At 39.5% G+C, this 144,179-nt stretch overlaps 1 protein-coding gene across 5 annotated transcripts; it reads right to left on the reverse strand.

Moving 5' to 3' along the window:
* Positions 1 to 15,104: 15,104 nt before the first annotated feature.
* Positions 15,105 to 121,015, reverse strand: LOC124777272 (nascent polypeptide-associated complex subunit alpha, muscle-specific form). Of its 5 annotated transcripts, none has more exons than XR_007015704.1 (12): positions 120,879 to 121,015; positions 120,270 to 120,413; positions 116,288 to 116,446; positions 100,693 to 100,848; positions 86,097 to 86,542; positions 75,496 to 76,062; positions 64,337 to 65,669; positions 61,914 to 62,206; positions 53,993 to 54,175; positions 41,164 to 41,307; positions 26,530 to 26,967; positions 15,105 to 16,950 (listed from the first exon to the last, which is right to left on the reverse strand). XR_007015704.1 is itself a non-coding variant. In XM_047252604.1 (11 exons), exons 3-11 carry the CDS (start codon positions 116,370 to 116,372, stop codon positions 16,912 to 16,914), a joined length of 3,246 nt encoding a protein of 1,081 aa, XP_047108560.1. In that variant the 5' UTR covers positions 116,373 to 116,446; positions 120,270 to 120,413; positions 120,879 to 121,015; the 3' UTR covers positions 15,105 to 16,911. The 5 variants fall into 5 exon arrangements, 3 of the variants coding, with proteins under 3 accessions (XP_047108560.1, XP_047108561.1, XP_047108562.1); XR_007015705.1 differs by lacking the exon at positions 15,105 to 16,950 and adding an exon at positions 18,661 to 21,006; XM_047252604.1 differs by lacking the exon at positions 26,530 to 26,967.
* Between the last annotated feature and the right edge of the window lie 23,164 nt (positions 121,016 to 144,179).

Below are 144,179 nucleotides of genomic sequence, written 5' to 3' on the forward strand. Positions count from 1 at the left end.
TGTGTGAAGGAAGAGATGAAGGTACAGTTGGAAAATTTGGATTAGGAATAAGAAATGAAAGATGTCAACGACTAATTAGTTTGTGTAAAGAAAATCCATTAGCAGTGGGTAACACAATATTTGAACACCACAAAAGGAGACGCTACACATGGATACCAAATTTGAATAGGGTAAGATATCAGTTAGACTATATCCTGATACAAAAAAGGTTTAGGAACTGTTTGAAGAATGCCAAAGCTTTTCCTGGAGAGGATATAAATTCAGGTCACAACCTAGTAGTGTGAGAAATACAAGTGAAGTTGAAAAAAGTCTGGAGAGGTAAATCAAAAGTAAGACTAAACATAGAAAGACTTAAAGAGGTAGGTAAGACATCAGATTTGGAAAACAGATTTATGGGAAAGAGGTAGTGTTGTTGATGAAAGTGTTACTGACAAATGGATAAAAATGAGGGAAGGACTCATGGACTCTGCCAAAGAAGTACTAGGAGTTAGAGTATCCCAAAGTACCAGGAAAGAATGGATAACAGAAAACATGTAGGAAAAGATGGAAGACCAAAGAAAGTGGAAAAATGTAGAAACTGAAGAAGGCAAAAAGAGGTAAAGGAAACTGAATAATGAATTAAGGAGAGAAACTGAAGAAGCAAGCGAAAAGTGGATGAAACAGAAATGTGACAAAATAGATAAAATGGAGAAAGAAGGAAAGTTTGAAATGATGTATAGACTGACTAGTGAGATAGTTTTTGAACTTAAAGAAAGAGGAATAACATGGAAATAGAAAGAGCGGATGGTACTCTAGCAGAAGAACCACAGGAGGTATTGAACAGATGGCAAGAATATACCGAATGTCAGTATAAGAGGGATGAAATACAAAGCAAAATTAAGGTTGAAGAGGAGCAATACGTGCCAGAAGATGGAAAAGGATTCACCATCTTGGAAGCAGAAGTAGGAAAGGAGATGAAGAATAGAAAGGCATGTGGAATTGATGATTTGCCAGCAGAACTGTTGAAAAGTCTGGAAAACAAGGCAAGAAAAGAAATAATCTACCTTTGTAATGATATATATTACAAAGGGGAATGGCTTGAGGACTTCCTTGCAACAGTTATGATACCAATAGAGAAAAAGAGAAACACTAAATAATATGAAGAGTATAGGACCATCACTCTAATTTCTCATGCAGCTATAGTGTTGCTGAGAGTGTTGAATAGAAGGCTATATGGCAAGCTGGATAAAGGGATTGCAGAGGAGCAGTTCAGATTTAGAAAAGAAAAGGGAACAAAGGATATATTGGCCTGTTAAGAACTGTAGGGGAAAGATATATGGAAAAAGGTAGAGAAATCTTTGCTGTTTTTATAGATTTAGAAAAGGCTTTTGACAGAGTTCAGTGGAACAAACTGATGGATATTTTGAAGAGGAAAGGAGTAGACTGGAAAGAGAGACGACTGATACAGAATCTATATTTACTCCAGAAAGTAATGGTAAGGATTGGAAATGAAATGTCAGAAGGAAGCAACATTGGATGAGGTGTTAGACAAGGTTGTTGCCTTTCCCCACTGTTGTTTAACACATACCTTGAAGAAATTACTGTGAAAAGCTTAGATGGGAAAAGAGGAATACGTGTTGGTGGAAAGAGAATAGACTGTATAAGATTTGTTGATGACATGGTATTAGTGGCAGAAAGTGAGCGGAGAGTGAATAACATGCTTAAAGATCTGAATGAAGCTTGCGTGGAATATGGGATGCAAATAAACACAGTAAGAAACAAAGAGTATGATCAACAGTAAGAAACAAAGAGTATGATCATCAGTAGAAGATGCAGACTGTCCAATATTAAAATAGGACAATCTACCATTAGCCAAGTAAGTGCATTTAAATATCTTGGTAGCACAATAACTGAAGACTTGAGATGTCACCAGAAGGCGAAGACTCGAATTGCCATAGCGAAGGAGGCATTCAACAGAAAGAGGAGACTGTTATGTGGCAGATTAGATAAATGTCTAAGGAAAAGGCTTGGCAAAGGTTTTGTCTTGAGTGTGGCACTAAATGGGGCAGATACATGCACACTGAGACAAGAGGATGAAAACAGGTTAGAAGCATCTGAGATGTGGATGTGGAGGAGAATAGAGAGAATAAGCTGGAGGGAAGAGTGAGTAATGAAAGAGCAATGGAAAGGATTGGTGAGAGAAGATGTCTGCTGAAGGTTATAAGAGAAAGGAAAAAGAACTGGTTGGGACATTCATTGAAAAGGGAGTGCTTGCTAGCAGCAGATGCTTTGGAAGGACTGGTTTGTGGGAGAAGACTGAGAGGCAGAAGGAGTTACAAGATGATAGGCAACATAAAGGGAAGAGGAAATTATGCAGACCTGAAGAGGATGGCAGAAGACCGGACAGCCTGGAGAACTACCATGTGAAAACCTGCCTTTTGGCAGAACACTACTCATGATGATGAGTGTTAGGTTACTGCACTTGAACAACCATATTACAGATCAACAACCGAGTATAGTATGTGGCTAACCAGTATCTGTACACAATTTATGGAAATAAGTATAGAATGATCTGGCCATAAACAGTAGTTCAGTCAATATCTAAGTGCAATTAAAGGGTGTGAACTGCAAATCAGGTGCGGACCATATTATTAGTAGTAAATTGTCCTCACCACCAACTTTTCAGCCAGATTCAATGGAGGTGCAGCTACTGAGGGCATATTTGCATAGCTAAATATGGTTACACAACAGGTTGTAGCAAATAACTGTTTTAAAACTGTTGATTTGAAATTTCCAGCATCTTGAACACATGGGACTCTTGATTTTTTTTTCCTTCACAAAGTGTGCTTTACCTTTAGCAGGCAAGAAACACTTGAGATCAAGATTACAAAGAAAGTACAGTCCTAAGGACATAACCATTGACATAGAACAGAACATTGATTAGTGATCCCAAAAAAGAATGATTTACTGGGGTTATGCCTTAGTTTTTGGAAGAAAAATATCACTTTTCACAGAGGACTGTGCACTGAAAATTACAAAGTACGTATTATTTGAGTTTCAATGTGAATTATGCTATTAATTTATACAAATAATATCTATTTTAACATCCTCACAACATGTTTTGGTGCTTCTGTAAAATGTTTCCTTCGAGGCTGATATTCTTTCCCACATCAGTGTCTAAATTAGTGAGTAGGCACTCCAGTTGCTAATATGTTCTCTATTTTACTCCACAATCAGTTTTGACTTTTATATTCAAGCCATTTTCTAGAAGTTCTGAAATTGACATTGTAAATGATCAATACAATAGATGTTTAAAAATTTTACATAACAAGAAATGAAACTTTACATATGCACAAAAAAAAAAGAAAAAAATAGGAGAATATACCTTAAATTGTGCTGTCGTAAAGCAACATCAAATGATAATGAGTGAGACATGTGATTTTAAAAGTGATGTGCCCACTAACTTCATGGGAAACATGGGCATATCATGATTATTAAAACTGTACATTTTGATACATTAAAAGTACTGGAATGCTTTAGCTTTAAAAGGAGTTATATTCTGAAATGTTTTAAATTGCATGCTTTACCAATGAAGGGCTAAAAGTAATTGTTTAATCTTAGATATAATAATAATCTAAAATAGCTGAAGTGGACAGTGCATCTTCAAACATAAAGTTCCCTCTTAACATAAATGGGTAACAGTCACAATACAGGGTACTAAAGAGGTTGCTAATCTCTCTTCGACACAATGTGAACTGCTTAGAAGGACATGCTTATTAACATCTGTGAGGAGCTACGAAATTTTGGCGTGCCATTGAAGGAGTCTTGTAAATAACAGGGTGGGGTGGCATATGTCAGGGAAATTGGTGCTTCTTTTTGGACATACGTCATCCCATTACTACTAGGTTCATTTAAAGGCACTCTGAATTTTATAGTTGCATTCAGATGTTAGTATACTGTGTTCTAGCAGACATTCAAACTGTGTCCAAGATGCACCAGAATCTTGTACAGTTCCCTGTGTTATCACTTTACTCGCTCATGTCAGAACCGTGGTTCTCAACTTTTTCTGTTCACAGCACACTATACAGTGTAGCAAGTTGCCGTGGTACACTGACACATGAGTTGTCAACATTGAGAGGGTGCTATTGTACGAGTCAGCATCAATACAAGAGCTTCTTTCTACATACAAGAACTTCTGTCTAGATACAAGAGCTTCTGTCAATCGCATGTGTGGATTGTCTTCCATCCTTCCATCAGTCAGTCTGTTGTAGACTAGAAGTCCTTATGCAGTCCTTGTTGTGTGATATTTTAAGGTTGATTTTTAGTTGCACACATTTATGCATTATCTGGTTATTGGTTAATTTTTCAGAATGGATAGGTTTTTGATTACAAAGAAAAAAGTTGTAGATGACTCACTGACAGTAACAGATAACAAAAGAGAATGAAATGATTCAACATGTGAGTCCCATGAAAGCAGTGCAAGCTACTCAAAGATTTTGTAAGTACCAAGAGAATTATTTATGCTTTGGATTTATGTTCAGTGGACATGAAAGCTGTCCATTATCAATGTGCAGAGAAAAATTAACCAATGGATCCATGGTCCCTAGTAATAGCAAACATGGTCACTTGTCTGGGAAAGGTAAGAACTATTTTAGCTGTTTGATTTCATTGGCAGGGAAGCAAGCCGAAGCTATCATACAGAGAGCAACTATTTTTTAAAAAATACAGGTGCCTGTTATAAAGTAGCTGAAATAGAAGGGGGGTTGGAAGAATGTGACCTTGTACTGTTGCACTCTTTGGTGGTTGGACTGAAAAAGCAAATTGTGATAAGTCGTTCTTTTGATGCGAGCAAAATTTGTTGTGTTTTCGCATCACAACATAGGCAGACGAGACAGTTGGAAAAAAGCCAATGCCGTGAAGGGGCTTTCAGTCATGCAGCTCAGTGAGTTTGCCAATCAGCAGAAAACTGAACATGACTGTGCACCTGTTCCTTTTACAGGTATCCAATGCAGAGATACAGGATTGGACTGTGTTCTATGATGAGACAGCCAGCTGCTACAAGCACAAAGTCAGCATCAAGTCTGTAGTCTATAATGCCACACTTGAGCTGCAGGCAGCAAGTCTGGCTGACTACAGGGCATTCAAGAGCAGTATTGATGCTCACATCACAGAGGTGCTCATGAAGATGATGATGATATCAAAGCAATGAGAGAAGGCAACTAAGGCTCTCCTCAAGAGTTTGCCTTGGATTTGTGACAAAAAGGCAGTCAGGGAAGAACTGTTATGTACCAGCTTCTGGGATGTAGCAATCAAGCTGCATGAGCCACATGGACAAAAAAAGGGGCTGCTATTGTTCATCGCCACCATGCGAACAGCTACCAACAACAGTGACATCTTGGAACTGCAGAAGCTTCTGGGCTTGAATTTAAAGATGGGAGCTCTGTCACTAGGACTGGACAATAAGCCTCAAAGTGTCAGGCGCCAGTATTGACGACATGTTGCAAAGCACAAACAGGCTGTAGCAGCAGATGGAGGATCCGATGGCAATTCCCACTACCTGCGGACAGCCGGAATTTCCCACCAATGGTTGAGAAGACCAGCTGCTGGCGGAAAAGCAGGAAATGCTGCCTGTGTCAGAGAAGACACATTGGTTGAGGAATGACAACACAAGCACCACACTGTGTGATGTCATGGACAAAGCAACTGTGGCCTTCACAGCCACCATGGTGGCAGAGACAGCTACATTCCAAGCTGCCGAGATGGAGGAGACCTGCCAACAACTGCAAAGGATATGTGCGACTCTTCCGCACAACCTCAGAGCTGCCACAGATGAAGAGGAACCTGTCCTTGCCACAACTGTGTAACAGAAGGAAGGGGAGGGCACCAACAAGCAGGAAACACTGACCTTCGTCTCCACTGCCTGCCCACTCAAGCTGATGAAGTGGATGCCAGCTGCCACAGATGCTCCAAGATGGGTAGCTGACACTGTGGCCAATATCCAGTGGAGGCAGCACAGCGAGATGGAATGGATCTGCAGGAAAATGCCAAGATATCATGCAATTGCCAATGGTGCTCGACGGCACCTCCCACAAGATGCACTGCAGTCAGATGTAATGGCCAGACAGCTGGATTTCTCAGCTGACAACGAGACTGTGCCAGAACTCCCCCACCAGCAATGCCCTGGATGGTGAGGGTACTGCCGTGGCCCTTGACGAAAATGATAGGACCAACTCTGGGAGAAAACTGCAGCTAACCTGGTCCTGCTGCTATGACAAGTCACCACTGACAAAGCACAGCAGAGCAGCTTTACAGCAGCTCATAGCACTGCCACATAGGTTCGAACAGACCTCTTTATGACAAACAGAAGGCTATGACACTGGTATTAAGCTGCATAATACCCATTACTAACGTTAAGCTATCCTCGCATGACCTATGGCAGATCAAGCAAGTCCACTACTGCCCTTACTACCCGTCCAGACCAGACAGTCACAGGATTTTTTTCCCATGGTGCTTGCCATGGCACTCTTTTCCTCCTATCCGTAACCCAGTATTTTTTTGTATGTCTCTGTCTGCTTCTATCTCCCGATAGGCCCATATTTGTAGGTAATCGTACCCGGACGTACGGACATATCACAGTCCCACATCCTGTGACTACTAGATTCGAATAACTAACCCTTGCAGAGGTGAGAGTACAACTTTTTACAGAAGTCACCATGCTAGTGTGGGTGTGGAGAAGCTCCAGTCTTTACAAAAAGAGGACATAATTTTTAATGCATGTAAGGAAATTGTGAAATCGATATGAGGTGATGGTGTCGAGAAGAGAATATCTTTGGTTCCATTGTCAGACAATACTACCACCCAATAACTGAATACATGTCTTCAGATATCCTGCGCAATGTCCATAAAAGCTAAGCGATGGTCAAGTATTTTCACTGCAGATTGATGAGTCAACAGATATAAGTAAGGAATGTCATTTACTGAGTTACATAAGATTTGTTGTTGAGAATTTGATTATTGGACAGTTCTTTTCATGTACTGAACTACCCTCAACGTCAACTGATTCAGATGTGTATAATACTGTTTCCAGCACCTTGGTACGAGTCCTGGAAAAGTTGTCTTTCTGTCTGCTCAGATGATGTGTCAGTAACAACTGGAAAATTCAAAGGATTTGTTCCAAGACTGAAATAAGATTTCCTGACTGTAGGCTCAACCATCACTTCATACACTGTGAGGCTCTGGTGTTGAATATTATTCCAAAAGAACTAAAAAGTGTCTTAAATTTGTTTTAGATTCAGCCAGTAACATGATAGATTTTGTTAAGTGTAGAGCTCTTTACAAGACTCCTCAATTGTACCATGAAGCAGGACCTCAACGTGACACTTAGATTGTGCATACTGATTTGCTGGTTGTCAAAAGCTAGTGTCCTGGAAAGATTTTTTGAATTGAGAAGAGAGCTATTAAATACGTTTAGCATTGAAAAGCACACTTTGCAGCACAGTTAAGTGATGAGGTGTGGTGTGCAAAAATAGCCTATTTGGCTGACATTTTTCACCATCTAAATTACCCGAATGAGAGTGTGTGGAAAAGAAGAAAATGTGCTGTGGTCAAGCGGTTATGAAAGAAAACTAATGCACCATCCAGTTGCCATATCTCCAGAATCCACCACCATCCTTTCTCTGGAGGAAGTTGAATGACAAGTTCAGACACACTGAACATTTCAACTGAAATATGGTGAAACTTACCCAAGTTTTGGATGTTAGAAAAGAAGAGTACCCAGTAATAACTGTGGAAGCAGTTATTACACTTTGCATTTTTCGACCACCTATTTGTGTTGGTACCAGCCGACATGAAAAACAAGGGATGTGAGAGACTTCTCTCAGCTGAACAGGAATGCATGTGTGCTTGTCTTAAATTCCACCATGAAGTGAACTTCGGAGTAAGAAGCGACAAGCTCAAGTTTCTCACTGAAAATTCGAAGTTGCAAGCCGTAAACCAGGGCTTAACAGCTCATTGATTTTGAGTGTGAGCACTTGGGTCTGCTCACACTCTTGCTTGTCAGCAGAGCATCTGAGGCAGAGTGGGGAGTCATAGGAACAGTGCCTGATGTGGTCACAACAGCATGGATGAAGCACTAGCCCTGAAGTAGGGGAAGGTCAGTTTTGACAGCAGTGCAGTCTAATAGCAGCAGTGGCGAGTAAGCATTGCATAACACTGACAATGTCTTTGTCCTTCAATCTGCCCTGCAAGGTATCTTGTTTTACGCAAAGAGACTGCTTCAGAATAAGTTTAGTGCATCACCAGATGCTGAATGCTTTCAAGATTTTCAACTTATGAAGGCATTACATGTCTTATCACATCAATGAATACAGAAACGAAAAATGGACTTCAACATATACAAGATGTTTTAAATTGTAAAAGGAAGCTCTCTGAAGAGGATGAAGACAAATCAAGCGAATATGAAGTGCAAAATCGCACTACTTAATGAATTTCTTGAATCCTTTCACAGAGATTTAATAAAAGAATTCTTGGTAGCTGCATCTGAAAATTTGTCGGTTTCAGATATGTCAATTTCACGTGGTGCTGTTATCAAACACGGCAGTCGGATCTCACACATGTTATGGCAGCTGATGTTCAGAGCCAGCTTGCAAAATCTGTGTGCAGAGTTTGTTGCATATTCTTTAGTGTCCATGGAAGTGTAAATATCTCATGTACAGGAGACATTTTTGTAACACTGAAGAAGGTAAAGAAAATGTAAATTTGTCATGTTTACATTTGTACAAACACATCACTAGTCATGTTGGAAAAATTTAGGATTCATTGTGCAATGGAAGGGTAAAATAAAAAGCTTCCAGTACCCTGTTTGCACTTATCTGCAGTTTGAGGTAACTGATCTGTAATGCAACATGGAAAACATAAACAGTCTAGACTTTTCCAAGCATTTCCCTCAAGATCGACTTTCTCTTTCACGGTTCTCCAACCTATTCCTTTTAACAACAGAATGGGTACAGTGCTCGCAGGACTGCACTTGCTGACTGCTTGGGAAGCACATTTTTGTGGTTCCTGATATAAAATAACATGTAAATAAGTTTAAGTTCTGGAATATTACTATATATTCCGTTGTTACTTTTAAAAAATAAATACATGGTGAAATTACATCAATTCCTTTTATTAGCAATATTATAAACCTTCACAAGTATCAAAACACACCTAGCTAATCTTACAGTATGGTATCATGCCACAGCACACTTGTTGAGAACAACTGTGCTATATTATGTGACTTTATGCTTGATCTACAATGTAATAAAATCTAAACGACCCGTTTGTTTCTCTTCAGTGGTAAAGCACAGTAATTTAAAATTTCAACATTTCAAAATATAATGCCAACTGCATACTTTGTAAAATCGTGACACACCCATTTTTCTACAATATAATTGAGTAAATTACATTTAAATTCACCCTAAGTTTACACAGTTGCAGGTAGCAGCCGGCTCCAAACATCGGGAAACTAATAATGCCTAAATTGTTACTGCGGACCTGCTCATTTCATCACTCTCCTGACATTAAGTATTCACAAAACATTTTGCCTGAAATGAAGAAATATTCTTCACAGCACAAACTACTTTTCACCCATTATATTTTTCACGGCATGCTGCAGACCAAGAAAGACAACGATATGGTTATTCAGCATCTAGTCTATCAATATTATGCCAAAGTATCTCTTAAATGCAGTTTAAAATCAGTATATCTCAAGATTAATCTTTGACAACAGAAACTGCAATAATACCAGTTAGCATAAAAAAATTGTGATCTCCGGCCTTGAAGATCATTTTACTGTTCTTAAATATTGAATCCTGTATGTAATATATTTTGCAATTTCTTCAGGAGTGGCAGTTTTGCTGAACATACATGTGTATTACAGCACAGAATTTAATGGTAGTGCTTCATGCAGAAGAGCGAAACCTATTGTTATGTATCTACCAAACCAGCAATGCCTTCAACCCCAATTCTTTAAAGAATCCCGCTGTTATGTATAAAACAGTTAACACTATCAATTATCAAACACTGGAGTATATTCTGGGTAATCTGATCTCTGTCTTCAGAAAAGGTAGTTTTTCATGCATCTACATGTTTATGTCACATCTCCTGAACTATGTCATCCAGTGCTATAAATTTGTGGGTGTGTTCTTTGGCATATGAGGATACTGTTAAAACGTCATGCTGTTTCAAAAGTTTTACTGCATAATGAACAAAAATGTATGAAGTGATAAAACTTTATTCTAGTCCTTGTTTAGTGGAGGTGTCACTGAGAAAAAGTTTTGAAATTACTTATACAGTTTATTGGACATTGCCAAGAGCTCTCATTCTTAAATATAGGATGAAAATAATCTGCATAATTTGCATGTTGGGAATTACTCTGCCTCAAGACATACATATTTTTTCCAACTTATTGTGTTAAACCTTTAATTTAAGGTTGTGCATGTCAATGAGCACATTGTGACAGAATTTTAAATTTTTAAATACTGTCACTAATTATATGAAGTATTGAAAATCAAAATTTTGTTGCCTCTGGAAGCCATTTGATATGCAGTCTGCAACTGGGACCCGCTGACTGTTTCAACCATTTAGTAATATAGATATTAATATCCTTGGACTGCCAAATTCAATAAATGGTCTGTATGAGAGGATGTGATTTCCTTTTTTATACTGTGAAAACACATGATATGTGACAAAATATCCTGTGCAGCATTAGGAAATAAAGAAAAGTTTAAATATTGTCCCCAGTTAAAGATACTGAAGTGCCAAAGAAACTAGTATAGACATACGTATTCAAATACAAGTAAACAGGCAGAATGCAGTGCTGCGGTGGCAATGCCTATATAAGACGACAAACGTCTGGTGCAGTTGTTAGATTGGTTACTGCTGCTACACTGGCAGGTTACCAAGATTTAAGTGAGTTTGAAAGTGGTATTATAGTCAGCGCACAGGTGATGGGACACAGCATCCATGAGGTAGCGATAAAGTGGGTACTTTCCTGTATGACCACGAGTGTACCGTGAATATCAGAAATCCGATAAAACATCAAATCTCAGACATTGCTGCAGCCAGAGAAAGCTCCTGCAAGAATGGAACCAATGACGACTGAAGAGAATCTTTCAACGTGACGAAAGTGCAATACTTCCTCAAATTGCTGCAGATTTCAATACTGGGCCATCAACAAATGTCAGCGTGCGAACCATTCAACGAAACATCATTGATATGGGCTTTCACAGCCGAAGGCCCATTCATGTATCCTCGATGACTGCATGATCAAAGCTTTACATCTCACCTGAGCCCTTCAACACAGACATTGGACTGTTGATGACTGGAAACATGTTGCCTGGTCTGACAAGTCTCGTTTCAAACTGTATCGAGTGGATGGACGTGTACACGTATGGAGACAACCTCATGAATCCATGGACCCTGCATGTCAGCAAGGGGCTGTTCAAGCTGGTGGAGGCTCTATAACGGTGTGGGGCTTGTGCAGTTGGAGTGATATGGGACCCCTGATAGTCTACATATGACTGACAGATGACACGTACATGAGCTGGCCACCAAACTCCCCAGACATAAACATTATTGAGCATATCTGGGATCAACATGCTGTTCAGAAGAGATCTCCACCCCCTCATACTCTTATGGACAGCCCTGCAGGATTCGTGGCATCAATTCCCTCCAGCACTACTTCAGATTTTAGTCAAGTCCATGCCACATCATGTTGCGGCACTTGTGCGTGCTCATGGGGGCCCTATATGATAGGCACATGTACCAGTTTCTTTGGCTCTTCAGTGTAAAACCAAACCAATCTTACTTCAAACGCTGATTTTGCAAAATCCACCAGTGCAGTCTTTAATTATAGCTGAAAATTCAAATTACTGACAAAATTTATTTCTGGAAACAAAACCTTTTAAAAAATTATTTTCAGCTGTTTTTCCTCTTTTCTAACCTGATCTTTCCTATGCCATATGAAAAGCAGAGGGAAATGTGGAGTACTGCATGCCACATATTATTGACAAATTTGGAGACATTAATATATTATTTGTTAGTTACATCACATTTGTCCAGAACTGAAAGAAGACCACAGAAGAAATGAAACACTTATGCTTATGAAAAAGATGATGATTATTTACGGTGGAGGGAGCTACACAGCAACATCATCAGTACCTTTCCATTAAAGATATACCAAAGAATGTGGTGAAAACCTATGGAAAAAGGTCAATAAAACAGAAAACCAAATTTCATTCCCCCACAAGCCACATCAGTGAGTTCATTCCCCAGAATCTCCATGTGCCCTGGAACCCAGCAGAAAATGACTTCCTTGTCTTGCCTTTGCAAGAGAAGGAGTGTGTCCTGCACTTGTTACATCATCCGATCTGCTGGGCACATCTGTCCAACAGTGAGAAGGGCACTTTGAGAATTTGAACAGATGAGAAATTTCTTGTCATGATACCATCACATCTGCTCCATTGCCCTAAGGACAGCCAACAATTCTGTGTAATAAACTGAAAACTGCTCTTGGAGCCCTATCCTAAGGTCGATGTCGGGAACACAACAGAACAACCAAGAACCATCTGGATAGACAGTAATAAAATCTGGGTGGCAACAAAGTCTCGTTAAATTTAATTTTAAAAATATAGTTTGGGGTACAATGCTTATGCTCTACTACACCCAAGGCTTTGGATATTAATGACCCACCTCCCAACTGTAATAACTCAAGGCTCTCCCTTGAATGAAGGTAAGGCCCAGATACTTCACCTTCTGCTTAAATGTGACAGCGGTGTGCGCCAGTTTTGCAATGGGTCAGACAGTTGGAACGATTAAAGGCAACACAAACTGTGTTCTCCAAAAAGAATTTAAAACCTGTGGTGTAATACCATTCATCCAACCACCTGATCATCAGTTGCAATTGCTGAGTAGCCACTGCAAGGCCAGAGACTGCACAAAAGCTGGAGAAATTATCCACAAACATGAAACATAGTATGGGACGTTGCACTGTGGACATAATACTGTTTATTGGCACTTAAAATACTCTCATTCTCCAGCTTAAAACCTCAGACAGCACATACCCCAACCTCGTATGCAAAATATTTGTCCGAGAGAAAAGATTGTATGAAGGTGAGTAGCTGTCCATGGAATCCCCACTGATAGAGCTGTGAGAAAATATTATGGCTCCACATAGTGTCATAGGCCTTTTCCAAATCAAAGAAAACACAGAGTGATACCTCCTGAACGCACACTGGGAGCGACTGAGTAGGGACCTCGTTTCAATAACCCACACTAGGCGCCAATTGACCACATGGTAAAGTGTCATTCCTATGCAGCTTGTCCGGCTAAAACTACTACGACTGTCGGAGTCTGTCCTGTACTTCCCTGGTTCTAAAATTGGGATTAAAATAGATTCTTTCCATGATATATGAAAAAGACCACAAATGTGCAAATGCCACACTCCCTTTTTATTCTTTCCCCAACTCAAACTAGTGGTTGAAAGGCACCTAGCTCTCCAAAATCCCAATACATCCGTATCCCTCACTGAAGTCCACATGTCTGCCACCATTCTTTCCTCTTTATTGTGCTTCCCCAAATGTAAACTGACTGATGCCAACAGCCAGTTTTTCTCCAGCCAATGAGGTGAGAATTCATTGTGTATGTCAACCCCATAAAACTACTTATTTCACCAATTATTTAAGAGTGCAGATATAAAACATTAAAAGGACTTGGATATTGTGGGTGGCCTTCTTTTTTTCTTTTCCGTGGAAATAAGCAGTTTCTTCTGATTTCAAAAAATATATGGTTGATTTACATTTGAACTTTTCTTTTGGTCTTTATGGTGTGGAGGAAAGAAAAAATAAAAGATTAAGATTTAATGGCTCATTGATGTTTTTGTCATTGGAGACAGAGCACAAGCTTGGAATATTTCAAGGAGGGGAAGGTAACTGGCTGTGTCCTTTGAAAGGAACCATCTAACACCTGCCTGGAACAATTTAGAGAACTCACAGAAAACCTAAATCTAAACAACCAGGCATGGGTTTTAACTATTCTTTTGCAGAATGCAAGTCTAGTGTGCTAACCACTGTGCAACCTTGCTTGGTTCTGGTCCTGAAGGCACACCCCCCTTTTCAATTCAGTAATGATGCACATGGAGATCAGTAATGAGGAACAAGTTTCCTGTAGTGTAAGGCTATGTGTGGTAATCTATTTGAATAAATGTAAGTTAACAGTGTACACACTATTAAAAATTATCATTAGCCTCACAATGACCAAGAGTGGGGAAGAAATCAGCTGTGACTTCATTTAAGCAGTAATCTCAAATAATTTAAGGAATGGATAGAAGCTTCCATCAAGCTGACCATACAGGGATTTGAATTACATTCTTTCCAAATACAAGACCACTGAAAGCTACACCACCTCTCATTGCTTATTTGAGGTTAGGTGAGTAATCGACATTTTCTACATCTAATAACACATACTGATATATGACATAATTAAATATGACGCACAAGGAAAAAAGATAAAATATTTCATGCAGCCCAGTCACGTCCCTAGCTACTGCTATCTCTATCTAGTATCTTATTTTTGTGGAATATTATATTACATTAATAGGAAATGTTGAAGTGTGAGTTACACCTAAATGTTATAGTCAACAAGAACACAATTTCAGTAGATCAGTGAAATATTCTTGCACCTTCCAGTTGAGTTTATTCCAGCAGACACACTACTGTACAGCCTCGTGTTACAAGAATGCATATAACAGTTAATCTCTTTCTGCCTTTTGTTCTGCCATTGCCTATAACCTTTCCCTTCTGCAGCTCTGAATCCTCCATCAGATTTTCTAGTTCTTTTCTCCAACATATGTAAGCACACTCCTTTGTTTGCCTAAAGTTTGGTCACATACACAATGCCAGTTACTTCTTCCCCATTATCTTCCAGCTTTAAATCAGTCCTCTCTCACATACCCAAATCAAATGATTTTAATCACACTATTTGCATCTGCAGCTTATATTTTACAAGCACTCTCTCCCTTTCACTTCCATTTTTACGGATATGAGGGATTTTGCATACTTTACAAATACATGCCACAAACCAGAAAGTTACATAATTTACATTTAATGTAAAAGTATCTATACAACAAAGATGAACAAGAATTATTTCCATTTTTTATTTTACTTCTAACACAAATGCATTCAACTAATTTTGACTGAAACTTCATTTAGAAAGTATGCCACTGAATATAATAAAAATAAGTGACAGAATATAACTTATCTTTTCCAAATACTGTAGTAAAAGTTTCCTTAGACATCATGACTAAAATTACACGAATCCCCCAAGTTTCATTACCATCTCAGTCAAAACTGGGATCTCCTCATGAAATTTATAAGTTCTTTGCTGATAGCCCAGCAATACTGTCCACATGATACAAATTAATAACTGGGAGCTGACAATGCTAAGTAATTATAATTAACTTGTTCAGTTGATAATTATTTTTCTGGACCACCTTTATCTTACAGTTTGTTGGTCTACTAACTTTTTCAAGTCACTGTCAGAATTTCTCACCAGCCAAGCCTCAAGGTAGAATATCTTATTCATAGTTTTACTGCCCAAGGCATTACTGAATAGCAATATTATGTTTCAACATTTCATTGCTGAAGCACGCAAGCCTGAGAATTAGTGATGTTTCTGTAAGACAGTACTCTTTTTCCTGTTGAAGAGGAAAAAAAAACTGTTAAGTACAAAATGACAAAGTATACTTCTTTCCCTGTATAATATAGTTTTAAGATAAAACTCAGCCTTTGAAAATTAAAACAATGTATAAACACACTTTATCCAACATAGCAGGATATATATACTTTCCAAATAAAACAGTTTTAAAGAGTAAAAAGAGTAGATAGCCTCATCCACAACATATAAACTAAACTTAAAGATAAAATGCAAGTTTTTTTGAAAAAAAGTCTTCTGCAACATTCTTCCACAACTTTGGTCATTATGTAGTTCTGCTTTATCATGTCTAGGATATTTTGTATATTTTAATGTACGAATAAAATTGACTTAATTACATAAAAGGAAAAATAACTGCACTAACTAGAAAATATCTGTGGAAAATACAAATAGTTCCATAATCTGTAACGACACGCAAAAGTAGAACACAGTTTAATTAATATTCTCTGATAATTAACACAATTATGAGACTAGATCATATACTACATCTTTAAGTAGGAAAAATAAAAGTATATGCATTACATTTATGCAAAAACATTCAGAAATAAAATAATTTTGTATGTAAACTATGACACAAACATCCACTAACATAAGCTTCACCACCTATTTTTTAAAACTGGTCTACAACTGACAATAGTTGTCAAGCATACTTTATTAGAAATTAATGTTCTAAACAAATGCCCAACAGAAGTACTGAATTTAAGGAAACACATTTAAAACTAAAAGGATGTATACCAAATGAACTTAGTATATATGTACATGAATTATGTTTTATCTTTACTTCACTCCACCTACAAAAATAATGTAAGAATCATTCTTATAGACCAATATTGCAGAAGATTACATTTACTTTTCTCCACATTTTTCAGAATCATTTTAACTCAGAAGGCGCACAATAAATCTCGTAAGACAGTAGACAGACAGACGTGTAATAACGAACACTCACACACTTTCTGTGCAATTCCACTGTTCAGTTAATTGTAAAAGGACACATGTGGAGAGTAATCCTTTGGAACACTGATGCCTGTAGTTATGTAATGACTCAAAATATTACATAAACAGTATGAGGAACAACAGTTTCACTAATCTGGAGTGCTCCATTTACACTTGGTGTTTTTCATTCTACAACATTCATCTTGAACCCAGGTACATCAAGTTGAATTTACACTTTGGTACCTGCAATTAAGTTGGAAGAACGTTTTCTGAAGAGGAAACTCCACCCTGAAAAGCAAATTTTTCTAGTGAGTACTCTGTTAAATCCAATGCATAGTTACAGCAGCAGCTCCCCAGTAACTTATTTTTAATACATGTACGAGGTGCATTCATTCAAGTTCTAAGGCCTCCGATTTTTTTTCTCCGGACTGGAAAGAGATAGAAACATGCGCATTGTTTTAAAATGAGGCCGCGTTCATTGTAAATACGTCCCAGAGATGGCAGCACCGTAGGGCAGATGGAATTTTACCGCCAGCGGCGAGAATAAGAACTGTTATAAACACTTAAAATGGTGACGTTTTCCTTACTTGAACAGCGTGCAATCATTCGTTTTCTGAATTTGCGTGGTGTGAAACCAATTGAAATTCATCGACAGTTGAAGGAGACATGTGGTGATGGAGTTATGGATGTGTCGAAAGTGCGTTCGTGGGTGCGACAGTTTAATGAAGGCAGAACATCGTGTGACAAAAAAACCGAAACAACCTCGGGCTCGCACAAGCCGGTCTGACGACATGATCGAGAAAGTGGAGAGAATTGTTTTGGGGGATCGCCGAATGACTGTTGAACAGATCGCCTCCAGAGTTGGCATTTCTGTGGGTTCTGTGCACACAATCCTGCATGACGACCTGAAAATGCGAAAAGTGTCATCCAGGTGGGTGCCACGAGTGCTGACGGACGACCACATGGCTGCCCGTGTGGCATGTTGCCAAGCTATGTTGACACGCAACGACAGCATGAATGGGACTTTCTTTTCGTCGGTTGTGACAATGGATGAGACGTGGATGCCATTTTTCAATCCAGAAACAAAGCGCCAGTCAGCTCAATAGAAGCACATAGATTCACCGCCACCAAAAAAATTTCGGGTAACTGCCAGTACTGAAAAAATGATGGTGTCCATGTTCTGGGACAGCGAGGGCGTAATCCTTACCCATGGTGTTCCAAAGGGCACTACAGTAACAGGTGCATCCTACGAAAATGTTTTGAAGAACAAATTCCTTCCTGCACTGCAACAAATACGTCCGGGAAGGGCTGCACGTGTGCTGTTTCACCAAGACAATGCACCCGCACATCGAGCTAACGTTAGGCAACAGTTTCTTCGTGATAACAACTTTGAAGCGATTCCTCATGCTCCCTACGCACCTGACCTGGCTCCTAGTGACTTTTGGCTTTTTCCAACAATGAAAGACACTCTCCGTGGCCGCACATTCACCAGCCGTGCTGCTATTGCCTCAGCGATTTTCCAGTGGTCAAAACAGACTCCTAAAGAAGCCTTCGCCGCTGCATGGAATCATGGCGTCAGCGTTGTGAAAAATGTGTAAGTCTGCAGGGCGATTATGTCGAGAAGTAACGCCAGTTTCATCGATTTCGGGTGAGTAGTTAATTAGAAAAAAAATCGGAGGCCTTAGAACTTGAACGCACCTCGTAGGTTACTAGGATTATTTTTCGTAATAATATTAGTTCCCATGAAATAACAATTAATTTAATAAAAATATGTATCTTGTAAGAGTTATTTATAAAGAGAAAAAAGAAACAATGAACAGGAGGTTATAAACAGCAAACAGAAAGGCAGGTGTGTGTGTGTGTGTGTGTGTGTGTGTGTGTGTGTGGGGGGGGGGGGGGAGAGATTTTAATAAGTGGTGAATGTGAACTCTAAAACAGATAAATCAACACAGAAACTAAAAAAACTTAACAACAAATGTACAATTAGAATTTTTACTACACTATTTTGTATTCCCAAGTCTTATCCTTAAGCAAACACACACTATACCCCATGGAGTACAATTCTTACATACTTCCTATGGATTACACTAGTCCTGTGTAAATATTGTAAATTACCCAGATATTCCTTCTACTGAAACAGATACAACCCTTTAAACACACTGCGTACTGGGTGAAGTTAACAGTTTTCTAAGTTATTAAGTGTACAGAGAGATCTAAATTTTCTTATTCTACCAATAATTAAACCACTGGAAATTATTGACATAGTACACGGAAGAAAAAGTTAAACAAGAATCTTCTGATAAAATCATGTGTACAACTAACACACTGTAAAGGCAAGCATGCGAAAATTGCTTCCATCTGTACAAATGTACTCTTAAGTGTTACATTTACCTCTTTTAAATCCTGGTTATATACTTATGATAGTGAATGAAATTGTTAAACTTATGTGACGATAACAAAAACAACAATAATAATAAAATCTTTAATTATTCTGGTACAGATATACACATTGAGAACAAACCTTTTTGACATCATGTTTGTCACTGCTCTCCGCTTTCGGAACACATACAGATTATAAAGAACTGAAAAAGAGAGAGAGAGAGAGAGAGAGAGAGAGAGAGAGAGAGTTCAGTTCATATGATTCCTCTCCATTCTTATATTTTTCACACATTTCCTTTTTTTTATCATTCTAATTTATTCCTTCTGCAGTACAATAAACTCACCCAGATTCGACACTTATCTCTCTTATTTTTTACACTACTTCACAGACAAAGTGATTTGCATTTTCATGGAAAACAGTATCTTATAGCTCACAACTAAGGGATTGTTTCCTGTATTTTCCCTGTATTAACATCCATGGTCACTGAGGAAAACACATTTTAAGCACCAGCAGATTCAAACCAGTACTTGGTGTTAACTTGAAGTCCATGTTAGGAGTACATGTAAATGAACATTCACACACATTCTGGCTGATATTGGCATCCTTACTGGATTAATTAATTTACTTTTTAATTTCTTTGCAAGGAATTTTAGTATTGGAAAATTTGGACTTAACACACTTGTTAATGACATATATTACATGTGTTCATGTTCATGAATGTAATAGAAAGTATTTAACTAATTCCCAGACATAAAATAATATTTTGGTAATTCCTGAAGGTCGAATTTCAAAAATGGAAATCTGTACCTTGAAACAGAAACCAAATGTTCTAAAATGATTTTTCCTTTCTCCACATTAAACACAGCATATTTACTCCATGCCTTCCCCTTTCATGGTCTCCTACAGTAGTTCGTGGAATTCTATACTTCTTTGCAGCATTTGTAACCGATAACGCATTTGACTTTATATCTTCAACCACTTTAGCAAAATCTGGATATTTAGAAGACACGACTGTCATCTGCTGCACAACACGGAAGAATGACAACACAAGAATACAAATCGCAGCAAGAAAACAATGGTTTTTGCGACAGACCAAAATTGCACCATAACCAGTGCATCTGTTCTGCCTTGTCACTTCTACTCGACTCTGTGCCGGAATATTATTTCAACTTACAACACGTTTCAGTAACATGGGAAAAATATTTTATCTTCATAGCTGCCTTGCAAAGTCAAAAGGGAGATCTCATCAGTTAGCAGTGACAACTAGTAGGTAATTGTGTTGTCATAAACATGTGAATTTAGAAAGTGTACACAGTGGTCAAATTTAGACCCCTAGGTCAGTTCTAGTGTACTTAAAGCTACCCTGGATGACACAAAATAATGCCAGAGGTGACTGTAACATTAAATACATGAATGAGGAAAAAGGGGCAGGAAATAACGTAACATAACAGATCGGATCATGAAGTTGTTGGATTAGTACTGTGATAATTACTCCCATCCTCAAAGAAGTTATTTATTATTTTTCTTCTTCTACAATTTATTTGCTAATAGCCCCTTCCGATTTGTTTCTACCATACTGCTTCCTCAGTGCAATCCCTATGAAAACTTTTATGATTTACAGGTTCCTGTTGTAGTTTCTAACAACGAGTTACAGTTCTACAGTAACTGTCAATGTGGTACAAGACAATGCAGGAACCCAAGGTTAGAAATACGTATCAGTCTTTCAACTTTTGTATGTACTTTACCTTGAACTCGGGTGCACAGTTATCATGAACTTCTTAAATGACTCATGTTACTACCAACTGGTAGTTTTTAGTTTGTCACACTATTGCAGAATTTCAATCTTAGGTCACTTTCAAGTACTACAGTGTATACTGTACATCCGTTAGCTGTTTGGTAATCAAAAATCTGCTAAGGCAAAAGCTGCCATATTGGTCTGCTACACACCACTTAACGTGGTACTTCTGAGGGCAGACATCATACATATAATTAAAACACTACAAAAAAGCTTTAACTGTAATGTTTAATTTTTTAATTTTACATATATGAGATCTGGATTCAGAAATAATAGACTAAGTGGCTTACTTCATATAAAACGCGCACAACAAACAAGTGTGGCAATATTTTCGCCATCACAGATATATGATGAACTAGCAGCCAATGAATGAATGCATGTACTTGAAAATTTCTTAAGGCAAAATTGTGAATAGTGCAAAAATAAACTAAAAATTAACAGCCAGTGGCAAGATGGAGTCACTTAGGAAATATTTTGTGTTACATTCATTTCAGGCTCTTCTTTTTTGTAAAATAATAGTAACACCTTTACCTACACTATTGGTGCTTGTTAACCTCAAGCAAATATACAGATAGCAGGTTCAAGATCTTTTATATTCTTATTTTCTGTTGTGAATTCAAATTAACCAGTATTCAGCATACCATGACAACTAAAGCAGTTACATTTCTGAGAACTATCAGGGTAATCTAAACTTTGAAACTGGAAGCTGCACAGTTAATCAGCATATTTCCAAAGGATTGGAAAAGGGCACAAGTCATCCCCCATTTTCAAGAAGGGATGTCGAACAGATGTGCAGAACTGTAGACCTATATCTCTAACGTCGATCAGTTGTAGAATTTTGGAACACGTATTATGTTCAAGTATAATGACTTTTCTGGAGACTAGAAATCTACTCTGTAGGAATCAGCATGGGTTTCGAAAAAGACGGTCGTGTGAAACCCAGCTCGCGCTATTCGTCCACAAGACTCAGAGGGCCATAGACACGGGTTCACAGGTAGATGCCGTGTTTCTTGACTTCCGCAAGGCGTTCAATACAGTTCTCCACAGTCGTTTAATGAACAAAGTAAGAGCATATGGACTATCAGACCAATTGTGTGATTGGATTGAAGAGTTCCTAGATAACAGAACGCAGCATGTCATTCTCAATGGAGAGAAGTCATCCGAAGTAAGAGTGATTTCAGGTGTGCCGCAGGGGAGTGTCATAGGACCGTTGCTATTTACAATACACATAAATGACCTTGTGGATGACATCGGAAGTTCACTGAGGCTTTTTGCAGGTGATGCTGTGGTGTATCGAGAGGTTGTAACAATGGAAAATTGTACTGAAATGCAGGAGGATCTGCAGTGAATTGACGCATGGTGCAGGGAATGGCAATTCAATTTCAATGTAGACAAGTGTAATGTGCTGCCAATACATAGAAAGATAGATCCGTTATCATTTAGCTACAAAATAGCAGGTCAGCAACTGGAAGCAGTTAATTTCATAAATTATCTGGGAGTATGCATTAGGAGTGATTTAAAATGGAATGATCATATAAAGTTGATCGTCGGTAAAGCAGATGCCAGACGGAGATTCATTGGAAGAATCCTAAGGAAATGCAATCCGAAAACAAAGGAAGTAGGTTACAGTACGCTTGTTCGCCCACTGCTTGAATACTGCTCAGCAGTGTGGGATCCGTACCAGATAGGGTTGATAGAAGAGATAGAGAAGATCCAACGGAGAGCAGCGCGCTTCGTTACAGGATCATTTAGTAATCGCGAAAGCGTTACGGAGATGATAGATAAACTCCAGTGGAAGACTCTGTAGGAGAGACGCTCGGTACGGCCTTTTGTTAAAATTTCGAGAACATACCTTCACCGAAGGGTCAAGCAGTATATTGCTCCCTCCTACGTATATCTCGCGAAGAGACCATGAGGATAAAATCAGAGAGATTAGAGCCCACACAGAAGCATACCGACAATCCTTCTTTCCACGAACAATACGAGACTGGAATAGAAGGGAGAACCAATAGAGGTACTCAGGGTACCCTCCGCCACACACCGTCAGGTGGCTTTCGGAGTATGGATGTAGATGTAGATATTTACATTATCAATACAAAACAGTTAGCAGATTCACAACTGCATGTCTACTGCCATTTTTTCATGGTTTCTAGATTCGTCCATTATCATTAATTTTGTTTAATAATCTCGCACTAGCCACAACATTACCAATTTTTCTTATGCTCAGCGTCATATCATTTTGGTCTCAGAGCCCACCCCCCACCCCCAACTAGTATTTGGATTTACTTTCAACAATTTACAATACTATATAAAATTTCTAAAGAAAATTTTGTTTCTCACAATTTTGGATTCAGGCTCTAACAGATTATTTATAAGCATCGTGTAAGAAATTACCTAATGAATGTGTGTCCAATGTGAAAAGAAATATACAGTGGAACCTCGTTTAACGAGTGAGGTACCATCAGACATTCATGTGCAGTAGGGGAAACGTCAACAATATAAACACCTTTCATTTGTTGGCAGCAGCATATGAACAACGACTTTAGTACGTACTGCAGTCTGGGTTTAACGCTCTTTCCGCTACCATGTTAGTGCAGCTTGTGGTCACGCATTTTTCTAAACTTGTTTTCACACAGTGTTCTTTTGTGTGCAAAATTTAATAGATTTCATAGAAATGTCCCCAAAGATAGATCCACAAGAAGATGACCATAAGAGAATGAAAATGACCTTATAAATGAGACGTAAAATCATTTAAAAATGCGAATGTGATGTGAGCTTTGCTGAATTAGCACTCACACCCAATCGGTCTACATCAACTGCTTGCACTATCCTCAAGAACAAGGACAAGACTAAGGAGATAGATGGTTCAAAGGGAATGACAAGATTACCTATACAACGGTTTTATATTAAGGACAATGTCAAAAGGTTGCTCCCTATATGGATAAAGGAAAAGCAACTACAGGGTGACACTATTAATGAGAACATTTGTGAGAAGGCGAGAAACATTTTTGTCGATCTCATTAAGACGTTGCCAGGGTCATCAGCGGCAAAGAAGTATTTAAGGGAAGTCATGGGAGGTTGGAGAAATTTAAGAGAAGAACCAGCATCCACAGCGTTGTGAGGCATGGCGAAGCAGCCAGCTCCAACACAAAGGCAGCAGAGAACTTCATCAGCAACTTCAAGATGTTCTTATATTCTCAGGGTTATCTGCCACAACAGGTTTTTAATTGTGAGGAGACGGTTGTATTCTGGAAAAAGGTGCCGAAGCATACCTTCATAACAACAGAGGAGACTGCACTGTCTGGTCATAAGCCAATGAAACACATCTCACACTCCCATTCTGTGCCAAAGCAATTGGTGACTTGAAAATTAAAGTGCTGCCTGTTTATCATTCAGAAACTCAACAAGCGTTCAAGAAGTGTGAAGTCCAGAACAGCAGGCCAAATGTGATGTGGAGGTCCAACAACAAGGCTTGGGTGAGACGTGATCTTTTATGTATTGGATCAAGGAAGTGTTTGGTCCTTCAGTGAAAAAATATTTGCTTGAAATGAATCTGTAACTCCTCATCAAGATCCAATTTCTGCCTCCCAACACCAATCCATTAATCCAGTCTATCGACCACCAGATTATTTCTAACTTTAAGAAGTTCTACATTTACGCACTCTTTGAGATTGCTTTGACTTGACTGAAGCTACCAATCTCACTCTCAGAGAGTTTTCGAAATAGAACTTCAACATCACTGCCTTCGAAGATTATCAAAAAGGTGTGGGAAGGGTTTACCAACAAAACTCTGACTTCTGCTTGGAAGAAGCTTTGGATGGAGTGTGTTGTCGAACGTGGCTATGAGGCATTTGAGTTAGTACCTGTGGAGCCTATAGTCAACGAGATTGTCTCTTTGGCCAGTAGCACGGGACTAGAAGTGGATAACAACGATATTGATGAGCTTGTGGAAGCTCACAGCCACGGCCACCGAAGAGCTTATGGAGATGCAAACGTTTTCACGGCAGGAAGCTATGGATAGGAGTTCTGGAGAGGAGTTCTTCAGAGGAGGAGGAGGAGCACATAACATTAACAGCAACCTTCTGGCACAGTAAGAGAAATGCTGAAAGCATGGGAATTGGTTGCATCTTACACTGAAAATCATCACCCCCAATAAAGCAATGGTTATGCGCACTACAAATTTATTTGATGGTAATGCTGCGTGCCATTTTCTCCAAGTGTTGAAGTGTTGGTAGAAACAAATGGCCACAGAAAGCTTCCCAATATAAAAGAATTAGTTACGTATCATCAATAATAAAGTACATAATACTGTATGTCTGATTTTCTTTGAATAAATGGCATGTATAAAACTTTTTCCGCACAGAACGCAATATCGTATTTTACATTAATTTATATGGGATAAATTGTTTCACTTAACAAGTGTTTCACACTATGAATAAGATTCAGGAATGAATTATGCTCGCTATACGGAAGTTCAACTGTACTTTGTTCTAGGATGATGCACTCTTTGTATTATCTTGATGGAGAGGAGGCTAAGAAACACAGTTTAAACAGCTGAAAGAGGCAAGTGCACTTAATCACTTTACAGGACAACCTAAAATCTAAAAGTGTCACTTAAGGAAAACCAAGAGTGTTTTTCTTTGAACAACAATAAGAAGATAATGTTACAAATCATTTAACAGTGTAGTTTGCATTTTGGATGTTGTCCTGTACGAATATGAGCAACTTCTTCATCTTATTAAATTAAGAGACTGATTCTACACCAAAATGTTTTATTATGTGTGGTCCTGTTAACACTGGTATTCCTTGGCCTTTCTATGACTTACATAAAGTCTCCATGAGGCAGTTTTAATCATCATACAACATAATAATATTTCTGCATTTGGTAAAACTAAGTATGTGAAAAATTTTAAGTACCTGAAAAAAGGCATAGTTTCTTACAAACTGCATCCCTATGCTGCAGCATTTTTAAGAAAAGGAAAATATCACTGATTAATCAGCAAAGATAATGAAATGCAGGCTGAGAAGATAAGACTGACTGACTCATAGGTTTCACGGGAGAATTTTCATTTGTGCATGCAACTAACAGTCTTTCACAAAAACAATTTCTGCTAGGCCAAGTGGAAAGTGATACAGTAAATCAGCTGAAAGCATAAGCTCCTTCCTAACTTACATGGCTGAGATGTACTACAATGACCATCACATTAGGACTCTAGTGTTAACTTACATGTAATTTAAGTTTAAAAAATAAGTGTAATTTCAATATGCATTGGTAAAGTAAATGAAAGCTATTTTTATTAACTTCCAAATACCTTAAATTCTGACTATTGCTTTAAATAGAAACTAATAAATATCATCTTTCTATTACTTAAAAATTATCATCGGTACAGAGATACACTGGAATATAAACAATACTGACTATTCTGTTCCTGTCAAATGCATTTGATACAATTTGGCCTGTTAATATTCTGTTCCTTATCTTGCAACATAATATGGGAGGTATGAAGGATATGTACAACTATCACACTTGCACAAAAAACACAAGGAAAAAGATGACTGGAAATTCCATTAACAAACAACAGCACCATTTAAAATAATAACATAGTGATCATAAATAAGTTCCAGCTGGTATTCACTGACAACACTTTGATCTGCTGCAGATTATGTACTCATTTATTGAATTAACACTCACATATCTACAAGTTGTTCTTGTAGCCGTTTCTCTTCATCTTCTGCAGGATATGAGGAAAATATTAATGAAATGAAAATAAAGTTGGGTATCATACAACATTCACTCATAAAAATTACAATTTCACAGGGAACTTTGTGAGAATGACCAGTTCATCATGATCAGCACATAGTGTCCATTGCATGTTATGTTCACTAAGTCTTCAGACCCATAATTACAGTCCTTATTACTCTTTTTACCAACACTCTTCAGATTTCAGTCTGCTTTTACAAACTTTCAGTATTTACAGTGCAACAGGTATATCTTTAAAAACAATCAGAAATCTTGAGTAACAGTCTTTCATTCTGCGTAATTCCATCATCACTAAAATATGAGTTTCTATTTTATACCATGCATCCTCATGCCTCCATCCCAGTGCAATCATCTCCCCTTGCTTGTAATCTAAAAGATGAAAATAAAGACAAATTACTTCTACTTGCAATATAAATAGTCAGCACTAATAAAGAATGTATACAAACAAAACTGCTAAGGTATTACTACATGATGCTTGAACTGCACAGGAAGCTACCATTTAATAGAAGGAAAAAAGTAGCATACACACATTCTCTTTCAGTGATCTAACAGATAAATGTTTTTAAATTTTATTGTACCAGTACAACATCTGTAGCATATTGTACATCCCCCATGCTAAAATTTTTACTTGAATTTATTACAAATAAAGATACTTTAAAATTAAATGTCTACAATTGTATGCGAAGTAAAGAACCAATACATAATTATCAATGCAATATTCAAAGTAGGAGAAAAGCTACTGAATTTAAGTGACAAAAGACTCTCAAAACAGTCTGAAGTACAACTACACTTTAAGTATCTTCCTTCTGTCCAGTACTACTTTACTCAGCTTTCTGTAACAGTATCTTCCTTCTGTCCAGTACTACTTTACTCAGCTTTCTGTAACATGTATCAGTAGAGAAAGGTGTGAGGGGAACAGAGAGAGAAAGAGAGAGAGAGAGAGAGAGAGAGAGAGAGAGAGAGAGAGAGAGTGGGGGGTGGTGGTTCACATGACAGCAGACAGCTGAAAAAGTGGGGGAAGAAAGCAGAAACCCTTCCACATAGCTGAGCCATACAAAAAGTTACTGCAGACAACATTCAGGTAGGTTTATCTGGCTACAGTTGCCACCTAAGAATGGTAATGGTTGGGTTAGCAGGAGAGCACTTGCTGCACTCTCAAAATCTCATTGGCTGCCATTACTTGAGGGATGTGGATGTACACAATGGTTCAAAACTAAACCATCTTCCAACATGGTGCTCTCTCTCTCACACACACACACACACACACACACACACACACACACACACAAAATGGGCCTGGAACCTTTCCTCCAGTTTTCAAGGTACTGGCTACATACATGCAATGCAACTACTCCCATAACACTTTTGCCACGGATTTTAAGTTAATGGACTGGGTTTTGCCTTCTGTCAAACAAATCTATAGGAAATGTTTCTACTATTGTTCCTCTCAGGTAAAAAGAATATTCTTAACCAAAGTATCACTACAAAGAATGGAGCAGTTTGACATTTCACATGACTGGGATAGTGTCATTCTCTGTACTGGCCAGAGGATTGCAGGATGGGCAGGAAGTATGACAGCAGCACAACATTAAATTCTAAGGTATGATCCTACTGAATGAGGTAGGGTCATGCCTTCGTTCAGACCATGAATGACTTCATATAGCCAATTTAATGTGGTTTCTGTCAGTATGTGCAATACAAATGTCTGTCCTCTAATAGCGAAAATTAAATATTTTACATAAGGTGTAATCTCAATTTAGAAATGAATGCGGTACTAAATTTCCCACATGTACTCAAATCTTCTCAATTTTTGTGCAGTCGAATACTAATATGCCCAAGTGAGCCTTATCTTTCAGCTGTGAAGCAAAAAGAAGCTGCAGAGCTAGAGTGTGTGGAAAAAATGAAATTCACTGTATTACACCACATTTAAACAGCGGAAAGTTAGACTTTTTCACATGATGGTTGCTTAGCAACAGAGTCACAGAAGTGGTCAAACTGACCATTCTGAAATTTTATGATCTTTACTTGTTTGATCCGATGACAACATATGCCACATGGGAGATAGTAGATGGTCTGATAATGGTTTCAACATCACCTGAAAATAGATAGCGTAGCACCATAGCTACCACCAGAGCACCACTAACCCTACCCTTTAATGGGGAATGGTCACATCCAAAAGGCTCAGTGTGGTGCAAACGTGTGAAGAATGTAGGCAACCACAGTATGGAGATGAACTCGTGCTTCCTACACCCAAATGGGTAGAGTCTGAATGGGGTCAAACTGTGGCCTTCCAAATAGCAGGATGGTCCTTTCACAGAATTGCCAAGATGTTGGAAGTATTGCACCAGTTGCGCAACAATGCTGGTATCAGTGACCATTTTAAGATTCTCATACCTGTAGATGAGGTTCTGGATGCCCACCAGGATCATCAATTGTAAGGGCAGCACTGGCAGATTGTTCAGCTACGACAGCACAGATAAAAGGGCTTGTGAGCACAAATGGGTCAACACAAACTGTTGGGAACCAGTTACTAGCAGTGAGGCTACAGGCACGTACACCTCTAATCCATCTTCCACTCACACTACAGCATCAATGTACATGGGTTGGCTGGTGCCATCACAGGATCACTTAGAAAATTGAATGGCACGCCATGGTCTTCAGTGATTTAAGCAGATTCTACCTGCATGCAAGTGATGGTCACTTGCGCATATGACACTGACTTGGTGAGCACTGTCTTGTAGAGTGCATTCACACAAGACACACTGGCCCCATCACAGGCCATATTGTCACCATCTGTACGATCAACTGGATGCCAGAGTTAGTGCCCGCCTTGCAGCTCACTGATGATGTTTTTGTTTGTGGGGTGCTCAACTGCGTGGTCATCATCAGTATCCGTACAAATTCCCAAACTGTAGACAGTCCAATCTAGCTACTTTCATGAACTGGGTGTATACGTGAAAAAAAAAAAAAAAAAAAAAAAATCCTGGATTTTTCCCGGTTGAAAATACACTTTTTGTGTGTTAAGTGACAATATATTTTTCCTCAGCACTGTAAAACTTACCAATCCTTTGAATGTTTATGGTTTTATACACCGACGTAGAATTTCCTGGCAGTTTAGAAAACGAAACTCAGGGGAAACAAAACACGTTTTGGAAAGGTCTTTGATGTGCAGCAACATGTACACTGCATATTTTCGTGTTACAAAGGCATAAACTCTAATTCCACCAAACACCGGAAGTTACTTTCCAAAGCAATGAAACTGAGACTGCGACGCGCTTTTGTAAGTCAGTCTCAGTTCATGTCACGTGATCTCGCCAGCTGATGACAGTGTAGGACACGTGATGTAGCCTGCCAACGGCAAGTTAACTCTTAAGTAGCGCTAACACACAAATAAGAAAAGTTAATGGTTTAAATTACAAGAAAAGCAAAGCTTTCACACATAATATTGGTCTCTAAGATTAACAAGCTGCAAGAGAAGCTAAGCTTATACATACAATGTTGATCTTTTATGCACGTGTTACACTTTAAGATACATCACACCAATGTGTCAGTAAAATTTTTAATAACAACGCAAATGTCTGATCTTCTGGGCTCTAAATTCTTCTAGATGGTCGTCCTCAAAGAATTGATGTTTAAATGAGAAGCAAACACTCTGTGATCTAAGAAATTCATCATACATTCTTGCACACAATTCATATTGCGTAAAAGGAAATTTACTTTGAAAGTAACACTTTTCAAAACACCATTCGCAATATTTTTCTGCAACCTGTTAGAAGTAGGTTCGTTTCAGCAATTGCCAGAGAACGCCAGGTAACAGGCGTCACCATGCTTGCGCAGCTACAATGATGCCGGAAGCCCGTATGTTCATTCGTGTAAGACATTAAAAGATCTTGCATTATGTCATATAAGAAACAAGACATTAGAGGACACTTCAAGAGCACTGGAATTTCGTGAACCATACTGATATGCATAATTCAGCTTTAAGTCCACATTCGTATGTCCAAATTGGGATGTAAATTTTCTTGGGGTACCAGTACTGTATTATCTCATATTTGGATCTTTATTATGGCATAATGGCATACAAGCTATAAGATAGAAAACGTGCACTTGAAATGCAGCGAACAGTTGAAACTAGCCAACAGTCTGAAATTAAACACTTCATTTCAAATAAATTGACTGCCTCAGCAGAGAAGATTAACAAAAGCCAAATCTCTCTAGCAAACCAACAAAAATAACTTCGTTGTTCTGCAAGGCAATTAATGCTTTACTGTCAAAAATGTGGAAATAAAATGTGGAACTAATGAGATATTTTAGCCTTCCATAATTACGAAAACGTATTTTAATTCATTTGTTAGCTCCCGGCCACAGAAATCCGTTTTGTTTTCATTTCATGAGAGAGCAATAAATAAAGAGGAAACAGCAAAATCACTAAACATAAACACGGGTCATGTGGAGAAGTCTCACCTCCCCACAACAACTCAGATTGCTCTGTGCATCAGCCCCGGATCTACAATATTTCCGAACCGGGGCAATACTAGATAGTGGCGCCCAGCCACATATCTGTAGCCAGAAGTGGGAGAAGGTACTACTCATATGCGACTCAACTGCGCATGCACAAGAGCTCGACTGCAACTGCTCAAATGAATCACAGTTGTCACTTCATGCTCATCAGAAGCTATTTGTAGTTTGGAAGCATTGCCTAGTCTTCCTAAAGCCGTTTACCCACTTTGCTGTTGGCAGATGCTTGTATGAGCACTGTGTTTTGTTGTTCTATATGGCACATTTCCTTTGCAACTTAAGTTTTATTTTCAGAGTATTGGTTCTTATCATTCAAAATCATAAAAATTTAACCGAAAACTAAAACAATGAAAAATTCCCGGAATTCTAAAAAATCCCCGGGTTGTTCCTGGTTTTCTCTCGGGTCGTATACACCCTGATGAATATGATGACAACACAATCATCCAGTCCCAGGTAGAGAAAATCCCCAACCTGTCTGGGAATCTAACCCGAAACCCTGTGATCCAGAGGTAGCGATGCTAGCCACTAGACCACAAGTTGCAGATGCAGCTCATTGAAGCTACATCACATACTAATATGCGTGTTTCAGAATGGGTTGATACCTGGTACCTCAGAACTGCTTTGGCTATCGATCTGCAACTGTAATCATTTCATGTACTCTATATGCACAATTGCAACAATAAATCTTGAGTGAATTGGAAACCTCTACAAGGAGGTACTAATTTTTTCCCAGCAGTGTACATTAATTTCTCATTACTTAACATCTTAAACTGGCACTGTGATAATTTTGACTGCTCAACTTTTCTTTACACATCTACACTGCCCACGTGGACTACAAATGCTCAATTGTATTTCTAGTGACTGTGAATGACACTGCAATGTGTGCTAAGGATTCTGAATTGATTATTGCACATCATTAATTCTGAATGCTTGGCTGTGTGCAAGCCATGATACAGATATTGGAAACAGTTTGCTGTACTGTCAGGCAACGGAGAAATTGAATAACTGAACAGAGAGTCACAGAGCAAGAGTCCAAAGACAGTCAAACCAAGAGACAAGAGAAACTGAACTCCAGAAGGTGCTGAATCAACTGCAACTTTATGATGCACCCACGGAAATTATGGCATGACTGATACAGCAGCAATATGACTTCACATCCATCAAAACCAGTATATCATTCAGGAAGGCCAGTGATATCTGCTATACCAGAGGAAGACAGGGAGTAAGAGGCATTTGGAATTCAGAAAAGAGAGAGAAAATGGGTGACTTTAGGTCACACCTTGAAGACACCGTTAAGACTGAAAGACCAAAATGTTCTACACCAAGAGGAAGGATGAATGCCACTCCCGAAGCACTGTGACATCTTGGTTGGTGTTTATAGCTGAAAAATTCTATCACATACAGTGTGAACCAGAAACTAAAACAACAAAATTTCAGACACTGGTCAGAAATATTTCAAAGGATTCGTGATCTTTAGTTAATTTTTACAGAACTATTTTATTTGATTTCTTACCATATAGCGGAGATGCTGAGTAACAGATAGGCAAAACAAAACACTGTTACAAATAAGTGTTCGGCCAGCAACGCTTTTGTCAAAAATACACACACACACACACACACACACACACACACACACACACACACGTGCACAACACAACTCACACACACACGACTGCAGTCTCTGGCAAACTGAAGCCACACAGCGAGCAACAGCACTGGTGCATTATGGGACTGGTGACTGGGTGGGGGTAAGGAGGAGGCTGGGGCAGGAAGGGGGAGGGATAGAGGGTAGGCCAGGGAGCGTGCAGGGACAAGGTGGAGAGAGGGTTGGGCAGCTATGTGAAGTCGGGAGGTTGGACGAAGGGCAGGGGAGAGGTGGGGAAGGGCTAGTGGAAAAGGAGAGAAGTAAAAAGACTGGGTGCAGTGGTAGAATGAGGGCTGTGTAGTGCTGGAATGGGAATACGGAAGGAGTTGAATGGGTGAGGGCAATGACTAACGAAGGTTGAGGCCAGGAGGGTTTTGGAAACGTAGGATATTTTGCAGGGAAAAGTTCACATCTGCACAAATCAGAAAAACTGGTGTTGATGGGAAGGATCCATATAGCACAGGCTGTGAAGCAGTCGTTGAAATGAAGGATGTCATGTTGGGCAGCGTGCTCTGTAACTTGTTTCTTGGCCACAGTTTTTCGGTGGCCATTCATGCGGACAGACAGCTTGTTGGTTTCATGCCCACATAGAATACAGCACAGTGGTTGCAGCTTAGCTTGTAAATCACATGATTGGTTTCACAGGTAGCCCTGCCCTTTGATGAGATAGATGATGTTTGTCACTGGACTGTAGGTTGTGGTGGGAGCATGTATTGGACATGCCTTGCATCTAGATCTATTACAGGGATACGAGCCATGAGGCAAAGAGGTTGGGAGCAGGAGCTGTGTAGGGATGGAAGATGATATTGTGTAGGTTTCGATGGGTGGCAAAATTCCACTGTTGGAGGGGGGAGGGGGGGGGAGGAGGAGGAGGAGGAGGAGGAGGATAGTGGGCAGGACATTTCTCATTTCAGGGCACACCAAGAAGTCGAAACCCGGGTGGAGAACATAATTCAATTGCTCCAGTCTTGGGTGGTATTGAGTTACGAGGGGAATGCTCCTCTGTGGTCGGACTGTGGGACTTTGGGAGGTGGTGGGAGACAGGAAAGATGAAGACAAAAGCGATTTGTTTGTGTACAAGGTTGGGAGGATAATTACAGTCTGTTAAGGCTTCAGTGAGACCCTAGGTATATTTCAAGAGGGACCGATCATCACTGCAGATGCGACAACCACAAGTGGCTAGGCATTATGGAAGGTACTTCTTGGTATGGACTGGGTGGCAGCTGTCGAAGTGGACGTATTGCTGGCGATTAGTAGGCTTGATATGGACAGAGGTACTGATGTAGCCATCTTGGTGGACGTCAACTTCTAGGAAGGTGGCTTGTTGGGTTGAGTAGGACCAGGTGAAGCAAATGGGGGAGAAGCTGTTGAGGTTCTGGAGGAATGTGGATAGGGTGTCCTCACCTTCGATCCAGATCGCGTCACCAATGAATCTGAAGCAAGAGAGGGCTTTATGATTCTGGGTGTTTAGGAAGGATTCCTCTAGTCTGTCCATGAATATGTTGGCATAGGATGGTGCCATGCGGGTGCCCATACTCATACCTCCTAATTTGCTTGTTGGTAATGCCTTCCAAGGAGAAGTAATTGTGGGTGAGGATATAGTTGGTCATGGTGACTGGGAAGGTGGTGGTTGGTTTGAAATCTGTCAGGCATTGGGAAAGGTATTGTTCAATAGTGGTAAGTCCATGAACATTATGGATGTTAGTGTAATGGGAGGTGGCATCAATAGTGACGTGGAGGGCACTGTGTGGTCAAGGGACAGGAACTGTGGAGAGTCAGTGGAGGAAATGGTTGGTACCTTTTATATACGAAGATAGGTTCCGGGTAATAGGCTGAAGTGTTGGTCTACGAGAGCAGAGATTCTCTCAGTGGCGGTAGAGTAACTGGCCACAATGGGGCGTCCAGGGTGGTTGGGTTTTTTGGACTTTAGGAAGAATGTAGAAGGTGAGAGTGCGAGGAGTGATAGGGATGAGCAAAAAAGAGATAAGACTCCATGGAGAGGTTCTGGGATGGGCCTAAGGATTTTAGGAGTGATTGGAGATGCTGGATTTCTGGAATGGGGTCACTGTGGCAAAGTTTGTAGATGGATGTATCTGACAGCTGACGGAGAACTTCTGCCAGGAAATCCTTGCAGTTTGAAACAACAGTGGTGGAGTCTTGGTCCGCAGGTAGGATTATAAGGCCGGGATCAGTATTTAGATGGTGCACTGTGTTTCTTTCTGTGGATGCAACGTTAGTTTGTACTTTGAGGGATTTGGGGAATGATGGTGAGACAAGGTTCAAGGTTTAGAAATTCTGGAAAGTTAACAGGGGTTGATTTGGGGGCAGTGGGGTGGATTATGGTTGGATGGAGGAATGAATTGAGTCAGACAGGGTTCAACATTGGTCATTGCTCAAGTCCAATTGGTAGGGTCGGTGGCAAGAAAGTGCTTACACTGTAGGGACCGGAAGAATGAGAGGAGGATTTTAACAAATCCTGAATGACTGAATTTGGGAGTGGGGCAAAAGGAGAAGCCTTTGGAAAGGACTAATATTACTGTGGGGCTTCTGGAGAAAAGGTTCATGACTGTGTTTCAGATCTGTTTAGGTTCTAGATTCTGTATGTTTTGGGAGTTTTGGAAGGTGGGGTAAATGTAGTAGGCCTGCACGACAGGGTTTGTCAGCTATGAGGGGACATGGGGGAGGTTTGGAGTTTGTTATAGAGGTTGTGGGGAGTGGCACTCCTAGGTGGGAATTGGGAAGTGAGCAGGGTGGAGAGTTTTTTTGAGGTGGTGGTGTGAATGGTGCTCTAGTTGTTGGAGGGCAAGAGTTTCAATGTGTGTTATGAGTACCAGGAATTTAGTATTGCATAGCAGGAAAATTTTGCAGATGGATAGAAGGTACTGCAAGGAGGTTTGGGTTCTGTTGATATGATTTTGCAGGATTATGTTAACGAGGGCTAGTGTCTGACAGAATCTGAGCAGATGGAGGCCATTGTGGAATGAAGGGTGGCAGCCGGAGACAGGTAATTTGATGGTAAGGCCATTTGGGTGGATTCCATGAGCCAAGCAACAATGCACAAACAGTATGTGGGACTGGGTTCTGGCTAGTGTAAGGAAACTTTTGTGTATTGACACAGATGGAAATGCGAAAAATTATGTAAATAATGTAATTTAGGTCCAAAAAAGTTTGAAAAATACACCCAAATACATGGGAGCAGTCACAAGAAGGATGAAACAGATGCAAAAGGGGGAAACAAGATGGAATCTGAGGGAGTTGACAATAGTGAAAGGTAAAAACTCGCAAAAATTGGCGCCTTTCACTATCGTCAACTCCCTCAGATTTATTCTTGTTTCCCCCATTTTGCATCCGTTTCATCCTTCTAGTGATTTCTCCCACATATTTGGGTGTATTTTTTCGAATTTTTCAGACGTAAATCTAGGCTATTTACACCCACCCCTCTTACAGTGGAATTCCACCATTCGCCTAACCTACACAATATACTTGTCCATCCCTACACAACCCCTGTTCCCATCCCCGTTCCTAATGACCAATTTCCCAGTATTAGACCTAGATGCAAGACCTGTACAATAGATCCTCCCACCACCACCACCACCACCACCACCTCCACCTACACCAGTCCGGTGACAAACATCACCTATCTCATCGAAGAGAGGGCAACCTGTGAAACCAGTCAAGTGATCTACAAGCTAAGCTGCAACCACTGTGCTGCATTCTATGTGGGCATGACAACGAACAAGCTGTCTGTCCGCATGAATAGCCGCCTACAAACTGTGGCCAAGAAACAAGTGGACCACTCTGTCGCTGAGCACTCTGCCCAACACGACATCCGTCATTTCACTGTGTGTGTGTCTTGATTGCCATTCACTCACAATACCCGCTGTTGACAACAAGTAACGACCTCTTACGTTTTGTCCTCAACCTTACATTTAGTGCTGCTCAGTTCTGTCTTGAGTTTGTTTTCCCAGCAATGTCAGTTGTACGTTGACACTGGTACACACTAGAATTGATAGGTTAACTGACAAAGAATTGGCTGACATGGACAACTTGAATGGGTCCACTGAATACAACAGAGAAGCTGTGGCAACACTATGCCAAGCTGTTCCTGCAGTGACAGCAGACACAACATAGTATATCAGTGTGAACACAGTTGATGGTTTGTCATTGTACATGTTGTATTGATCATGGAGGTTGACATTTTGAACGTAATCTCTAAGAGAACAGTTGCACATTTATGTACTGTACTCCACACAGGTAGAACAGACTGAACACAACGTGATAAAACCGTATGCATCTTCTTGTTGTTTGGAGAAAGAATGGTGGTTGGAGTAACAAACTGAACAAAATCATAATTATACCAAGGTACTTGTGCCCAAAGAATATATGAATTTTTGTAAGTAAATGCGAGTTCCATCTGTAATACTGTGCACGGGAACCGAAGCCTACAAGTAACTTGGAAATAATAGCTGGCATCTTTCCCTTTGTGACCTAGATGCATTCATTGTAGTTTTGTACACCCATTGCCGTTTTTGTGTCATGGGAAATGAAATAAATACTTTGTGGCCAAAAAACTTGTGACTTCAGTTATTTTGTAAAATAACAAAAGACAGATTTATAGACAGTGTGAAATTTCTGCTCTGTGATATCTTTAACACTGCTCAACAATCACATAATAGTCAAGTCAATTATGATGTCATAAATTTGGAACAGTTACACTGAAAGTTGTTCCTTGTTTTATAGACAAGGACAAAACATAACAGTTGGTCAACAGCTCTTTCCCACTAAGGCCAGATTCATCTTTACATCTCTATAAGCAGGGTGTAACTTCCACTGCATCATACTGGAAGCCAAGTACATGATGAAATCTGAAACAACTGATGCAACGTGCTTGATGATAGTAGAGCAAAGAAGTTAGTCACATGTCAACATTTCCTATGTTCAACTGCAATAATAAACACTGACTGTGAAGCTAAGAATTACAGCTTACTTTATATTCTAACCAACATATCATGTATGAAAAAGTTTCTGGACGCATGTCCATGTACCACATATTACTCTTATATGTGTGAAGGATGTTGCCTGAAAGTTTGGACATGTCTTTTTGTTACACCCTGTATCATAAATTGGGTGTATGCATGCATGCACAACATCTCCTCCTAACTACCAAATCCATTTCAAAAAAAACTTTGTACACATATCACTTGCTTTCTGGAAAGAAGCACTGTAGGGTTAGGGTAAGACCCAACTACTTCTCAAATCGGTGGGGAGAAGAAAGAAGCATAACGCATATTTTTTTTTTTTTTTTTTTTTTTTTTTTTTTAAGCAATTCACACACTACACACACTCCCGTTGCCACGACAAGACAGAAGAGGCTTGACATGGCCATGGAGTGTGAATATTTTATTTTCCTTGCTTACACGTTCAGTGTCAAATATTTACTTACACGTTCAATGTTAATTATTTAACATATTAACTCATTTGTTACGAGAAGTTAGCTGTTTTTGCCAATAGTGAAATCGAACAGTAATGGATCTCCTCTCTTTAACAAGTACATTGCACTCAGAGGAACACTAGGTGGCACGAGAAAACATGTCTGCGGAATTGTGGAACACACATGCCAGTACTCTTAAGCATGGTTAAATCACTTGTGCAACAACACACACACACACACACACACACACACACACACACACACACACACAAACTCAAAAGGGATGCAATGTTTTTTCTACATGGTTCTTTTCCTTATATTGTTCAGTGTTTCAGTAATTGTTTCTTCTGTGGTGTCACCGCCAGACACCACACTTGCTAGGTGGTAGTTTAAATCGGCCGCGGTCCATGTAGTACATGTCGGACCCACGTGTCGCCACTGTGATCGCAGACCTAGCGCCACCACCAAGGCAGGTCTCGTGATACGAGAGTGGACTCGACCCCAGTTGTACGAGAACCAAGCTACCGCCCAGTTGTACGCGAACCTAGCTATCGCCCAGTTGTACGAAGTCTTTCTCTCTCATTAGCCGAGAGACAGAATAGCCATCAGCTAAGTTAAGGGCTACGAACTAGCAAGGAGCCATTTGTATCAGTGCCTATAGCTTACGAGTAATCAAGAGAGATGTATTCCAAGGAATTATTAAAAGTTAAGTAAAAAGCATCTACATACTTTTCTTCTTATTCATTCATAAGTTTTTATGTTCGAGACTTCACGCCCGTATGCTTATTGCCGTTCGTGCACTATCGGCCACAGCGTTAGTTTAGCATTCCTTTTCAGCAATCCACATCACGGTGTCGGTCCAGCTACCGACACTACATCTTCTACATTGTTTCGGGTGAAATTCTGCAATGAGTATGTACCTTGCTTAGGCTCTGCAGTATTTTACCCCTAGAATGTAATTTGTTTTCTATTATTGAGCATCTAGAGGTGATTTATGGGTGTACCGTCTTTGGGTCTGGTGTGGAAATGGGTCATTGGTTGATATAAATTCTCTCCAGTTGCATACTGAATACAAGGAACACCTTTTAAGTTTTGACAAATGGTCTCTAGAAGGTGCTGTTGCGATGTGAGAGTACTACTGTTTTGAAGTTTGTCATTAAAACAGTGTCAGCATAGAAATTACCCAAGTAGTTTGTTACAGTGAACACCTAAAAAAAACAGTGTTGTGCAGAAAGAGAAATTTCAATGAAGATATTAATTGGATCCGGTTTTATTATTTTTGCCTCAGATTGCTATTAACACCTTTCGGTAATCAGTCATCAGAAAAGACAGTTTGCAATTGGTTTGTAGCATTTTGTCATGGTTGTGTTTCCTTCTGTGATTTCGTGGTATTTGACCAAAACTGGTTGAACTTAGAAAACACTGATGCTGTGTACAGCATGGTTGAAGAGTAACATGTGGCTTAGTGTGAAGTAGAGGCATCCACAGATGAGTGTGCAGTACATTCAGTTTTGCATGAACATCTTATACATGTGTTCCAAGTGGATTCCACACAATTTGTCAGTCAAAGTATGGAAATGCTCAAAAAAATACACTTAAGAGATGCAAAATCTGTGTACATCGGACAGAAAACAAAACTTGGGTATATTTATCTGTGGTAATCACCCATGTGGCTTGATCTTAGATTCCAAAACACAGCGACAGAATTAGCGGCTTGCTACAGTGTTCATTCTCGCCACATTGTTGACACACTGAACAGCACCAGTAAGAGACAAATTGCACATAATACTTTTACAAGTATTCCAAATCAACTAAACATAGGAAATAAATACCAACAAATTGTTTTTGAACATTTTTATATCACCCCTCTGTATCCACACAACCATGCCTAGTGCTATTGGAGAATCTTACTCCCACAGCATATTTTTATACAAATAGTAAAACATGTATGTAACAGCTTTAGTTGAAATTGTACTAAGTGTTCCTGAGTTATGCTTAAATGTCACCTTCTTCTCGTTACCACTTGTATGGCGTATAAAAGCAGCTATCTTTACCAACAAACAGTCTAATTTACTTTCTGCTTCTGCCTGCATCTTTTTAAAGCTTTTTATGCTTTGTCTGTAACCCTACGGCACATGGTACAATATAAATTTCAGAGAGAGATCACACTGTCACAATTTAGTTTCCAAAAAATGGAAAATAAGTTGATAACTCTCATTCCTCGACACTTAAAAATTGATCTGAAAAACGTTGTCCCCCTCCCTGAATACCTTCAATTCAATCAAATTCAATCCTACGCAATGAGCATGGACTGCATTATTGCAGCAATAAGACTAGACAGCATGAGAATATTAAAAGTATTTAAACAGGTCAGTAAAAGAACCAGAACACAAGAGCACCAGTTGCTTACTAATTCCTGAAACAGAAAAAAATAGCGCAGGGCTACCAGACCTCTTACTGTTTCAGTAATTCATAAAGAAAACCCAGAATTGAACTGCATTAGTTTTTATCTTTGACACTCAATCCTGTATTAAATATAAATGAGAAGTCAGTCAAAGTAAACTGTCTGGTAACTGTGAAACAGTGATATCAAACAGTGTAATTTCACAGCTTAAATACATATTTTATTGTGTGCAGTGGTAAGCACTGTTTAATAAATGTGATGAAAGACAAACCCACAAACAGGCTTCATCTGAGTATGGCTTTAATTTGTATTAACTATAGAATTCCTCATGCACTCCAGAAAAAAATTTTGACTCTAAAAGATGACAGTACAGGGATATAGTTGAAGTTCAATAACACCACTTCCCAAAGATATAAGACCTACAACCATTCACCAAATGCACTAGTACTATAGTTTTTGGCACCAACTTATCACTAGAAGATGTTTCCCCTCACATAAAAAAAAAACAACACTTTTATGAAGTACTGTACCACATTTAAAAAAGATAATGAAGATTTTATGACTCACCTTGTGCTGTGTGCACTTGGCAACGTAATTTTCCTCTTCCAATAACCAACTCATGTCCTGAGCACAGCCATAATGAGCCCTCAGGTCACAGCCTCTACGTACACAACCCAAGCTTGCACCTCCCTCACCACATTTGGTACATGTCTGTAAAAATGTCAAAGACGCAATATGCAGTGACAAAAGTGGATTGCAACAGAAACTGAATGAATATGACAACTTCACCAAGCTATGCAATATCTCTCTTCAGAAACACTTATTATGAAAGTAGCTCCTAGAATTCAACACTAGGGAAAAAGAGTATTCACGACAAAGAGCTGTTAAGCATATACAATGTAAACATATCTGAAGGTCCTGCAATGGAGTGGGGAAAAGAAAGCTGCAAAGAATGAAAGTAGCTAGAAGACTGAGATGTAGACAACTGGTGAGAAGTCTCTGCAGGTTATGTACCACAAGGGGCTAAAGATGGGCAAAGTCATTCAACCTTGGGAACTAGTTCACTGGAGATCGTTCTTTTTTGTGAACCATTCATTTTTACTTGTTCACTGTTCATCGTGCTTGGTATATGGTTCTTATGAAAAACTGAAAATTAGTAGCATAGATGACTGAAGGATGGAAGGCGCTAGGAGGGGGCACTTGCCTCCCATCTGGAGTATAGAATTTTTATTCATAACAGAATTCTCACACACTTGTAATTTTCATGATTCTGCAAAACATCTCATTTAGCCAACTGTAGTGTTATGTGGCTGATCGCACTGAAATAATATAAGGTGGCGCACGAAAAACCGACCCCTAGTACAGACTGCTCACCAATTACGCACGATTTGTTGACTGCTATGAACAGAAGAGATAAACATGTAATAATTAGGCAGTGAAGAAATAACAAGCTAATGCAAACAACTTTGAAACAATAGATGACGGCTGGTAAGCGACAATGAGCAGTCTAGTACTCGGGGCCGATTTTTCGTGCGCCATCCTGTACCACTGAAATAATATTGTAGGAGTTATCATATTCTCTTTACAAAATGTGACACCATACACTTGATTATGAAGTGCTGGTTTCATTCGCTTGTAAGTCAATCTGCCTTCCGTAACAATGAACATGCTCTTTCACCATGGATAAAAAAAAGACGGAAAATGGCCACTCGTTTGTACCGTGCCAATGTCTTTTTGCATGTGTAATAACAAAAAAAATCTTGCCTTTTTACAAGTATTTCTTCAGCTGTTTATCGAAATAGTGGAGTCAGCTTATACGCCATTTTGTTACCTGAAAAGATGTATGTATTACATACCATGAAATTTTTATGTGGTTTACATAATTATAAAATACATTTTAATTACCGGTCGTGGACGCTGAATAGGATACGAAAAGAACCAGAAGTTCAGAGTTCAAAAAAGGTTTGAAACAGATCTAGATTGGGTGTGCGAAGCTAACAAAACGAACAACAACTCAATACTGAACTAACTAGGAGCAGTCGGCAGTGGAACTGTGACGAGTGGCCACGCGAAGAGGGACGAGTCCAGCAGAGTGAGACCAAGACTGAGACAGACGGAAACGGGACCAAGGCTGGAAGGAGATCGGCCGACGTGCCATTCCAGAACGAGACCAACCATTTCCCGTTCCTGGGAACTGTAAGTAGAAAGCTGCGATCAAAATGAATTATGAAAGACCGTTCCTTAGAATTCGTTCCTCACTCGTTCTGTTCATCTTGGTGAACCGTTCCTTTGGACCCGTTAGTTCGCGAACAACCCATCTCTACAAGGTGCGTTATACATACCATATTAACTTGACTGTAAGATGAATGTAAGATGACTCTTAATATACGACTATCCCTTTTTTGAAGATGCTCCATGAGAAATTTTTATCTTTAACACATTCTGACTAAACAAACTGTTTTACTGACAAAGTATCTGCCTAAAAAGTTAACATTAGAGCTAGTCTAGACTCGGGTGTTACTACTGTTTCCCATGTGTGTTTCTATGCTCCATAAATCAATCCACTACAGGTGAGTAGTTGGCTCTCTCTCACTTCACATACTGACTGTCTACAATTTGGTAATACATGGACAAATAAAATAAAAATTGGTTTACATTAATTTTTATCTTTACTTCCTTTTTCACTAACTATCAAATAATGTAGACTGTGGTACTGCTATTTACACCACCACCTTGACTCATAAGCCTGCTGCAATTTCCTCCTTCCTGGATCTCCTCCCGTGTTAAGTTCTCCTCTGAGCCATGCATAGCACTGTATATGCGACACTTTTGGATTCCTTTTATTATAGATTCAGTTGCGATTTTGCTGCAGGCAGTAAGAATCGACCGGTACTACATAGATATTAAGAGTTTCTTCAACCTCCCCCCTCCCCTCCCCCCCGGAAGTAGGGTATAGTCTCCTCAACGAATCCACTTACTGTTAAGTTGCCATGTGAGCTTTAAAAGGTCTATTCACAACAATATCCACTACCTGAAGTTGCGAGACCATGGATGCCACCAGGAATTACAAGGTATATGTTGTTTGATACCACAAATGTAACTTTATTGTTGTAGTGTCCCTTGAACGAAAATAGCACCAACATTTTCCTTTTGTTAAGCAAAGGGCCTGGTATTCTGTTCCAAACAACCTTCAACCAATCTAGCGTTGGGTCATTTTATCATCCATTTCCTTTGTTGCCACCTTTAAATAAGCTCTACAGGCAGTTTTTCTTTTGGTATGATTTTCATATGAAGAGTCACAAATGGGTGCAGAGGGAATGAACTTACTTCCACCTGCCAGCACCCCCAGTGTTGTCCTAGTCTTCATGTCGATAATAACAACTGATGGTAATCGAAGTAAACAGGTGTCTGATCGGTATTGCCAATATAGCCTAGCAGATACTTGTGTTGTTTTCTTAGACTGTTTATACAATGCTAATATGCAAAGTACTTTTCATCAAATACCGTGGGAAGACATTGAGGCAGTAGTATTCTGCAATGGAAAAACCAAGGAGGACTGTAACAATACTAGAGAAGGAAAGTTGCTACTCACCATATAGCTGAGAGGCTGAGTCGCAGAGAGACACAAGAAAAAGATTGTCACTATTATAGCTTTTGGGCCATTAATGTCTCTGTCAATAAAACACACACACACACACACACACACACACACACACACACACACACACAGGCACGCAACTCGCATTCACGACTGCAGTCTCAGGTGACTGGAACCACACACACTCGCCTGAGACTGCAGTCTTGTGTGTGTGTGTGCGCAAGTTGCGCGTGTGTGTGTGTGTGTGTGTGTGTGTGTGTGTGTGTGTTGACAAAGACCTCAATAGCCAAAAGCTTGCAGTCTTGTGTGTGTTCGCAAGTTGCGCGCGCATGTTTGTGTGTGTGTGTGTGTGTGTGTGTGTGTGTGTGTATGTGTATTGACAAAGACCTCAATAGCCAAAAGCTATAATTATGAGAATCTTTTTGTTGCGCCAATCTTTGACCCAGCATATCTGCTATATGGTGAACAGCAACTTTCCTTCTCTAATATTGCTGTAGTATTCTGCAATGTAACGTAAGTTCCACCATCTTCTTCATCCTCAGATGCTAACCAGTATTTGCTTTGGATTCCATGGCGTATGCAGTTGGAAAATTCTTCTGTAGCTCTTAGAGGCTTCATTAGAATAATTTCTCAACCAATCAGGAAGCTTTCATTGTGTTTCTTGTCCAGTTCCCTGAACACTTCGCATATAGAAAAGGTGTTTTTTTAATTTATTCTTCATCTGATACCACCTACGAACATTCACTTCTGTTAACGCCAAATTTGTTTCCTGCTGCACAAATGTTTATGGTTTCCACTTCATGAATGACTTTTAATCTATGATCAACATCGTGCTGTCTGTTTGAACCATGCTGTCTGTGTGAACCAATTGTGAATTTTTAGATCAACATTCCTTTAAAGAGTAAGGGCTGTGATTTACATCCATTATTGAGTGTTAAAATTTACAGTTCGTACAGCACTATCACCAAATTTAATGACAACAATACATTGTTCTCTGGCTCCTTACAGTTAAATTGGTAGAAATTATACCCTTTGGGTTAACACCGTTGCCAACCTAAAAATCAACAGTGCTGTAAAGCAGTAGCTATGTAAGTGCCATTGTGGAAGCTCATGTTTCTTCTGTTGTGCTGCACTTCCCAGTGTTCTGTACAAAAATATTTTTGTTAGAATTAATTTTTTCCTGTACAAACTTATACTACTTTTGAGTGTTTGTTCAGTCTTGAAGTCAGTTCAGTTTGAACTACAACTGGATTCAGGTGAGCACGGTACATGTTCATATAAAGTCAAGGTACAAAGTATACATTCCCATGGTTGCAAGCATGACGAAATTTGTTGCCCTTGTGCTGCAGTCCCCTCCTCATGTTCATCCTAGGGGTTGCTCAAGCTGGTCCACCTAATCCAGCTTTCGAATTCTTCAAATTAAATCTTAGCGTTATCTCAATTGCCAAAGATTCATTTGCACATTGGAGACAACAACTATATTAACCTATTACACAACATAAAAATGTTGACCTCAGGAACAATATTTTAATCTTGTAATCTGCAAACATAAGATTACTCTTTATTTTTCAAAAGAATTTGGGGAAAAAAACGTGTCGAGTCAGGTAAATATGGTACATAACAAAGAACATCAAAAAGAAATGATAATATTAGAAATGTCAGGGTAGGAACAATCTACAAAAAAATTTATTTCTGGCTATCAGTCACAGTTCTTTAGGACAATGGAAGACGATCAGCGTTTACATCAGAAGTTGGAACAAAAGTTAAGATTGGGTACGAATGAGACACGAAAAATACCGTGAAATTTTTGAAGAAATCACATATTCATCTGAACTGACGTACGGAAGTGACAGAAAACAAACTGGTTGGTTGTGGAAGGAATCTTACCCCCTACTCCTCTTCCAAACCACCACCCTCATTAAATTAAAACTTCAGCCTCGGCCTGAGACAACTGATTTGTTGGCACACAAGGGAAGGCAGGAACTCTCAAACAGTGGAGTCATTGTAAGGGTAGAAAAACTAAGCCAGTCAAGAACACTCTTCTAACTGTTCAGTGCCAGGCTTAACCCTCCAGCCACAGGCGAAACGGATATGTGCATTCCGCCCTTTCCAGACAATTTCATGGGGCCTGCTGTTACCACATTGGACGAAATTTTTGGGCTGTTTGCATGCTGGAAGTTGCTATTTTCCCATTGAATCTTTTCCTTTTGCTCTTGAACACCACGAGTCACATTTTACACATACTGAAATCTCAGCCATATACTTACAAATATACCTTCTCATGCCAGTAACTTAATAACCATTTCTGCTATCTCCATGTGAAACTTTGCTTGAAGACATACCACACTCAGAAAAATTATCAAGAAGTTATTTTTTTGGTATTCTTGTTACATTTCTTTAATCCTTTTCTTATGACTGTTCCAGTTATCAAACAAAAAGTCCTGCAATTCTGTACAGAAAAATCAGACAATTGCCCACACTTGTAGGGTTAAGGGGGCATCATTATGTTGAAACCAGTCTTGAGAACTCAAGACTACCAATGAGATCATGTTATTGGCAATCCTGAAAACAGTTCTCTGGGAATTCCACAATATGAAGATAAGGAGTACATAAACATAAAAATTTTAAGCATAGATTTTCTTAAGCAGCATAATTACATATGTTCTTTAACATAATTCTAGAGCCATCACTGTCGTTTAACTTTATGAAATATAAATAAAATATGTCAATATTTATTTAACTCCAAATAAAACTTCACTAGCATTCTAATACCAACAGACAAGAGTAAAGTGATTTCAAACTTGTGCAGCACAGACTGTATCAGCAGAGAACTTTGGTATGAGAATGTAACAACTGCATGCAGCATCAAAATGTGAATTTGACCTGGATGACAAACTGGGAGTCAGAAAAAGAAGATATCAATATGACTCAATACAACAGGCAGACAGTGTTTGTTGGTAATGAGGATCACCCTGTGGCTAAACATGCCTTGGTGCACAGCCAGCACATCTTGGCTCAGTGTTACACCGTCCGGGTTATCTGGATACTTCCCACCAACACCAACCTATCCGAACTCCGGAGATGGGAACTTGCCCTTCAGTATATCCTCTCTTCTCGTCATCCGCCAGGCCTCAATCTCCGCTAATTTCAAGTTGCCGCCACTCATACCTCACCTGTCTTTCAACAACTTCTTTGCCTCTACACTTCTGCCTCGACTGACATCTCTGCCCAAACTCTTTGTCTTTAAATATGTCTGCTTGTGTCTGTATGTGTGGATAGATATGTGTGTGTGTGCGAGTGTATACCTGTCCTTTTTTCCCCCTAAGGTAAGTCTTTCCGCTCCCGGGATTGGAATGACTCCTTACCCTCTCCCTTAAAACCCACTTCCTTTCGTCTTCCCCTCTCCTTCCCTCTTTCCTGATGAGGCAACAGTTTGTTGCGAAAGCTTGAATCTTGTGTGTATGTTTGTGTTTGTTTGTGTGTCTATCGACCTGCCAGCGCTTTTGTTCGGTAAGTCACCTCATCTTTGTTTTTATATATAATTTTTCCCACGTGGAATGTTTCCTTCCATTATATTGACTCAATACAAACATGTATAAGTATTTATGAGCTTGACACATCAACGAGGCAGTTAATGAGTCACATTCATCAACGAGGCAGTTAATGAGTCACATTCATCAATGAGGTGGTCCATGAGTCACACTCAATATCAAATAAATCAAACCTTAATAAACCCATCACAATGCACAGTTCTTCACTTTTATTCAACATTCATTCTAAAGAATCCTTTTCAGCACAATCAACCTTTATTATTTATGAAAGGTCCTGCATACACACACATACAAATATATAAGCTCATAATATCCACTGATAACTAAAATGTCATTAGTCAGGCTACAAATATTATTGGCCAGATAAGTGCATTGATGGGCCAAAATATGAAGACCAGTGCCCACCACAAGACTAAATGCCATCTGGTGGCATTGTGGGGTTATGACACGCAGTAAGGGAAATAGGTCAGTGGAGCACAGATGAATGAAATAGTATAGCGATGATATGGGGTCAAGTGTGGAAATCCACTGACTTAAGCGACTTTGACAAAAAGATCATCTCTCTCAAGCACCTGTGAAACACCTAATTCGCTTGATATAAACCCGCTGGAACACATCTGGGAGTTAACAGGTGCCAGCTCCGAGCCTACAAACCACTGGCAGGTAATATATGGAAATTGTGTAACCAATGCAACAACATCTGATGCCAAACACCTCTGGAAACCTACCAAGGACTTGTTGAATCCATGCCATGCAGAAGCACAACTTCCGAACATGGACCAACACGTTCTTTGACTGGTAGTCATAATTTTTTATTCATCAGTTTATATTTGAAGTACTATGACTTTTACATCCCAAAGATGATGGCACACATACCCATCAGCAGCAGCATAATATACCCTGATGAGCCAAAACATTACGATCACTTTCTTAATAGCTTGTTTCTCTATCTTTGGATCGAAATACATCAGGGATTCGACAGTTGGTTGGTGGGTTTGTGGAAGAATGTAGCATTAAGATGTCTGTGCACAGGCTGTGTAATTTGTGTGAATAATGAGCCACTGACTTGATTATGCGGTGATGGCGCCCAATAGCGACCCAGATGGAGTCCACAGGATTTTAATCAGGCAAATTTGGCCACTGAGACATCAAAGGGAGCTCATTATAATGCTCCTCAAAAACAAAGTCGCACAGTTCTGGCAATAAGACATGGAGAATTATGCTGCTGAAAGAACACATTGCCATCGGGGAAGGGATGCAGTTGGTTTGCAGCTGTCAGTGTGTCTTCAATTAATACCACAGGTCCCATGCAAGTGCAAGAGAATGTCTCCCATAGCATAAAACTGGTCCCATCAGCCTGCATCCATGGCGAGATGCACGTTTCAAGCTGCTGTTCACCTTGATGACCATGTTTGTGGGGAAGACTATCAACCTAGTGTAGGAAAAATGTGATTCACCCAAAGAGCCGACACATTTCCATTGATCCGACAGTTGAATCCTGATGGTTCTACGGCCGCTACAATTGTAACTGATGATGTCGTTGGGTACTGATGATGTCATTGGGTAAACATGTGAACATGTAGGGGTGGTCTAATGCAGAAACAATGTACAATGGACGGTGTGCTCTGAAACACTTGTGCATGCACCAGCATTGCGTTCCTTCAGCAGATATTGCCGTCTACCCTACCGTACTAGGTAGACGAGCCTCTGAATTGCACATTCTGTAAAAGAGACGTGGACATCCAACCATTTAATACCTAATAGTAGTTCCACTACCCTTCTACCAGTCTGTAGATGCTCACGACAGTAGCACGTGAACATTAGAACAGTTTCACTGTTTTCGAGATACTCATTCACATGCTTGGGAAAGAATAATCTGCCTTTTGTCGAAGTTGCTTGTCTCAATGGATTTTCCTATTTTCAGTCCATATCTTCGCTAGAGTGATCCCCTGTCTGTGTCTGCTCCACTTACATACACTTCTTACTGTGTCACGCGCCCGCAATGCCACCAGGTGACATCAAACATCACAGTGGGCAATGGTCATAATGTTTTGGCTATCAACGTATGTACTGGTTTCTTAGCAAATGCCAATGACATTTGTTGATAACATTTATATAATGGTGTAATTACATGGTTGTGGTAATTAGCATATAAATTTGAGAATTGTGTATTTGCCAACAGTGATATGTTTCACAAGTTATCCAAATGTATATGCTGATTATCACACTCATATAACTATCCAACTTTATAAGAGTTATCAGCAAATGTCAGTGGCATGAGCTAAGAAACCAGGATATAAAAGATCCACTGATTAGGGTTATGTATACTACTGTAGGACAGCTTGCACATGTACATGGACCTACCAACAAATATGTAATACATGTAAAATACATATTAAAGTGTATTAATTAGAACTGTATCATATAAACATTAACATGTTTCTGAAATCGAAACAAGAAAAATAAATCAAACCACAAAATTTGAACCTCCTTGATATCTTCAACCGAGTGTGGTCTTAGATTCAATGTGGGCAGGGAATGAAAGAATAAGCCTTATGAAACTGAAGAGATGACTTCACAGTCAAAAACAAAACAATAACCAAAATAAACACATTCTGTTCGAAAGTGCAAATCTTTGAAAGCAAAATCTGCTTCTAACAAACATTCATTCATTGAATTTTAGTATTCTTGGAACCTCCTTGGCATGCTGCCTACAAGGTGGTAGACACACTGCTGCTCAAGCTTGTCTCAGTCTTTGATGGCAGCTCTTCTGAGGTCATCCACTGTGCGAGGACAGCTCCACAATGACACAATAAAAGTTTTAACTGGTCTTTAAGGTGTTCAACTGCAACAGAGTTCTTGTCAGTAGATACTGCATGGCACATCATTCAGTTGAACCCTGTCTCCAGGTGGAAGAACAAGGATTCATTAGAAACCTAACAACGTTCTCTCTTGTTTATGTGCCCTTTCGATAACATAACAGCTCAATGAATTGTTACCTTTACCCTCAATTATTTACATTCCATCAGGACTTTCCATTGTCATATTTAAACTAAATTTTAATAACACAACATGTCAAAAATAACTGCTAAATCATTCATTTGATATGTAATGATTTATTGCTGGAAACTTCATCAGGCATGTAGTGGGGCATTAAAAGTTCAGCAACTTACACAGGAGGTGTTACATATAGTACAATTATTTGAAATCTCGCAAGCTGTATGCCTCCATAAGTGAGATTCCACATTAGTAGCTCATGTCAAATTGTAACAATGGCAGTTATACTGCCTCCCCACAATGCCATCCTCCCTATTTGTTTCCATTATGTTTTGAACTGAATCACAGATTCAGTTGCCCCAACCATCAAGAAAAATGTGCACCATATGGACAAAATGGGCAAATCGTTGTTTGTCAATGCAATTGTTTCCATTCTTTGCAACTGACCACGAACTTAGAAAGTATGGATGCACAGATTACATTAATCAGTACACAGAGCTCCACTATGATTATTTTCAATCCAATCTCAGGCTTACACTTCACATGTTTCTTAGACGATACCAGAAATTCAACCGCACTAATTAACATCAGCACCAGGGGTTAATTTCAGCACTCCAAGGGATTGGTTATTTGTAATAATGAATATAAACTTACATCAGTCCTGTTGTAATACATCTCAATGAGTAGAAGACAACTGCCATTTAAAGCATTTACTAATGGTCTAACTCCCATGTCTAATGTCAAATCTTTTTTGTTTTTCCTATATCTTTGGGATGTCTAAATTGTATGTAATCCCCATAGGACAGAAATATCTTCATCATTATTCACTGCTTAATGCTTTATTACTTAATCCTGGACACGCATTCACCGAACAGCTATGAATCAACTGTTTGAACACTGCAGCTGGAGGCAGTTGAAAACATGACGTCATAGTCATGAAGACTACCCACGTGTATAGAGCAGAACTAGGGAGCAAATAGAGCCCATTTGCGTAATATGTGAACAGTGCTTAGTTGAAGTCAATGATAGTCAACGAAGTTTGCTAGACACTCATTATAATGATAAATTTGGAGCTGCCCAAGGGCACATAAGATCAAGTGAGTGAGGAGCATGTCAAGTCTACTTGCACTAAGAGAAAGATAACCAACTTAGAAGACGAGGAGGGGAGGCAGTCGTCCCTTGTCCAGTAGTGCAGGTGACAGGTGTCATAGTAAGAATGGTTACAGTATGTGTCACAAACAAGTGGATTCATGGCAACATGTTGGACACATGTCATATGTAGCATCAGTTACAACATACTGACTGCAAATACAGGGAGGTGCTCTTGACTCTGCCTTGGATGCTGAGTGTGTTGCTCTTGCATATTGGCTCCTCTCCTGCAGGACTTAGAATGCGATGCATTTATAGTCATCTAGTAGAGCTTCTTGGCATAGCTGGTCAGACATCTTTCTGACTTGGGACATTTTTTGACATTGTGTTATTAGTACAGCAGACCTGAAAAGTTATCTTCATCGTTCTATTAAAGTTTCATAGCCACAATATTTTTATCTCTATAAAAATTCCAGCCAATTAGCCTTCACTTCTTTATCTACCTCTTTGAGCCAACGGGTCACTGTGCTCCTCACTCAAACCGCATACCATCTGGTAGCTTCAAATTAGTAATTATCAATGTCTAGCTGTTGTTCATCAGCACTGACTTTAGCTTAGTACAGTTCACATATTTCCCATATGGGCTTTGTCACTCAGCTCCTGCCCTCACACTGCCTACTTTCATTTTGTTAATTTTATTCCCAACACTTAAAATCTGTATCACTTTCAGTCAAATCATTTTTCACATTATCATCAGTTCTGAAAACATGAACCTTCTTGACATAACCATAATACTGTTCAGACACAAACATACCAAGAGATGTATTAAAATTATAAAGATTAATATTTTGCATTGACAATGACAACAAGAAAATATACATTACTTTAAACTACAATTATGTTCAGCACACAATGACACTAAATTTTTACTCAATATGCAGAGAGATGGTGCAGGGTAATGGTGTGACTAATGTCAGAATTAGACTGCAATTGACCTTTTACGAATGTCATGATTAGCTGATACAGAGTGAGTCAAAACGGACTTTACAACTTTGGAATAACATAGAAATTCTTTGAGATAACTTACAGAATAAGTAGATGTATCACTCAGGTTTGATTCACGTATCGCATCGTATCCCATTCCATCAACAGGTCCACCAGCATATTGCACAGTTAAAAATGGCTACTTACACTGGTATGGTGCATGCTTGCTGTGTGTCTTGGTTTCATGAAACTAACTCTGCAACACTGTTCAGTGTAAATTTCACACTGAATATGCTGAAGAACCTCCAAAGCAGGCCTACAATTTACTCCTGGCACAAGAAATTTGTTCCGAAGTGTTGTTCACAGCAAACATGATAAATCACCATGTTTCCCTCGAGTTGACAATATGCCTGAAACCTTTTTAATTTCATAGATCAATGAATATGACCGAGATGGGATGATTTACCATTAGTGAGATAGTGCACCACCTCATTTCCTCATGGAAGTTAGAGGTTTCCTGAATAATTGCTTCCCAGGTTGGTTGACTGGCCGTGAAGGGCCAATCGCATGGCCACCTCTCTCCCCAGACTTGATGCAACTGTATTTTTTTTCTTTCGAGTCTCTTTAAAGACTGTGTGTATGTTCAGACCCCATGCGCCCACCTGAAAAATCGAATCCCCGCTGCCAATGCAGAAATAATACCCATTTGCTGCAATGAGTGCAGGAAGAAACCGATTACCAGTGGGGTGTGTGCCACGTCAGAAATGGCAGTCATACTGAACCAAAATGATGCATCTACCGATTTGGTACGTTATCGCAATAAATTTCCAAATTATTCCGAAGTTGTAAAGCCCTGTTTAGCTCGCTCTGTATTTGCCCTTAAAAGGGTTAACATACATTGAAAGTCACACTAAACGTACCACACCTCCCTCCCATATTGCTCGTGGTGTTAATTCACTAAGACATGTCTCAACAACTTGCCCTGTCCTTCACGTCGACTTTTGAAACAATTTTATTAATTTATAGAATATGATTGTGTGAATAAAAACTCTTTTTGCACTGCAATTAAAAGGATTTGGTTAAACTGAAAAATTATAAGTACTTCTCGGAACATTTAACAATCTTGTTACTAGCAAAACAAAACACACAAGATTTCACTAGCCATGTCAATACTTACAGTGCGTACAGCACCCCAAACAGCTTCCTGCAGTCCAACAATACGTGTACCCACTAAATGTACACCAGCTGCCCATACCGCACATTCTTCATGTGTCCACACCTCGTAGCAACTATCATCCTTACCAACTGGTGTCATTCCAGCTACAGCAACACTTCCATCAACTGAATGTGATCGTTTTGCCTGTACAGATACAAAGTTCATGATACAAACAGCAGATTTAAATAGCAATTTCAATTAAAAAACTGTTATATATGGATCAGAATAACAAAGTGATAGACGGTTAGCTGTTTGCCACAACCATAGCAACAGCTAATAAGAGAATGTGCTTGGTTGCACCTTTTGTTCCTTTTATCACTGTTAAATATCTCTGCTATCGCTAATATCCAATTGCAGATGACACTTGTGGCTCATGGCCTAAAAAGTTATGATCCGTTTTGTTGTGTGCTCTGTTTCTCTGTGCAGAAAATTCATTTTGCACTGCAAAACGTCTGAAGCTTGCAGCAGAAATGTGCAAAAAAGTGAGATTGTTGAATGGAAAATTCAGAGATCTGCTCATGTTTTGTATGGTCAGATATGGGAGTGTGCGCACTTGGTACAGAGTATTTTGAGAAGGAGGGACTATTGCCTCTAACAAATGTCATCAAAAGGACTGCAGATGCTTTGAAGAAACATAAAAACCCTGACATCAAAATTTGTGAGAAAAAATACTCTGCAGAAAAGGACACCTAGTAAAAAGAGCACAACACAACAAGTAACAAACTTAGACTCTCTTCAACAAGTTGCTGTTCTCAGCCACATACCTGGATATTACAAGAGACTGAACATCCAACTATTAAAAGATTGTCTGTTACTCTTCATGAGGTAAGATTATTCAGCATCAGCAAGACTCCTTTGTTAATCCCTTAATGCCAGGCATTGCGAATTTGCATACCATTGCGACTCTAATAAGTGAAAGGGTAACTGTTTTCAAGTGCCAGTGCCGATAGGTACAGACTCTACACAAGACAACAAACGCTTCTGATATGGGCCATCTTCTCCTCTTGAGAGTTTCGGGTACTTCTACAATGACATAATTTTCAATTTCTTTCCTCCACAAAATCATTAAGGGGTTAATGCTTGTCAGAGCTCTTGCTTTGTGGTAAGTGCCGCCCCCCCTCCCCTCTCCTGCACGCGCGCACGCACGCACGCACGCACGCACACACACACACATTGTTAAAGTTCCATTTGAAGACATTGTGCGGCTTGACTAAATATGGATACATGCCAGTCATTTTGTCAGGAGAGACTGGACAGATAATAGCCTATTTGGAAGTTTTGCTGTTACTGTCGGAAAGGGTGCAATGATTATTGTCTTGTGTGCTGGATTTTCATCTGGTTTCGTACCGAACTGCCTACTTTTTTCAAATCAAGCAAAACAAATGACTACAATGAGGAGACGAACCATGATAATTTCATGTGGTTCAAGGGGAGATATTGGAAAACTTCAGCCATCTGTCATTATAATGGACAATCCCCCATACCATTCAGTTGTTAGAGATAAAGCAGTGATGATAGCAACAAAAAAGCCAACATTGTTGAATGGCTGAAATGCTATAATGTCAAAGTTCAGGACAATTTGTGCAAAAATAAACCAGAATTTCAACAGTGTGTTGTTGACGAAGTGGCTAAAGAACAAGGTCACAGAATTCTTAAGCTATGTGGCAGAAATTCAAAAACTGATAGAGGAAGTACTAGCACAAATAAATCCAGAGAAGTGGAGTAATTTAGCACGCCACACAGAAACAGTTGTTAAACAAGTATGGAAATGTGGAGTGAGTGGAGAAAGAATATTGAAAATATATTTACACCCTTTGTACAATTGCAGTGACTCATCCATTGAACAGAACACAGATAACGACAGTGTCGAGGAAGAAAGTGACTCTAAACTAAATGGCATTTACCCTTTGCCATAACTCACCTTCCTTTTTGCATAATTTTTTTTAGAGTCTACCCCTTTTCCACTATTAATCACATTTTCAGATTAAGGAATACCTCCTTGCACGAGTATAATGGACTACACACATATTAAAGTTTTAGATAAGTACTTACGCAGTTTGTATTATTTTAATGTTGTTAGTCATTTGAGTTACACGAACAATTCAAACCCATTTTAGCACCCCTTTCATTTCGATTACGTCAGCTGATCACGACTCATTCTCATTATCGTGAAACCCAGTTTTTATTGAGATATACAAATAATAGGCGCGCAGTATCATTTTATACAAAGGAGTGCTTTTGTTAAGCTACCAGTATATTACAATCCTGTAAAGCAAACTCAATAATGCACATTACACGACAGCATGAGGAGATAGTATGGAACCACACAGCTGTTGCTGCTGCTGCTACTACTACAGCCATGCTGTGTGCACACGCATCAGTTAACCAACATCGCCCTCCCGCCCCCTCCACACTCAACTGTGCTCCACTGTCAGTCTCTTCGTTATCCAGATTCTGTTATATAGAAATATATACAAAATTCGTGACGGTCTGCCGCAAATGTTTTGATGATGAAATGAAACTTTTTAAACTGTTGTAAACTTTCATAATTGGTATAGTAACACTATGCAAAGTGCTTAAATGTGACAAGTTAGATCTGGTCACCAGATTGGGACTCTGACTCTGATATCTGTCTATAATAGGCACTATCTCAGCATGCCTCTAGGCACCTCGCACAGATGTGTTCAGTTGAGAAATTAACTGTAAGCATACCTCATAAATGTATGTTAAGCTGGCACACCGGCTGTGAAAGGCAGATGTCATGGTGTGAGTCACAATATGGCACACATTTACAATGTCACAAGTAACTGATACACTGTTGCTGTGTCAAAAAGTAGGTTGAATGCATGTCACTACGTAGAGTGTTACCAACTATATGGTATTTGTATTATGCAACACAAGGGTACTGCTAAATATCAGCTATCAACAAACTCAACCAGTCTCCAAAATCAAATTAAACAACAGGATAACTATAGTGACTGGCATGAAAACAGGGCTTCAAGGTCATCTCGCCGTCTTACAGTATTTTATAGTGATAATTTCAAATGTTCATAAAAATTAAAAAAAAAAAAAAAATAATTACCAGGCAACTCTATTTTTAGTCTAGAATATGATGGAGTACTTCCCAAAAGAAAATTGTCACTAGCTACTAGGAAAAAAAAAAAAAAAAAAAAAACAAAAACTAACATTACAAGAAATTTTGGAGGAAAATAATTTTTTACTTCAACCTGTGGTAGTAACTGAATCACTAATGTGATTGGTGTGTGTGTATATATATATATATATACAAAGACGATGTGACTTACCAAATGAAAGTGCTGGCAGGTCGACAGACACACAAACAAACACAAACATACACACAAAATTCAAGCTTTCGCAACAAACTGTTGCCTCGTCAGGAAAGAGGGAAGGAGAGGGAAAGACGAAAGGATGTGGGTTTTAAGGGAGAGGGTAAGGAGTCATTCCAATCCCGGGAGTGGAAAGACTTACCTTAGGGGGCTAAAAGGAAAAAAGGACGGGTATACACTCGCACACACACACATATCCATCCACACATATGCAGATGGATATGTGTGTGTGTGCGAGTGTATACCCTTCCTTTTTTCCCCCCTAAGGTAAGTCTTTCCGCTCCCGGGATTGGAATGACTCCTTACCCTCTCCCTTAAAACCCACATCCTTTCGTCTTTCCCTCTCCTTCCCTCTTTCCTGATGAGGCAACAGTTTGTTGCAAAAGCTTGAATTTTGTGTGTATGTTTGTGTGTCTGTCGACCTGCCAGCACTTTCATTTGGTAAGTCACATCATCTTTGTTTTTAGATATATTTTTCCTACGTGGAATGTTTCCCTTTATTATATATATATATATAAATATATATATAAAAACAAAGATGAGGTGACTTACCGAACAAAAGCGCTGGCAGGTCGATAGACACACAAACAAACACAAACATACACACAAAATTCAAGCTTTCGCAACAAACTGTTGCCTCATCAGGAAAGAGGGAAGGAGAGGGGAAGACGAAAGGAAGTGGGTTTTAAGGGAGAGGGTAAGGAGTCATTCCAATCCCGGGAGCGGAAAGACTTACCTTAGGGGGAAAAAAGGACAGGTATACACTCGCACATATCCATCCACACATGTGTCTGCTTGTGTCTGTATGTGTGGATGGATATGTGCGTGTGTATACCTGTCCTTTTTTCCCCCTAAGGTAAGTCTTTCCGCTCCCGAGATTGGAATGACTCCTTACCCTCTCCCTTAAAACCCACTTCCTTTCGTCTTCCCCTCTCCTTCCCTCTTTCCTGATGAGGCAACAGTTTGTTGCGAAAGCTTGAATTTTGTGTGTATGTTTGTGTGTCTATCGACCTGCCAGCGCTTTTTTTTTGAAACATGGAAGTATTTTGAGGTAAAAAATAGAATATTATAAGAGGTGTGAAACTGTGCCGACAGCATAGCGAAAAATGTAGTCACTGATGAATTTTTGTTCTGTAGGACTGCAATGAAACTTCCTGCGAGAAAGCTGTTAAGAAAACTACAAAATCATTTTGGTAACATTTCAGACATCATTATTGTATCATATCACGTACAAAGGCAAATTACTTCTGCGATATTCTGTGCGCAGCAGTACGCGAGTCGTCATAGGCCGTCGCCAAGAGTTTTGTTCGGACGGCTCGCTTTAATGTGACAGAGAATATTCCTCACTTCAAAATATTTTACTGGCTGCTAATACATATCCTTCGTCATTGCGACCATCACTCAAAATGCCAATACATGCTACGCAAAAGTAATTCTGGTTATTTTGAAGCCAAGATTTTCACTGAAGTTGAGCGAAATATACGTTCGAAAGGTTTTGTGAAACCCAAGTTTTATCTAAATTTGCTGTAAGCCTATTATTCTCAGCACACAATACATGTTTGGTGCACAAAAACCTCATTCTTATTACTGCAATTCCCTGTCTTGTATTACAAACTTCGTCCATCATTAAAGTTTCTGAATTAAAAACCAAGTGGGCAGAGAAGACAGTGCATTGAAGTGATTGGCCAGTATAATCAATTTTATCACAGACATTTCCCTGTATTTCTCTAGACATCGGATACTATCCTGTCATATTAAAGCAATACAATTCTACGTTCTAGCTTTTTGTAAAAGTCATCAAATATCATTGACTTCTATGCTCTTCTTGGAGAATCAGAATAGGTGCTGGGACTGTTCTGATGTTACTGCACTGTTTATATATACAGAAGCACCACAACATTTTGTCATTTTATGACTGCATTACCCTTACTACGAAACAGCTAGTACATCCTTCTATGAAAGAGAGTGTGTTAAATTTTGAATGTACAAGTAAACCGAATGCAGTAAGATTATATCCGAAAGTAAAGACATTTGATACAGGTTTTTAAGAAAAACTGTTGTTAATTAACGCAGAGTTGACAATCTTATTTCAATTGGCAGTTACTGTCAAGTAAACTAATCACCACACTTGTGATAAATTTATCAGATGTCTACTGTAAGGAGAAAACATTCACAGTATGTCCTCTATAACTAAACTGAATAGACAAACATTTAAATCAAGTCAGCTTTTTGCATAGACGGCATTTACCTAAACTGAAGGATCTTCTGGCTTCATGTCTTCAGATTCACTGTCACTTGTTTCGGCCAGATTTTTCATCACAGATTCCACTATGGTGTTTCTTAAACCGAGCTTCAAGAAATCAGTTTCTTGTAATGCTTCTGCGTGTTTTACGCACCTCTCCCAGTCCCGCTGAGTAACATTGTCAAGAGCTTCGAGCGTTAGCTTCTTGGCATCAGCAAGTTTGAAAGTAGTATTTATTTTCCACTACTTCTCACTTTACTTGGGCCCAAATCAATTCAATGGGATTATACTGGCAGTGATACGGTGGTAGATGTACCACTTGATGTCCCGTTTCATTTGCCAGTTGATCTAATTCATAAGTCTTTTTGGCACCTACGATTTCTTCCTTAGACCGGAGTTCAGCTTTCGTTTCATCGACTGAAAATGAAATATTCTTTCTCTTTAACCACTCGAAAATATCTGCCTTGCGCTAATTTGAATGTGGCAGCTTTTCTATCTGAATGGAGTGGTAGCTGGCAATAACTGACCCTTCTTCCAGCGCAGACAACAGTAAAATAAACCAATCCTTAAAAACTTCTCCATTCATTTCTGAATGTTATTTGGATTGGCAAGAACTTTTCCCACCATGAAAAACAAGTTTGGCCACTGGTATGAAGCCTGTGGTTAATGAACCAGCGTGGGCGATGATTAATCGGCCACCTCTACCAGTAGGCACTTTCAAACCGCTGTTTCCTTTGGAGTCTTGCTGTATATACTTATTGGAGTGGTTCTGTGAAACCCAAGTACACTAAAGGCCTGGTTGTCTTCAGCAAGCAAAGAAGTGCATTGAATGCAAAAACTTCGCTCTTGCTGCTGCAAGGGAGTAGAGAAGACGAAGAATGAAGATCTCTGAGCCCAAGTAATTAATTTTTTCATGGAGGGCAGCCTGTATTTTTTTAGCCATTGGATACTCTCCTCTGTCATAATATCCAAGTACAGTTCTAAGCATGAGCTCTTTGTTAAAATCATCAATATCAGTTGATTTCCGCTCACGTTCGTATCCCTTTCTTGGAGAATCGAAACACTCATTCATGTCTGGAAATTCTGCCAATGACACAGATTTGGTAATACGGCCTACAGTTGACTTTGAGACACCACACACTTCAGCAGTAAGTTTATGAATTTGCGCAAAAATTAAGTTATTTCTCGCTTCTTCGTTGTCGACCAGATCAGTAAAATACTTGAGTACATTAGATATGATAATTATCAATTGCTTACGAATGTCTTTCCACCCTTTATGCACACCGACCAGAGTATTACATGCAGGCCGTTGCTCCTGCATTGTCGTTCACCACCGAACAGACGGCAAAGCACCTTCATGAAGACAGTAAGACACTGAGATCAGATGTGAACACTTAGATATAGCACGGTAACACTGAACTTTCGGCTGCTCTGACCTACTGCACCGCTAACGGTACCTACAAAGCCGAGAGGCGGGCAAATCACAGCCACAACTCCTGTTGGCGGCAGGCAGCAGCTGTGACCTTGAGGACTCTACTTTCGTGCTGGCCACTATAAGAACATACAATTTCTGACTTAGTTCACACAAATAATTTGCTGACAAGTCAGTCAAAAGGGAATTAAGTGTTCAGTGTTTACAGTTATCAATGGGAACAACTGGTTCAACACTGTTGTTACTGTCTTCTATCCACAGACTACTTTGATGTCACTCTCTACGCCAGCCTATCCTGTGCAAGCCTCTTCATCTCTCTGTAACTACCACAATCTACACTGGTTTGAACTTGCTTACTGTATGCAAAGCCTTGGTCTTCCTCTACTACGTCCAACCCCCACACTCACTTCCATTTCCAAACTAACAGTTCCTTGATGCTTCAGGTGGTCCCCTATCAAATCTACGCAGAAATTAGTTTAATTTACCATATTACTTAACCACCAGACATTCAAATATTGTCACCCTGTAAATTTTATTTCATGATGAACTGAAACTGATAGTGCCTACAGAGGAAAATTGGACTCACTCTATCTGAGATGATACTACCTATGCAGTGTAAGTGTGCTACTTGTACAAAAAATATTGCAGATATTGGACTTGAACATTAAAGTATCTGTACCTACTTTCCAAGGCACAAATTACAACATAAAAAATAAATTAGTCAATGAAATTATGAAAATACAAATAAATAAGAGGTACAAGCATGACTTGTAAGAGAAATATGATATATGGTCTCTTGATGAATGTACAATAATGTTAACTTACATAGTTTTCAAAATACATTAATGAAATTAAATTTACCTTCTTTGACATTTTTTGATGGAAATGTTCAACCATGTGTGCAGTGCGAAGACTTCGTTTGCCACGTGTACCACTGCCACCGCGTGACTGCTCCTCAACTATATCTTTCTCATCTGCTGATGCAGGCAACTCTCGTTCTGGTCGAGATACGAGATAAGGACCAAAGAGATCACCACTACCAAGTGCCGAATGTGGGCCGCTCTTACAAAAAACACAAATCCACGTTGGATCTGATGTGTGCGCATCATATCGTGCCGACAATGTGCTGCTGAATAGCCCACCACCACCTTTACCTGTAGTAAAAGAGAAGCAATACTTTCATATCTGCTATTATGGTCAGGTAAATGACTATATGAAGCTTGTGCTCAACTCCTAAATCTACTGGAACATGTCAAACATATTTAAGCTGAATTACATGTCTCATTCCATAGCTATATCTGCCCCCCCCCCCCCCCCCAATCCCTCATACCCTAGTACAGTGTATGCTAAGATGGTCACAGATTAAAAAAACTGTATGAACCTTGGACACAAGCAGTGTGCAGAAAGGTGTTCTCCAGTTGGAAATGGATTACAAATTTTGGCTCAAGTCTAGATCAAGGCCAGCAGCAACCATGGCAGTACTCATCTACTGCTCATAGGTTGACAACTGTCAGTTTCACAGAGTCAATAGGATGATTCTTATACATAACAAATGAGAAGCAAGAACAGAAGCAATGTATTTCTAGAACCAAAATTGAAACCATTGTCTTGTTTGCTGTTTTTCGTTATATTAGTGAGCTTTGAAAAAAATAGTTTGCAATTATGGCAGCGAGAGCTATAAAGCGGACCGATTTAAATGGTTTAGTTCTAAATGCCAACGTATTTAGTTGGTGTATGTCTCATTCTAGACTTTCACACAAATTTTCTTCAAATCTGGATACCAAAAACTTAAGTGCAGAAATTCATCTAATTTAATACAATGAAATGAAAACTATAACTGGCATATGAATCAGTTTTGAGGATACAATGCTGACAAATTGACTATGTTTTGTACCATCCACAATTCTCATTGGTGGCAACGAAACAAATTGGATAATTCTATCAAAAACACACAAATTATGCACAAACAGCTACTTCTGAAAATAAAAATGACAAAAGATAATAAAGAATAAATTTTTATAGTGCAGGTAATGGTAATAAAAATACTGGAGATAACGTACTGCCAACTTATACATGTCATTTTGAAGTAGTGCTTTGAAATTAGGTACTGAGTATCACAATCAAAAGAGCCTAATCAGAAATATAAAAAAACCAAACAACAAATACTGTAAGTAATTAAAAAATTGTCAGCAAAAAGATATAGAACATAAAAAATGCTAAAAATATGAAGTTACATTAAATAATGCCCGGGAAACTGTATAGTTTTTAACCCTTTCATGACAAACGGGATATATGTGTCCCATGTACAAGTTTGTTTCCCGGAGTTCATAGGGATATGAAAGTCCCACATCTGTGTGGTGCTGCCATCTAGCATTGAATTTAATAACTGTTTGGGGCCAGGAGGCTCATTGTTTGGCACCTAATGTGTGAGATATCACTTAATTGTTTCAGTTGCGCATTGTGTGGCTTGTGTTTAAGTGATTTTATGAAATTTTTTTCCTGTCTGCAATTGATAGCCTAAGTGAAAGTATTTAGCCTCTGTTTTACATTGTTTGCTAGAACTAAACAGATCTATGCACACATTTATAGATAAAACATTTTTAAATCAACTTAATTGTTTTGCCTTATGACCAGTGTTAGTAGAGATTTCTATTTGTGCCTTTTGTTCATATTTGTGTCTAACTTTTTATATTTACATATTTGATTTGGTGCTGATCGTATTTTATTTCTGTTGATTTAGTAAGAATGGAAAACTACACATACTCTTGGTTAGTTTTTTCTAATGGATACTTGCCTCCCCATTCTCTTTATATTTCTTCCAGTTGAAAGCTGCCTTACAAACATAATGTGAAAAGAAATTTGGTCACGTTTTCATCCATTATTACTGTTTCACATGATGAAACTGTTTACTATTTCAACCCCCCCCTCCAGTAAAATTCACCATTTGAGTGACCTACTGCCAATAGAATATCTTCCTCTCCACTGCTCAAACTCGTCTACAACACTCACAACAGGTGTGTACTCCACAATGGGTGCAGGGCAGGCCTTAACTGAGGTTGTATCACCTCTATCATCCGCGATGCCTAATTCCACTTTATTTGAAACGATTATAAAACTAAAAACAGCTGAATTTTGGAAACACGGCCTGACTCGCTATCCTTTACAAAAACAAGAAACCATTTTTTACTGTAATATGTGAAATTTTAATTCATTCAGTCATTAAACGGTTAACAATTACATCTGGACAGGCTAAACAAGCAATAAATAAATGGTATTTCACTCACCCCTGTACTCAAGATCATTATGGTAGGATGAATTCTTGCGACGACTGGAACCTATTGATGTTTTCCTGTCATTGCCTTCATCATCATCCAAACGAGCTGGGCCATTAACTACAGTAACACTGTAGGGACTGTCACGGGGTCCTTCTAGATGAACCACAGGGCCTCGTGACCTCCCACTGCTGGCATTACTACCACTGTCAGTCGCAACACCACTTGCATCACGGCCCCGTCTTCTTCCGGCTGCCAAAGGTATGGGGCTGTCACAAGTTGCACCCGCTTCAAGTTTTGGTCGCTTCACCTTTTTCTTGTGTGATGACAGCCCTTCATCACTTATCCCACTAACCCGTCCTGCCTGTTTCCTTTTCTTTTTCTTGGGTGTATTCTCTGATGAAGAGAGGCCTAGGACATTATCGGAAGAACGATGTGAACTATTTCGTGAACCCTTGGGTCGGCCTCGTTTTGAAACTCGTGGTTTTGTATCTTGTGGCGGTGGTGGTGGAGCTGGAGTTGCAGTCACAGACGGAGAAGTATTTTCAGAACCACTTAAACATTCTAATGCCTTTGCTGCCATTGTGGAAGAATCTGTAACAGATGATGATGGAACTTCCGCCTTCACAGTATCTGAAGAAATATTATCTTCCTCTACAATTCCTGCAAACATTTTCTCAAGTTCAGTTTCAACATCAATTATAGTACTTTTTGGCTCTAATTTTGGCTCAGATTTCACACTATCAGAGTTGAGAACGGAAAGGAGGTCATCTGCATTATCATTCTTTTGTGGAACACTTTCACTTTTCACAGATGATTCTACAGAGTCATTATTCTCCGAGGGTGCAGCTACAATATTGTTAACAGCTTCTTTTGTCACTTCTTTTTCTGCAGGTTTACTGTCCTCTTCCCTCTTTATATCACTTTCAGAATTATCAGACAGTAGCCCAGTCAATTTGGTTACAGTTTCACTTTCAGTGACCAGGGGCTCCACTTTCACAACTTCTTTCAGTTTCTCTGAACTATCAGGCATGTCAACTGGAGCTGTCACAGTATCTTCTGATCCTGGTGCTTTTGAGCTGTTACTATTACTCTCTGTATCACTGGATGTCTTTGCAACTCTGACAGGTTTGTCAAGTTTCCGTTTCCGTCTTGGCTTGCCATTGTCTTCATCTGTGCTCCCATTGAATGTAGGTGATGTAGTGCCATCTTCATGTGCTCTACTAGCAGGCCTCTGTGGAACAGCAGAATCACCGGGTGACGGGGACTGAGCATCACGACCACCACCGCTATCTTCACTTGTGACTGCTGGAGAGACAATTACAGACGCAGGAGCCACAACAACCTATGGAGATAAAAAAAAGGTCACAATTATTCGAAATTCTGAAATCAGCAGCCGTTGTTTCATTAAAACAAGCCACACAAAATATAAAAGTAAATGAATGGTAACCATTGGCAGCCAACATATAATAATTCACATGTCAAATACAATAAAACCATCCACATGAATAAAAACTGAACTCAATGACTGAATTAACAATTCTGGCCAAAATCATTTTCAGAGGGGAAAAAAATGTTTACATACTGAAAAATGAAGACAAAAGAAATAATAATTTGCCAGCCAACGGTGTGACATCATCATCATCATCATCATCATCTCCTCTCTCTCTCTCTCTCTCTCTCTCTCTCTCTCTCACACACACACACACACACACACACACACACATAAAGGACTATTAAGAGCATAGCAAGCAGTAGAGAAATTCTATGTCTCCACTTATTTTTGCATAGATGGAAACTAAGGATGAAATATGTATATGATTGCTGCAGAAACCACTTCTGAGAATAGACTGACACCTTCATTTCCAACAACAGGAAAACTGCTATTTGTAAATCAGTATAAACAAGCTCTATCTATATAAATTATACAAGTACTATTAAAGTGTCATGGAGGTGACTTTTAATCCATTTCATTTTCTCTTCCCATCACCAATTCCACTATCATTCCATTCACATATGCTACAAAGGCTCCTCAAGAACCAAGGAGCCTGCCCAGGAGGGGTGGCTTGCCTGCCTCTACAATACCGATAGGTGTGACGAAAAAAGTCAACCACATTAGAGGGGTATCTGTGGAGAGGTACAACAAACACATGGTTCCTGAAGAGGGCAGCAGCCTTCTCAGTCGCTGCAGCGGCAATGATCTGATGATTGTTCTGGCCTTGTAATCTTAGTCAACATGGCATTACTCTGTTGGTATATAGCTGAAAACAAGGAAAAACTACAGCTGTTACATTTTCAGAAGACATGCAGATCTATAGCATGGCTTAATGATGATGGCATCCTCTTAAGTAAAATATTCTAGAAGGAAAATAGTTCCATTGAGATCTCCAAACAGAGACTACTCGAGATGATGTTCTCAGGAGAAACAAACATGGCTCTCTACAGTTCATAACATGCAATGTTAGATTGCAGGGTTATAAATACAAAATCAAATAGGGGTAATGCAGGAGTAGGTTTAACAATGAATAAAAAAAATAGGAGTGCGGGTAAGCTAGTACAAACAGCATAGTGAACGCATTATAGTGGCCAAGATAGACACGAAGCCCATGCCTACTACAGTAGTACAAGTTTATATGCCAACTAGCTCTGCAGATGACGAAGAAATTGAAGAAATGTATGATGAGATAAAAGAAATTATCCAGGTAGTGAAGGGAGACGAAAATTTAATAGTCATGGGCGACTGGAATTCGACAGTAGGAAAAGGGAGAGAAGGAAACATAGTAGGTGAATATGGCTTGGGGCTAAGAAATGAAAGAGGAAGCCGTCTGGTAGAATTTTGCACAGAGCATAACTTAATCATAGCTAACACTTGGTTCAAGAATCATAAAAGAAGGCTGTATATATGGAAGAATCCTGGAGACATTAAAATGTATCAGATAAATTATATAATGGTAAGACAGAGATTTAGGAACCAGGTTTTAAATTGTAGGGCATTTCCAGGGGCAGATGTGGACTCTGACCACAATCTATTGGTTATGAACTGTAGATTAAAACTGAAGAAATTGCAAAAAGGTGGGAATTTAACGAGATGGGACCTGGATAAACTGACTAAACCAGAGGTTGTAAGAGTTTCAGGGACAGCATAAGGGAACAATTGACAGGAATGGGGGAAAGAAATACAGTAGAAGAAGAATGGGTAGCTCTGAGGGATGAAGTAGTGAACGCAGCAGAGGATCAAGTAGGTAAAAAGACGAGGGCTAGTAGAAATCCTTGAGTAACAGAAGAAATATTGAATTTAATTGATGAAAGGAGAAAATATAAAAATGCAGTAAATGAAGCAGGCAAAAAGGAATCCAAACGTCTAAAAAATGAGATCGACAGGAAGTGCAAAATGGCTAAGCAGGCATGGCTAGAGGACAAATGTAAGGATGCAGAGGCTTATCTCACTAGGGTAAGATAGATACAGCCTACAGGAAAATTAAAGAGACCTTTGTAGAAAGGAGAGTCACTTGTATGAATATCAAGAACTCAGATGGAAACCCAGTTCTAAGCAAAGAGGGGAAAGCGGAAAGGTGGAAGGAGTATATAGAGGGCCTATACAAGGGCGATGTACTTCAGGACAATATTATGAAAATGGAAGAGGATGTAGATGAAGATGAATTGGGAAATACGATACTGCGTGAAGAGTTTGACAGAGCACTGAAAGACCTGAGTCAAAACAAGGCCCCGGGAGTAGACAACATTCCATTGCAACTACTGATGGCCTTGGGAGAGCCAGTTCTCACAAAACTCTAACATCTGGTGAGCAAGATGTATGAGACAGGCGAAATACCCTCAGACTTCAAGAAGAATATAATAATTCCAATCCCAAAGAAAGCAGGTGTTGACAGATGTGAAAATTACCGAACTATCAGTTTAATAAGCCACAGCTACAAAATACTAATGAAAATTATTTACAGACGAATGGAAAAACTGGTAGAAACCGACCTCGGGGAAGATCAGTCTGGATTCCGTAGAAATGTTGGAACACGTGAGGCAATACTGACCTTACGACTTATCTTAGAAGAAAGATTAAGGAAAGGCAAACCTACGTTTCTAGCATTTGTAGATTTAGAGAAAGCTTTTGACAACGTTGACTGGAATGCTCTCTTTCAAATTCTAAAGATGGCAGGGGTAAAATACAGGGAGCGAAAGGCTATTTACATTTGTACAGAAACCAGATGGCAGTTATAAGAGTCGAGGGGCATGAAAGGGAAGCAGTGGTTGGGAAGGGAGTGAGACAGGGTTGTAGCCTCTCTCCGATGTTATTCAATCTGTATATTGAGGAAGCAATAAAGGAAACAAAAGAAATGTCCGGAGTAGGTATTAAAATCCACGGAGAAGAAATAAAAACTTTGAGGTTCGCTGATGACATTGTAATTCTGTCAGAGACAGCAAAGGACTTGGAAGAGCAGTTGAACGGAATGGACAGTGTCTTGAAAGGAGGATATAAGATGAACATCAACAAAAGCAAAACGAGGATAATGGAATGTAGTCGAATTAGGTCGGGCGATGCTGAGGGAATTAAATTAGGAAATGAGGCACTTCAAGTAGTAAAGGAGTTTTGCTATTTGGGGAGCAAAATAACTGATGATGGTTGAAGTAGAGAGGATATAAAATGTAGGCTGGCAATGGCAAGGAAAGCGTTTCTGAAGAAGAGAAATTTGTTAACATCGAGTATAGATTTAAGTGTCAGGAAGTCGTTTCTGAAAGTATTTGTATGGAGTGTAGCCATGTATGGAAGTGAAACATGGACAATAAATAGTTTGGACAAGAAGAGAATAGAAGCTTTCGAAATGTGGTGCTACAGAAGAATGTTGAGGATTAGATGGGTAGATCACGTAACTAATGAGGAGGTATTGAATAGGATTGGGGAGAAGAGAAGTTTGTGGCACAACTTGACTAGAAGAAGTGATCGGTTGGTAGGACATGTCCTGAGGCATCAAGGGATCACAAATTTAGCATTGGAGGGCAACATGGAGGTTAAAATCGTAGAGGGAGACCAAGAGATGAATACACTAAACAGATTCCGAAGGATGTATGTTGCAGTAGGTACTGGGAGATGAAGGAGCTTGCACGGGATAGATTAGCATGGAGAGCTGCATCAAACCAGTCTCAGGACTGAAGACCACAACAACAACAACAACAACAACAATATTAGATCCCTTAACTGCACACGCAGAGAAATGAAAGGCTGTAGAAATGTGATTAGGGGACAGATGGATGCCAAAACTTCCTGTCAGATTAGAACTGTGTGCTGGACCAAGACTCGAATTCTGGACCTTTGCTTTTTGTGGGCAATTGCTCTGCCACCTGAGCTACCGAAACCCAAGCATGGCTCACGACCCATCCTCACAGCTTTACTTCCACCAGTATCCTATCTCCAACCTTCCAAAGTTCACACAAGCTCTCCTGCAAAACTTGCAAGACTGGCACTCCTGGAAGAAACGATGTTGCAGAGACATGGCTAAGCTACAGCCTGAGGGATGTTTCCAGAATGTTACTTTCCCTCTGCAGTGGAGTGTGTGCTGATATGAAACTTCCTGACTGGTTAAAACTTTATGTCAAAGGAGAGTATCTGAAGTTTGCGAAGTAGGAGATGAAATACTGCTGAAAATAAAGCTGTGAGGATGGGTCATGGGTTGTGGTTGGGTAGCTGTCGGTAGGGCACTTGACCGTGAAAGGCCGAGGTAGAGATTTGACGTCTCAATCTGGCACAGAGTTTCAATCTGCCAGGAAGTTTCAGATCAGCGCACACTCTGCTGCAGAGTAAAAATTTCATTCTGGGAAGATACATGCCACCTACAGGAACAAAGTAATATCTGGAGAAAAGAGAAGAACATAAATGAATATTAAAACCTCAGACGGCAAGCCTGATGTGACAAAGGTAAAGCTGAAAGATGGAAGGAATATCAGTCTATATAAGGAACAAAACTTGAAGATAATATTGTAGAAAGGAAAGAGGAAGTACATGACAATGAGATGAGCGCTACAATACTGCAACAATCTGACAGTAAATTTTAACATCTAAGTCGAAATGAGGGCCCTGAGGTAGATGAATTCCTTCAGAGTTATTAGGATCCCTGTGAGTGACAGCCATGACAAAACTGTTCCATCTCTTAGGCTTAGTGTATTAGACAGGCACAATACCCCCACACTTTAAGAGGAACGGATTCATTCCTATTCCAAATAAAACAGGTGCTGACAGATGTGAATATTACAGAACCATGACTTAAATCAGTCATGGCTGCAAAACAATAATAAAAAGTGGCACAAGTCGACCTTGGGGAAAATCAGTTTGGGTTCAACTAAAATGTAAGAACATATGAGGCAATACTGACCCCAAGTGTCATCTTAGAAAACAGGATGGAGAGAGAGAGAGAGAGAGAGAGAGAGAGAGAGAGAGAGAGAGAGAGAGTAGGACGTTTGCAGCTATGTGGTGTGGAAATATGCAGGGAGACAATGCTACACAGTGCCAGCCACTTTGCAAATCATACAGACCATTTGCTATGGTAGGAATGGCACTTGAAAGTAGTTCATACAGGTTGGTAGTAGCTTCAACGACTTCAGACTTCTGTAGCAACCACACAAAGTGTTGCTGGTCTCCTTTGTTCGCATTTAGTGTTTGACTAACTCAGTCTGTGATTTTCTTTAGTCCACATTTATTTATTTGTGTGTGTTAAACGGTGTACCACTTCATAATGGGCAAAAAGACAGTGAGACAAGTTTACAAATAAAGATAAGTGTAACATTATTCAGGAAGCGTATAAAAATTCACAAACAAAGCTTGTTGACATTGCACAAAAACTGAACATTCTTCCATCATCATTAAATACAATAGTGAGCAAACAAAAAGTAACTGAAACATCACATTTGGAAGGAGGAAATGGAACACAAAAATGAGTGCATGACAGTCAGTTTCCAGCACTGAAAAATGTGCTACTAAACTGGATAACACAATCTCGTATTTCGAACATTCCAATTGATGGTACAGTGGTTCATGCTAAAGCAAAGTATTTGACACATGAGTCTTGCAAATTTCAAAGCATCCAATAGTTGGATCGAAAGGTTCAAGAACAAGCATAATTTAGTACATAGATGTGCTCAAGGTAGGCTGGAAGCGTGTGAACATTGACACTGTTTAGTCACAGAAAAATACTCTTCCACTAATCATAGAAAACTGCAGTCCCAATACAGATGAAACGGGCTTATTTTTGCAGCTTTTGCCTGACAAAACTCTGGAGGTCAGAGGAGAAATATGCCACAGTGGAAAATTTAGTAAAGAGAGGCTGTTGTATCATGTTATAACGAAAGTGGACCTGAAAAGTTGTTTCCAGTAGTAGGAAAGAGGAGGACGCCCCACAATATTTCAAAAATGTGCAGACATTTCTATGTGTCTGTTTAAAAATCAGTAACAACAACTATTTTCAAACAATTCTTGCATGTCTGGGATACAAAATTGGGATTCAGAAACAGGAAGATCATCCTCTTTGCTGACCACTGTGCAGCAAATCCCCCAGATACACTGTATCTATGCAATATAAATGTAGTGTTTTTCCCTCCCAATTGTACAAACCACCTTCAGTCACTTGACCAAGACATTACCAAATACCGGAAACAAAAATTACAGGAAGATTGATGTACAGAAGCTACTAGCTGGTCTTCATACTATGACAAGAAAAGTTGCGATTTAGGAAGCTACACATTTTGTTAAGAAGTTTCGAGAAGATAAGGCCATTTCAGCTGTAAGTCCTTTACCGATAGGTGTGACCAGTTTCACAGTCTTTTAGTTTTGTTACGGTGCAATAAAATCATGATCCAGTTGAGAAAAGAGAATAGCATGATCCAGCATTCATAGTCAGCAATTTTTTGCTAAGTAGCAGAACATGTCTCAATTTTATTGCACCTCTTGATGGAGCTAAAACATTGCAAAACCTGTCATGCCTGTAAATAAAGTACCTATAGCTGAAATTGTCTTATCTTTTCAAAATGATATATCCAGACTGTGGCTACTCCAACAACCCTGATTATTACAAAGTCCGCTTTTTAAAAAGTGCCTGGTATTCTGTGCAAGAAAGCACTATCTCAAACTGCTTCAATAAGGCTGGCTTTCACCAGACACCAGTACTTACAGAAAACATCATGCCAGAAAAAAATAATTGTAGCTGAACAGCAGCAGCAAATAATGGGGAAGAAGAAAATACTGACTGTCTTCGTTTTGATGAATGTGTTGATTGTGACAAATACGTTGTTGTCTTGTCAGTCCATGACAATTCATGAAGTGCTGCAGGAACAGCTGGCAGAGAATTAAGAGGAAAGTGTAGACAAGAATGAAGCAGACCTTTTATCAGTTCCTACAATGTCAAAAGCTACTGGAGCAATGGACACAGTTAAGCACTATGTTTTGAGTTTTGAAGTCGACGGAGAAGTGATGATCACATTGAGCAAGATGGTCATTTGATATTAAAATTAGGACAAAAGAAACATTCAACTATTAACATGTTTTTTTAAACTTTTGTGAAGACAGGACAATGCACAGTATGTTATTGTGTTATAGTACAATTGGGCTAACAAGATATACCATATTTACCCGAGTATAAGACAATCCTGAATATAAGACGACCCCTCCTTTTTTTAAGATGTTCCTTGAGAAAATACATTTTTTAAACTTATTCTGTCTATTCAAAATTATAAACTTATAATGGCATAATGTATCTGCTTAAAATGTAACATTACAATTTCACATACTTATGCCATTTATTCACTGTCTACATTTTGATAATACAAGGAGTAACAAAATGAAAGAAATTGTTTATGTTATTTTTTATCCTAATATCTTTTCTGTTTATTTAGCCTGTCATCTGTGGTATCATTATTTTTAATCATAATAATAATAATCATCATCATCATCCTAACAGGACAGCTGTGAAACTTCTATCCTGGTTGTCACAAATATTTGGCTATTTCTTCCGAATATATTGTGATTTTTGAGGTTGTGGTTCGGTGGGACCTGATATAACACAAAGCGGATTTTGTTTCTATACTGACATGAGAATCATACAATGTCTGTTGCTTCCAAACATATCGTCTGCCTGCTGTTGTCTCAGTGGCTTTGTAGAACCAGCAGCTGACATACCCCTCTATCGTTCCCATCACACCTCATGGTTAGCATCGACAATAGTGCTGCATGAAATATGTAAATATGCCGCTGGCCCCAAACTAGACTTTCAGCACCTTCTGCAGAATTTCATGCTATGCTGAGTATTTGTTCGATTTTAAAGTCAATTCAATTCAGAGTACAAATAGATTGAGGCAAACTGCAGCTTAAACATGGTAGACACTCATAAAAATCCACAGAACACAGAATAGACTCCCATGGTTAGCATCATAATGAACTTTGCTGCCCGCTCACCATTCCTCATCCTGCAAACACAATAGTTCTAAGCCACACTGGCATCACTGTTCACCCTTCAACCCTTCCGTAGTGCTGTGCTTGAGCAATAGTAAAACACAGACGGTAATATCCTTAACAGTACAGGTCATATGCAACAACAGCAAGTAATAGATAAATAAAAGATCGCAATCACAATTCAGTGGATTTCTTGAACTTTCACTCGAACCGCGATCTCCACAACGGGTCATCCCAAGGTAATTTATTCTTGCGATAACAATTGAAGCCATGTCAATGTGATTTATTTTGCCTGTTAGATGTTTAATTCTGGGTTATTTTCTTTCTTGTTTCATCTTAATTTCACCCTCTTGCTCTGAAACTGATTAAAAGCTGGTGATGTTTTTCCCTGGTATTCTAATACACGATCAGCGACCAAATTTCTCATTTTCAACTCACTTGGTACATCATTACAGTTTCTCACAACCAAATAGAATACTGACTTGGGTTCAGAACCAAGGAAAGGTATTTGGAGGACAAGATATTCACCCTCGAGTGTTACTTTTACTCAAAAAGCAGCATAAATGTACTGTATGTATGTGGTGTCCATATATGTACAAGAACTTTCATTGCAAACCTGTTCAGTTTATAACTAGATAGAATTCACTGGTATTTTCTCCAGTGCTTCACAAAATTGTCAATTTTTAAGCTGAGCATTAGATTATTGTGGCGGCTAGTTCATAGTTACTCACATATCCCTTGCACATTGCACTTGCACCGTAAGTCAAATGCCATGATTGTGCAAGCAAGGTCGATACTGTATCAAACACTTCAGTTTATCGGCAAACCTTGACTATTCAAACGAAATCATTGTTTACTAAGCCCTACCCTTCAGAGTTCATCAAAACAGATTTGTATAAAAACTCTATAAATGTAAGACAACCCATATTTACTCTATTAAACTATGTAACAAAGTTGATCTGAGCGGCTATAGTTTAATCTGTGAATATGAGACAACCCCATATTTTTCTGATGATGAATTTGGGAAAAGGCCTCCTTTCATAATCAGGTAAATATGGTAAAATATACAGACAGTTTGTTGAAATAAAAACCACTATTCCGTTAGCAGTAGTGATTCACTAAGAAGAGACATTAAACGGATGATGGGCGTTTAGTTTTGAGAAGAGTAATAAAAATTTTGATTTCAGTTTATTTTTATTTTTCATCATCAACACATACTAGGTACATACTTTGGACACTAGAGAGTGGCTTTCCTGCATTCCATTTGGCTAATGGCAGAAGTGTACACATTTGATTTACCAAATGTTGCCATATTTAACACACTTTTGCTTATTGCATGCTAACACACAATTTTGAGAGTTTCTAGGTCTGATATTCTGAACATGACCTCGAAAATGCACATTTTGAATGATACTTTACACATTGCCATAACATGCCAGGCAATGTGGCATTATGAGAGCCCATATTACCCCAAATATGGTACCTGTAATTGTGCATTTTCAGAGAGAATAAAAATCAAATCATGACCAAATTTGGCATTTTTCTGTAGTATGTTTCCCTGCTTATGATGTTCAAAGTCAGTGGCCCTTTCAAAAATGTGCTAACAAAATTCCACTGTACTTTTGAAGAATGTGTGCAATCCAACATTGCCTCCTCATAGTCGAAAAGGCATTACTAATCTAACCTAGATGTATGTGACTTAAAATCTGTTATGTACACTCACCGTGCTGACAGGAGTTTGTGGAGAATGTTCGGAACCTGAGCTAGTGCTCTGAGCACTCCCCTTCTTGGTACCACTCTCAACAAGGTTTTCCAGGATTGAATCAACTTTCTTCGTGCGTTTTATTGTGCCACTCTTCGGAGATCGCACAGGTGAGACTGGCCCAAGATCTTTGGAAGATGTAGGAGCTGGTGACGGTGAAGGTGATGGTCTCGGTTGTGGTTGCTGCTGCACTCCTGGTGGTGGCAATTGGTGGCCATCATCTGAGTGACGACTGGCAGGGGATTCTGGAGGAGGTGGTGGCGTTGGTGTGTGTGCTGGAGCAGGTGCTGGTGCTGGTGCTGCAACAGGTGCCATTACAGCAGAACCACTAACAACGCTGGGAACTGACGGACTTGACGTCGCAGGTGCTACTGCAGGTTCGTGTTTGTCTCCACTGATAGCTGCACCACCTCCTCTATCCGAAGTAATTTCTGGTGATGGCCGACTTGGTTCCAGTGTTGCGGGTGACATTGGGGTAAGTTGAGAGGGCATTGTCAGCTTTCGTGGCGTCTGGGCAATGACACTTACCTATAACAGAAGATAATTATTCTTGTTTTAGATTACCTTTGTTTGCCACCACGAAAAAGAAGTCGAAGTTATTTTACAACTTCATCACATATAATCAAAATTGCAATTTATTTTTTATCTCCAACAAACCATGTAAGTTGGCAATCCACATTTTCTCTTTGTTGCTTATGTTCATAGTACTTGATACGAGAAGCAATTGTGTGAAAACTAGAAGCATCTGGCTTTAAAACCAACTTTCCTGTACATATCTGCTTTATGTACATTTTTGAAATTTTGTCTGTTTCTATCAATTATGGTAAAATCAAATTCAATAGTCAACAGAAGAAATAAAGGTAACTAGTCATGGTATAGCTGAATTGTCCTAGAAACCACAAAAGGACAATTTAGCCACACATGTTTGTTTTTGTTAATCTGTTACAAACGAATATAAACAACGTCCAAAAGTTTAATATCAATTAAAATGTTTACGTACCTGTGGAGGACACACCACTTCACCCATATAACGAATGGTTACTTTTACTCTATTTTTATTCCAAACAGGACATTCGAGCTTTGCATCAAATTAAATATGGTAAAGCAACTTAGAAATACTTTTTGAAGACTTTTGCATGTCACAAATTCTGTAATTGCTTCCATTAAACAATTCTATGTTCCCTTCAACAGATGGATATGAAATCTAAAAATCAATATTTTTCAACTACTTTATCTTATTGAATATTTTCATGGAAGTGATTATACATTTCTTTGAATAGAGAGATACTCTGCCAAATGTTGCTGAAGTAATGTCAAACCTTATTATGTAGCAGAACTGTGCTTATGGTGCTGTTTCTTGCAGACCAAGCGCCGCCACACGGCAGGTCTAGAGAGACTTCCTAGCACTCGCCCCAGTTGTACAGCCGACTTTGCTAGCAATGGTTCACTGACAAATTACGCTCTCATTTGCCGAGACGATAGTTAGCATAGCTTTCAGCTACGTCATTTGCTACGACCTAGCAAGGCGCCATTATAAATTGCTATTTATCTTGTGATGCCTGTACCGTCAGACCGATGTACACCAATTATGGATTAAAGTTAAGTATTCCAGCAGCTACGTACTTTTCTTGATAGTATAATCACTTTACCTGTTCCAGACCTCACGCCAGCCTGCATGAGTTAAACGCGTGCCTTTCGGCTTCCTCCAAACCCCGTGAATTGGTTCCTGCCAATTCACAACAACAAATATGTTGGGTGGAGTTACTGGGATGACACAAAACAGTTTACTGTTCAGCCTCATTCAATGTCAGAAGTTGTTGTTGTTGTTGTGGTCTTCAGTCCTGAGACTGGTTTGATGCAGCTCTCCATGCTACTCTATCCTGTGCAAACTTCTTCATCTCCCAATACCTACTGCAACCTACATCCTTCTGAATCTGCTTAGTGTATTCATCTCTTGGTCTCCCTCTACGATTTTTACCCTCCACGGTGCCCTCCAATGCTAAATTTGTGATCCCTCGATGCCTCATAACATGTCCTACCAACCGATCCCTTCTTCTAGTCAAGTTGTGCCACAAACTCCTCTTCTCCCCAATCCTACTCAATACCTCCTCATTAGTGACGTGATCTACCCACCTTATCTTCAGCATTCTTCTGTAGCACCACATTTCGAAAGCTTCTATTCTCTTCTTGTCCAAACTAGTTATCGTTCATGTTTCACTTCCATACATGGCTACACTCCATACAAATACTTTCAGAAACGACTTCCTGACACTTAAATCTATACTCGATGTTAACAAGGTTCTCATCTTGAGAAACGCTTTCCTTGCCACTGCCAGTCTACATTTTATATCCTCTCTGCTTCGACCATCATCGGTTATTTTACTCCCTAAATAGCAAAACTCCTTTACTACTCTAAGTGTCTCATTTCCTAATATAATTCCCTCAGCATCACCCGACTTAATTTGACTACATTCCATTAACCTCGTTTTGCTTTTGTTGATGTTCATCTTATATCCTCCTTTCAAGACACTGTCCATTCCGTTCAACTGCTCTTCCAAGTCCTTTGCTGTCTCTGACAGAATTACAATGTCATCGGCGAACCTCAAAGTTTTTACTTCTTCTCCATGAATTTTAATACCTACTCCGAATTTTTCTTTTGTTTCCTTTACTGCTTGCTCAATATACAGATTGAATAACATCGGGGAAAGGCTACAACCCTGTCTCACTCCTTTTCCAACCACTGCTTCCCTTTCATGCCCCTCGACTCTTATAACTGCCATCTGGTTTCTGTACAAGTTGTAAATAGCCTTTCGCTCCCTGTATTTTACCCCTGCCACCTTCAGAATTTGAAAGAGAGTATTCCAGTTAACATTGTCAAAAGCTTTCTCTAAGTCTACAAATGCTAGAAACGTAGGTTTGCCTTTTCTTAATCTTTCTTCTAAGATAAGTCGTAAGGTTAGTATTGCCTCACGTGTTCCAACATTTCTATGGAATCCAAACTGATCTTCCCCGAGGTCGGCTTCTACCAGTTTTTCCATTCGTCTGTAAAGAATTCGCGTTAGTATTTTGCAGCTGTGACTTATTAAACTGATAGTTCGGTAATTTTCACATCTGTCAACACCTGCTTTCTTTGGGATTGGAATTATTATATTCTTGAAGTCTGAGGGTATTTCGGCTGTTTCATACATCGTGCTCACCAGATGGTAGAGTTTTGTCATGACTGGCTCTCCCGAGGCCATCAGTAGTTCTAATGGAATGTTGTCTACTCCCGGGGCCTTGTTTCGACTCAGGTCTTTCAGTGCTCTGTCAAACTCTTCACGCAGTATCTTATCTCCCATTTTGTCTTCATCTACATCCTCTTCCATTTCCATAATATTGTCCTCAAGTACATCACCCTTGTATAAATCCTCTATATACTCCTTCCACCTTTCTGCCTTCCCTTCTTTGCTTAGAACTGGGTTGCCATCTGAGCTCTTGATATTCATACAAGTGATTCTCTTCTCTCCAAAGGTCTCTTTAATTTTCCTGTAGGCAGTATCTATCTTACCCCTAGTGAGACAAATGTCAGAAGTACAACACACTATTTTCCTACATTAAAAATATGATTAGGGTGGTTGTTATTCTGGTTGATTATAACATTTAAATAGCACTTAAAATCAATATTCTCACAAAATATCTGGTTTCTTTTTAAGTGTAATTGAAGCTTAAAAATCATTAAACATCAAGATCTGATCACTAATTGAAAATGCTCTGTTGCTGGCTGATGCTTTGTGACGTCAGAGACTAGGAGTAAGAAAAAGCTATGCATGTGTTATAGGAGTGTTAGTCAGAGTTATGACACTTTTATGTACTTTTTCTACAAACAGTTTAGCTATTTAGTGATGGAACACACAGGTTACAACTTTTAAATAACAACAGAAAGAAGTTTTGTGAACATATGTAGTGGAAACATTGTAACAGTTGATGTGTTTATACTACGCCAATTTAGAGAGGCAATATATGCAACGACGGACTTTCTTTTCCCTGCTCCCTGCAACATCATTAAACTTACTCAAAACTAAGGAATTGTACAACTTTCGCAAATGGGTCCGTATATTATAACTAAATTGCCAACTATCAGTCAAGAGCTACAACCCAAGACACAAGAAAAATATTCTTGGCAAAACTTTGTGCCGATTTCTTCTGTACAAGACACTCAGCAGAGATACTGCACGCAGTAGTAGTTCGGTACCACACCTGAATGATGATAAGGTGGTCCCATGTTTGAATCCTGGAAGGATCAAATACATTTTTGAAAGTTTTACATGAAATACGAAAACAGCATTAGCAAGAACTGACTGTCGTCATCATTTCGATTGTGGGATGCTTTATAGACAGGGTGGTCCATTGATCGTGACCGGGCCAAATATCTCACAAAATAAGCGTCAAATGAAAAAACTACAAGGAACGAAACTTGTCTAGCTTGAAGGGGGAAACCAGATGGCGCTATGGTTGGCCCGCTAGATGGCACTGCCATAGGTCAAATGGATACCAACTGCGTTTTTTCAAATAGGAACCCCCATTTTTTTATTACATATTCATGTAGTACATAAAGAAATAGGAATTTTTTAGTTGGACCACTTTTTTCGCTTTGTGATAGATGGCGCTGTAATCGTTGCAAACATATGGCTCACAATTTTAGACGAATAGTTGGTAACAGGTAGGATTTTTAAATTAAAATACAGAATGTAGGTGTGTTTGACTATTTTATTTCGGTTTTTCAATGTGATACATGTACCTTTGTTAACTTATCATTTCTGAGAACACATGCTGTTACAGTGTGATTACCTGTAAATACCACATTAATGCAATAAATGCTCAAAATGATGTCCGTCACCCTCAATGCATTTGGTAATACGTGTAACGACATTCCTCTCAACAGCGAGTAGTTCGCCTTTTGTGATGTTCACGCATGTATTGACAATGCACCGACGCATGTTGTCAAGCGTAGTCGGTGGATCACGATAGCAAATATCCTTTAACTTTCCCCACAGAAAGAAAATCCAGGGATGTCATATCCGGTGAACATGCGGGCCATGGTATGGTGCTTCGATGACCAATCCACCTGTCATGAAATATGCTATTCAATACTGCTTCAACCGGACATCCATCATGTTGGATGTACATCGCCATTCTGTCATGCAGTGAAAAATCTTGTAGTAACATCGGTAGAACATTATGTAGGAAATCAGCATATATTGCACTATTTAGATTGCCATCGATAAGATGGGGGCCAATTATCCTTCCTCCCATAATGCCGCGACAGCAGCCAAAACACCTACTTGGGTATCATCATTTGTTGCAAGTCGCAGTTGACGTTTCACATGTGGCTGAACACTTCCTGTTTCCTTAAATAACGTAACTAAACGGCGAACGGTCCGGACACTTGGATGATGTCGTCCAGGATACCGAGCAGCATACATAGCACATGCTCGTTGGGCATTTTGATCACAATAGCCATAGATCAACACAATATCGACCTTTTCCGCAATTGGTAAACAGTCCATTTTAACACGGGTAATGTATCACGAAGCAAATACCGTCCGCACTGGCGGAATGTTACACGATACCACATACTTATACGTTTGTGACTATTACAGCGCCATCTGTCACAAAGCGAAAAAAGTGGTCCAACTAAAACATTCAAATTTCTTTACGTACTACATGAATATGTAATAAAAAATGGGGGTTCCTTTTTTAAAAAAATGCAGTTGGTATCCATTTGACCTATGGCAGCACCATCTGGTTTCCCCTTTCAAGCTAGACGAGTTTTGTTCTTTGTAGTTTTTTTGTTTGATGCTTATTTCATGAGCTATTTGGCCCGGTCACTATTAATGGACCAGCTTGTACAGCTTCCCATACTCTTAGTTTGAGAAATGGACAACAGAGTATAAATGCATTTACTTCGCAAACAAACAATTCACTTTTGGAAAACATTGCTAGTACTGACGATATCACCATATGTCCCAGGACAACGAGGTGTAGGATGATGAGGTTATATGGAAAGATATAAAGCATGTACAACATGCAGGTGACACAAACATAAGAACTGAGATGTTTGTGATAGTAAACTAACATTAATGACTAAAGCTGACTGCAAAAGTTTAAACAATAAGGATCCTTGGTGGGCAGTACAAAGATAAAAACATTGTTTCTAGTGAAGTAAAAGGTCTGTGGTCATATTAACTAGAAAATATCTTTCTGAACGTGGCTTGTGTGAATAGAGATTGCAAATGTAAGCACATGTAAACAGCAAGGAAAACACAATAACAATCTCTTTCTGATCAGTATGCTGAAGTTTTGTAATTGCGATTTGGTTTTCATATGGAAGGACTGTCGAGTCGTTTTTCAAATAAGTTAAATTTTTATTTCAGATTAGTTTTGAACTATCGATCTATGGACATCATCTTATAAAATCAGACAACACTGGGTTACCAAATAATTGAGGTATAATTTGATAAAACAACAATTTTCACTAGTAGTTTATTTTTATTGAATGATGCTGGAAAACTCAAAAACAACTTTTCAGGAGTTCTTATAGATGTATTTATACAGTATGGTACTACACACCAATTGTAACCAATTTTCTGAAATGTAAATTAGAAAACACATCACTGTGAATTAGCATTATAACCATAGGAGCAACGAGACAGCCAGGATGTCACTTGGAAGGGGCATTTTTACGGGCTTTCAAATTACTTGAATTTCATTTCCGTTATTAGAAAAGAATACTGAAACTCGAGAGGAAGAAAAGCTTGTTAAGAGCAAAAATGACATAATTAATGATTTAAGACAATTTCCAGAATACAGTCAAATACCCTATTTGCTGAACATGTCCAAACAATTTTCAGGTTTTTTTTGGTGAGGGACCTGACTGCCTGCTTCACAACTTAGGCTACTTGGATTCTCCCATCCAATATTAACCCATCGGTGGATGCGCCTGTGGCAGTTAGCTGCAAGATTTAGTTTTCTGTTAGTATTACAATTAGTGTTACAGTTGTGTCCACGTCCAGGTAAGTATTTGTTATTCTCAACAGATGTCACCACTTAGTACATCTGCGCAATTCATGCTTTCGGCAGTTTGACTGCTATTATTGTTTGAAACGTGAGTGTTGCGTTTGCAACGTGTTTGCCGCTATGCGCCTTGTGATGTAAGTATTTTCTATATTTGTGTTTTTCTTTCGCCTCAAGGCAACCTTTCTTTTGTATTAGTATATAATGAATATTCGAATCGAATCGAAGTTCCCATATGCAATTTTCATTACTTTTTACGATCTTGGATATTGATTTGCTGAAATATATTACTTTTAGAAAAACACGTGTTTCGTAATGTCTCATAAAAGCATGAAAATCGAGAAAAATTTGGCATTTGATAAGCAGCATCCAACTGTATGTCCTGAAGAGAAAGTACTGCAAGAATTGTCAGAAGAAGAATTACAAGGATTGTCAGATTCATGTGAATCTGAGATGGAAGAAGAAGTTATTGAAGAAGAAAACCACAGTAGTGACCGCGAACAATAAACAGAGGAAAGAGATGACCAGTTGATTGAAGAGGGGAGACAACAAACAGATGATTACTGATTCTATGCAGTGAAAGATAAATAAACTATTTGGAAAAGTGAACTGCTTCCTTCTTCTTCTAAAACCAAGGCCAAGATCATTCTAATAGTTCAGCCAGGTTCAAAAGCAAGTGCTGAAATTATGGAAAAAGAAATTGATACATTTTACCTATTTATTATTGATGGGATGATTGACAACATTGTGAAAAATACAAACCGATACATCCAGAATAGTAAAAGAGCTGAAGTTCAATATTCAAGAGAATGAGACTGCAGACACACCACAAAACGATAGATAAAGGCTCTTTTAGGTGCATTATATCTAACAGGTATAAAGAAAAGAAGACACATGAATTGCTGTTAACTGCGGGATGGAGATGATACAGGAATAATTATTTTACAAGCTCTATTTGGAAAAGTGAACTGCTTCCTTCTTCTTCTAAAACCAAGGCCAAGATCATTCTAATAGTTCAGCCAGGTTCAAAAGCAAGTGCTGAAATTATGGAAAAAGAAATTGATACATTTTACCTATTTATTATTGATGGGATGATTGACAACATTGTGAAAAATACAAACCGATACATCCAGAATAGTAAAAGAGCTGAAGTTCAATATTCAAGAGAATGAGACTGCAGACACACCACAAAACGATAGATAAAGGCTTTCGCTTTCTGCTTCGAACTCTTAGGTTCGACGACCTGAGTACCCGGAATGAAAGAAAGCAAGTGACAAACTAGCACCTATTCAGGACTTCCATCAAGAGTTTGTCAACAACTGCCTTGTTCACTAAAATGTCAGCGAGCTTTTCACTACTGACGAGATGTTGCATCTTTTCAGAGGACACTGTGGATTTGTACAGAACATCCCTAATAAGCCTGCAAAATATGGGACCAAGATTTATGCCTTGTGTGATGCCAAAACATTTTACACCCTGAATTTTGAAATTTACTGTGGCAAGCAGATGCCAGGGCCCTAGCTGAAGTCTAACAAGCCTGATGACACTGTGCAAAGATTAGTACCACCAACTGAAAAAACAAACAGCAATCTTATGACTGACAATTACTACAGTAACTTCCCGCTCGCTGAAAATCTCAAAGGTTTGACTCTCTTGAGAACCATGAATAAATATAAGAAGAAAATACCTCAAGAATTCCAAGCAAATAAAAGCCAAGGAGTCCAGTCATGTCCCTTCGGTTTTCAAGACAATTTTTGTATGGTCTCAACTGTTCCTAAAAAGAAGAAAGCTGAGATTTTTTTTATCAACAATGCATAGCACAAATGAAATAGATCAAGAGACTAAGAAATCGAGAGTGAATTTGGACTACAATCCTACCAGAGGAGGACTAGACACTGTAGATAACATGTGCTCATCCTACAGTACTTCCAGAATAATGCCATGGTGGCCACTTGCACTTTTCTACAGACATCTAGATTTTGCTGGGATAAATGCAAACATTATTTTCAAATTCAACAATCCTCATAACAATGAAAGAAGACGAATTTTTTTTTAAAGATCTTGCTCTGGACCTAATGGAAGAACATTTGAATCAACGAGCATTACTGGAGACACTTCCCAAGGATATTCAGGCCCTCTTGACCAAGTATAGGCATGAAGAAGAGAAGACCAAGAAGCCAACAAAACTGGACTTTGCTACATATGTGGCAGGCATAAAAACAACAGAACCAAAGCAGTGTGTATAAAATGCAAGAAAAATGTATGCAAGAAACAGTGTCATAGATAAAAAATGTGAGCAATGTGAAAGTGAGTTGCAGATGGAAGGTGACCAGTTTATTCACAATCATAAACAGGAGTGGGGATTTATGAATGCTCCATTTCATAATGTGTCCCCTTGTTACTTTCTTTTCATGTGAATCAGTGCAATTAAGTGATATAATTAAAAGAACCATGAAGGCAATAAATTACAATGACAATAAAAGACAATTGTGACAGCAACAAATAAATAGAAGATTACTTTTGTAGAGCCATGTAATGTTATGTTATGTTTTCTCCAACAACATGTAACTGGCAATTATATACAGATTATTTTTTTTAGGTTAAAAATGTAATAATAACTGTGGCGTAAAAGCCGCAACACGCCCACTCATGGAAGTATGAAAGGCGCACCCAGCGGAGGGTTAAATTAAACCAGTCATCAATCACAAATTGTTTTGAACATCACAATGCTTTACTAATAGTGCTCCTGTTGTATGTGGTAAGCTGTTGCATTCATCTGACCTTTGAGCTAATTTACCCAGGTAATTATTGTGGAGATGGGTGGGAGTGGGGTGGGGTATGGAGCGGGGGCAGCCAACAGTTTAACGTGGATTCTGAACCACGGTGATGCTCCACATTTGTCACATCAGCACCCATCACCAGGGTGAAAGAAGTGGTAAATGACAAATAAAAGTCATAGGACTTACTGGGGACAGAATCCAGAGATTTTTTCGTCTCCTCCTGTTTTTTCCTCACTATCCTCTTAGTTCTAACTCCACTACCCATTCCACCTCCTTTATCTTCGTACTTACTTCTCGTTCTGTCCTATTATTTCTGGAATTAAGCTGCTACAGTCCTTATCAATGAACCTCCAATACTCGGAAGCCTCTTCACTTCACCTCCCTTTGTCCTTAACAACCAAATCCCTCTCATCCTGGGGTGTGCTGACTTGCCCCTCATTTCTAACCTCTAAGGATATTGTTTTGTGTTTTCAAGTGCACCTTTAAGCAGTTCTTCAATTTTGCCTCCTCAAGTTAGAATTTTCACAGTGAATTTTCATCCTGATAAAAAGAACCACAGTAATAATGAAAATGCAATGAAACTGTTTCTATGGCATTCTGCCAATGGCACATTACAACATATCTTCGATTATAAAATTACACACCCGATTCAAGTAACATTTATGTATGTCTCAAGCATTAACACAAAAATTAATGTATGTCTCAATTGTTAAAACAAAAATTACTAACCGTATCTTTGCTAACCTCCCCGTTAAGTGGCAAGGGCTGCTGCTGTAATTGTGACTGCTGTGGTCTGTGAGTAAGAGGAAGAGGGCGGCGGTAACTGTCAGCACTTAAATCAACACTTCCCTCTGCTACAACACTGGGCACTGGCTGTTGGTGCTGGTGCGATGGGGGAACGCCAGCTCCTGGAGACCCTGCGACTGGAACACCAACCCCAGCTGCAGCTGCTGAAGCTAATGCAGCACGGTTCATTTCTTGGTTCACCAATAGCTGTAAACTGAAGAGGGGTCCAGTAGCACCTGCAGCACCTACACCAACACCCACACCAGGCTGGCCATGACCATGACCTGATTTAGCCCAAGCACCACCAACATGTGCATGTTGTGGCATAGGGCCTGGACCAGCCCCTCGAGGATAGTACCCAGGAGGGCCTTGGGCTCCAGTCGCTGGTCCTGCAAAAGTAAAGAACTGTGGTATCACAACTATTATGCATAAAGAAAATGATTTTCAAAATAAATCCACAATTAAGTGAACGAAGAGAAAATTTCTACTTGTCAATGTAAAAGGGTTACATGCAAACACAAAATAAAAAAAGTCTTGTTTTCAAATCAAGACGTAGAAGTGAGTTTATGATATAATCATGGAACCTACATTGGGAAGATACAACACAATAAAGTACTGTAAGAAATTTCAGTTTGAACACTATACACCAGTAAGCATCTAAAATTAAATGGCATATGTAAGTTAGCTGAACTACTCTTGAAAGGTGATACAGTACAATCCCACTTTTACGTTCCCGGAATTAATGTTATGCCACTGTTTACAACATTTTTTGTTGCTCCTGTGAAATTTCTTATGTCCACAATGTAAATTCACACCCAATTTTGCATTAACAGATTTATAATTTTCCCACAATTTACACATTGCGAAAAAATGACAGAAAATTATGCTGGCCATATGTTGGCCATCAAGCAGTGTTTACAAACATTACGTAGTTAACTTTTTGACACCAGGGCACTATCCTCAGTGGCAGGTAAACATGGAAAAGTTGGAATAATTCATGCCATATATCTCCTGCCGCTGCCATGCTCAACTCAGCGTGGTGGCTGATGAGAGCAACTAGGTTCGTTCGAATTCAAGATATCATGACCAATCACAACCATTTCCAAACTCACTCTGGTGTGCATCACAGTTTCGTGATTGTTGTGTTCGTTGTGACACCTCTATCAAACCATATTTAGTGTGTTTTGGCATCTGATCACTTGTAGCACTAGTTGTGGGGGGGGGGTCTTTCGTTAACACTTCCACTAGTTGGCACTATCATTCACTTTGCATAGCTCACGTTTTTAGTTTAAACGCAGCACCAATCATGTATTTTTTCATGCCGAGCAATAAGTGTTTCGAGAATTTATTTTCACTGTCAAGTGCATTATTTATGTATGTATTTTTTGTGATGTGAGTGTGAGTGTGAGTGTGTGTGTGTGTGTGTGTGTGTGTGTGTGTGTGTGTGTGTGTGTGTAACTGAGGAGGCAAAGTACCTAAAGAAAATTCTCAAAACGCGTTGTGCAAGACATGAAAAAATACGTAACTGGTGCAGGGTTTCATTATTTAAATAATGAATGACAGCTGCAGACTTTCCAAAAACATTGATTACGATGTACGAGATCGAGTCAAACATTTCTACTTCCCAGACAGATAACAGCTCCAGTTACATCAGTAGTTTGTATTGGATAATGAATCTTTATTAGATAATAAATAAGTCTCTGACAAGTATTTTGATGCATATTATGTAAATATTCCATACAGGAAGTGCGAAAATGCATGGGGTATCCAATATGTAACTATTACAGCTTAAAATGTTGCTTCCCACACTTTATACTATTTTTTGAAGTCCCTTGAAAATTGTAAAAGTGGGGTTTCACTGCATCCAGAATCACAGGAATGTTTTCCATTACTTCTTTTATTCTCTTGCCTACTGTCCCGTTTTGCTGTGCTCTTGATCTGGTTGATATACAACAAAGTAGGTAACTGGATAGATAACAAAATCTACTGACCAAACAGCAACACACATATGAAGGTACTTAAATTTGCAAGCTTGTTTTGAGCCAATGGCTGCTACTTCTGGCAGAAAGATTGAAGGGGAAGGATGGCATGAGGAGATAAAGACTTATTGTTGGGAACTGCTCTGGACAAGATTTAAAAACCTGAGAGCTTACAGTTGGAAGGCAGGCTAATTTGCACGACAGAGATTACTGACAATACATCATGCATGAGTTAATAAGAGCAGAAAACTAAGTGCACTGTATATGGTAGAGTTGGGAAGAGAGTGGAGGGGGGCAGGAGGCAGCGCAAGAGAAGATGGACATGTCAGAAAATAAAAATATATAGAAAACTAAAAGAGAGTGAAGAAAGGAATAGTTACTGAGAAGAAATGCTAAGACTGAAGAAATTAAAATATATTAAGGCAGATGGGTGGCGAGAACCAAGGACATGTTGCAACACCAGTTCCCACCTGCAGAGATTTGAGAAACTGGTGTCTGGGGGAAGAATCCAGATGGCACGTGTGGTGAAACAGGCACCGAGGTCATGACTGTCATGTGGTAGAGCATGTTCTGCAAAAGGATATTTTCTGTTGCCAGTATACACTCACTGTCTTTGCCCATTCATTGTAACTGATAACATGGTGATAGACACCCCAATGTAAAAAGCCAATTAGAGATTACATAACAGCCAATACCCCTCATATATTGTTTCACAGAGGGCTCCCCAAACTTGGCTAGTTATAAGACTAGTGTACGTGGCGATAGAAGGATGCATAGGACAAGTCTTATTGGGGGGGGGGGGGGGGGACAGTCACAAGTGTAGGAGCCATATGGTAGGGAAATGGGTGCAGAGGGAGCATAGGGTCTGACAATGATATTACAGAGACTGGGAGGGCAACGAAAAGCTGTTCCAGGTGTGGTGGGCCAAATATTGGACAGAACGGACCTCAGTATTTTGCAACGACAAACATTAATTCATCCTAGTCACATTTCTCTTTTAGGTCAATTTACTTCGCCCAATGTTTTTGAGGGAGTAGATTGCATCTTTTAAAGATCATACTTGAGCATCTGTTAAGGTTTCTACAGCAATAATAACTCTTCACTGTACATTAATAAACATTTCCAGCAAAACAAATTCTTTAGATGTAAGGAATATAGGTTAAACTCTTTACGGTACCAAATCAAGTAAGCTGGGTAAATGGTACCACAATTCCTACTTCGAATGACCCTTTCTTTTAGGGGCAAGTGCAAACTGATTTGTTGTTATTTTGCAATCAAGGCCCCTACTTGCAAATTTTTTCATCCAGTTAATCCAGAAGACTTTTATAGTAGTCAAGAGTTCCATAATTTAAATAATGAAAATTGCACCAGTTATTTATTTTTTTTTTTTAAATGGTTTGCACAATGTGTTTCAAGGATTTATTCTCATTTTCAAGTGCATTTTTGCATTTGTTTGTTTGAAATTGTACATTACTTTCATTGCCTGTCTAGGCACTAGCAAACTTAAGATGCAGGCTTTCCTGAATCATCTAATATGATTAATGAAATTAAGCCAACAGTTTCATTTTAGCCTTTACTCAGTAATCAATGAGAAGAATCTCTCCTGCATCCTAGTAAACATTAACCATGTGCTTTCCCATCAGATTTCTCAGGCCACTGAATTCCACTGAGTACAATGATTGCAACTTCATTTCTGCGCTAAGTGCTGGATGCACTTAAAAATGATAAATTTTATGCATTTAGGTCTGATGACAGCCGAGTCGTTTTGCACCTGTTTCTTCTCATTCTGTGATGATTAAAATGTAGTATAAATATTTATTCCTGCTCTGGATTAAAAAATTTATGCCACTCACTCACAGACTTTAAGAGCTGCTACTCTGCTCAGACATGAAATTAGGAAAGGTCTTGTTGCTATTCTATGGTAAAATAAAATATGTTCAATTGGTGCATGAGCAACACAAAACCTGGGAGCTGTTAGATGCACCCTTTAAGTAAGTGTGTCACATCACAAGGAAATTTTGCAGGAGACAGTAGTGAATCACCAGTTTCAGCAATGGATTTGGTGCTTGCTCTAAAGATGCCTGCTGGTAGTCTGACGTGACAGTTGTCACTGCCTTAAATTCTTAGATACGAAGGCCACATTGCTACAGGGTTATTACAAATGATTGAAGCGATTTCACAGGTCTACAATAACTTTATTATTTGAGATATTTTCATAATGCTTTGCACACACATACAAAAACTCAAAAAGTTTTTTTAGGCATTCACAAATGTTCGATATGTGCCCCTTTAGTGGTTCGGCAGACATCAAGCCGATAATCAAGTTCCTCCCACACTCGGCGCAGCATGTCCCCATCAATCAGTTCGAAAGCATCGTTGATGCGAGCTCGCAGTTCTAGCACGTTTCTTGGTAGAGGAGGTTTAAACACTGAATCTTTCACATAAAACCACAGAAAGAAATCGCATGGGGTTAAGTCGGGAGAGCGTGGAGGCCATGACATGAATTGCTGATCATGATCTCCATCACGACCGATCCATCGGTTCTCCAATCTCCTGTTTAAGAAACGCCAAACATCATGATGGAAGTGCGGTGGAGCACCATCCTGTTGAAAGATGAAGTCGGCACTGTCGGTCTCCAGTTGTGGCATGAGCCAATTTTCCAGCATGTCCAGATACACGTGTCCTGTAACGTGTTTTTCGCAGAAGAAAAAGGGGTCGTAAACTTTAAACCGTGAGACTGCACAAAACACGTTAATTTTTGGTGAATTGCGAATTTGCTGCACGAATGCGTGAGGATTCTCTACCGCCCAGATTCGCACATTGTGTCTGTTCACTTCACCATTAAGAAAAAATGTTGCTTCATCACTGAAAACAAGTTTCGCACTGAACGCATCCTCTTCCATGAGCTGTTGCAACCGCGCCGAAAATTCAAAGCGTTTGACTTTGTCATCGGGTATCAGGGCTTGTAGCAATTGTAAACGGTAAGGCTTCTGGTTTAGCCTTTTCCGTAAGATTTTCCAAACCGTCGGCTGTGGTACGTTTAGCTCCCTGCTTGCTTTATTCGTCGACTTCCGTGGGCTACGCGTGAAACTTGCCCGCATGCGTTCAACCGTTTCTTCGCTCACTGCAGGCCGACCCGTTGATTTCCCCCTTACAGAGGCATCCAGAAGCTTTAAACTGCGCATACCATCGCCGAATGGAGTTAGCAGTTGGTGGATCTTTGTTGAACTTCGTCCTAAAGTGTCGTTGCACTGTTATGACTGACTGATGTGAGTGCATTTCAAGCACGATATACGTTTTCTCGGCTCCTGTCGCCATTTTGTCTCACTGCGCTCTCGAGCGCTCTGGCGGCAGAAACCTGAAGTGCGGCTTCAGCCGAACAAAACTTTATGAGTTTTTCTACGTATCTGTAGTGTGTCGTGACCATATGTCAATGAATGGAGCTACAGTGAATTTATGAAATCGCTTCAATCATTTGTAATAGCCCTGTACATTTATTGTACAACACCAGCCCAACTGTGATCAAACAAAAGTCCACAAACCTGCTTGTATACCAAGCCCTATTGCATTTTTCAGAGCCGTTAATGCTCATAATTTCAGGTTTCTTAAGCGAGGATAAATTTCTCATCGAATACATAGCCAAGGAATCTTCTCAATTCTCTGAACCTTGGTCTGCCAGTTACAACTTCAAAGATAAAAATCATTATGGGCTCGAATGTCAGAGAAGATGATTGTGCCTGGAGCACTATTTTCTCCTCAGACCAAATTTAGTTAAAAGCTTAAGTAAGTTTGAATTTGGGATAGATGATGAAGGAAACACGTCATACCGGAATCATGGGGTTAAAGGGAACAAATTATGAGGAAATCGGTTTGCCCATCCTACAGATGTCAAGCCGGGAATAGCCCCTGGAGGGGAAGGACAATGAAACTGCTTCTATCCGAGAATCAGAAAAACCAAGAGACAGAAGCAGGTAAAAGTGGGATAGGGATGAAAGGCTGAATTATGCACAATTTGCTCTGCTCAGACAACAGTTGGAAGCTGCCGGGATATATTACGTGATTGGATATGCACCCTTTGCATTCAACCGGTGTTTCCTCACCTGCCATTAACCCACTCAAACTAGCAAAGCAGATTTAAAAGGTTGGAGGGGCAGGAGCCATCCCAGAACACTGAGCAAATGCAGCCATTGGCCCAATGGGTCAAAGCAGGTGATGAGGCACCCCTCCAGTCCCTCAAGTGGCTGAAGAGACCAATTAGCCCTACCTCACAAGCAGGGAAATGTAACACCACACATGCTAGTTTGGCATTGTCTGCTAGTACCAGAGGCAGTGTGTCAGCAAGGTAAAGGTTTCATGGTAAGATGGCCAAATTACAGCAGTCCAGAAGGATGTGGGCCACTGCCAAACAGGCACAACACAGACAGGGGGATTGATCCTCATGTCGTCAGATGTGGCCATGATTCAGTTAACTGTGGTTAATGTGAAGCCAACAGCAAAGCATGAAGGGAAGACCACTACATGGCCATGCACCCCTTTACTGTTTGGGGTTTGTTCGGAGGAACGACGACACAGTAATCCGTGTTCCAAGCATCCAACAACTGATGATGTACAGTTGACTAAAGGTCTGGTTACAGTCCTCTATTTCCAAAGTCGACATCCTGGTAGCCAACTTGAACAACTGGTCTGCATGTCCGTTCCCTTGGATGCCAATAAGAGCTGGGGTCCAGATGAAGACCGGCTATCCAACTTGATGGAATCCAGAAAGGAGGTCCTGAATAGTAACAACCAATGGGTGTCAAGGGTAGTGTGGTCAATAACCTGAGGACTACTCAAGGAATCATTGCCTTTTTAGGAATGTCTAGCTGGTGCAAGGATGAACACGAGTGAGGGTTTGAGCAGCAGCTACCAATTCTGCAAAATGCATTGAAAATGGCCAGGAAATGGGAGCAAAGAAATACAGTCTTTCAGTCCAATGGATAGGTCAAGACAGATCGTGGATGGGATGCACACCATGGGAGTGTATTTGATTGCTCCCCAATAAGAGGCGGGAGCGGAGCTCAGAGCAGAGACTCTGAGACTCTGTATGCAAACTGCGTGCGATTCCAGTCTTCGGCCTCTGTTGTAGGAGGTGAATCTGCCTACCAGGAAAAAGGATGTGGTAGTTCACATGCTCAGGAGAGCAGAGAAAGTGTACTACATAGATGAGCAGCAGTTGTTGGCATCTGATCTATTGGGGAGGCTGTTCACAGGGCTAGTCCAAAATGCACCTATTGCAAATTGGACCCCACAATCGTGTATTGGATCCAGCACCTACATATGCCGAAGGCAATGGCGAGCCATATATCGGACTCCCATAATCAAGACAGGACAGGATCAGACCTTTGTAGTGCTGTGGAAGTGCAGATCGGTTTGCGCCCCAGCTGACATTACTGATGCAATGAGTAGTGACCAGCAAGTTTGCTTAAGCTGGTGAAGATGGATAAACCATGTCAACCATGCATTGAAGACCACTCCAAAAAAGCGATAAGATTCCACAACACTGAGCAATTGGTCGTTAAGCTACAGTTCTGGTAGTGGATGGATAGTATGATGGTGACAGGTGCACAATACATGACATCTTCAGGTGACAATAATAAGCCATGGGGAGGGAGGGGGTGTTCTGTGGGAAGCATGAACTTGAACACAGAAAGTACAGTGTGGCAAGAAGTCCACACAAAAGTTGGAAACGGGTCCTAGAGACCCAACTCAGGTAGAATATGAGGATGCGGTGATGCCATGTGGTGTGATAAGCTTTCTGCAAGTCAAAGACAATAGTGATAAGGCACTGACACTGTGAAAAAGCTGCCTAATAGCCGATTCCAAGCATACCAAATTGTCACGACTATGCCCTGGGATGAAGTGAAAAGCCCCTCAGACTCAGGGTATCAACACAACCACCAGCTCACCACACGTTCGAACAACTTGCAGGGAATATTAGTGACACTTAACTGGAGGACAGCTGTCCATTGCAAGGGGGCATTCACCTGGTTTCAGTACCATGATGATCAAGCTTCCTCGCCACTGAGATACAAAATCACCCTCATTCCAGATACAGCCGAAAACAGCAAAAATGTGGTGTTGGCAATCTACTGATAAGTGTTTGAGTATTTTGCTGTGGATATGGTCTGGCTCAGGAGCCATGCCAGGGCAAAGGGCTAGGCCACTGACGAATTCCCAATCACTGAACAGAGCTTTATATGGCCCCAGCTGGTGGGTAGTAGAAGTAAGTGAATTCACTTCGCCCACTGGTCAAGTACATGAAGTGCAGGCTGGGGAATTGTGTCTACAGAGGTTTAGAATCTTTGATCATTCTGCAAAGGGAGGGTAAGTGGTCCAATGGTAACAACTTACCTGCTGAGGGCAACAGCAAAACTGAAGTCATCCCAGTCAGGTTTGTTGAGAGGTCATCCTGCATGGACATGAAGAGACCAAGCAGGCCACTTGCTGCCACCAGCTGTGAGGATACATTAATACACACTGGTTTGAAATCGAGGTGTGTGTGTGTGTGTGTGGGGGGGGGGGGGGGGGGGGGGTGTTTCTGGGTCACAGGCACCACCAGGAACAATGCCCCAAATAGTGAGACAGAACATATGTGGTCCAGTGACATGGAGGGGGGCGGGGGTTGGTGACAACCAGAATGTCCTCCTCCTTGGAGGATTTGTTCTTGTCCTCATCCTCAGGTGATTTTGACGCCTGCAAAGGCTCGTCTGCCCCAGATTCCGGGAAAGGAGGAGGAACACAAAGTCCAACAATCTGCAACCTGTGGCTCTTTCAGCCACTGGGTGGTATCCAGTTGCATATCAGCAGATTCCTGGGAAGGGAATGTTCCCAGGGCACACCCTCCTGGTAAGAGATGCTGGAAGAGGACATTGTTTCTCCAACCAGTGGTTGGGAGTGGATGCTCCGACATGTGGGGGAATCAATGGTCCCAAAGGAGGGTGTGGGGGAAGTAGTAGGAGGAGGACCCCAACCACCACTGGAGCGAATTTACTCGAGCAGCCCCAACGACCAGACGCAGGAAACACAAAGGGTACAGTTGCTATGAGAGGATGATGTAATAAGCTGAATTATATGTAATAGTCAGTGTATAGGATGAAAAAAATAGCAATATGAGTGTTTGCCGGAAGATTTTTAGGGAGAACATGAGGAAGCTAGCTAAAGCTGAATGGCCTGTTGGGAATCTGAGCTGCTGTCTTCCGGAATAAGATTCCAGTATCTTCCTACTGCACCACTTCACTCGATCTGAACTAATACAATACTTCTCCCAAATATGAAATCAGTATTTTGACCATTGCACCACAAAGCCTGGTGATTCAATTTATGAACTTCTATGCTTTCAATCTATATCAACAATCTGTCAGATACGATCACCAACACTGTAAGACTGTTCACTGACAATGTTGTTGTTTATAGGAAAGTTTCATCGCAGGACAAGTGTAAAGAATTTTAGAGACTTTGTGTAATGAATGGCAGCTCTCCTTAAATGAATGTGGATAAATGCGATAAAATGCCTATAACAAAGAGAAAGAATGGATTTCATCTTGTGGTGTTATGTGGAAGACCTCGTATATGTGCCTGTTTACTGAAAACAGTTCACCTAAAAAAATCCCCAATAGGAAAATTTTTCTGAGAATCTAAATTGCAAAAGGCCATAAGCTCGCCAAAATTGAAAATGTTTCTAAAAGACACATGTCATTGTATCTACAGCAAAGTACAGTTCTTCCAACATTCTGCAGTCTTACTTCTGCCCCCCCCCCCCCCCCACACTAGTCAGACATTCAACGCATTCAATCTTCATTCCCAACCTACAGCATGATTTCTTGTCCTCTCTCTTGCAACACATTTTCCCTCCTTTCTTCATAGAATCATTTTATGAGTATGGCTCTCAATCTATAGCCCCCCCCCCCCCCCACACACACAGTAGGTTCAGTATTTTTCTGAATACTTATCAACACAGCCTGCAAAGAGAACATTGCCAAGTGACATGCTTATTGTCTGAGATTCTGCGTTATTCCGGAAGCTTCACTGTAATGTAAGAATGGGAAAATTTATTGTTACAGACACCTCTTATCCTACAGATATGTGGAAGGGGGGCGGGAGAAGAAGAAGAGAATAAGGGGGGAAGAAGAAGAAGAAGCATTATCACCTGCCCTAGGGAATACAAGACAACTGCCACCAGGGCATGGCGATAAATCAGCAGTTTCACATCGTGTAATGGGACCAGGGAACCACCAAATTTGTTTCTCTGACATTGTGGTCCAGCACATACTAATCATTACTGTGCTAAGATGAAAAAAGAGAAACAGAAATTCAAAAACTCAAAAAACAAGAAACAGAAATTCAAAAACACAAAAAACAACATTAACAGAAAGGAAGAAGAGTTCATTAGAATGGACTTTACTGCTAAACAAAACAGACAGCACCAACACTTCCCCAGTAGGAGCTCCATAACATAATCGGCACTATTCCATTATCATGGCAGCTGGCTGATGGCATCCAAAACCAATTACTGTGTGGATACATATAAACAGTTCAGTCTGCTGAGCTTGTTTGAGACTGCAATTGCTTATTGAGTCATTAAAGCCTCAGATGATGTCTCTAGCAATGGAAGACAAAATGGTAGGCAGAGACTTATGCCTTGAACCACAGCCTAATATGCATAACACAATTATCAGCAATGACATAAACCCCAGCCTTTAAAGCCTGCAAGCCTATAAATATGAAAGAAATTTTACTTCACAACACCTGTGGAACCAGGAGCGTAAGTTAATGATACATAGTCACTTGTTTGCATTACTGAGAAGTTAAAGGTGCAGCAGTTCACATACAGTACACATTAAATTTCACTTGCTGTTACAATTTTATAAGAAATGCAACTGAAAATGAGGATTATATCCCGAAATTCTTTGGGTGCAAGGTATGGTAGATAAAAATTGTGAATGGTAGCAGGAAGATTTTTGACATTAAAAAATGAAACATTGCTTTTAGTCACAAAATATGTTGTGGTCATGCGCTTTGTTTTGAAGGCAATTTCTGTGACATCATGAGTCACACAAATAAAGAAAGAGAACAGTCTGCAGATAAGATTATCAGAGCAAACCATCATTATCTGAGAAAATTCTCAATTTCATTTGCATGAAAAATTCGAAGCACATTCTTGGTGTGTGCCATGTGCCACATCAAGCATAAAAAAACCAAGCGTGACTTTACATTTTATTCAATTCGTACAAGAGGCAAACTATACAATGTATAAACATGGAAATAGCATTGGAAGAGTTGCACTACACCTCAATTTTAGTTTTATGTGCATCAATGAATTATTAAGACAATTATGGACAGTTTGTGAAAATGCATTTTCCGACTACATTATCGAAGTTTCGACTTGCGGCAAACTTTTTTGTTGCTGAATTAAGTGTTTACATTAGGAGGATAAAATCTTATGAATATATCAAATTTTCATCTACTCCAAACAGGAATCCTGTCAGAGTTTTCCAACACAAAATAGTTTTGGTTAAATATGATGCAAAATGGTCTGCTAACACATGAAGTGTACTTCAGCGGTGGCCAGTGCAGTTTCATTATCGTTTTTTGATACGTCTACTTATTTCTAACATACAGTAACAAAAGATAAGATTTATGCTATGAGAAAACACGAACATCTGCAACTGTCAGTGACACAGTTGTCTGGTGTATACCTACTAAGCTCTCTCCTACACCAGTCTGAAAACTTGGTCTCTTAAATAGCATAAAAAGTTTTCATTTTGGAATTGTTTGAAAATCTTCTCCAAAGATTTTTGGGAAATAAGTTCAGTGGCCAAATAATGTTATTCTTGTTAAACCTGCATAAACTTCTTCAGTTTCCCTCTCGAGTCTTTATCTGGGCTACGTATATCTTTTTTGTCTTCTGATCAATATAAATTGTCATTTTTACTAAAAAAATCTCTGTAAAACTTAACCTCAATAGCACTTATTCAGTTTCAAGCATGCTACAGAGCTCACTTAAAAAAACACAGAGAACATGTTCTGCTTGTGAGAAACTTCTATAGTTTTATTCATATGAAATTGGAGAACGTTATTCGCATTGACGATCTTTGCCTGCCCTTTTATCCAAGCTCCGAACATTCTCAGGTGAGGTATACTCTCCGACTCCCTTTATTCATGTGAAACTGAAAAATGTTCTCCAAAATTCCGAGAATAGAGTACGTTCTCTCTTTTAATTATACAACTACACCTCACGTGACCCTTGTTACACAATGCATGTAACTTCTCACACAAATTATTACATGAATATATGAATTTGTATACCATATCAGATTGTCCAGAAACAATAAACATCCACTTTTGTCCTCCACAGTGAACTTGAAGTTGCTGTGTACACTGTTGGGGTGACGCATCAATTCTTATAGGTTTCTACCACATGTAACAAAACTATGGAATTATCATCTACATGTATGTAGAATAAGTCTGCTTTCAGACACTCAAATTCGAGAATCGTTTTCTCAAAGCACTCCATATGGAGATCAGTAAATCCTGAAGCTAGAGTAGGTCTCACAGTACATTAGTCTATTTGTTCATAGAACTTTGAATTTATGTGGTGGTGAGTGCATGCTGAAATAGTTTGACTATGTCTTCCAGCAGCACCTGTGTGTAGAGAAACATAACATCAAACCTAATTAGATCATTCTTATCTCGACACATTTCTTGTAGCATTTTGCAAACTCTACTGAGTTCGTTTGAATGCTGACACATACACGGGCAGATATTGGCAGTTCAGACAATAATGTCTGCTTCAGTTGACTTGCCTACAAGCTTCTCTTTGTGCAGGGATAGCACTTATCAACTAAAAGGACTGACTGCTAAATACTGTTGTTATTCTGTTAGTTTTTAGCATTACCTGATCAAAGCAAAAAGAAACCTCCAAGGCATATTACGAACAATCAAAAGTGGGACTTAATTTGCATTTTTTATTTCTTACTCCTTAAATGCAAACTTTTTCTTAGAGCAAGGTTAGTCGAAAACAAGTTCTAGGAATACTGTTTTTACAGCTGTTTCATTGGGACCTTCATCTTGATGTCAATGCTAACTTTTTGTGTGTGTTTGCTCAACAAATAAATGCATTTGGAAAGCATTCTAATTTCAGCACAAACAATATTTCATAAACTGTGATGCCGTGTGTGTAAAATTTCACACATTCCTGACTTAACCATAAAAATCACTTGGTATCTTATGAGAGGCACTCCATATTGATTTAAACTTTATTTCTTCCAATCATTGATGGTGCACCATTTGACTCATAATTATGATTACAAGTATATAGTACTTTGGTCTAACTCTGTGTATCAGGACAATCACTGGAAGTGTAATCACGCCACAGTACACACTATTTTCTATATTGTTGTTATTACGTGAGTGGATGAAGTGGGGTGTGATTATCAAGGATAGCACTAGACAATGTTGTTCCTGTGTTAAGGAGGGTGTGAACACTTGAAATTCACAGGCGATTTGTGCCATTCTTTGGAGAGAGTGCACCATCATGACAACACTCGTCTCCATGTGAGTCAGAAAAGAGGCTTGTCATTGCTGAAATGGGGCTCCAGGTACTGCCACACCTCTAACTTCACCCCTTCTGGTTACCACCTATATGGGGCTATGAAGAAACCTCTGTGCAAATATCATTTTGCAGACTTCCAGGAACTGTGAGCAACTGACCTGTGGTGGGTGCAACAGACTACAGGAAAGTGGTCTGAGGGGGTGATAGAAGTTAAAAGAGCCAAGTCAAGAGAATATGGAGAGTGGGAGAAAAATCACTTTTCCCTTAGCATCCGCAACAATACCTCATAAGGAGAGTATAGAAGTAAATGTAGAAGAGATACCTACGAATTGTTGCTTACTACATGCACTTGTACTGAACTTGTTCCAGTTTTCATTTACATGGAAGAATAAGTTTTCAAACATGCAAAAACAATCACAAAATAATAAGATGGAAAACTGTAACAAAGATAGAAATCTGTAACAATAACTGAATATTGTGAAACGTGATCTGGTGTAAATGCACTTATTAAGACTGATTTGGAATAAATAATTGACAAAAGTAATACGTAACATAAGGGGAAAGCAACCACTCACAACAGTAGATTGATGCATGGAGCACAATAACACACAACAGAAAACAGCAGTTGAGCCATTGCTGTCATGAAAATAATGTGTGTTTGGGTGGTTGCGTGTGTGTGTGTGTGTGTGTGTACTATTGCTGGAAAAAAAAGTTTGTGCTTGATATCTATTGTGAATGCTGTTTTCTGTTAATTGTTACTATGCTCAATTTCATCAATCTACTGAAGGAGAGTGAGTGATTGCCTTTACCTTCTTTTTACATATAGCTCCACCCAGAAATTTTCATTATTGTTATGAATGGTAAATTTATTCTTGTTACTATTTTGACAGTTCTTGAACGAATTATCAAGCAAAGTAACAGTCTGAAGAGTGCATTACAACTAACTGTAAGAGCATAAAACCTAAACTACCTTGGGCTGGCCATTGTCGGTGGTGATGGTGGTACTGTGCAGTAGCAGCTGGGGGAGTGTGGGCAGGAGATGGAGTAGGTGAACTTCCCAATTGTTGCTGTGGCCCACCAGGCCACTGTTGACCCCCGCCCCCACCACCTGGATATTGGGCCCCACCTGAAAGAGAAACAACTTTCTGCAGGTATACACACAACATTAACTTATTATTGCTATAACTTATCATCCTCACCCTCTCTGCAACAGGTAAAAGAAAAAGACGGTTGAAAGAAGTTCTATGACGACCATTTAAACAATGATATCACATGGAAGATGGATCCTCAGAGGCTACCAAATATTCACATATCACACGTAACAGAGTTTGACAACATGCTAATGTAATTTGTAATTACATGCTCACTTGTCCTTTGTAATGTCTTGATCCTAATAGCACTGATAATTTTTAATACACAACCTGTGGGCTTTCAAAATCATCAAGTATAAAACAACTCCTGTTCTCTCTTACTAAATCATTTGTAATTTTCTGCATTTAACCCTAGGAGCATGAACCACGGGCAAATTTTACCCATGCTACAGCAAGCTGTAAATCTGTAACATGTATTTATTTTAAATAACTGTGTTTCCAATGTAAAATTAGTCTAACATGAAATAGGGACAACACAACTAAAAATGTAATTTTTAAACATGTAGTGTGAATGTAACAATAACATTTAGCAATTTTTGGACAACGAAAGTTTGTATAACCAATACAAAAGTCTATACTTCACACAGACTGTTCTAAGTTTCTATGCACTCTTGGATCTAATAACTGAATACTACAGTTTTCTCCTTGACAGAAACTTTCAAAAATAGAAATAAAAGCACTTGCACAAATATAGATTATAATACATTGAAAACTTTCAAAAAAACTCTCTTCATTTGTGGAGAATACTGTCATTTACAGATGATATTTACCTCCTGCACACAAAATGGTTTATTCTGAATGACTCTTACACAGATGAAGACCACAGCTTCTACATATTAACTTGGTTGTTGTGATGCTGTCTCTGGCTCTCTGGTTACTTGCATTCTTCAAACATATGTAGCATCTTGCTTTCCTAGTTGGTTCCTCATTTGCAGCAATTTTGGTTGCTTCTAGTTGCTTTCCAAGGATCTTCCTCATCAAACAGCATGCAACTAGAGTCCTTTCAAGTCTGTGGATGAATGTCCCAGCCATTTGATCTATGGCATCCACTACTCCATTTGTGGAATTATAGTCTAGGTTTACATGGGTTTACTTTTCTGTGGTATCAACTTCTACTCCTGCATTGTGATGTTGTGATCACAACATCAACAGATTTTACTTTCTTTTTTTGTTTTTCCTTTGTGATGTAAGAGACAACTGTTACTGGAGGCTTCTTATAGATGGATCTTGACAGCAAACTTGGAAGAATACAGCTCTCTGCCTGCTGTCATTTTAAGTTCTTGCAGTACCTGTTTTCTGCTGGATTTGAGTGTCACAACCAATGTAAGATTGTAATCATCATACAGAATTACAACCACTTCCACAGAAGTGTACAAATTGTCAGTTATGATGTTGTAGCACGTATTCTTTATTGGCTCCATCATTCTCTTTACAATCCCAAGAGAACCTCATTCACAGGCAGGTCTACTGTCTTTACCAGCATACACTTACTTTATTATTACATATCTTTCAGTTACACTACTAAGAATTCTAACAAGTATACCATATTTTCCACATTTGTCTTTGAGAAAAACTTTGAAACGACAACAACATCTGAAAAGACATAGCATTTCATCAATTGTATTGTGAGGTCCGCTTCTCAAGTATCTCGAGAATATTGCATCCAATTCTTCAAATACTTCACGCAGCAGAGCAAATTTGTTACTTACACATCTTTCTGCCCTGGTGCCTTTATCATCAAGCGAAGAACTTTCAATAACTGATTTGTTCCTGACTTACTCATAGTTCCTCTATATATGGCTCTTCCTAACAAATCTGAACATAAATCAGATAAAGAAATATTGGTGTACAGGCAAATTCCCATTACAATTAAAATTCCCATCAAAGCACATATTTCAGAAACGCTAACAGGAGATACAAGTTTCTTCATTTGTATGGTCAACAATTTTCTGTACTATTTAATGAGTGAAAAATTTCTTGAACGATTCACATATACTTGTTTCTTTACCAGCAGTAGATATTTCCTGATGTTCATGGACTATGTTGGGAAATTCCTGCAACATACACTCTACCAGAACTTCTACTATATTTGTTTGGAACATTAACTGCATGGTTTGTCTATTCATTATCCTCTGCTTCTTCATTTGAATTCCCTTCTACTTCTGTGTGATCTGACTCAAAATCACTGAAATTTGATAATTTGTCGCCTACGAATTTCTGTGTTGTCCAAGCCTATGTAACCCATTCTAGAAAATCTACTTTAGAAGAAAGGCATTTGCTCTACTGTGACAAACTGCTAATAATAATGGTTAGAAAATGAAACTCAACAATTAGACTCTCAACAAGGCACTGTAAAACTCACATTTGAGATGCTGAGTCACATCTCCGCTATATTGTTATTTTTTATTTACAAATTTTAAAATTCTGACCATATAAACGTATAGTACAATACTTTATAATGTGAAAGACGAATAGAAAAAGGCCCATAAACACAGAAGGGTATTTGTTATGATGTTTTTAAAATGGAAAAATGCACTATAAGCATCTTGCATTGCAGTCAGTGCTAAATTTCGAGCGTCTGTAAAAGATTGCCAAATTTTTGAGATTTTGCATCTGTTTAAATTTGGCATTGTTTTTTTTTTCTTTCTTTCTAACCTGTTTTGTGTACCAAGGAGGATCAGCTCTGTTGTTTGTTAATTTACTTGATCTAAATCTCTCAACAGCTGCCGATAATATTTCTTTGAATCAAAGCCACATCTGCTCTACACTTACATTGTTACTTTGAAAAGAGTGGAGATTGTCTCTCAAGAAGTCGTCAAGTGAATTTTTATCTACTTTTCTGACTAGGTATATTTTTCATTTATTTTTGGAGGATTTGGGGGTTACAATACTCAATCTTGCTACGACAACCCTGTGTCCACTAATCCCTGAATCTACTTTGATGCTTGTTATTAGCTCAGGATTATTTGTTGCTAAGAGGTCAAGTGTGTTTTCACAACTCTTTACTATTCACTTCGGCTCAGGAATTACCGTATTTACTCGAATCTAAGCCGCACTTTTTTTCCGGTTTTTGTAATCCAAAAAACCGCCTGCGGCTTAGAATCGAGTGCAAAGTAAGCGGAAGTTCTGAAAAATGTTGGTAGGTGCCGCCACAAATGACTTCTGCCGTCGATTATATGTAGCTCTGCATAGGCATGCTTTGCAGCACAAAGATAAATACTAGCACCAAAATCTCCGCGTCAGTAAATAAATTAAAAAAAAAAAAAGGGTGGAAGACAAGCCTTCTTCTCCGCCCCGAGTTTCGACCACTGCATTTTATACATTATCCAACGAAGTAAATACAAATTCCGTATCGTTCATCTTCGAATGTAGCAGCATTTCAATGTAGTAGGAAAATCCGACTGGCAAGACTGTTTGGGATGTTTGTCAATATGGCCAACACTACGTTCTGAATTTATTCCTACCTGTGAGAAGAGATGGTTGCTAATAGGAACTTTTATGAATTGCGAATCACATACAGTATTCTCTTTGCCATAAGAATAATACGAATATAAACATTTTGCCGTGTATTCTTTCGTGTTTGCTGCTATCTCATTTAAATCCTATCTGCCGAATAAACTACGAAATTAGGGTGAGACAACAGCAAACGCGGAAGAATATACATATCATGTCATGTTTATATTCGTATTATTCTTATGCCTAATAGTGATACAGGCAAAAATGAAGCACGACAATTGACTAGATTTTTAAATCTAAGATGACTAATTTCTGTGCAGAATGTAATGTACTAAAGAGGCGTCTGCAAAGATTTTCAAACGGAGAAAAATTTTCGCTAAACTCTCGTTCAGAACATCTTCTATCAAAAGCAATATATTATTTGGTTCTTGTTGATCATTATCAAAGTAAGCAGCAGTGTAAGTAACAACAAATAGCAGTCTCTTGCCATTGTTTTGCTAATGAAACAATTCCTCTCTTTTTTAATTGTAAGCGGCGGTAGCGCGCACGAAAACAAGCCATGCCGCGAGCAGGGACAGGCCGTAAACACTCATTATCAGAATGCGACAAACAATTCATGACACAGTACAGTAATGCATTTTCAGCTTAGAGTGACGCAAACACCTATAACAAACAGAACAGCACTTACCAGATCAAAGCAAAATAAGCAATTAATTCAAACCAGACGAAGCACGTGAAAAAGGAAAGGTACACGTATATGTACGGATGGAGCGCGTGACGCATAGCAATGGCTACCTAGTAAAGCTTAACTGCTAAGCTTACGACTCGAGCCTACTGTAGCAGTATCGTCATTCATTCGACCTAAATTGTGTCTCATATTACAATGGACCAACTTTGTTTCGATTTGGAGGTGCGGCCAAAACTTTTCTCTCCCCTTGAATTTCGAGTCTCAAATTTCAGGTGCGGCTTAGATTCGGGAAAATTTTTTTTTCTTGATTTCGAGTCTAATTTTTCAGGTGCGGCTTAGATTCGAGTGCGGCTTAGATTCGAGTAAATACGGTAACTGCTGAAATAGTTTTCAGAGAATGCATTTGGAACAATTTTGGATGATGTTTTATGTGTACCTCCACATTTAAACACGTATTTTCGCCAACATACCGATGGTAAATTAAAGTCAACACCCGCTACAACTGTATGAGTCGGGTACATGTTTGAAATTCAACTCAAGTTTTCTTCAAACCTTTCAGCAATTTTATCATCTGAATTACGAGGTGGATAAAAGGATCCGAGTATTATTTTATTTATTTACAATCATCTTGTGCTGTTTATTACAACATGAAGAACTCTATTAATTTGGAATTAAAATGTTCTGTAATAGCTAGCAAAATAATCTCTGCGCTATCATTCATAAACTTTCAACACATCCTTTTAAGATGGTTCTAAGGAGAAAAAAAGATATTTCTACATGTCCAATGTACTGGGAAAAAAAGGACCTAAGAGGTCTTTCTAAATATTGAGGATGGAGATTCAGTGTATGAACAGCTGGTTGGCTCAGAATAATAATAATAATAATAATAATAATAATAATAATAATAATAATATCAAATGCTAAGTGTAAATGACTGTGGATGCAGTCATGATTCATTCTATGTAAGCAAAATACGGTATGGCTGTTTTGGAAATGTACATTTCATTTGTCGAGAAAAGTAAAGTAATTAAAATTACTGTTTTAATGCCCTGCAAACTGTCAAAGCACTTTTATGACAGCTAAGATGCACCACCGGTTACTTTAAGATTCCCAAAGAGCATGCAATACCATCATAGATGTTCCATTGATCATCACGTTTCAGAACTTTGTTTTTTGTGACATCTGCTCCTAAAATGGATGCAAGTTGCATAAGGCTGTTGTGACAAAATAAAATGACACTGTGGTGGTGGTGGTGGTGGTGGTGGCGGCGGTGGTGAAGACGACGAAGAGGAGAATGGTTCGCTTGCAGCTGCAGGTGTGGAAGTACACGTTTGTGTGATACTAAAAATAATGTTATGGTCGACATTTCAGCACTCAAGTGGTCAGCTGCTACCCAATTGTAGTTCTTTCTCATACACTACATGTTTGCTGTGTTAACAGTTTAAGATGCCTCTGTATGTCCTGTAATTAATCTTGTCCTCACGATCCCTATGGGAGCGATATGTGGGGGGGTTGTAGAAAACCCCTAGTTCATCATTTAAAGGCAGTTCTCCAAACTTCATAAGTACATTTTCTTGGGATGGCTTCTGGCTATCTTCAAAAGTCTGACAGCTCAATTCCTTCAGGATCCATGTAACACTTTCCCACAGATCAAGCAAACCCATTAGTCCTACCTGGTACAAGTCCCACAAACTTGAGCAATATTCTAGGCTGGGTTGGACGAGTGTTTCGTAAGCAGTCTCCTTTGTAGACTGACTGCATTTCCCCAGTATGCTACCAATAAACTGAAGTCTACCACCTACTTTACCTTTGACTGAGACTATGTGCTCACTCCATTCAAAATCTACAGGTGTTACACAGAGGTATTAATTAATCGATTCCAATTATGACTCAGTGATATTATTGTTTTGTGACATGCACAATTTTACATTTTTAAACATTTAAAGCAAGTTGCTTCTCTCTGCACAACTTTGAAATCCGATCAAGATCTGACTAAATATTTGTGCAGCTTCTTTCATTATAGATAACTGCATCATCGGCAAAAAGTCTGAGGTTACTATTAATAATGTCATTACTATACAACACAAACAGCAAGGGTCCCAACACATTTCCATGAGGTACATCCACAGTTACTTCTACATCTAACTCTCCATTAAAGAAAACTTGTTGCATCCTGCCTATCAGCAACTCCTCCATCCCATCACAAATGGAGCCTTGTCAACTGATTGGCCCCATGATGGCAACACTGCCCATAGTCACTACCATCTGTCAACAACAACTTTATTTCAGCTACTGGAGTTCAACAGTTATTCTGAAACTAGTGCTTTCCCTTAATTCCCATGGAGACAACAGAAACAGATGTCACAGCAACATGGTTAAACAGAGTAAGATATCAGCTACATATTGCCATTTCCCCCATAGTCACATCATTGCCAATGCACTTTTGCCAGTGATGAACAATAGCTTCATGTCTTGCTCATAAAAACCTACACAAGCTGTGACTGGGCACCACTACTGAAACACACTGTTTACTACCTCAAATTGCTCAGGTCTACTGTAAAATCTCCATTCATCTTTAGCAAGCATTGATTGGTCTCTATTAGAACAATTTGTGCAAAAGCATGGACTCAACGGTGGGCCACGCAAAATCAGCACAAAAAACTCTTGAGGATTAGTTTCAGAATGACCCTCTTATTTTTCCTCCTTCCATGTCAGTTGAGTTCTTGCCAGCAACAAACAGCAGGATGGTACTTCTTTCAATTATTTTACTTTGCAAAATCAGAGTAAACAACTGCCTGCACAAAAAATATTTGGAAGAAAGCCCAGTGCCAGTATGCTCAGTACTTAGTATCAGAGGATTTTTATTAACTTTTCTCATGGTTATGTTCATCCTGTGCATTAGTAGAACAACATAAATTTTTAGGGTTCTGTACCACAATCTGTAAAAATGGAACCTTTATAGGATTCATTGTCCATCTATCTGTCTGTCTGTCAAGACTCCTTTTTCTAAGCAACGGGTAGAGGTATCAAGTTGAATTTTTTTCTAACATATTAAGGTCTATGGTATTTTGGTGGTATGAAAAATTTAAGCTTTTAAGTTGATGTCATCAAAAGATATGGCCATTTGTATCATATTTCAACACTCACAAACACACTTGTCAAACAAGTTTCTTTCGATGGCCATTTTTGAAGCAGCTGTATATAAATGGTGTAGCTTAGAAGAAAAATGTCATTTGCATGCTACAGATTCATTTTTTATTTTACTTGTGCACCCTGATGCGTTTTGCCTTAGTTACTTGACATCTTCAGCAAGTGTCCTGAAATATTGCACAATTTTCTCGTTTACACAAATAGTGGAAGTTTTTACAATAAAATGAAAAGGCACATACAGATCAGCATCTAATTCAGTATCTGTAAGCCAAACAGCTTTCTCTCAAGGGGAACCTGACTGGAAACTTTAAGTTTTTCTTTTGATCACTCTTTTTTTGAAATAAAGCACTGTAGCTGCCTTTTTGTGTGCATCTTAGAGTGTTATTCATTTTACAACGTGCTGCTAACTTTCTCAGTTCTATTGTATGCTACATGCTTCATCAGTGCAGGAAGTGGATAGGTATCTTCATTTGGTCATTTAGTAGCAGTCATCAAAACCTATAGGTAGGAATCATGAAACTTGACAAAAAGTAAGAATTCAAAGTACCAGTGAAGGAAAAAAAAAATATCAAAAAATTATCAATTTGTGATTATATCACAAACAAAAATATTTTTCTGCCATTTGTTGCCCACCAGGCTGTTTCTCTGTTAAGACTTCTTTTTTCTTAGGAATAGGCACACGTATATATCTGCACCAGCAAGACATTGCACTTGACAATTCACAATATGTCAAGTTACACTGCAAGGTACACTGCAATAGCGATGTTGCAACAGCAGCCTCTATACACATAGCAGATGATACTGTTTTCTGTTACATCTCGTAAATGTAAGCTATTGAGCAATGACAGTATACATAAGAAATCGCTTTTGACTTGCTACCACAATGACAGCAAATAAACAACTGCATAATAATACATATAATCATAATGAAGCAGACACTTTTGATAAGAAAGTAAAGAAATACAGAAAATAAGCATTTGATGAGGACTGATAACTCGAAAACAGTATGGTACATAGTTTATAAAGTAAGTAATAATCAAGATTGTAACTTCTCACTCTACGTCCTACAATGACAATAATGCAATAAACAACCAATATTCCTAGCTCTTGACTCATCATTTTATGGCGACAATGGCACAATTCCATCTAGCTCCTCACTGTCACTGTAATCAGAACCAGCACCAAAACCGCCTTCATGGTCACCTCACAAATACAAATTGAACGAATGCCTTTATCCACAAGCTTGTGCAGGAATATGCTTCGAGCCGTAACAATACGCAACTTTTCTAACAGGACTTTGTGTTTTTCTAGTACACTGTAACAGAAATCCGTACTTTTCGGCACAATTTTTAGTGACATTTCAACACTCCTGACAAGTTCACTTTCTTTTAACAACACTACAAACTTTGCTACCTAGAATAATCATTCCTGCTATAGTAAGCATAACACGCCTGCAAATTGCACCGTCTTTAAAGAATCTAAGTTGGTGACATGGTGACGACGCTTTTCCTTCTTTCCAGGAGGTGCTAAAAGTATATTATATGATCCAGATGGCTCGGAATCATTGTGGCTCAAGTCTATATCTTCTAATTTTTGCAATAACATTCCCTTTCTTACAACTGCACTAATTCCAAGAGCTTTTGATGTTTGTTCCACAACTTTATGGGCGAAAACTGATGGCTGTCCATGAATAGTTGCGCATTCTCTCTCTTGCTTGTAAAACTCAAAGAGTTCTCTTTAGTAACTTCCGTGCCTCACTGTCTAGCAGCATGCCTTGAGGCAAAGGATTGTCATTAGGTAAACAAAGTGGTTTTTTTTCCCCCCCCAAGTATCAGAATTTTCTAAATGTTGTGTACATAGTTCCGCGTAGTCAGCGCGTACACAACTTTCCCACTAGAGCACACCCCGCTAAGCACAACAGCGCAGGCGCAGCACTCGTCTGTCTCCGCACTACGAGATGGCGCTGCCATAGAGACGAACCAAATTCTGCTTCCGCCGATCCGCGTATTAATATGTAACACAGCCAATGAGATTGCTGCTAAAGTAGAACCTTTTCTCCTCACGGATCACACTCGCGCAGTGATACATGAACGCGTGAGGTATTATAACGAGTGTACAGACCTCCGATTGGCCAGTCTGCACTAGTCTGCACTAGTCTGTACCAGTCTGCATTACTCTGTACGAGTATTACATTTGTCTGTACCAGTCTATAGTCAAGTTTCAGTCTGTGCCTAATAAGATTACCATATTCCTGTACATAGCCATGAAGATAAATGTAGAGACACTTTTGTCAAGTATCAGAGAGATATGTGAGAATAAGATTAACGTACCAATATGAAAGGAACTTCAGATTTTCAATTGTAAATAGCATCCAGAACCAAGTTAAGTAATTTTTATGCTTGTTATTATTTTAATAAATGTGTATGAAAATTAATCAAGTTCTGTTTAAAGTTGGTCACCGTCAATCTGCTACTCTAAGCGTGCAAGTGGCATTTCTATCGTCTGATGTAATGGCAGAAGATAAACACGCCACGATAAGACCACGAGACATATTGCTGACACTCGCCTACTTCGTTAGAGCGACAAGACAAATAATCTGATGGTGTGTGTACTGAAGGTCTTACAGTACGCACACCACACTAAACCACAGCAACACAAAGCACAGTTCAACACAAGCAAATGGCAGAAACAACACACGATGTATGTTGTTTATGTTCACTCCGAACAAAACCGGTAACACGGCAGATTTGACATCATGAATGACAGCGACTGCTGTGCTGGGATTGGTTCATGCTCCAGGCTTCATGCTTTTCGTTCTTCGTGTGTCAACCTGTTATGCTGCTAACTTGACTCACCCGTTAAAACCTATAAATGAACTTCATATATACATTTCGGCCTTCGTGGTAAAGTGCATGCCTGGGAACCAAGAGGCCAGACCACAGAATTTTCACTCTTTGTTTTAACCTAGCCTTCACCTGTCAATGATGTGAAGAGTCACTAGGAACAACAGTGTTCGAACTCCCATGTTAAACTGTGATTCCCCTTTGTCCTGTTTCATATCAGGGGAAATGGTGCAGTAGTCCACTGAACCACAAGAAATTATCACTACTACCATCATTATCGTCACACATAATCTACATCTGTATCTACATCCATACTCCGCAAGCCACCTGACGGTGTGTGGCGGAGGGTACTTTGAGTACCTCTATCGGTTCTCCCTTCTATTCCAGTCTCTTACTGTTCGTGGAAAGAAAGACTGTCGGTATACCTCTGTGTGGGCTCTAATCTCTTTGATTTTATCCTCAAGGTCTCTTTGCGAGATATACATAGGAGGGAGCAATATACTGCTTGGCTCCTCGGTGAAGGTGTATTCTTGAAACTTCAACAAAAGCACGTACCGAGCTACTGAGCATCTCTCCTGCAAAGTCTTCCACTGGAGTTTATCTATCATCTCCGAAACACTTTCGCGATTACTAAATGATCCTGTAACGAGGCGCGCTACTCTCCGTTGGATCTTCTCTATCTCTTCTATCAACCCTATCTGGTACGGATCCCACACTGCTGAGCAATATTCAAGCAGTGGGTGAACAAGTGTACTGTAACCTACTTCCTTTGTTTTCGGATTGCATTTCCTTAGGATTCTTCCAATGAATCTCAGTCTGGCATCTGCTTTACCGACAATCAAATTTAAATGATCATTCCATTTTAAATCACTCCTAATGCCTACTCCCAGATAATTTATGGAATTAAGTGCTTCCAGTTGCTGACCTACTATATTGTAGCTAAATGATAAATGATCTTTCTTTCTATGTATTCGCAGCACATTACACTTGTCTACGTTGAGATTCAATTGCCATTCCATGCACCATGGGTCAATTTGTTGCAGATCCTCCTGCATTTCAGTACAATTTTCCATTGTTACAACCTCTCGATATACTACAGTATCATATGCAAAAAGCCTCAGTGAACTTCTGATGTTATCCACAAGGTCATTTATGTATATTGTGAATAGCAACGGTCCTACGACACTCCCCTGCAGCACACCCGAAATCACTCTCACTTCGGAAGACTTCTCTCCATTGAGAATGACATGCTACATTCTCTGTTATCTAGGAACTCTTCAATCCAATCACACCATTGCTCTGATAGTTCCATAAAAACACGGGAGAACTGCCGGATATCAGTAACGTTCTGCCACGATATTAAACATCACATTGCTCTGACAGTCCACGTGCTCTTACTTTGTTCATTAAACGACTGTGGGGAACTGTATCGAACGCCTAGCGGATGTCAAGAAACACGGCATCTACCTGGGAACCCGTGTCTATCGCCCTCTGAGTCTTGTGGACAAATAGCGTGAGCTGGGTTTCACACGATCGTCTTTTTCAAAACCCATGCTGATTCCTACAGAGTAAATTTCTAGTCTCCAAAAAAGTCATTATACTTGAACATAATACGTGTTCCAAAATTCTACAACTGATCGACGTTAAAGATATAGGTCTATAGTTCTGCACATCTGTTCGACGTCCCTTCTTGAAAATGGGGATGACCTGTGCCCTTTTCCAATCCTTTGGAACGCTACTCTCTTCTAGAGACCTACGGCACACTGCTGCAAGAAGAGGGGCAAGTTCCTTCGCATACTCTGTGTAAAATCGAACTGGTATCCCATCAGGTCCAGTGGCCTTTCCTCTTTTGAGCGATTTTAATTGTTTCTCTATCCCTCTGTCGTGTATTTCGATATCTACCATTCTGTCATCTGTGCGACAATCTAGAGAAGGAACTACAGTGCAGTCTTCCTCTGTGAAACAGCTTTGGAAATAGACATTTAGTATTTCGGTCTTTAGTCTGTCATCCTCTGTTTCAGTACCATTTTGGTCACAGAGTGTCTGGACATTTTGTTTTGATCCACCTACCACTTTTACATAAGACCAAAATTTCTCAGGATTTTCTGCCAATAATAATAATAATAATAATAATAATAATAGCCGTTATCACCGCCACCACCACCACCACCACCACCACCACCGTCATCTATGCACATAATTAACTTTGTACAGAACTCTTTGATTATATGTCTTGTAAAATGTTGGCTGCCACACGGCACTTCCATTTCCATTACTGCCGTCTTGTTTCTGTGCACAAATTGTAAACAGCCTTCTGCTTCCTGTATTTTACCGTAGCTACCTTTACCTTCAGAATTTGAAAGAAAGTATTCCAGTCAACATTGTCAAAAGCTTTCTCTAAGTCTAAAAATGCTATAAATGCATGTTTGCCTTTCCTTAACCTATCTTCTACGATACAACATAAGGTCAGTACTGCCTCATGTGTTCCTATATTTCTCTAGAATCCAAACTAATCTTCCATGAGGTTGGCTTCTATCAGTTTTTCCATTCTCCTGTAAAGAATTCATATTAGTATTTTGCAATCATGACTATTTAACAGGTAGTTTGACAATTGTTGCACCTGTCAGGATCTGGTTTCTTTGGAATTGAGATTATTACAGTCTTCTTGAAGTGAGAGTATTTCACTTGACTCATACATCTTTGACACCATATGGAAGAGTTTTGTTACGGTTGGCTCTCCCAAGGTTATCAGTAGTTCTGACAGAATATTGTCTACTCGGGGAGCCTTGTTTCGACTTAGATCTGTAGACTCTATTAAATTATTCTCGGCAGAAATGTATCCACCATCTCATCTTCATCTACGTCCACTTTCCTTTCCTTATTATTGCCTTCAAGTTTAACTCCCTTGTACATAGCCTCTGCACACTCTTTCCACCTTTCAGTTTTTCCTTCTTTGCTTAGGACTGGTTTCCCAAACGAATTCTTTACGTTCATACAGCTGCTTCACGTTTTACCAAAGGCCTCTTTAATTCTCCTGTAGAAAGTATCTGTCTACCCCTAATGAAATATGTTCCTAAATCCTTACATCTGTCTTCTAGCCATCCCTGCTTAGCAATTTTTCACTTTCTGTCAATCTGATTTTTTACGCATTTGTGTTCCATTTCACCAGCTTAATTTGATGCATTTATGTGTTTTCTCTTTTCAACAATTTAATTCAATAACTCTTGTGTTATCCAAAGATTTCTACTAGGTCTTGTCTTTTTACCTATTTGAACCTCTACTAACTTCACTATTACATTTCTTAAATCTAACCATTCATCATCTACTGTATTTCTTTCCCTTGTTCTAGTCTATCTTTGTCTAATGCTCCCTCTGAAACTCTCACAAACCTCTGGTTTTTTCGTCTTACCCCGGCACCATTTCCTTAATTTCCTACCGTTTTCCAGTTTCTTCAGTTTTAATCTACAGTTCATAACCAATAAACTATGGCCAGAGACCACATCTGCCCCTGGAAATGTTTTGCAATTTAAAACCAGGTTCCTACATCTGTGTCTTACAATTATATCAATCTGAAACCTTCAGGTGTCTCAAGATCTCTTCCACAATAACCTCTTCCTATGATTCTTAAAATGCATTAGCAATGATTAAATTATGCTCTGCGCAAAACTCTATCACATGGCTTCCTCTTTCATTCTTTTCTCCCAGTCCATATTCACCTACTATTTTTCTCCTTCTCTTCATTTCCCTACAATCGAATTCCAGCCCCCAATGACTGCTAAATTTTCGTCTTCCTGAATTGTCTGAATCATTTCTTTTATCTCAACTATGTTGGCTACAATAATGCATTCACTATGCAGTTCATAATAGCTTACCTGCATTTGTGTTTCCTTATTCATTGTTAAACCTACTCTTGCATTACCCCTATTTGATTTTGTATTTATAACCCTGTATTCAACTGACCAGAAGTCCTGTTCCTCCTGCCACCAAACTTCACTAATTCTCACTATACCTAACTTCATCCGATCCATTTTCCTTTTTAATTTTTCTAACCCACCTACCCGATTTAGGGATCTAACATTCCACATTCCGAACCGTAGAATGGCAGATTTTGTTTCTTCTGATGATGATGATGACATCCTCCAAAGTGGGATCTAACATTCCATACTTTGATCTGTAGACTGCCAGTTTTGTTTCTAATGATGATGACACCTTCCTGAGTAGTCTCACCTGGAGACCCGAAAGAGGGACCCAAGAGGACACCATCATCATTTCAACATACAGTAGAACTGTATGCCCCTGCGAATAATTAGGGCTGCAGTTTCCTCCTGCTTTGCAGCACAGCAAAGCCATTTTGGTTGATGCTCAACAGGTCTCAGACATGAGGTCTGTCCGGTCTTGGTTTACTTGTCATTGTTCCTTCGTGTTTCCTCTGCACACTCCTATCACCAACAGTCAACTTGGACAGCTGTAGAAGAATTTGTTACTCTGGTGTCATCCAATGACTATTCCACGTTCGAAGTCTCGAGCCCTCCTATCCGATCTGGTCTGCTGTTACTGCTTCTCTACTGACAATACAATACTCCCCATTCCTGGTATATTGGCAGGCCTGCCTCTTGTGAAACCTAGTGATCAATCCTGCATTACACAGGTATGATTGGATACTTTTCATCAGGGTATATATGCAGACTATGGAGGGCAGTATTATCCGTCCATGCAAAGTTTTCAGTGCACTGTGAGTGATTACCACACAGAAGATGCATTATACATGTGTGGCAAGACTGTATAAGACAGATTTTATGATGTGGAAGATTTGGCAACTTCTGTTAACCAAGACTATACAAGACCCTCTGTTCTTAACGGTCATGTCTGAATCTAGTTAAAAAAGTGAGTCTCAACCATTCATTTCAATTAGTATACCAACTACAGTAGCTGCATTTATATTCTTCTAATTACAAGCCACACATTTCTTGAAATAAGTTCCAACACAAGAGAATGCCCATGTGAGTAATTCAGGATCCACCTTATGGATTTTCCAATATTCTCATCTAACCTCAGGCATTCCGAAAATGTTTACGAACACTTAATTCCTCATCTACATTTTACACTGACTTATTTCTTTAGTCCATAAAGATTAGACTCCACATATAAATGCCAGTAATAAATATGATGAATAGTGTTCTTAAGGTGGAACACAGTGTGAGTAAAAAAAATTAACATTTAACCGTACACATTACACATAAAATTATTAACATATGTAGAAAGAACAAATTGACTGACCATGGTTGGAGGAGCCATAATGAGCGCTGGCGGCAGGCGACAGCGCCGAGCCATAAAGGGACTGCTGTGGGTTGTTGTAACTCATTCCATGGTGGGGAGCTGCTGCTTGGTATGGATTTACTGCTGCTGCATAGCTGTCTCCAAACTGAGATGGGCTTTCTGTAATGGTGATAATGTCATAAAAACACTGATCAAACCACAATATATTTGTCTATTACACTTGTGCTTCATCTTCATACAGAAACAAATTTCCAAGTTATCCTACACAGTATGAATACTGTTACAGTTTTACATGCTATTTCTATTTCTAGATATTGAAGTTCAGCACAATATAAATTTAATAATTTATAACAAATTAGTAAGTCTTTTCTGCCAGTAACTGTGAAAATGTTTGCATTACACATAAAGCAAGTTATTAATTCATTCTTATCCTAATATTTCCACATGATTATGGGCAAGCCATCTGATGAGAATGAAAGAGGATCAGGTGGTTTCAAGAATATTCAAGGAGAAATCATTTGGTAAAATACAAACTAGGAGATCCAGGAATAATGGCTAAATGAACTTAAAAAACCACGCTCAACAGGATGGGAGTAACTAACTGGCACGAAGTAGCAAATGATGGAAGCATTTGGAGGCAACAGGTGAGACTGGCACAGGAAAAAGCCTCAGAAGCTAAGAAGAATTATCCATATAGGATATAAAGACCAACGACAGCATGTGTTGCAACATATTGTAAACTGGCAGAAGTAAAGCTGTGAGTACCGGGCGTGAGTCGTGCTTCGGTAGCTCAGTTGGTAGACCACTTGCCCGCGAAAGGCAAGGTCCCGAGTTCGAGTCTTGGTCGGGCACACAGTTTTAATCTGCCAGGAAGTTTCATATCAGCGCACACTCCGCTGCAGAGTGAAAATCTCATTCTATTGTAAACCATAACATACCTAATGAAAATATTGACATGTTTTTTCCAACATCTGTAGCACACTGTGTAATTGCAGAGCACACGGATCAAATATACAAATAAATTTAATATAATATTCCTTGATTCAATAATCCTATGAGAAGTCAATGTGACAATTCTTGCATGAAAAATTAAAACTAGCATGTTAAATCAACTGATAAATAACATTTCGGTTGAAGCAATTTGTAATTTGCAATTCATTGGGCAACATCAAATTTCAACCTGTGTTTTATACAATTACCAGCTATTTCTGATATGAGTATTATAAGCAGCTTAATAAAACACATCAGTGATAAGTACTGCATCTGTGATAAACACTGCAACTAAGTGTTAACTCTCAGTCAAGTTTCATAGGAGGCAGAGTGGGGAATTTCAATACAATATACCGAATGCCATCACACACCCTACTATGAGAAAAGTTACTGTAGTGGTTTTTAGTATGTAGCATTACTGCTGTTGTGTCAGTACAGTGTATGAAGTCTCTGAGATGGCAGCATAAAACCTACAACCTATTTTTTCACAAAAAGTGTAAGGAGATGCTTTATTTTTTGTGGGCAAGCAGATCTGGGGCACGGGATGTGGGAACAAAGGAAGATTACTGTCACAATTCATTCATTGGTTTCACCACCACACAATGGAACTGTCACCATTCATTCTAAAGTAGACGGGCTATGCTCCAGATCAGTGTATTACCACAACATGTTGTATCTGTCTCCTCTGTTGCATTGTGCAGTTGGTTGGTCTGCTATGAATGACAGGAAATGAACATGGTGAAAGATGAGCGGGTGTCAGTAGTCAATTGAAAGCTCATTCAAAATTTCCCATGGTTCATAAATGAAGTTGGCTGTTATTTTATTCCATTAGATTAGAATTTCCCATATTGTTGGAATTTTTGGCAAAATCAGGAATAAAGACAGAAGTAGGTTACTGCAGTGGCGAATGTACTTCTCGGGCTATGCTACACATCAATTATGGTAATCATATTTTTGTGTTGGGATTTGTTGACTTTGCCAACTCACAACAAAATTGTCACTTTACAACCTAACCGAAGCCTCTGGCTTCACTTCAGGCTAGTCTGTCAGAACATTTATCTTTCTGCAATTCACATTTGTTGGCTTTGCCAACTCACATCTAAACTGTAACAGTCAAGATTAACCTCATACTTTGCTGCAGGTCAGGTCAGTCTGACAACAGTCTTCATACCATTCTCCACATGGAAAACAAATGCAATCATTCACTTTCCATTACTCACAGCATAGTTACCAACTGCCATACACCATAAGAGAACTGGGTACAACGTAACTGCACTTTCGCTAAATTTTGTTTTTGTGACATTTGTGGTGGCTTTGCTAACTGGCAATCAAACTATCGCTTTCCAACCTAACATATACCATGGGTAATGTTGTAGATCAGTCACCATAAACACCAATGGTCAAAGTGGAAATGTAATATCATCAACTTCACTATGCTCCACAACATTACTGCTGTCCCCACTATTCTAGGTGTTCAAAGTACTAAAACTACTTATTTCACTCATTCCTGCAGTAAACACACCTACAACACAATAGTATACTGTTAATGTTTTAATTCTTGTCAGGAACACAGCAGGAAATGACAAACTTTAACAACATTGGGAAAAACTGTCATAATCTTGCTGAAGCAAAAATATGGAACTAAAGAAGAGATATCTTTAAATGAGGCAGAAATATCAAACAACATCTCTACAGCCTTCTTATGTAGCCCCAGGTTTACAAGTGTAACAGCAGTTCTCACTTGGTGGGTAATTAATGCAAACCAAAAATAACAAAAATAAATACATTATTACAGTTACAGTGGTGCTTAAATAGATACGTATAACAACAACCCCCCCCCCCCCCAAAAAAAAGACACTACACTACATTAGCTCCTTATCTAAACACAGTATTAACACTTCTAAAAATTCTGTGTACCTTTACCACAACTGATGAAATTACATAATCTCAAAATAAGTACAGCCAACTGTTTGTCAATAAAAGTGAGCTTTACATATATCAAGTCATATTTATTATGGAATGTTAGAAATAGCCCATATTTCTTAATTATTTGATTTACAGAGAATTACCATCTGTAATTTTTCAATCATGTTAAAGTATGAAAAGTTACCTATGCCATAACTGTCAAATAATGTGACCCTACTATCAGTATTTGAAGTAAACAAATATAGTTTAACTAACTGTTGAGTATCCATAAAATGTTTGCCTTCTATATTCGACTTAAGTCTTTCTCAGCAGTCCTACAACTTTTAACACAAAACTATTTTGTGCTTTTCCAGACATATGGTATGTTTACCAACACATCATTCCCTCAAACTTATTCTATAGAGACCAAAACTGAACCACAATGAACTAATACTGCTAACGGAAGTTATAGGTAACAAGGAAAAGTTCAAGATCTGGGAGTTTTGAAAATATTCCTAACTATCCACGATTCTTATGCATCTATCAAACTGCAGTACTTTAAGACACAGGGGCAAAGCCTACACTGCACAAAAACAACATTTCTTGTGACCGAACGACACTGACAAAAGAGAACAATCTCTACTTACGCAATACGTTGTTAACACTATTTCCATTTAACTTAACAGACGCTCTGCCTGAACACTTTCATATGGCGTAATAGTTCCATAATAACGTAACCTATTTTAATGTGAAGTGCGAAAGCCTTTACAGACGAATGGAAAGTCAGACATGGATTACAGTTGTAGACTACGTTCTTAACGAGTACGTTAAAAGCTATCTGCAGTACTTAGTACAGAACTGCTTCGCAGTGCTTGCACATGTCACAATGGACGGCTTCGATGGGCTTCAAATAATACGTAATCAATTTTGTACAACATAAATATAACAGAACATGTCTACCACGAAACAACTGTAAATCGGAGTCTTACTTCGTTTAACCGAAAAAAAGTTTACGAATTCACAAGGGTAATAAAATATTCTGTGCTACACAAACCGCGTTGCTCCTTGCAATTGAAATTAAACTTACCCTGGTTCACAGAATAATATCCATAATTAGCATCGAACTGGGGATGAGTTGGGTATGCTGCTGAGACAGGCTGTTGCGGTGCTCTAGGATAAAAAGGTGAATCTGATGGTTGAAAACTGCCCTCCACTCGGTCGCCGACGGCTCCTGAAAGTTTTAACACGTTACATGTGAAACGAGAACGCCAAGAAAGCAAATAAAAACAGAATCAATAAACAGTTATTTGTGTATACTGATCTCAAATACTCACTTATTCATTGTCTTCAATAAGAATTAAGGTCACGTAAATATGCAATATCTTACAATGTGATGCACAAATTACGACGCGGAACGTTTCCCCTAACCGCACTAAAAAATACATACTACGTCTTCTGACAACCATATTATTTTTTCTTTCACGTATCTTAAAACATCTGTCATAAAACCGGCGTGTTCTTCTACATAGTTGCTTAGTTGTGAGACTAGTGAAATGGAATCCTTCCGTTCTTTCTTTGCATCGAGATCGATGTGACTATTATAGTTCCTTCATGGAGAATCATTACTAGTAAATATACGCTATGTCTACAGGTTGTGAGCAGTACGGACTAATAAAAAAACATAGAGGTTACATACCTAACAGAAAAAAATCTCCAGTTAAAACAGGAAACTTTTAGTTCAAGGATTTCCTTTCCCAAAAGTCCCGAAATCATAAACTGTCTGTAACAAAGATGGCCGACAAAATTTTCGTCGCCATCTATTGTTGATACACCGTACTCACTGAAAACGCACGGCACATACTGCCATCTGCTGGCATTTATTAACACAAAATGCAAATAAGTTACAGATACGTCATAAATGCCGACCGTATTATAAACGACATATTGACAGAATTCAGGGAGAATATTGTCAGTGCCGACACGATAAAATTAATTTGTAGCATGAAGCAAATAATTACAATTCACGTGGTCCTTTTTAAGAATTAACCACGTAACAAGGCGGTAGCCAGATTTAAAATGTTTAGCACAAATATAATAAGTAAAGCTTATGTAAAGCCTACGAATACGCACGGAGAAAACTTTATAACATCATTAATTGTTCCTTTTTATTTGACTAGTATGCAGTTCTTAAGGCGTGATTTAATACAATAAAAAATAAAGAGAGACGATAGAAATAGGCAACTTACGCCTATGTAGAAAAAACCGAGCTCAAGGGATAAAAATGAAATTACCGAAACCTCCTTCTTTGCATGAAATTGTAGCCTACCCATTCGCAAGGTGCCTGTGATTCGGCTCGGAAATACACTGTTCATAATGTTTTGTTACGCGCCAAAATTTAAAACAATACAAAACATAGCACATGTTGCACTGGATTTCCAACAAGTGAGTGCAAGTCATATACATGTACAGCACGACCTTCTTTTTTTTCAAAATGGCATGAAACATATACAAATCAAGTATGGCGATTTGATTTTTGTGGCTACACACACGCACATTCTCTTATACAGTCAAGAAAATGGTTTTCCCGCTCTTTTTGTATTATCCATACAGACTGATAAAGCGTAATTGAAAATGAGATATAAATGAGGCTAAGATAAAGGAAACACTAAATTTTCATGTAAACAATAACGTCGCCATCCGGCGAAAAAAATTGAGGTATATTCCAGATTCATCGAGAAACTTATCGTATCATCAGTTTTCTGAAAAAGGCATGCAATTCAAGATGCATCACAGCAGATAGTGGGCAGCAGTTGTTTATAATCTATAATACAAAGCCAGAAAATTAAAGTAACATTCTCTGTCAGAACGGGAACGCATAAACAATGCAACAAACTTTTAAAAGGTCAGAGATTATCCACAGAACTCGTCCTACTGATATATTGATACTGTGACTGAGTTTTACTTTTTTCAACACCAAACTTTTAGCCGTATCATATTTTAAATAAATCTCAGGCTTAGGTAAGTGCAATGTATCGTGCGTAACCAGACATACAAATTTGATACAGACTTACTACAATAATATACACAACCAGACATAGAATTTTGATACACACTTACTACAATAAAATACAAGCAAACTTGCCATCTGTTACTTTAAAAAAATCATAAGAGTATTTTCACTTCTCTGTGAGTAGAAACATAAAAGTGACGACTACGACGAGAAGCACGGTGTACTGCATCTGTAAAATGAGAAAGCACCTTGCCTCGAGAAGCGTGGTTGGATATGTTACCCTGAGGCCCCTAACAACAAATCGTCACAGTCGATATGAAAAGGAAATACTTGTTGCAACAGATTTGATTTTTTCAGACACTACGTAAGTATTCAGCTGAGCTCACTCCTGCAGCAAAAACTGCCACCTGCAGCAAAAACTAAATACGATGGGACAAAATTTCCAGCACATTATCAGTAACACAGACACATTCTCTAACACACTGAAAGAAATGCTGTTTCCCCCATGCCACTCTCTATACGTTATCCGTATGGAAAAGATAAAATGTAATGGAAAATGAGATACAAAGAAGGCTAGAGTAGCTGCACACTTAACATGAGATTGTGGAAGATCAACACACCGGTCTCATGAAAAGCAGTGGGCTGGTCGATGTTATTAATGGTTCATAAAAGAGAATTCCTTCAATAAATGCTTCTTGTCACGATAGAATGGTGACAGAAATTAGTTTTCAAACTTGATCTACTTGGCAGAATGCTTGATTGCCTTACTCCGAACAGCCGTTATAATGATTCGCAGAAGTAGTCCTTGGACGCCTGGTGAAATCATCGAGGCTTTCTCGGACCAAATCGAGTGATAAATGTGGACGACTGTGCAGTTCCGTCTGCATCCTGTCTCTGTATGCCAGATTACGGAATCGACTCAACTTCCTTCAAACACCTATTCACGCTTATAATAGCGGGAACAATTTCTGGCGAGATTTACAAAGAAGAAATAATGTATCCCAACTGAATACCAAGAACCTAATGAGAATTCGTCTCTCATTGATCAAAGTATGATATAATTTCCATCTGAATACAATTTACAGGTTTTGTAAAGAGGTAGCTAATGGTGCCGCCATCTACTTCTACTTTCAACCCCTGCGAATCAGACAGTACTTACCTTTATAACATGCATTATGGTTTCTTCCTGTTCCGTTCGCATATGGAGCGAGGGATGAATCACTGCTTAAATGCTGTAATTAGTTTTACCTTCTCTTTGCGGCCACTATGGAAGCGATACGTTTGGGGCTGATTCCTAGTTCCCTAGCGTAATAATGAATCTTGAAACTTTGAAAGCAGGTTATCGTGGGATAGTTACCATCTATCCTCAAGGTTATGTAGAACTGACACGTCTCAGAGCTCGTGTGGCCCGAGCTCGACCGGAGTTGGCAAAAGGGGGCAGGTGGATCCTTCATCACGACAATGCGCCCGCTCACACGTCGCTCGTTGTGCGCGAGTTTTTGGCCCAAGCTCAATCACCGAGACAGACCACCCGCCTTATTCTCAGATTTAGCCCCGTGTGACTTCTCCATGTTCCCGAAATGCAAAATGGTGCTTCGGGGGCGGCACTTGGGAGATGTGGAAGCCATCAAGGCGGAAACGACACAGCAACTGAACAACATCACAACTGAAGACTTTCAGCAATGTTATAAACAGTGGAAACGGCGTTGGCAGAAGTGTATCGCGTCTCAAGTTATTATTCAACTTTTATAAGTATTTTCCGGACAAACCTCGTACGCTGTGCAACAGAATTAAAGGATCACATTTTCGAAACCCGGTGATTGTCTTCCATTGCGACGAAGAAGTTTGAAATTTGGGTCAAAGGTGCCTGCAAGCTTCCTCTGTAATGGTGTAAAAGTGTGACGCTCTGCGGTATCGACCTCGGACTCGACAACGCTTCAAACAGCAACGCGTCGACACACGCGAAAAAGACCAGAGGTCAGCAGTTCGAATGTCGTGTAAGGCGAGTTCATTATGTCCCATTGTCACCAAATTTCACCAAAATTCTTCCCAAGGCTACCGTGGATATCCTACACAATGGGAAGATCGCCACACGCCCTGCAACCCACATTTAAGCCCTTCTTTTGACGCCTCAGCGATGGAGCTCGGAATCGCGACGTCAGCGTTGAAATCACGCGGTGTTCTTATGAGTGGCCGCGGAAAACACTTCAGATGCATCGCCGCTCGGAATCGACACGAAAAGGCCGCAGAGGATGGTATACAGAGCGTCAGTGAAACCACCCCTTTCGTTGGGGCGTTGGTTGCCACACATTTCGTGGTATAGAACGACAGTTTGCAGTGCGATGAGCGTTCCTGACAATCTGTGATGCTGATGATACCTTCGGATGTTTCAGCTCTTCGCTGAGGACTTTGTGGCAACTGGAATCGGAGTAGTGTTGAGGAGTTGCCTGCCTGCAGACTACGTCAGGTTGCACAGGTTAAATGTTAAAATTTTCAGTAAAGGTGGGCTGATGTCATCGAGTCTGTGCCGAAATGGGTAGTCTTAGGCTGCGATTACACTATCATACTTCTTTGTCATTCTTTGTCAAAGTTGGTATGTCAAATATCTGTGTCAAAGAAATTTGATGTTGTAATAGGGAACTTTGTCAAATCTCGCCTGTCGTCAAATAAATACGATCAAGTCTAGGGCCTCGTCGTAGATTTGATAATAAAAGTCGGTCGTCTTCTGTTCACTGCAATGTGAAATGTAACCGCTTGGAACGCTGGCATTGCTACAGCTAATTAACGTTTCTGTAGTGTATTTGTGAACGTGGCTTCAAAGTTGGTGTGTTCCTTCTAGTTTTTTTTTTTTTTTTTTTTTTTAAAGAAAACTTGCCTCGACTAGGGTGGGGGTGGGGGTGGGGGGTGAGCAAGGGGCACAGCCATGCTACTAATAGCGTGTTGATGGGCAAGTGGAATATGATACAGGCGACTTCATGTCCACAATCACAGATACAGCCATCCACCTCTACATCCAGCGGCTTTACCGCAAGCTAGAATAGAGGACGTGGTCGCACTCTAAAATAAAAAATTCTTTCTTAGCTTTCTATTCTAGTTTGTTTATTTTTGAATTCTGAGTGCAACAAGTTAAAATGCGGTTCATCTGTTTGGTACTTTTTATTAATTTTGTAGTTTTTGGAACAGTAATTCCATTAATTAAATTATTCAAAAAGAAAAATAGTTCTTATTGCCCATATAGTGTACTAAACATTTATTTACCTTCACATATTCGCCCTTCTGTGCTTTATAAAGCGCTTCACACATTTCTGGAATTATGTTGGTTAATGTGCAATGTGATATTCCATTGCTCTGTTGAAAACTAGAGTAGCTCTCTCCTGTATCAAGAAATCCCAGTGTCACAGTTTGCCTATCTTCTGTACGTATGGCATTTCTCAAGGGAGTATTCTGTTTTGCAACATGAGAATCCACTTTACTGAGCAAATACTGAAATACAGTCTCGCCAATTCGTAAGTAATTTATACATAAAACTGGGCGTTCTCCACTAGCAGCTCTCGTAACAAATTTTGCTGAATGCTTTTACTATCTCAACGTAATACCTATGGGTTCATCCAAGCATGTTTCTTTCTTTTCCACCCCTTTTCTTCCAAATACACACACAGTGCAACTGCGGTACTAGCAACTGCAGCACATGACAAGTTGTTGTCCGTCATCTTGAAATTTGATTATAAATATGACTACAGTGTAATACCCCCTTTTAGCACCACGTCAAAGATCTTTGTCAAAGAAATTTGGCGAATATTTGATTATATCTCTTTGTCAAAATAAATACCGACCTTAGAACGACTCTTTGCCGGTTTATTAACGCATGTGTCACTCTCGCGTCCCCCCTCCCCCCCCCCCCCTCACACACACACACACTCTCCCCGGTATCATGCAATACATGTCACATCAGGACGCGAAACAGGAATTCGCAAAAAGCATAAGCACCCTTAACTGACTGCTTCGGATCACGTAAAAATTTCGTCGAATGGGTTTGAAAGGATCGTAGTGGCTCAAGAGTGTACACGAGAGCAAAAATTGTGGTCCTGCTGCACTCTTAGAGGGATGCAATCACGTCCAATGGGGTTGCAGCCCTACAATGTCCTTACAGAAGGGTTCAAACGTCTGAGGGTGTCAGTAGCGTCAAAGCTATGAAGAACGTCCTGCTCCTCACTGCATTGCGAACTGTCGTTTCCGACTGCGAAATGTCTGGCAATCAACACCCCAACGAAATGGATGATTCCATTGACGCCCTTTTTGCCACCCCCTGAGGCCTTTTTGTGTTGATACTTAGCGACGGTGTCCGCCTGCTTAGCTGGGTGGTAACGTCCTTGCCTCCAATGCACTGGACCCGGGTTCGATTCCCAGCTGTGTTGGCGGTTTTCTCCGCTCGTGGATTGGGTGTTGTGTGGTCCTCATCATCATTTCATCCTCATCACCGGCACGCAAGTCGCCCAGTGTGGCGTCGACTGAAATAGACTTGCACTCGGCTGTCGAACTTCCCCGAATGGGGCCTTCCGGCCAACTATGCCACAAGATCATTTCATTTTTGAGCGGCGGTGTGTCTGAAGTGTTTTCCTCGGTCACTCAAAAGAACACCGCGCGATTTCAACGCTGGGCGTCGCTGTTTTGACCTCCACCGCAGAGGCGACAAAACAAGGGATGCAATGTGGGTAAAAAGGGCTTTGACAGGTGCTCGGTGGCCTTTGGCAGAAATATGGTGAAATTTGGTGCCAATGCGCCATCATTAACCCACCTTACACGTCACATGAACTTCTGAGCAGGGGCCTTTTTTTCGTATGTGTCGACACCTCGCTGATAGAGGCGTTGTCGATCCCGAGGGTGACATCGCAGGACGCCACGCTTTTGCACCGTTACAGAGGAAGAGTGTAGGCACCTTCGAGCCAAATTCCAAATTTCCACGTCATAATGGAAGACAATTACGGGGTTTCCAGAAAGTAATCCTTTAATTCTGTTGCGCAGTGTATTTGGAATGCTCTCCAAATGTTTTTGAGCGTTTTCAATGTTGTGAGTTTTCGTCCTGGCTTTTGAAATTGCGTTGACACAATTTTTAAGTTAAAATTTTCACAATAATGGACAAGTTGTTCCGCATTCTTGTTAGTGCCTTTGTGTGCTGTGTATGGGCCTGTGATTCGCTTGTCTTCTTCTCCTCCTTCCCTAGTTGTGGACTGAAGTTTGCTGATACAATTTAAACATACATTTCTGGGATAGATTGCCTCTAGTCATAATTTGTGGCTTGTAATTTTCACAGAAGTAACCAGCAGCGGTTGCTGCTGCCCGTTAATGTATCACGTGACTCGTTCCACATCTCTGAAGACTCTTCCTTCGTGAAAGGAATGACACAAACACGACATGTAAACGAAAAAAATGGAATGAAATAAAAGTAAATCATGAAGACAATCAACGTAATGAGAATTTTTTGTTTAAACTGCAGTTATTCCGTTAGCTAGTGACTACAGGCTATGGCAGTTTGATAGTCCACATTAAGTAAACAGATGAAGAAGGACTGGGTATTACAGTTAACGAACTGAGCGATAGTAACATATTAAAACATTACGAGACTTTTGGGTGTGTTCTTATCGTCGTTCTGACAGTTGCTGCAAGTGAAAAGTGTGTTTTCGAACACGCTACAAAAATAAGGAAAGATTAGGACCTCACGCACCGTCGATGACGAGGTTATGAAACACGGAGCACAAGCACGTTTGTGAAAGGATAGAAAAGAAAGTCGGTAGCTGGCTTTTCGGAGCAATCACCACGTCATGTTGATGTTTAACGTAGCCCTACGAGAAAAAAATAAAACACACTGTGTATTGCGCTGTGTTTTATAAAATGGAAATTACATTCTTATCAGACACGGAACGGAATGTCGTAAAATTACTCTCTTTCTTTATACATGATATACACTCCTTTTCTTTGGTTTTACATTGAGAAACAAAACAGAGAACATGGAGAATTGTTACATATAAATTTACGCTTGATAGCAAAACGAAGGAAGTCCGTAATGCCCCAAATATTACAGCCCTCCTTCTTGAGCTTGTTTTAAGAAGAAATGAAGACGTTCAGGGCGCAATCGAAGTACTTAAACACGGTGTCACCATGCTCAGTTGTGAATAATATAGCCGAAGACCTGAGACGAGAAAGTCATAATAAATCATGCTATCTAATCGGACAGACCGCCTATTGCACGGGAACTTACCCAGCAAGTGTTCAGTGTCGCTTAACTTACTAAGAAACTTTTCAGGAGTCTCTGTAAATATAATAGAAGGAAATAAATGTTGCTAAAACTTATCCAGCCTTAAAAATTGCCTCAAACGGATGACTTATCTTCTCCTACTCCAATAATCGATAGCTGTAGCGGTTCATTGCGGAAACGTGGAACGTTAGTGGCTGCCTGGATTTACGGAACCCACAGTGCAGAGACGTTGTGCGTACTGCCGCTCGCTAGGCGCTTCCCATTAGACACTTTGTGCACTGTCGTTCCGTACATCCTTCACATCATACTCGACTATAAGCTTACTATTTCTGTTATTACCATAGATTACGCATTTAGTAAAACTTGACTAGCAGAATGTCTCCATACTTCATCTCTTGTTGTGCCATTTTTCATCAAGCGCGAAAACTAGTTGTTAATCGCCGAGTGAGATGGCACAACGGTTTGGGCACTCGACCCACATCCGGAATATTAAAACCAACTGACACGCATAGCAGTTAAGTTAAATAAAACGAAAGGTCATTTGATATAAAAGGTGCATGTTAAATTAACGGCTCACAGTTTGAAAGATTCAGAAGGCTTTGGTAAGATCACATTAAAGCTTCGCAATAATCGTGCCGCACATGAACGATTTAGAAATCATACCTCAATTTGGAGGCCGTCAACGTCACAGGTGTTGTCTTTTGCCATTAGCATTATATATCGCGGGAACATACTGAAATTGTGCAGAATAACTATCAAGCAGAACAGGAGAACCAGTCACTATAATATTTCTTGTAAGGATAAATGAAATGAAGAAGAAAAGGACAAGGAACAGTATAAAAGAAAATTGTACCTGCTAAACACAAAAGCTCATGAAAGTCAAAAATGAAAAAAATACAAAAAATTTTGATTGCTAGGAAGCAAGATTGTGAAAAATAGCCGGCCGGGGTGGCCGAGCGGTTCTAGGCGCTACAGTCGGGAACAGCGCGACCGCTACGGTCGCAGGTTCGAATCCTGCCTCGAGCATGGATGTGTGTGTTGTCCTTAGTTCTAAGTTCTAGGAAACTGATGACCTTAGAAGTTAAGTCCCATAGTGCTCAGAGCCATTTGAATTTTGCGCAAAATAACAGAAGCAAGGGAAATATGAAAATTAGATTGGCGTATGCGAAGAAAGCGTCCTCTTGTTTGAGCGCCGTCTCTACATAAGGCAGGCGAACATCAAGCAGTGTTCGTTTCCGTTCTCAACTGTGCTGTTCACTACGGCAATATCTTGCATGTGGAACCACTGTCGGGTATTCTGCATCAATGGAACTCTGCTTAGAACAATTTCACGTTTCCCTTCTACTTTTTCCTCAGTGATGTGTTGTACTAATCCGCACTTCTTGCTTCGGAATATATACCTAAAATACGCTGAGGTACTGCGTTTTAAGGTGGTTACGATTTCAAATTTTTACCATCGCGGTAAAGTACCTCTTCAAGGGTTATGACATCTACCCATGAGATCTTAGGCATACGCATTCAGTGGTACATCTAGCCGGCCGAAGTGGCCGTGCGGTTATAGGCGCTTCAGTCTGGAACCGCGTGACCGCTACGGTCGCATGGTTCGAATCCCGCCTCGGGCATGGATGTGTGTGATGTCCTTAGGTTAGTTAGGTTTAAGTGGTTCTAAGTTCTAGGGGACTGATGACCACAGATATTCAGCCCCATAGTGCTCAGAGCCATTTGGTACATCTAAATTTAGGTATGTGTGAAATGTTTCAGTTTTTGAAATACTGCCTTATTAGAACCCATTTTAGTGTTTATGTCTTCATCCTGATACATTTTCTGTAAACTAACATCGTAGGTATTCGATTTTGTTGACTCTCCCCATACAGCTATACGTATTAACACCGTGGAAGGCGTTACAGGAATTAAGGCATTGCAGTCACATTCGAAACAGATTGGGTTCAATTTTCCGTCCGGCTATCCAGATTTAATTTCCTCTATCTTTGCATAAATTATATCAGGCGTGTGCTGGAATGGCTGCTGTGATAGGGTCACGACTGTTCTGTATTTGGAATGTGGATTTTGTCATATTTAGGTGATATAAACATAAAAAAACTGGCAAATTTCCCTTACTTTCATTGCACAGCGTTGGTAAAAATTTGAAGTCATAACCACCACAAAAAGCAGCACATCAGCTTATTTTGGGTACGTATTCCAAAGCAAGAAGTACGGATTTGTACAATACACCACGAGGAAGAAATAGAAATATAAGGACTAGACTAAAAGGAAATAGCACGTGCTAAACATCAAAATTAATGAAAGAAAAAAAAAATGTTTTCATCTAGGACGCAAGATTCAGATGGAATCCTTTTTAGGGTCACTCATCAAACCAAGCTACAGTTCGCCGAGCTCAGAAGCGTGTAACACAAGTTATATATGGTATGAACTAATACATGTGCAAAGGCCTTTTCAAGCAGCTGGGGTTACTAATTACTGATTCTCAATATAGTTAGTACTTAAAGGAATTTGTAATAAATACTATATCTCTATTTCGGAGCAACAGCCCAGTTCGAGGTATTAATACGAGAAATAATCTATACAAAGATTTAAGTCACATTGGTCCAGAAAGGCGTCTATTATTAGAGAGTACACTTTTCGATAACTTCCCAGTAACTTCCCAGTAGCCACAAAAAGTGCAGTCGAAAGGAGCCTAAGGGATTTGATGGGCTACTCCTTTTGCACCACTGACGGATTCAATTATTAGAACCAACTGATGTGTACATAATACCAATAATATCAAATAACGTGAGGCTTATGTAAAAGATGAACTCTCCACATCCTCAGTGCAGTACTGTGACCAACGTAAATAAGTTTTGCAAATTGCTTTCTGTTTGTTACGTTTCGCTTCAATAGCCTAAAGGTCATCTTAGGTACCTTAGTGAATACACATTTACATGTTTGTGACTAATTTGTTATTACCTCTTAAATGAAAATGTGTTTCAGATTTTTTTGACTGATCCCACATACATAAGGACAGTTTCATTTAGGATATAAAGAAGGAACATTAGCGTATCTCTCATTTTATAAATACGTACTGTGTATTCTTGTTTTATAATATGCCCGACAGCCTCCAGGACTTCCTCGCTATGGATACATCGAACAAAAATTGAATGTAATCTAATTTTGCCTCATTTTCATCCTATCCGAACTTTTTCCCTTTCTCTACTGATCTGGTCATCAGTATGTGCTATATCATGCAAATTACAATTTGTTCCCATAATTCCAGTCTATAATGACAAAAAATGTCGTCAGACTGTCGATTTTGGTCCATAATGTCCATCTTCAGATCTGATCAAAACAGACAAAGCCTTATATTACCTTGGTATGGTTAATCCATAGTGGCATCGTTGATAGATTTTGGTTCAGTGATATTTGAATAATATATAGTTTCGTCTGTTTTAATCAGATATGAAGATGTTCGTTATGGACCGAAGTCGACAGTCTGACGACAAGTTTTTGTGGTCACAGACTGGATTAAAGAAACAAATTTTCTACTTCCTGGATCACTACTTTCATTTGCGATTATGTTGCTATTTGATGTACTTTAATAATTTCCAGTCAGAAGTGGATCAGACCCTTTGGACAAAAGAAAACGGACCATCGATCAGCATGATATGAACTGGTGGCGGTTTGGACGCTATTCAAACAGTTATGCAAGATTCAGCGCAATAGGCGTAAGGATTACTCTCCACCGAATGCGAAAATAGGACTGTGGTCCCAGGGACGTAAAAGCGTCACGTGCATCGGTGATATTAGAAGCTAATGCAACGAAATGTAGTCCAATGGCCAGCACGTTGCTGATAGTGTCTGAAGAATTGAATAAAACTGGAATAGACTGGAAGGGTAAAAAAAAATTATTCTTAATTGGTTGACTAGACAGCCGTTGTTCTGTCCTAACTTCAATAAATTTGTTTGTGATTCATTTGCGAATTTGTGAAAAGCTACTGGAAATGTTTGAACAAACTAAAAATGAGAAATAAATGTATTTTTGAGTGATGATTGTATCGATTAACGATTGTGGTCATGGGTATTCAGTTTGAAGAGGAGTACTTTCAGAAGTACGGCCATGGGGAATTTTAATTGCGAGAAGAATTCTTGCACATTTGTTGCTCCATAGCGACAGCAACTGTTGTATTACTGGATTTGTATTAGGAAATGAGTGGAATCTGATCCTATTCCAGAAACCAAAGAGCGCAATGGCTCTGGTGGCGAGACCATTGGTGCCAATTTGACTCTGACACTTGCACAACACAATCCGGAGTTTCATTTCTGTATTTCAATGCCTTACAACGTGTGCATACAACGATCATCGATCCAAAAGCAACAGACTGGTTCGCACTGTAATCAGTTGTCACGTTGTAACGGAATGCAGCTCGGCGAATATTCAACTGTACATTTGTTTGTTTTCTTGAACGATTATTCAGATTCATTGTCGCGCGATAGTTTCCTACTGACCGATGATGTCTCATTCGCTGCATATCATCTCACTTCACATTTTCTCTTTCTTCCTGTGTACGCGCTGAACGTGTTTGTGATAGTTCATTTCGTTTAATTTCATTCGCTCTTCGCGTTGCTCGGCAGTTCAATTAAATCGAAAATTCGTTCGATTTGTAGCAGTGCGATTTCTGCCAGTAAAACTGCTTTTTCTTGTCAGTGCCATTGCAGTATGATTAAACTGTGGCAATTCAAATCAAATCTGTCAATTGCGACACGACATGCGATGCGAATGATTACAATTAAACTGAAAATCGACAAGTGACTCACTTTGTTGTTACTGTATAACCGTTTGTAATTTCAAAACCAACAGTATTTCGCAGGTAAATCTGTAAATCAGTTTGAGATAATACGACCGAACCTAATTCATTTCATGAAGCGATTGCGATGAACGTATAACACAGTCACAGTTCATTTGAAAATAAACAACTGAACCAATTTTTCGTCACTATGTAACCGATTGGCTTGAAGCACGTTTTGACAGTCAGTTGCCAAACGATATTTACGCACGTAGTAGGGTAACAAAGTGGAGTTGGAATAGGCCTATATAGGGGCCGCCGCTGGCGCTGAGAAGTCAGTTCCGGCGAGATCGTGTACCAGCACTCTCACCTGAAGATGGCGGCCGGTTGGACCCCGGAAATACTGTGTCAAAATGACGTTATGATATTATCAATTATTAGGCCGGGAAAGCCTTAGTAATCACAAAGGTAATTTCATTTTAATTTCGGGTGGAATGAGATTTTGTAGATTTTTCTCCAGATCTTTCGGATTTATTTTATCAATTGAAAACATTCAGTTGAGTTATTTCCGTGCCAAGAGCATAACGAAAAAAAATATATTGTTGCTATCGTCAACTATGATCGAGAGTACATACAAAAATTATGATTTTTGCAGTTTGTCCAAATTTTCAGACTTTACTTTGTAATTTTCCCGAGTTTTTTTCGTGATAAATTTCCCAAGACCCAAAGCGAATAATAATAAAAAAATGTATTACGCATATCCATTGTTCGAATCGTGAAGTTTGGTCTTGAGTTCATATGAGAATCCCACAGAAAAAAGTACTTTCAGGCTTCACCGAATTTTCCTTTTCCGGGCAACTTTTCCAATTTTTAACCCAATCGACCAGCCGTTCTCAGTTGATGAGGTTACCAACAAACAGCTTTTTATTTATTGCGTATAGATTTGTATATGTGGCAATGGTGGTCTAGTGGATAGAGCACCAGTGTCCGGCGGTGGAGGTCCCGGTTTCAATCCCATATAGGGGAGGGCAGGTTTCCTTGCTCCAGTCTCTCCAGTATGGTCTCAGGTCCACTCTACCTGATGTCAAATGGGTACCGGCGATCTATCCCGGAGGTAAAAGACGATCAGGGCGATGGGACAACCCACCCTTACCTTTCTAGTGCAAGTAGGCTATTTAGGTTTTTTGTTGGTACCACCACGTACCGCTCTGTATGAAAATCACTGACTGTGCTGTGGGGCTGATTTGAATTGTTGGAATATTTGCTATTGTAGTGTTGGGCAGTTGGATGTGAACAGCGCGTTGCGTTGTGCAGTTGGAGGTGGGCCGCCAGCAGTGGCGGATGTGGGGAGAGAGATGGCAGAATTTTGAGGGCGGACGATCTGGACGTGTGTCCGCCAGAAAAAAGAAATTTGTGAGACTGGATGTCATGAACTGATATATATATGATGACTTTTGAACATTATTAAGATAAATACATTGTTTGTTCTCTATCAAAATCTTTCATTTGCTAACTATGCCTATCAGTAGTTAGTGCCTTCAGTAGTTAGAATCTTTTATTTAGCTGGCAGTACTGGCGCTCGCTGTATTGCAGTAGTTCGAGTAACGAAGATTTTTGTGAGGTAAGTGATTCATGAAAGGTATAGCTTATTGTTAGTCAGGGCCATTCTTTTGTAGGGATTATTGAAAGTCAGATTGCGTTGCGCTAATAAATATATTGTGTGTCAGTTTACTGTTGATCAGAATAAGTAAAGAGAGAAATGTCTGAGTACGTTTAGTTTTGCTGAGCTCTTTGAAAATCAAATATCGTAAGAGGTTTATCAGCACAGTCATTCATAAATTTTTCTAAGGGGATGTTTCACTAGCGCCGTGGCGAAGAACGGCTGCACTCGGCCTGCAATCAGGCCAACAGCCCGACCAAGAGCTTATCGCACAGACTTCACTTCAGCAACCTGTACAAAAATCAGAATACAGAAACAGGTTTGAGTACTGTCTTTCGCGGTGTTGTATTCCGAGGTCCTGGGGCAGTCAGTCAGTCTGGGCGTGATTGACACTTGCGGCGATTGGTCTCCGTCGGCTTCTGAAGCCTTGCTGACATCAGCGGGCGACGCTTTTCTGCGCACCCATCTCCCTGGCGGACCTGCTACATCAGCACGCCAGATTTCCGCAGCCTACTACGTCATCCCTGGGCCAGCAGCATCCACTCTAGCGACGATCTCACCCCAGTACTTAACACGAGTAAAGGAATAACTCTTTCAGGGGTGTCACTCAGTTTCAGCCAGTAGTACTCTCAACCCACGTCCAGGCAAGGGAAGCGATGCTTCAATCTAACCTTCGGACAGCCGATTCCTCCGCCACTGTTGGGGTCATCTTTCAGCCCAACAGCTATATGAACCAGGTGTTGCCTTTAGTGTCTGGTAATGAACCAGTATGTAACTGTCGAATAAAATCGAATTAATCATGCTAATTAAGCCCCATTCGATGGTCGGATCAGCATCAACAGTGCTCTGTGCCCTCCTCGAGGCACAGCAGAGAGGTTTGATGCAAAGTCTGATGATGAGGAACTTGAAAAACCACCTCTCCTCCCACTGGTGACCGAATACGGACAAGGAAAATTTTATCCATAACCAGGGTGCGAACTGGCTACCTCTGCGCCACACATTTGAGTGCGTTAGCTATCTCGGCTACGTAGATGAATAATTACGCTAGAGAGGATTGTTTCCTTTAGTTTTCTTTCTTGTTCAAAATGTTCAAATGTGTGTGAAATCGTATGAGACTTAACTGCTAAGGTCATCAGTCTCTCAGCTTACACACTACTTAACCTAAATTATTCTAAGGACAAACACACACATCCATGCCCAAGGGAGGACTCGAACCTCCGCCGGGACCAGCCGCTTTCTTTCTTGACTAGTATACTACACGTTCCCGTATAATAGGATACATGACTTCGTTTCAGATCACGTATAAGGCTGTGGTGGCATTCATGTTACCTACTTCAGTACAAAACTCAACTATCCAAAAACTAAACAAAATTGGGAAAAGAGGAAATTAAAAAGAGAGCAAGTGCTGTCGGTCATCGTGAAGATCCCTACAAATCTCGATCCTGCCCTCTATGCAGGAAAGAAATACTCTCTATGTGGAATATGTACGTGGATCTCACAGTCCAGCAGATAATGACTCACACGGAGAGGCCACGCTGAGATCTGGACGAGTTTCGGCATGTTATCCGACGACCATCTGAAGGTGTAGCTTCTGTGGAATAGTTTGAGGCACTGCGCTTCCGTTTTCCAAGAAATCGACGTCAGTGTTTATGATACAGGGTCCGTTTCGGAGCTGGTGAAATCTCTTGGAACCCTAAATATATGGAAATATCATTTGAAAGTTACGGGACTGCAACCTAACAAGTTCCCGAGAAATCGAGGAATTAGTGATTACTATCCGCTGCAGATATACTGCAGGACGACGGCGGCGGTGACTAAATGGTGTGAGGCGTGCGATGAGATCTCAGGTAACGTCCACGGGCATGAGTACTCTATGTAATTTCTTGCTGTTGCAAGAGAACAGAGTAAGTGAATACAAATTTCAACGACACGTATTTGATCCTCTAATTGTACTGTATTTTACCATGTTTTTTCTTACATAAAACATTATCCTTTTTACGGAATGAAAAGTTGAATAAGTGCCTAAAATAATAGGCAATTATTGCAACAATCTCTGTCTTTTTCTGTTTCTCGAAAGTTCATTTGCTTTCTTCGTCTCGATGATAGTGGTCATGATAGCGTGTGTGCTTGGACGCATGACAGCAAGACCTACAGCGCCCGTACTAAAATTTTCTGAAGCGAGAGTGAACAAAAGTCGCAGAATAATCAAACTTTAAAAACAATTTGCCGAGTGATGTGTCGCAGTGGTTAGCTCACTGGATTCGCATTCGAGAGGACGACGGTTCAAATCCACGTCCGACCATCCAAATTAAGGTCTTTCGTGATTTACCTAAATCGCTCCAGGCAACTACTGGAATTATTCAGAATGAAGTTTTGGCCTCAGTGTACGGCCACTGAACAACACAACTACATTGATGCACCTTTTGGAAAGGAATAAGTACAATTTTATCATTTTGACAATAAGTCTCTTAGGAGGTTTGTGACCACCTTTAGTGCTGTTGAAATACACTAGTCGTGGTAATCAATAATTTTTATTAACATGTCATCACTACACGATATCCTCCGTCAGATCTTTGGTACAAACGTACAATATAAAACAAGAAATGGAATTTAAAGATACATACTTCAGCACCAAACCTAACAAACTTACCTTTGAAAAACTGAATTCAGTCTTAAGTCGCCTCCTGCTACATTCCGATAGACTATCTGTGTCCATTAACGACTCAAGCAGTACAACATGGCATAAAATAATCTATTTTGGCAGTAGGTGGCGTTTGAGATAGTATACTTCTGACGACAGCTTGAACTGTTATATAAGCATTATCTGAATTTGAATCGTTTGAATGACATATTTATACAAAATTTTTGTTAGTAAAAGAATATAATTCTTTTTATAATAAAAGAAGCACATTGTAATAAAGCTCTGCTCTTACATTCCAAGCTGCCGGGTTTTCATTATAGAAAGTGGTACAATGTTAAAAGCGTTGGTATACGGAACTATTTGTAATTTTGTTGTACTACGTAATACTGGATTTAACGTCATTTCTTATTTTTAAAATGTCGCAGTGTTACAGCTGCGACTAACAATGTGCCTCTTTTATAGTAGCACACTGTCACAGACGCCACCTACTGCAATACTGTTTATTTAGTGCCATGTTGTTGAGCTAGTATGGGCTCTGATGGTCTGCCGGAATGTAGGAGGAGGCGACATAGGACTGAGTATGGCTTTTGACAGGTACGTTTGTCAGCTTCAGTATGGTGTTGAAAATAGGAAACTTTATACTCTTTTTTCTTGTTTTACATTGTATGTTATACTCCAGATCTGTCAATGGAGTTATCCCGAAACACGTAATGATGAGACGTTAATAAAAATTGTTGCTGACAAAGAATAGTTTATTTCCATTTACAAACGTAATCAGTATTTCTGAACCGCTAGCCCGGAACGCCACTAAGTTGCAGGTTGCCTATGTAACAGCTTTAGGGGTAGCAAAAATTGATTTTCAATATTTCCTGTAATTACTGGCCGAATTTAAAAATTTAAAATGCTCTCATAATCTACTAAAGAGGTATAATCTTAACTTAAAAGTTTAACACAACAAGAAAACTGCGTGTTTGTCTTGATGGAGTTTAAGTAGGGTGTCTTTGCCAATTCACCCACTCCTCAAGTCCGCTTTCACTTTCACCAATGTATTTTCATATTCGGGCAATTGGCCTCCATTGTTATAAGGAGTGTTGTGTAATCTAATAGCGTATGTGCCCAATGGCATATGATGTCACAAGCTCCAGAGACTAAAGGTGCTGGGTTCGACCCCTGACATGTGCAATTACCTTAGTTTTCATGTAATTTCGGCAATGCGCGAAGCACCACAGGCCCTGGGCCTTACGTTTGAGTTTCCAGGCCCCTGACCCCCTGCCTCCAGACCCTGGGTTCGAGCCCCCACATATGCAGTCATATTAATTTCCATGTAATTTAATCGAAATTTTGCAGGTCTCTGCATATGTGAGCTAATTAATTAATTAATAAAAACACCGTAATTGCCCTGTGTAAATAGCTTAAATGTTACATGTGAAAATACAAATTAATCCTGCTTCAGTCCAGATCCCCATCGGGTACGTTAGACCTTGAGGTTTGTGTGTGTAAATAGCTTAATTTCACAGCAATGTTGAACTCTGTGGTAATACCTCGATAATTCTCAGTCTATGACCTGATACTGCTGTGGAGGCGATATTGCCAGTTCGTTCAAAATGCCCTTGGGCATTTACGCTATTTGACTGCGTAAGGCCAATTGCTCAGATGTGAAAGTAGGTCTGTTAAAGTGAAAGTGGCCTTGAGGAGTGGGTGAATCGGCAAAGATCCCCTACTAGCTTAAATGACGGCGAGCAAGTACCCTGTCTTTACTCATCCAATATTTAAGAATGAGAGAACTTAGCGATTTCCAACAAACCCCACAAAATGATGAAAGAAAAAAAATGTTTTATCACTTGCTACATTTTCGCCGTTTGTGCAGTCAAACTCCAGCATCAGGCATGACGTTTTCATTTGTTACTTTTTTACTATTAACTCCACTCGCAACACACTTTGCAAACACTGTCGACATATATCACTGAATGTGAATGCAGCTGCAAATTATATCATTGTACGATACATAGTTCAGATGGATGAAAAGCTGGCTTTTGCATAAATTGGCGCGCAGTAAAACTTCTTCATCAGGTACGTCGATTAAGTTTATTACTTCTTTACTACTAAATTTATTCGCAACAAACTTTGCAGACAGTATCTATATATTTCACTGAATGTGAATGTACCTGCAAATTATGTCATTGTGCCACAAACAGTTCAAGAGATATGACGTCATAAACATTGGAGGTACGCAAAAAATTAGCTTATCCAGACTGTATTCATCCAATGTTTCATAATGAGAGCATTTAACGACTTCTAATAAACCTTAAGCATTATTTCAAACATTTCCTGAAGTTTTTCTTGCTTAAGTAAAATATTTAACGCATTAACTCATTTGTAAAGTAATCAGACGTCTGAAGCTGTTTTATACACTAGAATATCTTAAAAGACTCGAGGGTTTACTGGGTGTTGACTACTCTGTAACAACTCTGTTGGAAACCAACGGATGTTATTATTTCATGACGTTGAATAACGCGTGTACAATAAGTGAAAATAGCCAGGCTTGCTAGTATAGCTCAATGCACGGCGCTCTAGCTTGCGAAACATGGAGTTAAGCCAGACGCGGATCGATCTGCGTGCTGGATTAACAGCCGTTTATCTGGCACACCGCCCAATACGAGTGTGTTTCTAGGCTGTTTCCCACGCTCGTTTAGGCAAATGTCCGTGGTCCCAGCATCCCGCCACAGAGAATGCGTTTCTCAAACAATTAAAATATGATACTGTGGTGTCAGGCAAGGCATCCGACCACAAACTTAAAATAAAATTATTTTGAGGAGGCAGTGATTCACAGCTTCTAGAAATTTTTGGAGAATCGTGGTTTGCACACAGCTGTGTGGTCAATTTAGTAAACAACCAGTTTAGGTCTTAAACAGACCGTCGGCAGGTATAATGCGACATCATAATCAGTTATATGACAAGCTATAACCATTAAGAAGCATCTTGTCATAAACCAACCTATTACGGTACTTCATCTGTAAACATGGGGCATAGACATCATACAGTAGACATGTGGCGAAAACCATGTCAAAACTGAGTCTTACCACGTGCTTCGATACAAATCTACTGTATGCTATACATATGTGCCCCAGGTTTACAGATAAAGTAACACGTTGGTTTATGACGTGATGCTTGTTAATAGTTATGGTTTGTCATACATCTGTTTATGACGTAACATTATACCTGGGGATGGTTCGTTTATGACTGAAACTGGCAGTTTAATCAAGTGGCAATACTGTGTGCAAACCACGATTATCTGAAAATAAAATAATTACCAAATCGAGAAAAAGCTAGGAAAAGGAAGAATGGTTGTAAAGAGCCACACATGTGGAAATATGTTTTCGTTCTAATACATCAGTTCACTGTTCCTGTTGTTGTTGTTGTGGTCTTCAGTCCTGAGACTGGTTTGATGCAGCTCTCCATGCTACTCTATCCTGTGCAAGCTTCTTCATCTCCCAGTATTTACTGCAACCTACATCATTCTGAATCTGCTTAGTGTATTCATCTCTTGGTCTCCCTCTACGATTTTTACCCTCCACGATGCCCTCCAATGCTAAATTTGTGATCCCTTGACGCCTCAGAACATGCTCTACCAACCGAACCGGTCCCTTCTTCTTGTCAAGTTGTGCCACAAACTCCGCTTGTCCACTATTCTATTCAATACCTCCTCATTAGTTACGTGATCTACCCATCTAATCTTCAGTATTCTTCTGTAGCACCACATTTCGAAAGCTTCTAATCTCTTCTTGTCCAAACTATTTACCACTGTTCCTATGAGCCCATAAGTCAGTAAATTAGTAAGATGCGATGGCTTCAAAAGCATTAGATAGTTTGATAGTGCACAATATTTTAAAGGAAAAACTATATTTTATTTCTCTGTAGTTAATTGTAACAGTATAGATACAATGCTACTATATCTAGTTTACATGTATGAAAATATACTGTTTACCCACGTTTCAGAAATATAACTTCCATTTTTCCAGAGACCTTAGTTGCAGGGTAGTCGTGTAGTAAACACACTTAAAGTATATATATTAAGAATAACAATGAGAAAAATGAACTGTTATGTCTAGCTATTGCTCTTTATATTTGCAATTGAAAGCCTTTCAAAAAAAGTATCTCTAGTGAGTAATTTGGTAGGAAAATTTCATTTTTACGTTGAACACTGCAGTAAAGTACACAAGTACATAGAAAAATTACAAGTATAATCACAGAAAGAGGTTATTACGTTTATGATCATAACAAAACAATGAGTTCAAGAAAGTTGATAAGAAAAACTGCGGAACATTTGGAAGACTAATAGAAAAATCCGTCAAGTCTTAAGGAAAGAGAAAACTGTTATATATGGACCAAAGAACTGTGAGCAGAACAAAATTGGTAGACAAAATAAATGAGTAGGTTCTCCAGTGTAGTGGGAACAGATACACTGATGTAGGTACTTAAAACGTGTTTCTTTCTTGTCCTGTAAAGGACAAAGAAAAAAAGAATGTACACTCATGACCAATGAAATGACTGTTGCCGTCAAACAACAAACAAATCATGCAGGATGGGTCGTTCTTAAATCAGTTCAGGGTTTGTAGTGAGTAGTAGTTTGCAAAACAGATATCGACTCTGAGTTGGAATGAACTAAACTCAATAAGAATAAACCCAATTCCACCGATTAAAAAAACAGAAATAGTTAACAAACGTGATATGCCAGAATGAGATTTTCACTCTGCAGCGGAGTGTGCGCTGATATTAAACTTCTTGGCAGATTAAAACTGTGTGCCGGACCGAGACTCGAACTCGGGACCTTTGCCCGCGAAAGGCAAAGATCCCGAGTTCGAGTCTCGGTCCGTCACACAGTTTTAATCAGTCAGGAAGTTTCATATCAGCGCACACTCCGCTGCAGAGTGAAAATCTCATTCTGGAAACATCCCCGCCGGCCGGTGTGGCCGTGCGGTTCTAGGCGCTTCAGTTTGGAACCGCGTGACCGCTACGGTCGCAGGTTCGAATCCTGCCTCGGGCATGGATGTGTGTGATGTCCTTAGGTTAGTTAGGTTTAAGTAGTTCTAAGTTCTAGAGGACTGATGACCACAGATGTTAAGTCCGATAGTGCTCAGAGCCATTTCGAACTTTTTTTTTTTTTTTAAATCCCCCAGGCTGTGTCTAAGCCATGTCTCCGCAATATCCTTTCTTTCAGGAGTGCTAGTTCTGCTTGGTTCGCAGGAGAGCTTCTGTTAAGTTTGGAAGGTAGGAGACGAGGTACTGGCAGAAGTACAGAAGTAAAGCTGTGAGGACGGGGCGTGAGTCGCGCTTGGGTAGCTCAGTTGGTAGAACACTTGCCCGTGAAAGGCAAAGTTCCCGAGTTCGAGTCTCGGTCCGGCACACAGTTTTAATCTGCCAGGAAGTTTCAAACGTGATATGGCTCTACAGCAGGAGTATCCAACAGTCAAACCCGTACCTACTTTGGTTGCAGTGAAGCGTTCATCATTTGCATTTTCAGTCATGTAGTCGGCTGAGGATGACACAACGGTTGGTGGGTAACGGTGGGCCTTCTGAGACCATTTCGGACGAAGATACAAAGAGACAGAGAGAGTGAGTCAGATTTAATGCCCAGCAGTGTGTTTTAACCAACTTCCCGATTTGTGTCCTGGAAGTAAGTGGTACAACTCGATTTATTCATAGCCTATCACAGCCACGTACCGACGAGATTAGTGACTCAGCAGTCCAGACGCCTTTCTTCCACGTTTCGAAAGTGCAGTAGCAGTGTTCTCGCGTCCGTGCTAATTGTACCCTGTATACTTTATTGAGCAGAGGAATGCGTATGGGGCAGTGGTATCACAGTGCCCCATAGAGCGGAAGTAGTTGTGGACAGTATTGTTCTTCTCCGGTTGTTTTTGCACAACATTCTATTGACGAATATAGTATCTCATATTTAAGTCTGCAATTCCTTCATTTTCTAGAGCAGGAATGTCCACCCTGGGCCATATTGGAAGAAGACGAGTATTTTTAAGCCGCACTTAATATGCTAACACTAACAACAACCGATGAGAAAAAAAAGAGGGAACGGGATGGATCAGTGAGAGAATAGCATCGTGTGCGAGTATTTCAAATTGAACATATCCATTTCATCATTACCTTATATAAATGGAATTTTATGAATTTTTTTCCCTATCGTTTGTTAGATGCTCACACGGCTTCTAAGGGCAGTTTTGGAATGAATGGGCCTCTCCCCAGAGTCTTCACAGGTGGTCCTTCGTCTGATCCACGGAGTGCATTCCCACATGATGGTGGTTACCAATCTGGGCACATTGTTGTTGGGCGTTCAGTGCGACAAGGATGTCCCTTGTCGGGTATATTGTCTGCGGCAGCGCTTGAACCACCTTAGCATGGTCTACGGAGGCGATTAGCAGGCCTTTTCATGCGGGACGTGACCTTTCGTTGCGGTGCATTCGCCGATGACGTGGTGTTCCTGGCCAGATCAGAGGATGAAATGCACATGGCGCTTCAGTGGCTACGCCGGTCCGGGGCGGTCGCTAGGAGCGTCATCAACGTGAAGAAGACAAAATACATGGATGTCGGAGGGGGGCTTTCCCACGTAACGGCGGTAGCCTTTGACACGGTGTCCGTACTCAAA

Source organism: Schistocerca piceifrons, chromosome 2 (genome assembly GCF_021461385.2).
Source record: "Schistocerca piceifrons isolate TAMUIC-IGC-003096 chromosome 2, iqSchPice1.1, whole genome shotgun sequence".
Lineage (NCBI taxonomy): Eukaryota > Metazoa > Arthropoda > Insecta > Orthoptera > Acrididae > Schistocerca > Schistocerca piceifrons.

Coding starts and splice junctions, on each gene's coding strand:
- LOC124777272 (XM_047252604.1), bottom strand. CDS start 116,372: ATGAGTTACAACAACCCACAGCAGTCCCTTTATGGCTCGGCGCTGTCG. Junction 76,063..86,096: donor GGGAGGTTAGCAAAGATACG/GTTAGTAATTTT, acceptor CTTCTGTTATAG/GTAAGTGTCATTGCCCAGAC. Junction 62,207..64,336: donor TAATGATCTTGAGTACAGGG/GTGAGTGAAATA, acceptor CTTTTACTACAG/GTAAAGGTGGTGGTGGGCTA.